The sequence below is a fragment of the Lycorma delicatula genome, chromosome 3 (genome assembly GCF_047948215.1).
Source record: "Lycorma delicatula isolate Av1 chromosome 3, ASM4794821v1, whole genome shotgun sequence".
NCBI lineage: Eukaryota > Metazoa > Arthropoda > Insecta > Hemiptera > Fulgoridae > Lycorma > Lycorma delicatula.
The window spans coordinates 78,703,430-78,830,358 of NC_134457.1; the positions used below are offsets into that span (position 1 = coordinate 78,703,430).

The 126,929-nt window shown below is 31.9% G+C and overlaps 4 protein-coding genes across 4 annotated transcripts; 3 read left to right on the forward strand and 1 right to left on the reverse strand.

The window, feature by feature from the left end:
* Window positions 1–2,069: 2,069 nt before the first annotated feature.
* Window positions 2,070–11,698, reverse strand: LOC142320917 (cytochrome b-c1 complex subunit 10-like). Its single transcript, XM_075358900.1, has 3 exons — window positions 11,540–11,698; window positions 8,849–8,973; window positions 2,070–2,159 (listed from the first exon to the last, which is right to left on the reverse strand). Exons 1-2 carry the CDS (start codon window positions 11,584–11,586, stop codon window positions 8,853–8,855), a joined length of 168 nt encoding a protein of 55 aa, XP_075215015.1. The 5' UTR covers window positions 11,587–11,698; the 3' UTR covers window positions 2,070–2,159; window positions 8,849–8,852.
* A 366-nt stretch (window positions 11,699–12,064) lies between these two features.
* ERp60 (disulfide-isomerase A3) lies at window positions 12,065–53,466 on the forward strand. Its single transcript, XM_075360036.1, has 10 exons — window positions 12,065–12,318; window positions 12,790–12,877; window positions 24,028–24,148; window positions 28,478–28,706; window positions 32,720–32,836; window positions 40,585–40,685; window positions 40,881–41,076; window positions 41,308–41,539; window positions 48,173–48,307; window positions 52,791–53,466. The coding sequence occupies exons 1-10, from the start codon at window positions 12,176–12,178 to the stop codon at window positions 52,893–52,895; spliced, it is 1,467 nt and encodes a 488-aa protein (XP_075216151.1). The 5' UTR covers window positions 12,065–12,175; the 3' UTR covers window positions 52,896–53,466.
* A 16,658-nt stretch (window positions 53,467–70,124) lies between these two features.
* LOC142320918 (nucleoredoxin-like protein 1) lies at window positions 70,125–71,337 on the forward strand. The gene is made up of 2 exons (XM_075358901.1): window positions 70,125–70,252; window positions 71,179–71,337. The coding sequence occupies exons 1-2, from the start codon at window positions 70,185–70,187 to the stop codon at window positions 71,312–71,314; spliced, it is 204 nt and encodes a 67-aa protein (XP_075215016.1). The 5' UTR covers window positions 70,125–70,184; the 3' UTR covers window positions 71,315–71,337.
* Window positions 71,338–75,550: 4,213 nt separating this feature from the next.
* Window positions 75,551–116,425, forward strand: LOC142321155 (cilia- and flagella-associated protein 337-like). The gene is made up of 12 exons (XM_075359148.1): window positions 75,551–75,606; window positions 78,977–79,173; window positions 81,698–81,900; window positions 82,996–83,287; window positions 86,290–86,462; window positions 89,024–89,212; window positions 92,204–92,395; window positions 101,940–102,190; window positions 109,548–109,746; window positions 110,772–110,782; window positions 113,096–113,258; window positions 116,162–116,425. The coding sequence occupies exons 1-12, from the start codon at window positions 75,551–75,553 to the stop codon at window positions 116,423–116,425; spliced, it is 2,190 nt and encodes a 729-aa protein (XP_075215263.1).
* The last annotated feature ends 10,504 nt before the right edge of the window (window positions 116,426–126,929 follow it).

The window sequence follows — 126,929 nt, forward strand, 5'->3', positions numbered from 1 at the left end:
CCATTGACAACCCACAACATCTTTCAGGTGACACCAGCACACCCTATTTCTGCCCCTCCACACACAAACAAAAACTGGCACAGAGACTAACCGCAATTCAACAGAGAACCATTGTATACTAACTTACCTAGTTTGAAAGTTTTACCTACTCTTAACTGATCCCAGACACTTCTTTGATTTGCTTTTTATAAATGAAATCTGATCTAATAGTGACAAACAAGTGCACATCACAAGCAACCTATCATTATTTCATCATTAGTTTTATGACAAAGGGTTTTTGAGTTAAATACTCTATAAATATGTAACAAAGCCCTATTATAATTCTTTTGGTGCTATCCTATCACGCAAGGTAGAGGCTTTCAATAGTGACAGCCAAAAAAAATATAGGGTCTGGCATATAAATCTGACGAGTTTGTAGTAATTGTTATGTTGGCACCACTGTCAATGAGAAGGCAGGAGGTGTTGTACACTGACAGGTCTATTCATGCTATTTCAGTAGCCAGGAGGTGTTGTACATTGACAGGTCTATTCATGCTATTTCAGTAGCCAGTATGTCGTGGTTGGGTGAACAACAAGAGTTTGTGATTGAAGCCTATTTTAAAAATAATGACATTTATTTTGCAGACATTTCAATTTAAATCGACATGTTCCTAGTAGGAATATGACGTTGTGGGTGAAGAATTTTAGGAACATATAGTCTGCTTTAAAAAAACCAACGGGACAAAAACTGACTGAACGCCTGAAAACATTAACACTGTTATGTGGTCTCCACGACATGTGCTGGGCTAGCCATTTCTGATCGAATATTTCTGTACGACGAATTCTTCGCCGACCTGAAATTCCATCCGTATAAAATGTTAGTGCAGTAACTTAATGCAAATGATTGGGCGTCTTGCAAAGCAGCTTGTGAGGTCATCCTCAAAAATGTCCACCAGGATGCCATTATTCTTTTAAGTGGCGAGGCGCATTTTCATCTGTCAGGATTTGTGAATAAACAAAATTACTGTTATTGGGCTTCGCATAATCCACAGCAAATTTGTGAAAAACCACTTCACAGTCATTATGTTACAAAGTGGCGTGCAACTTCAAAGTTTGGCACTTTTTTTTTGAGGAGTTAAATTGCAAAGTAACAGTAAAATCTCATCGATAGGTAAACATGTTGAATGAATTTCTGCGACCGAAACTGAATGACTTTCAAGGACATGAAATTTGGTTTCAACAGGATGGTGCCACTGCCCATATGGCGAGAATCGCAATGGATGTTCTGCAAAAAACCTTTCCTGGACTTCCCTGGATTTCCCGATTAGGCGACATACCTTTGCCAGCGCACACCTGATCTGGCCTGTTTGTGATTTTTTTCTATGGGAGTATCTCAAACAAAGTCTTCAGTAGTCGACCACAGTCAATTGCAGAACTCAAGTAGGCCATTCAACAAGAAATTGAAACAGTTCCACAAGCGAGTGTGTGAGGAGTAATGGAAAACATTTAGATTTTTTATTTATTTGAATATTTGTCGTCCATGTAAGTAATTCAATATAAATTACAAAAATTGAACTTAATTTGATATATTAAATGTTTTAATAGTACGAAACAGTTTAATTATTATCCCTCAAAAATCATCAAGTTTATATGTCAGACCCTGTACAACTTACAGTTAAACACAGAGAATGTGTGCCCAAAGTTTTAAAGACAATGAAGCCAATTCAAACTTCTCATAAGGTTTTACAGGAATGAGATAACTAAGTAGCCTACAATGTTAATGTTCTTCATTAAAAAATTATTAATCTGTATACAAAATAAACACACTGGGAATAAACACACTGCCCCACATTTTAACAATTGGCATTTTTCAAACAAATGAATGAAAAATGTATTTACTGAAAAACAATGAACCTTTGAAAACAAAATACTAAAAAACAATGAATGACTAATTGTTAGGACAAGGAGTCATTATCTGCAAAAGTTTGAAAAATGAGGTGGTTTTATAATTTTTTTGCAATACAATATTTAATATCAAAATAATTTATATGTGGAGATTAAGAAAATCCGGAAATAAAATAGTAAGCCACTTTAAAAAACAAAACAATTTATTTACACATTGAACTATCAAAATTTACTATACAATAATAAATTAAATTCTTGAATGTTTGATTTCTTATCTGAAACAAACAAAAAAATATACATAAATTTAAAAAATGAACAAAACATACAAACAATCAGCATTTTTATATGAACTTATTGCATTTGAATAATAAAATAAGGCAATATTAAAATGTGTGGGACTTTCGTAGCATTAGAGCAAACCAGTAAAACAGCTGTTACACAAAACAAATATGTTTTTGAAGAAAATTGCCCACAATGAAATTAAAACATTATGAACTTTCATACTTTATAGTTTCATATAATAACCATAACAATGATCCAACCCTGCAGTATACTCCCCACCATAAAACAAGGTGTACTGGATAGTATTTTAATAACAAACAAATTACAATTTTAACTAAAGCTTCCTTATTTTATAAAAGAATATATTTTTTTTAATAACAGTTAGCTTTTACCAATACCACTAGTAGTGCTTGCAGCACTGTACTAGCACAATTCAATCTACTAGAATTTTTTTTTTCTCCCTTTTACTTTATTGACAGAAGGACCTAAATGTTTAGGGTGTAGTAAAATGTTACTTGATTTGAGTTAAGATTCAAGTGGGAGTTTTGGTTGCATTAAAGACTTGTTCTTGTTGCTGTGTGTGGTTTTTGAATTTTAATTGGTGTTTACAGCTTTTTGATTGGATTGACGTTAATTTACAGGATTTTTTTTTTTTTTTTATACATTGATGATTTTGGACAGAAGATGACTATTTTACAGTCATTTTGAGTTTTTACTGCTTTATTGCCTGTTAGCAATAAGGGTTAAATTCACTTAGTAGTACTGATTGTGTGTGTGTGTATTGGGAGTAAAATATAATAATTATTTCTTATTTAGTTGTATGATAAGTTATCAAAATGATATCAAAAAATTTTAGAGTTACATTATAAAAGTTATAAAAGGTTAATTATTTTATAGGTGGTTATCTTTCTGATAACAGAGATTGCTATTTTGCTGAGGAAGATAAAGCTATTATATAGCTTGTCCTAAACATATTGCTTAGTAAATTTTTCAATAATTTACAAAGAGTATGAGATTTTCGAGCTTCCATCATCTATCTTCTGAAAGGAAGTTTGAAGTATATGGATGGAAACCCATTTAAACCTTGGAAGGTTTAAATGGGTTTCCATCCATATAAACCTTCCAAGGTTTAAATGGGTTACTGGGTCGACCACCAGATTGTGGTCGATCTGGTGGCTCTTGATGACCCTTTTACGTTGCCAATTCTTAGAAGGGTTCCTGACATTAGAAGCTGGCAGAAAGAGGCAGATTGAAAGCAGGACAGCTGTCTGCATTTAAACCACAGACGAAGGTTCTCATTGGTGAAGAAATTGAGCTGCAATTTTACCGGGGTTTATGGTGGTTGATTTCACACAGAGCGACAATAAGATGGCTGAGGATTTGAAAGATAGTTTTTGGTGCTTCAGGTGGTAGAACTGAATCCTTACTGAAGTTACTGGAGTATGCTGGTAAGGAGGAAGTTGTTAAAGGATAGAGGTGTTTCTCAAGGGTGGGTGTCTTCAAGGGCCCACCCTTGAAGACTGTAGCGGTAAGCTCAAAATAGAACCTATGCTGACTTGTTAAAACAAGTGAAGGATGGAGTGGATGGTGGGTGAGCTTCCAGAGATATTGTAACTAAGGAAGGGCCAAGCAGGAGAAGTGCTCATCAGGGTGAAAGAAGATGGACAAGGTGCAGAGGAAGACAGTTGCTGGGATAGAAGGTGTCAAGGTGAGCTGCACGGAATTGGGTGTGCAAAAAGAAAATCATTATTTGGGTCATTGATAAGCTCTTCACGGAGGAGGACATTACTACAGCCCTCAGGGCGGTTGCAGTCCGGAGTTGGTGCAACTCTAGCAGTTCTCTAGAGCCTGCATTTAGCAGCACTAAGGTGACCTGTTGGTATCGGGAGTTCAACTCCTTGAAGGTGCTTGTGGAGGATATTGCTAGCGATCATCTAGCCATGTCAACTGAGTTGCAATATCAGTCATTGAAAGTGATGGTCGGTGGCCCTCTGTTCAATTTGTCCAACTGGCAGGTGGACATGGTTGTAAATATAGTAGAGAGAATGATTGTTCAATTGAATTTAACTCCAGAGGGACTTCAAGAGATTATCAAAGATGAGAATGTGTGGTATGAGATGTATCAGGGTTTCAAGTTAGTATATTAGAGGACCCCAAGAATTGCACAGATGTGGAGGGAGTTGCAATCCAGCCGGAGATGTATGCAACGGTTGCGTTGAAATGATAGGGCATAAGTATGTTGAGGCTGCTTGAGATTATAGAGATTGCAGACGTGCCCTCAATTATGAGATTAAGACAGTAAAGCGCAAAAAATGGATGGAGCTGTTCGAGGATTTGGATAGGGATCCCTAGGGTAGGGCCTACCAGATTGTGATGACATTTGGTAGGAGCCTCCCTGTATTGATGGATAGGTTGAAGTGTGATGTGGAAAGAGTCTCCTCCCTTGTGCTGAATGGAGAATAGTTGGCCCTCCAGATGTTTGGGGGAGTCCCACAAGATTCAGTGTTGGCCCGCTCCTTTGGGACATTGTTTTTTTTGACGACATATTGGGTGTTCGGTTGCCGCAGCATATGCAATTGCTTATGTGGATGATTTATTCCTTATGATTAGTGGCAGGACGGAGTAGGAGATCCTCCACAGGGGCAATAATGCTGCGCTTGTTTTGATCCATGTATGTTTACAAGACCACTGTCTAGAACCTGCTCTTGATAAGTGTTTATGTTTCCATAACAGGGACACGTAGAGTTGATTCCATCAGGTCGGTAGTCAGGAATCACCGCATACAAGAAAGCCTTAAGGTGAAGTACTTTGGTGTGACAATTGACTAGTAACTACAGTTCAGCGAACACACGTTTTTTTGAGTGCTGTGAAAGGGCTGAAAGGACTCTTGCACCACAGTCATCTAAACATCGAGCCATTATGTCAGCAGTTTCTTCCATTATGTTATATGCAGTGTCTGTTTGGAAGGATGCAGTTGGTATACAGAGGAACTGAGTCAGACTAGAAAGAATTCATTGAAGAACCTTGTTAGGTGTGGTGGCAGCATATCAGACGGCTTCTTATGACGCGGTATGTGTACTGGCTGGGACTCCCCTCATAGACCTTTTGGTTCTTTAGCATGCCAGTTAAGAATGAAGGCGGTAACAATGCTGAAGTTAAAAATGAAACAAGAGTGTGGCAAGACAGATGGAACTTGGGGGTCACGGCTGGATGGACGAGGAGATTAATTCCCGATTTAAGAGTATGGTATAATAGAAGGTTTGGTGAGACGGAGTTTTTAAACACAAATGTTATCTGGTCACTGTTATTTTGAAGTGTGGAATTTGTATGGAATTGGGAGGAGGATGTCACCTGACTGTATGTATTGTGGTTAACAGGACTCTGTTGAGCACACCCTCTAAAAGTGTGAGGAATGGATTGAACAATGTAGTCTGGCTGGGATCGCAAATCTGGAGCTGGAGGATATAGTCCCGTATATGCTGATGTTGCAGAGTAACTGGAAAAAAGTGGAGGAATACTTGAGGGAGGTGTTTTGATGCAGATACGGAAGGTAGAAGAGGGTTTTAGTGTAGGGTTGGGTGTACAGCTGGCATGCCGAGTTGTGTCGGTTCCGATGATCGATTGAGGACTCCAAGGGAGACTAGGTTAGGGGATACAAATGAAAAGACCCAATACCAGTGGGGGGAATCCAGTAATGGAGTATACCCCCATCAGAGTAGGCAAAAAAGAATGAAAAAATCCAAGTAGGGAGGGGGGCTGACCTGCCATGCTGGACTTACTGCTGGAAGGTGGGGAGGCCCCTTCGAGTAAAGGACACTCCCCCAGGCTGAGTTTTACCTAACTGTATGTCCGGCCTGGGTTGAATTTCCGTACCATGCGGATTCTTTATAAAGGCGTCTGTGAGGCCATTATGTTGTACGCTGCGCCCGTCTGGGCTCATCGTTTGCGGTACCAATGTTATAGGGACATTCTATTACGAGCCCAGCTTCTTCTTTTGTTAGCGGTTGTCAGTGGTTACAGGACTGTCTCGCGAGAGGCAGTAACTGTGATTGCAGGCATCAAACCTGCGGATATTTCGGCTACGGAACGTGGCCAGCGGTATGTTGCTAAGAAGGCTGACCTTCTTACTACTGGGCGTATGCGTGAGATCGAAGACCAAGGTTTTGACTCTTGGCAAGATAGGTGGAACACTTCTGTAACAGGTCGTTATACGCATGGTATATTCCCCGATGTTAGGGAGTTGCGAGCTATTAGCTGGGTATCCCCCAGGGCATACCACTCAGTTCCTTTCAGGACATGGTGCATTTAGGGACAAATTGGCTAAGTTTAGGTTGGTTGATTCCGGCTTCTGTCCGGACTGTAGGGTCGATGAAACTGTGGACCATGTCCTCTACACATGTCCCCGGTACGAAGCTGAACGTACCAGAGTTAGTAGGGAACTCGAGAGAGTAAACTGTTTTGGATCTACGAGTCAACTGGAGGACTCGTAGTGAATGGAAAATAGTTGCTGGCTTCCTTCGCTTCCTCGCCCTGAGCAGGACCGCCGAAGGAATTTAGTAGGTCTTAGGAACCTGGGTGGCTAGGGACCGCCTGGGCAGTTGACTGGCCGAAGGTAGGCGCTTAGGCAGCGTGCCTCGGTTAGATGTATTTGTGGTATGCATTGAATCAGGCTGTCGGTGGAGTTGCGGCCGTTGTCGGTGGGCTGGAGTATTCTTGCCCGGCGGGTGCGGGTGCGGTTGCGCTCCGACGAGGGCGTTTTGAGCTAAAATCACTGTCGGCGGGGCTTCTCTGGGTGCTGCTCAGGTGGTACGTAGGGGAGTCTCGGCGGCAATTGTGAAAGATGGTGAATGTCACGCGGGACTCCGCGATGGTGCTGTACGGGAGTAGGCATTTATTCTCCTCTCCCGGGCAGACCGGAACGGAGTCAGATTAAACTCATTAGAGTATTAAGCGGGGTTCTTAAGGGTACTAGGTCTAAATTTCGATGTATAAACTTTAGTGGGAAGTTTATTGATGAGGTTGTTAGTGCGGATCTGAGACATTCAGAAAGTGGCTCTTATAGTAGGATCTAGGCGCGGGGTCTTCTTTCCGCGGTTAGGTTTCTTAGCTTAGTTCTTGAGGGCGACGTGGTAGCTGCAGGTGTCCGTTGTCTTCATAAACTTGTAAATCTATCTCGGAGTGAACTTTACCGATGTAGATGTCCCTTGGGGCATCTGCATCGGTGGCATCTCTGCGGGGCCTAAACTGTAAGCTGTGGTGTGCATCAGTTTGAGGGCGAGAAGAAGTCCTCCGTTAAAGCCACTGCTGGCTAGGAACGGAGGGGGTGGTGTAGCGACCGGACACGCAACGAGGTGGGTTCTTCTCCCCTCGTGGGGGGGGGGGGGTCGAGATGTATATCCGGCCTAGTCTTTAATCTAATAGATTGGTTAACATTAAACAGGATGATTCACGTAGTGTTGAGCTTTCTGAACTCTAGTAGGGGGTTTGGAAATGCTGTTACAAAGTTATGACTATTGGAAGATTAACCCATACAGAAATTTTAGGAAGGGTTAAATTTGATTTCTTCTGGTTTTTAACCTGAAAAATTGAATATAATAGGTTTTAGAATAATACCTCCAGTAGTTTTTATAACATCTGACGTAACACAAAAATAAACAATAGTATTGTATTAAACAAAAATAAAATTAAAAAATTAATATAATAAAAAATCCAGTAATATTGTTATTCAGGCAAAGTTTATGCATCTTTCTTGAATTCATTATCAAATCGAAAATTTGAGAAATTATTTAACACAGAAATCAGCTGGCCAACAATGCATCAATGTGTCATCAGTGACTTGCATGTTCTGTGTTACTTTTGTGAATTGTTTCCAGTACATTATAGTTTAAATGTGTGTTAATTGGTGTCATACTCAATCTTGTATACCACATCCTCCCACACTGGAGCTCCATCCACAGTTCTTCAAACATTCATTCTCATCCTAACAATGAATATCTCAATTAACCAAGGTTTGATGCTAAAACACCTATCTTGGCGATATAAGAACCCAGGTGGTGCTTAACTAATTTTTTTATCCTAAAAAAATTAGTTAGAAACTTGCTAACAGATGTTTCCAGACCCATGTTTATATGAACTTATTTTTTCTATTAAAATGAGCTCAGAAAGTGCCGGTAACACTAGCAGAATTACACTATGTTATTTGTAACTGAAAAGTGTATCTTTGTCTAAACGTGCATATTAATTGGCTAATGTTAACTCATTGTAATGGCAATCATGTGGGGGGGGGGGGGAGATTTATCTTTCTTCTTCCTAGTTCTCAATCTATTTATGTAAATTAGTACAATATAATTTTTACTTTGGCTGTGTTTATTACTTTTATCTAGGAATAGGTCAGAGTAACAATGCATATAAATAATATTTGTTCATTAAATTTGACAAAACATTTCACTTTCAAATTGTTTCAACATTTTTTTGAAATGCAAAACCTCTACTGCATTTACTACTGCAAATGCAGTTGAGGTTTTTTAGATTTGGAAGAACAATTCGAAATAATCTGAATCATTAATAGTTTATAATATCAAATGATATGACAATCTACTTAATACAGAATGTATGATAATATAATTACTTTAACAACTAAAAGTCAATAAAAACTACAAATGGATTTTTAAATAGAACTTACATATTTATTCTTCAATCTTATATTTTGTGTTATAAAATGGAATATACTGATTAATCAATTTCCATTCAGAGAAGTACAGAAATGCAAATGTTCCTGTTGCACCGAATACAGCAGCCGATGGTAACCTGTAGCATGCATAAAATTATTATTAGCTGTCACACATTTTGTTTTCGTCTGATGACAAAAATAAATGAAAACAATATAACAATGTCATTAAAACTTTACTACATCTTAATATGCTTCTTTAGGCCATACCATACATACTAATTTTCTTTTTTATATAATTTGTTCACAAACAATCTTTGAAGTTAGTTATTAAATGTTTGAAGAAGATAAGCCGACGATGCTATTATTGTAAGATAAGATGTTCCTAGCAATCAGGAACTTTTCATGTCTTTTCATGATTTATGGGTAGGGGGAAATTGTCTATTACTATCAGTGGTGGTTCTTCATTTATTTACTTCACATCAAAAGATGATGATTGATTACATCTTTCCAGGTAAATGTAAATAATAAATAAACAAAATATTTAACATTTAATGATTTTAGATAACAATAAGCCCTCATGTGTTCTGACAGATACCATTTCATAACCTTAATATCTGGCACCTGTTAACTAGTTTATGGGTACAGAATCACTGAATCCGTAATTTGTAAGGGAAAATAAAATTTATGACAATTTATAATGGTTTTTATTTCATATTTTTATATGTTTTTAAAAAACATCAAAAATTCAATATGAAAAGACAAATTCAATATAAACTTGTTCAAGCAAAATTCAACAAGGAATTACTGTTATCTTTCTAAATTCTGATATATTTTATGAAGGAAATAAGCACAGGACTGCCTTGCACTTACACCATAAGGAGATAATTCTATCAGAACAATCCTGATACAAAATCTTTAATAAAATATATACAGTATGACAGCCAACCTGCATCACAATCATTTAACTGAGGAGTGTGTTCAAAAATATAGAGTTGAATGAAAATGTGCATTAAAAACTGTCAAATATTCAAACACTGTCTTTGAAAAGCATGGTAAAATTTAAACCAAAGTAACTTCAGTTAATAAAATCATAAATACACAGACTATTTTTGTTTTTATTCAAAGATTATTACTGAAGTTACTGTTACTCTGCATGTGGGTTTGGTTTCATGTGTGCCAAACTAATTAATAAAATATTACGCGTTAATAAAAAAATAACTTTTTATTTTCTTATAACCATTTTCTACTTTCACTTTGAACTGTATAATTCATTATTATAATTAAAATGGCTCTTGAGTGAACAGTATTAATTTACATAAAATACGCAACTAATTACTAATTTATGCAATTTATAAACACTTATGTATGTAATATAAATAAAAGTAAAAAATATACACTAAGATGAATACAAAAGTGTTCACACTTTTTTGTGAATAAAAAAAAACGCAGCTTTTGAATGTTAATGCAGCTTTAACATAAAGCTGCGTTAACATTTTAACATTTATGTAATTCTCAGTAATTACAATCTCAACTTCAGTTTTCTTCTTACTTTTGATATACAATTATAGATAGAAGCTTAGGATAAAAAACAAACCATCTAAATGTAATGTTAGAATACTGATTTGAATAGCAGGTGACCTGTGCAAGGTCAAATTTTGCACAATGTTATCAGTACTCTAATCAATTTTGTCATAAGACAAGATTGGCACCTTTTAAGATGCTAATAGTGGATCTGTTTTTTTTTGAGAGAGGTTAGGGTTAAGGTTAAGACTTTTGCGGAGAAGCTTGCCAAATTTATATTATAGTCACAGTAATAGTAAGTTACTCAGAATTACCTGTATTACCAATATATTCCTGACAACTTAAAATTTATGTTTATCAAATAAAAAAGCACAGACAACCAAAATAATATTGAAATAAAATTACAAACTTTGAATAAATGATAAAACATTTCATAGTTGTGATCAAACACAGTACTCTTATGTGACTTTTCATCACGCAAGATGTAAAATTATAAAATTCTTTTTTCAGAGTTATGCATTTTGAAAATTTAACATTACATATGTTTTTTTCAATGGTAAAATGGAAAACACTAACTGCACTAGCCACTGCAAAAAGGCTAGAAATCTATAAATTAAATTTTCTGCCAAGGTTGTGAAGTCATCTATATAAACTTAGGTACCTTATGAAATAAGCCTTAATTATTAAAATATAAACTACATTTAACAATCTTTATTTTAAAACTAAATAAAAATAATATGAATCTAGCCCATGATAAAGTACAATAGAAAAAACCAAAGGTGTTTTTCATCAAAGGTGGTTCTCTTGATACATGAAATGCAGATTAATTTAAGTGTATTATTGTAATATACATATAGCATACATAGATCAAAAACGTAAAGGAAAAATAATGACATGAGATTGACAAGATTTGATAATAGGAATCTTTAATTTTACGCTAAACAATGAAAATTATTGTTAGTGATCAATACGTAACGACACAATAAGCACGAATTCAGCTATACTGAAAACTGGATCTATCTGTTCCAATCAGATATCTTCCGATAAGATTACCCGTAACTAAAAATCTTATCTAATAGAAAATATTTTTTCTCAAGTTAATGTTCCATCGCATAACGCGTCAGTTCCACTTCAAATTGAAACAACACCTTTAATACAATTAAAATTACGTATTTCGCTTACCATACTTTCGCTAATTCTATGTGCCGTTTTCCAATTCGGAAAGCCATATTAGCCGATGATTAAGTCTGATTCAATTTCAACTGCAAGAAAATACTAGAGCAATTTTAGAACTTCTGAGGTCAAAAAAAAATTGTTGATCATATGTTATAAGTAGATCAGATGTTTAAATTAATAATTGTTAAACGGAATGGAAAGTTAGAATTTAAGAAAAAAATAGAAAGTTAAAATTTAATTTTCAGTGATTAAAATTAATTTTTATTTGATAGTAAACTATGTAACATTAAATATTACGACGAAGTTTATGTGCCCAGTAAAAATTCGAATTAATCAAAATTAGAAGTAAGATAGAATGCAGAGGAAAATGAATAAAAAACGAATTCCCCAATTTACTGATAAAATAAATATATTTTTATTTACTATTATCTCTAACGTATACAGTCAGATCTAAAATCAACATCGTTATGTTGGTAAAACACTAAGTGTTGATATGTAACCAATCAGGGCTCGACAGCGCAAACCTCTTTACTTTCTTATCCCGGCTGTCACAGACTGCATAGGTTGTAAAGTTTTAACTCATTCCGCACTTGTTTCATGCTGATTTTATGTTATTAGAATTTTCTCTATTTAAATCTTAAAATGATTGTGTTACGTATAGTCTGCGTATTACTTAGTTTATGTTTCGTTTTAGGAAAAGATTATGTTTTAGAATTTACAGATGAGGACTTTGCTTCTCGAATATCATCGTACGAGACCGTTGTTGTTATGTTTTATGCACCATGGTAAAGTTATTTTATTTATTGTTTAAAGTAAGTGGTGTAATAATAATTTACTATGCTTTAGTGAAATATTATTCTTTATCTTATATTTATAGGCAAGTTTTTATTTCGGGGTATTTGTATGTAGCGCTTATTAAATTAGCCGATAATGGAACAGCTAAAATATATTAAGTGGGTAATTAACTTAATTTTTGTATTCAGAAAGCACATTTAGTGCTATAGACCACACAGTATAAAACTCTGTTCTGTTTATTGGGTAATTTTTGTTTATTTCCGTGCCCTTTGCATTACACTTACGTGGCCTTTTGACGGCATGTTAACGGTAATTTCTGTTCCAATTTTGTCAGTTCACTTTTGTTTACAGTATTCTGTGTTTTAAATATTGGCGCTCCTATATCATTTATAAAAAAAATTTTATTGTGTTAGAAACAGATGAAGTTAAATATTTTAAATGATTGTAACTTTTTGTTATAGGTGTGGTCATTGTAAGAAATTAAAACCAGAGTATGAAAAGGCCGCATCAGATTTTCAAGGGGAAGATCCTCCAATCACTCTTGCAAAGGTTTGTGTTATTTTAAAATCTGATATTACCTTACTTTGTGTGCAATATACAGTTCATTTTATGATATCCTTTCTGCTGTAATTAGCTAAAAAAACATTGTTCACTCCCACATGACTTCCTTGTATACGTCTATTAAATTACATATACACATTTTTTGCTTCACTTCATTTAAACTTATTTCATTTGAAAGTGAGATACTATCCTCAAATACTTTAATAAAGTGGACAGTTGCGCAATTGCATTGTGGACACCACATTGCAGCACATTTTTTTGTGGTGCCTGTATCAGCATTTTATATTAGTTTATGCATTATTGTTAAATGTCACTCAAGTAGTTATGCGGTGTAAGTGAGAACGTGTGATCCGTAACCATGCTCACATCAGTTTGAATCAGATTTCATGTACGTATATCTTTTATAATTTAAATATATTTATTTATTAATAATTATTAACCTGTGTAAAAAGTTTTGAATTGAAATGAAACACATAAAATTTTATTTCACTAAAAATGTCTGATTTTTTTATTTATTGAATTATTATAAAAAATTTTATTTTTTATAGGTTAATAATTATTAATAAATCAATATATTTAAATTAAAAAAAAGGTTAAAATATATATATGAAGTGTGATTTGAACCAATGTGCCTTCACCTGTAAGATCAAATGTTTCATTAATTAAAATTTTATTTGGCTATAACTCTGGAACTAATGAAAATAATTACCACTTATGATATATTATCATTGAAAAGCTCTGATTGAGGGCTTATTATTGCAGTTAAGGAAAAGTCTAAAATCCAAACAAATTTGGATTTTGGTCATTTTTAGACACTTTGTTCCATCAATTGCAATCAAAAGGGGAGGTGCACTACTAGATGTTACCAGAGTCGCAAATCCAAAATTTCAACATTCTATGCCCAATTGTTTTGAGTTATACGAGATACATTTGTATGAACATACAGACATGCCGAAAATGGTCAAAATGGATATTAACATTGAAATCTGAAAACTGACATTTTCGCAATCACAATACTTCCTTTACTTCATACAAGAATGTAATAAAAGGCTATTTCTGTTCAGGAAATAAATAATAAGGGTGGTTAATTGTTTTAATCTATAACTGGCTTTTTCTGTGAATTTGTTGATCACATGAGTGCACTTGTTCATCATGTAAGATTTAAGGAAATTGAGAAAATCATGATAAATATAAGTTTGTAGTGTTTTCCAAATAGCAGATATAACTGCGACTGCTACTTTGATTTTGTGCCTCAGGAGTAAAGGTATGCAGCAGTTACTTTATGTATTCTTATAACTGTAGTGTAAATATTCATTGATTTGCTATTGAACATAATTCAGATTATTCTATCAGTTTAAGCCTGTCATAGTAATGGAATAACTTTTTTACCGCAATAAAAAAGAGATACTTAATATCATGAGTGGTTCTTATTAAATAAAGTTTTTTATTTTTTTTGGTTTGTGGTATTAGGTAGATTTCATAAGAAAGCTACCTATTGTAATGACTACCATGATTCGACTTCTGGAAATTTCAATATATATTAGCGTTTCATATCCAGCAGAGCCCAAAACCACCATTAGTTCAAAAGTTTATACAGGGTGTTTCATAATGCTCTTAGGAGTTTTGAAAATTCATTAACAAAAAACTATTTCACTCATAAGAATAAAACAAGTACTGTACGAAAGAGTACTTCAAATAGTTTTTTCTACATAAAGTAAACCTTCATAACGTGTGAGTTTAGGGAACTGAAAACCCACATGCTTATGTGGAACACATTTTGGATTCTCTGAAAGTAAATGTTTTGTGTGATCTCTCATGAGGCAGTGTATGGGCCGTTCTTTTTTATGGAAACAGTAACCGGCATGATATACTTGGATATGTTACAATTATGGCTTATGCCTTAGCTACTCAATGACTTCATTTTCCAGCAAGATGGTTGTCCTGCCCATTTTCATAATGAGGTTCGACAGTACCTTAACACAATATTACCTCGGCGCTGGATAGGATGTGCGTCTGAAGAAGACAAACACATTATGTTGTGGCCACCAAGATCACCAGACCTCATGCCATGTGATTTCTCTCTCTGGGGTTACGTGAATATGTGAAAGATATGGTGTTTATCCCACCAATGCCGCACGATATCGCTGAGCTAAAGGATTACATAAACAATGCAATCAACTCTTATCAAAAATGATATGTTAAAACGAGTTTGGCAAGAGCTAGACTTTTGTGTTGATGTGTGCCGTGTCACCAGAGGAGCACATATTGAACAATTATAGATTTTAACAAAAACCGAGTCCCTGCTTCACCTCGTACAACTTTCATTTAGGTAAGTGAAATACTTTTTTTGTTCTGAATTTTTGTAACTCCTAAGTACATTATGAAACACTCTGTATATACATTTATATTTCACTTTCTTGTGGACATGATAACTGCTGTAATTTTGCCCCAATCTCTTTCAAATTGATAAATAAAATATAACAATCCAAAATTGAGTTCGTTAATGAGCAAAATTGGACCTTGAGGATGGAAACGGTGGTGGGGGGGGATTTTTAGGGGGGGGGGGGGAAATATTGCTATAACTTTCTTATTAAGTAAAATATTGAATTTGTTTATTGTTCCTATTATTCTTTGGATAAGGGCCTAAAACTTAACTAGTTTTTTGGTATCGCCAACCATTGGCCCAGGAGTAGGAAAAAATGGGGTTTCAAAGATAAAAAAAAATCATACCTCCCTTAATAGGTACAGTATCAAATTGGTTTAAAGTGGTCGTTAGTCCTCTAAACATCACCTAAAACTTTTATCTGGAACAATATTTTATATGACCAACCCTTATGGCAAGGGATGACCAAAATGTTGCTGGAATCGTAAGAAGATGGGGGTTTGTCGTATGCTAAGCATGTGAAACTTTTTTTCATGCGACCATTGTCATATTGAGAACTTTAAGGTGGAAATCTTTTTAATCCCCTACCTAGCACTGGTGAAATCTACCTCCATCTTCTGGCGTGCTGAAAGGGATTTTTTATTGATATATTAGGCTTATAAACATGGGTATAGGAACTGTTTTAATTGTTTTACTTTTAGTACCATGAAAGAAATAAGAATTAAATAATTTAAATTAGGGTTGTAGTTATAATGAGTTGAATTAAATTTTTTTTATTTCCATTTACATTATAAGTATTTTTTTTTCAGTTGGTGAATGTGGTTGTAGAATTCATAAAACAAGTCTGCATTTCAACTTACAGTTGAAAAATTTAACTGAAGAAGTTTTCTTTTATTAATGTTTGGTGAATATAACATTAATATATAATTTCTTATGTTGGCCAATGATACTCAAATATTTCTTTGGGATACTCTTGAAGATAGGCTTAAAAAAATAATACTTCACAGGTGTAAAAGGCTATCAGGCTATTTTTTAAGTTTGCTATCAGAAAGAATCTAGCAGCATTCTCATCCCGTTTATAGAATCGGATAATAATAAATTGAAAAATGTAATTAATATTTGTACACAACTGGCTTCATTGTAATATGAAATATATACAATTTTTTGATTGTCATATGAAATTGGATAAACATATAGATTATGTAATATAAACTAAATATCTAGTTTTTGTTTATCCTAAATTTACCAAATTTATTTATTTTAATTTATTATTTATCAGTAATAAATAAAATAAAAATATTACGGATTATTTTTAAAAAAATTCTTCCATATCTTTAACCCTTTGAAGACCACTTGATGATTTTTCATCACGTTCAATTTTATGGTAAAAAGACCAATTGTTGATTTTTTGTCAGTCTCATTTTATGTGGAAACACAATTTGATAGAATTTCATTTGTGTCAAAGTGATTTGTACTGATGACATATTTGGTTGTCATGGCAGTCTGCTTGGATAGAGGTTATGTTTGTTATTGCTTAAAGTCGCTTGTGACATAGCAATTAATATTTGGATGATAAACAAAAATTATTGTTATTTTGAACTTTTTTTTTGTCTTCAGTCATTTGACTGGTTTGATGCAGCTCTCCAAGATTCCCTATCTAGTGCTATTCGTTTCATTTCAGTACCCTCTACATCCTACATCCCTAACAATTTGTTTTACATATTCCAAACGTGGCCTGCCTACACAGTTTTTCCCTTCTACCTGTCCTTCCAATATTAAAGCGACTATTCCAGGATGCCTTAGTATGTGGCCTATAAGTCTGTCTCTAATTTTACTATATTTTTCCAAATGCTTCTTTCTTCATCTATTTTCCGCAACACCTCTTCATTTATCACTTTATCTACCCATTTGATTTTTAACATTCTCCTAGAGCATCACATTTCAAAAGCTTCTAATCTTTTCTTCTCAGATACTCCAATTGTCCAAGTTTCACTTTCATATAAAGCGACACTCCAAACATACACTTTCAAAAATGTTTTCCTGACATTTAGATTAATTTTTATGTAAACAAATTATATTTCTTACTGAAGGCTCGTTTAGCTTGTGCTATTCGGCATTTTATATCGCTCCTGCTTCGTCCATCTTTAGTAATTCTACTTCCCAAATAACAAAATTCTTCTACCTCCATAATTTCTCCTCCTATTTTCACATTCAGTGGTCCATCTTTGTTATTTCTACTACATTTCATTACTTTTGTTTTGTTCTTGTTTATTTTCATGCGATAGTTCTTGCGTAGGACTTCATCGATGCCGTTCATTGTATCTTCTAAATCCTTTTTACTCTCGGCTAGAATTACTATATCATCAGCAAATCGTAGCATCTTTATCTTTTCACCTTGTACTGTTACTTCAGATCTAAATTGTTCTTTAACATCATTAACTGCTAGTTCCATGTAAAGATTAAAAAGTAACGGAGATAGGGAACATCCTTGTCGGACTCCCTTTTGAACTTAACAATTGTTAGTTTTTATTTTTAGAGATGATTTTTATTTTAATTGTGTTCGTTAAGTAATATGTAAATATTCTTAGTTTATCATTTTAAGTTGGCTGTGAAATAATAATTCATTTGAAGTGAAAAGGAATGTTTTATATTATTTATTTAGTTTTTTTTACAATACTGTGTTTATTGGTATGTTATATAGTATGTAGATGAGCTGAGAAGATTGTGCATTTATTATTGCTTTTAGTTGTTTTATATTTTTAGTTATTTTAACATAATATTTATTTCATCTTAGTGTTTTGTTTTCTTTTTTCTGGTAATATTTATTAGTTAGTTGCTATAATATACAAAATGAGGGTGTATTTTGAATACCAAGGGAAATTGATTGGGAACTTAGGAATGTCAGTCTGATAGTGTGTATTGACAGTTTAAAAAACTCAATTTCATAATTTGACCAAAATTGATCAATTTCTTGCCAAAAGTCATGAAATTTTCAGGTTTAAATCTGCAGGATAACAATTTTAAAAATCATGATTCCCATTTTAAAATTGTTTTTTGGTTTTGAGTTAAGTGACTTCAAACACATTTTTTTTTACCCATGACAGAATGGAGACTGTGTATGCATTTGGTGTAAGAGGTTGTGTGTGTGTTTGTCTGTTACCATTTTCCTAAAAAATTACTGGACCAATTTTGATGCGGTTTTTTGCATTATATAGGTATTCAGAGCAGGTTCTTAGGCGTTTTATGGTTATAGGCTTCCAGGGGATGCCTATATTAAATAAAATAAAGCAATCTAAATTAATTGATAACAGACTACTTCTAGTAGGAGAAAGTTGTGGTTGCTATTCAAGAAGAGTGGTGGTGCGCCGGATGGGTGCACACGGCTTCTTTCATGACTTAGTTTCACAGTTATAAGCCGCCATGGGATGGTTGCAGTAGATATGTTTCTTAAAATTGGCATTTTAAGTCTTTCTAATTAATATTTTTTTACTTAACATTTATTTTGTTGGTTTTTTAAAATTATTAATTTTATTGACTTGTTTTATTTCTGTTTTTTGGTTCTTTAATTTTTCGAAAACTTTTCAAATAAGAAATGACCACAAAAAATATTTCTAGTACATTGGTTTTCCTACAAATTAAAAGAAAAAAAAACGGCTAATATATATTTGTAATAAAAAATTTTATAGATATTTTAGTACAAGCTAAAAAGGCTGCTTTAGCAGTGCCAACAATAATATAAGCATGTGTTTTTTTAAGCATCTTCAAAAAAGGTTCTAGTCCTCAAAGGGTTAAAAAAGAAGAAGCATTGGTTATTCTGAAAATCTGCCTTTTTTTTACATTTATAAACAAATCAAAATCTTAAGTCACACCTTCAACTTTTTGTAAAACTGTTTTGACTCCTCTTTCTTACCTTTATTATAATTTGGTCCTGCCATGAGCTGTAAGTTCTACTAACTCTTAATTTTTTAGCTGTTGTGCCTGATTTTTAAGTAGTTAGTTGACAAAATAATTCTTTTGGCTTGTAAGATATTAAGTGTTATTTATTATTTCAAGAGATTCAAGTAGTCTCTTTACTTTAATCCCTTTGAGATCAAGGTAGAGAGATAATAAATAGCTTTAAAATTCTGATTTGTTTTTTTTTATACACCCTCTATAGTATTTTTATGAATGAAACATTTTTATAGTTCAAAAACATAATAAATTAATTTTTTTTTTTTTACATTAAATTTAAAGTTTAATGATTGCATTTTTGTGATTTCCATAAATTATTTTAGGTAACTGTATTGCGTAGAACAGATTTTATTATTTTTTAGCAGATAAAAAGTTACTTTAATTAGCTTTTGAATTTGTTTAGTTAAGATAATAAAATTTACTTGTGCACTTAATTACAGTACTTAATTTTATCTTCCATTGAAATTTTTTTTGTGTGTTAAGTAAATATTAATGTAATAAAATTTTTTATAAATGATTTTTATCTAGGTTGAGTTAGTACTCAAATAATACTGTCTTTTTTGTTTTAGCTATGTATTATTAGTTTAAGAGAAATGCATATGGACTAACCTCTTTATCTTTAGTCTTATTTTTTAGTATTATAACAGTTTCGATAAATTTTAGAAAATTGTACAAAAAATTTTAATTTTATTTATAGACCCACTTTTGTATCCACTGCTTTTACGCAATAGTGTCAGTAGATTGTGATTTTTTTTTGTATTTGAAGTATTAATCCTGAAAAATGACTTGATTAAAATTATTATAATTTTATATTAATAATGTTATATTATAATGTATATTTGTTTTGAAGTAAGTGGAATAAAAATTGGGGTTTATTCAGTAAAAGTATGATGGAAACAGAAGTTCTTCATTTCTGTGTATTGGATGCAGTAACCTGTAAATTCCCTCATTACGTGAATAAAAGGTTTAGCTGGTTATGGATCATATATTTATTGAAAAGAATGTGTAAAAATATACACATATATTGTAGCTAATAAAAAGACTAAGTAAAATCTACTTTTGCATTTTACCAAAACTACAATCATGTATTACATGATAAGCTTATCATTACTCATTCTATCAAATGAGAACTTAATGGTGTTTCTGTGTTTTCTAAATAATTATTATGACTTGCATGCAAGCAGATCTTAATGTTATAGCTTCTTAGTATTCATAGGTGATTTCATTTCTGTACTGGAAGCGTGTGAATTATATTAAAAGCAATTTCAAAATTTACTTAGCATTTCAATGTTTAAATCAATCTATTTAATTGAATGAATAAATCTACAAACAGAATAAATCCACTGTAATATCAAGTATTTTAGTGTTTTAATTTGTTTTATTACCTTTCAAAAGCTCATCCATACCAAATTCAGTTAGTTATAGGTTTGAAGTAAATAAACTACATATGAGTGTTCAGGTGGCTGATTCACAAGTGTCTCTTGTAAATTCTGGCGGATATAGAAGAAACTATGCGACTAATAGTCAGTAACATATGCCATTACATTTTACCAAAATTATATACATTTTAAATTTAAATAAATTAATTGAATGGTGACAAATATGAGTAATAATTTTGTTATATATAAAGATACGGCCATGTTATGAATCGGCACTGATACAAGGGACATGACTCAGCAGAAACATGATGAAATCACTAATACAAACAGAATGTTTGTTTATTCTTCACTCTACAAGCTAACTGAATACAATATAGATAATACTTAAAATACTTTAGTGCTTGTGTTTAATTAATTATTAATACTAGTAGTAATTCAAGTTAATTTTGGTGGTTTTATTTAAAAAATAACATTTGTGAAGAAAGTAAAACCTCATTTACAGTAATTTTTACAAATTACTGCAAGTCATCTTAATTACTAATTCTATGTATTTGTTGTGGAATACCATTTTAAATATAATTTTTCTATTTATTTAAAAATAATTATGATTGGATTTAATATTTTTTTTTTTTTTTTTTTAATAACTTCAACTCTTTACATCAAATAAACACGTTTTCTGTAAAATATGAAATATTAGCTCAAAATGAGAAACTCAGTTATCAGAATTTCAGTTTCTTAAAATGAGTCGTTTGTTTATTTTAGTTTATAGCAAGAAGAATTTAGTTTTGTTAAATTCATTAAAAAAAATTTCTTTTAAGGTATTTATCAGTCAGCTGCGTGTTTAATGCTGTTGTCCATAGCTTTATGTTTTGTGAAAACCTTTTAACTTCAATGTGTTTAATAGATCCTTACATTCTTGGTTATCTGTTTTATAAAATCCGATGTTTGTCTTTGTTTATGGCATTTACCTTCTACATTATTTCAATCACAGTAATTCAACTAAATCTTGACATTATATCAAATTCACTTCTTTACAAAATTCTACCATAAATTTCTCTTTCCTCCTATTTGTTAAAGGCCATTTCATTTCAAATTTTACCAGCCTGCCTTATTTTCAGTGTCCTCTTTTTCACATTTCAAAAGCCTCTTTGATTTTTCTTCTGTTTTTCGTATTATACATGTTTCACTTTTATGAAGCATTATAGTCGAATCAAAAATTAAAAAAAAATCTTTATTTCCCTAAAATAGAAGAAAGCTATTCTTGTGTGTTCCAGTCTGCATTACTTTGTTTACTGTTTGTAACTGTATCACCTAAATTCACAAAATCCTCTCATTTCTGGGTGTTGTCCATTAATATTAAATTACTTTGTATCCTCCTTTCTGTTGTATCTCATTACCTTTGTTTTAGTTGTACTTCTATTCAAAGTAAATTTATTTCTCAGCAATAAATCCATGTCATTCAGTATATCTGATTCATCTTTGGTTGTGCCAAAAGAACACTGCCATCAGAACACTTAACCATATTTATTATTTTCCCTTACGTAGTTAGCTCTTGTTTCAGTTACTTTTAATAATTATAATGCTATTCCTACATTTCTATAATGTTCAAGTTGCAAAGCATTGGGGACGAACTTTAAAGAATATATCCTTTTTTTTATTGCTTTTCTTTATCTTTCTTTCTTTTTCTTAAACTCTTTTCTCCCTATATTTCAGTCTGAATTTTCACAAAATTTTAAACATTTTCCATATTAAATTATCAAATACTTTTTCCAGATCCACAATTGCCCTGTTAAGTGGTTTTAATTTTTTTAAGACTGCTTTCTAAAATTCATTTGAGAGCCAAAATGACTTGTCTTAACTGTGAATTAGTCTTATAAGACTGCACCATGCATCACAAGTTCTATTCATCCAAACTATTTTATTTTTATACATAAAATATTATAGACTGATGGCTGTGATAGTTTATCTATTTACTTGCTCCTGCTTTCTTTGGCCTGGTAATGATCTTGAAAATATTTCTCAGGCTCATGTATTTTTGCATACTAACTTGTAAAGCTTATTTAATCCTTTCATACAGCATATTGATTCAGATTGTACGTCATTAATACATACTTTATTCTTAACAAAAGAAAATAAATATGTTATTTGATTTTTTACAAAATTATTTAAAAAAACCACAACAGCTCTTTCTGTACATAATACCTTGTTCAGGTGTTACTCACAGAATATTCATTCTATGTTCAAATTAAATATCATATTTATTTTATTTTGTTATGATGGATTTTCATGCCATTTTCATAGTCATTATTAACAACTTCCATCAATTACTTTATTCTTGCTTAAATCTTTCGGAGCTGTATCAAATTCAGAGGAAATTTAAATGTTTTTGCAGTAGTCAATTTCTTTATTTTCTTTTATTATGTTATCAGACAATTCTTCTTGTTTGCACAATCCTATGCAATCCTGCCTACTGGCATCTTCTTTCTGTAATGTACGTTTTCTTCCATTTGCACCTCTGATAGTAATACTTTTAGGTTTCACTTCCTCAAAGGTTTTCTCTTATTTTTTTACTAAGCAGTAATTGTGTTTTTCTCTACCTCATTAGATCTTGGGTATTACTTCAGAGTATGAGTGTAAATGAAGTGTAGTCTTGTACAGTCTCAGTTCGACCATTCCTGAGATGTGTGGTTAATTGAAAGCCAACCACCAAAGAACACCGGTAAACACAATCTAGTATTCAAATTTGTATAAAAGTAACTGCCTTTACTAGGACTTGAACGCTGGAACTCTTGACTTCCAATTCAGGTGATTTGGGAAGATGCGTTCACCACTAGACCAACCCAGTGGGTTTGACATGTATATCCTGATGTCACTCATGTGGTACCCTCCTTTATGCTTCTTAAATAAATTATTCGTAATCACTGGTTAATATTTTAACATAGCACATAATTGCTTACTACTTTTCCTTTATGTCCCTTTCCTTTAGTATTTCAATAATATCCTGTTTCTGTTATTTTTCATTATGTATTTACATTGAAGACATATGCTTTACCTTTTAAGCTGTTTATTTATTAGTTACCATTTTAAATCACCGTTATTTTATTTCTTATTTTTTTTATTAAAACATGAAGTTGCTTCTGTTTAGTATACTATCTACCAACTGAAAAAAATGTTTAATTTATAGAAATTGACAGTGATCTAAACTGATTATATTATAGAGCTTTGTGCACTATTGCATGCTTTTTATATGTAAAAAAGCAAGGAGAGAGAAGAAAAAGTTATAAAGTGGATACACAATTGTGTGCTTAAGTAACAGTAAATATGTTTCTGCAAATACAGTGACATAATTTATGTAGCAATAAAGTTAAAAATAATTATATCATTTATTTTTTATGTTAAAGTTAATTGTTAATTTGTAATTTTAGGTTGACTGTACAGAGTCAGGAAAAGAAACCTGCACAAAATATGGAGTATCAGGATATCCTACACTGAAAATATTTAGAAATGGAGAATTCTTGAAAGAATATAAAGGTCCTAGGGAAGCCGGTAAGCAGAATGTGGATCACTTCACTAATGAAGTATAATGAATTATGTTGTAATTCATCTCCCAATGTGAGATTATAGCATGTCATGGCATTATGTGTGAATATGTCTGGCTCTCATGAATGTTTGTTCTGTGTGGGTTGATTTATAATTGCTGTACTTCGTAATTTCCTATTGTAAAGAAGAAGGAAAACATAAAACACCATAACTATGTTATAACATTTAGTGTATTTAGTGCTCAGTCATCAGTACCTCTACAATAGCATTGCTTTTCAGGTACACATGTGACATCTTTCTCCAGATGTTTGTGTATTGATATTTGTGTAACCAAAGGAGCTTTGGTTATCTCTATCTAAATGAGATTATTTTTAAGTGAAGTAATTTTAGGGACAGTAGTATTGTTTGCCATCTGGAGGTTTTTCTTGGTAGCACAAAAGCATTTACGAAAAAATTTACCAATTAATTCATCAACATTATATATTCCATTTTTTAAATATCTTATTAAAAAATATACAATTTAATGTAAAACATTATTAACTGTTGCCAGTGTTAAAGAAATGTGTAGCGCACAGATTACTTCCTGACTGATAACAAATTTCCTGTTTCTGATAACAGAAGAACTTATAAGAAGTTTTTCTGTCACTAAATACACTATATATATATATATATATATATGTATATATATACAGGGTTATCATAAAAGAATGGTGCGGTTTCAGTAATTCATAGGAAGATTGTAGGGAAATTTCTAGATGTTATATTGGTATCCCTGAAAGCTTCCAACCCAAAAGTTTGTTTATCAGCAGTTGTAACCACAACGTCAGTTCTTGTATTGTTGTTGCGGTGAGTTTAGTGAGTTACTATGTTCTCGGATAAACACAAAGCAAAGTGTGTTTTATTGATGGCTGAATTACCGTAATTTTAGTTCAACGTGCGTTTCGATGTAAATTCGGAAGAGATTCACCACACAAAAATAACATAACATGTTGGTTCAAACAATTCGAAGAAACCGGATCAGTTGAGAAACAGAAATCAAGCGGCAGACCAAGTGTACCAGACGAAACGGTTGAACTAATTAGACAATCTGCAATTAGAAGTCCTGGGAAGTCCATCCCCTGTCGAAGCGTCGAATTAGGTATTCCAAAATCAACAGTTCACAAAGTTTTACATAAAAAACTGAAATTACACGCTTATAAAATAAAGATACTGCAGGAATTGAAACCCAATGATATGGTTAAAAGGTTACAATTTTGCTGTTGAATTGTTGGACAGAATAAGTGAAAACGAATCATTTTTAGATGATATAATTTTTACAGACTAAGCTACATTCCATATGATTGATTGGATGTGTTAACAGACACAATTCACGAATATGGGGCTCTGAAAACCCACACGCAATTATTGAGAAACAACGCATTCGCCTAAAGTTAATGTTTGGTTGGTGTGGTGTGATGAAAAATCGTATATAGGGCCTTTCGTCTTTGCTGAAAAAAACAATTAATGGAGTTGTGTATCTTGACATGTTAACCAATTATTGCTTTCCTCAGCTGGATGAACTCAAAAACATTCATCAACTTCATTTCCAACAAGATTGTGCTCCCCCGCACTTCAATGCATTGGTCACGGGCGCTTTGAACGAAAAATTTGGAGATCGATGGATAGGCCAGCAAGGACCCATACTTTGGCCTCCAAGGAGTCCAGACCTGATACCTTGCGATTTTTTCTTGTGGGGGGTACATCAAAAGCGTTGTTTATACATAAAAAATTTGCGACCTAAACCACTTAAAAAAAAGGATTAATGAAGCAATGACAACCGTTAACGAAGAAATTTGAACTAATGTTTAGAGAGAAGTTGAGTATCATTTGGACATTTGTCAAGCGACTAAGGGCGCACACATTGAAATTTATTAATTATGTAAAAAAATGTTTGAGACGACAAATTTGAAAAATAAAAAAGGTAAACTGTAAGTAATTCTGTTTTAATTTAAACCATGTTCAAAACCGCACCATTCTTTTATGATAACCCTGTATGTATATATATACAGGGTAATTCACGGGAACCGGATGTTTTTGAAGTGGGTTGTACTCGGGCGTTCGGGGTGGGAGGGGCACGTGGCTGGTGTCTGACGTTTCCTTTGTGCATAGCATTTACATTTTAGTCGTTGAGATGGAGCCGTAGACGCTAGACCAACGCCTGTACGCGCATGACAGTTTTGTGCGAAATGACGAATCTGTAACTGCTGTTCAGCAAGATTTCCGCCGTCAGTTTAATATCCATCGTAATGCAAGTGTCCCTCCTCATAACACAATATTGCGATGTGTAAACAACCTTCGAACAAATGGTTCAATATTGAAGAAAAACACTGAGTCCCCGACGAACTGCTAGCCCTCCGGAGAACATCGAACGAGTAAGGGAAGCCATTGTCAGAAGCCCACGCCACTCTATTCAGAGGCATTCAGCAGCGCTTCAAATGAGCACAAGTACGGTAAGACGAATTCTGCATACAGACCTGGATTTCCATCCTTACAAGATAGCCATCGTGCAGCAGTTAAACAAGCAAGATTTCACGCAGTGATTACAATTTTGTCGACAAATGCTTATCATTTTTGAAGAAAATGAACATTTGTTATTGTTAATGAGTGACGAAGCCCATTTTCATCTGAATGGCTTCGTCAACAAACAGAATTATCAGTATTGGGCAGAAAGAAACCCACATCAGCTTGACGAGAGACCACTTCATAGCCCAAAGGTGACTGTCTGGTGTGCAATAGGAAAGGTCGGTGTTATTGGACCATATTTTTTTGAAGAAAATGACGCTGCCGTAACTGTAACAGCTGATCGTTACATTGCGATGTTGAATACGTTTTTTAACCCTGAGTTACGAAACCGAGGAATCGATTTTCAAAATGTGAGGATGGAGCTACAGCGCACACAGTGAGGGCAACGATGGCTGTTCTCCGTAACTTGTTTCCAGGACGGATCGTTTCCAGATTCGGTGACATTTCATGGCCCCCTCGGTCCCCCGACTTGAGTAGTTGTGATTTTTGTTTGTGGAGGTTTCTGAAATCGCATGTGTACGGCAATAAACCGCGTACATTGGAGGACCTAAAGATCGCAATTCGTCATCACGTCACGCAGATTGATGTAGACATGCTGCAAAGAATTGAGGCCAGTTACCGTGAAAGGCTACAACAATGTATTGCCCAAAATGGATATCACTTGCCGGACATAATTTTTCGTTCATGAGTAAGTAACAAATTCTTTGATTTAACAAGTGTTTCAGTACCAATAAAACTTTTTTAAAGTAAATATTCAATTTTTTATGATTATTTTAAAAACATCCGGTTCCTGTGAATGACCCTGTATATATAGACCACCCCGACAAAACAACTTAATTGTCTACTGGTCTTATAAATTTTACTTAATTTATTAACTGAACTTTTTATAATTTTCTACATTGAAAATGAAAGATTTTGACAGCAATAAAATTTCTGTAGCTCAACTTTTACATGAAATTTTTTTATATGAAGGATTTCTATATAAAATTTCTCATTTTTAGGGAGAAAAAATTGTGTAGTTTAAAAATGGCTACAGGTAGGTGATTTTTGGTTTCCTCGGATAACTAATGGAAGTCTTTCAAAACAATTGCCTGAAAAAACATTAAAATATTTTGGGGATTTGTATGCAGCTTAAAACATTTTGAAATTGTGATGAAAAATCTGAAAAAGAAGAAATTCTTTGATGGACTTTTAAATTTCCCGCCTACTTTCGTATGGTAGTAAAACGTTATTATTCATGTCTATGGAATTGGATTGGCCCACCTGTTTCATCTTTTTCTTCCTTTCAGCTGATTTTAATGCTACTGTCTCTTATTTTGAGGTTATTGGTACATGCATTTTGTGTTTGTGCAATTATGGGGAAGAAACCAGTCTCAGATGAGATTAAATTGCAAATAGTAAGTTTAATTAAGGCTGCCAAATCACAAAGACAAGTAGTTAATATTGTAACAATGTCTAAAACATGTGTTCAACAAACTATAAAGTGCTATAATGCCTTCAGAACAGTTATCGACCGACCTAGGACAGGTTGTCCAAGGAAAATATCTCTAAGACTGTAAGTTAATTCAGCTATGTAAAAGAAATAGAAATCCTAGTTGCAATAATATTTTAAGGGAACTGAAGTCCTGTTGTGATAATATCAATATTACTGAGTTTACTGTGAGCAATAGATTGAATGAGGTAGGAATATGATCAAGTTTTTACTGTAATCAGTAAAGCTGGATCACTGATGGGATATTAATGTAATTTTTATTTTTATATTGTTTTTTGCAGCTGGCATTGTTAAGTACATGAAAGCACAAGTTGGTCCAAGCTCTAAAGATTTGGTGACAGTTGCTGACTTGGAAGCATTTATTGGAAAGGATGATGCAGCCGTTGTTGGATTCTTTGAAAAGGAATCTGATATTAAAGCTGAGTTCTTAAAAATAGCTGATAAATTAAGGGAAAAATGGAGCTTTGGTCACTCTACTGCTAGTGCAGTTCTTAAACATCAAGGTTTAAAGTGAGTTAATTTGTCAATTGATATTTTTCTTCAGCTTATATTAAATTGAGAATTTTTAAAACTTCTTAAGTCTGGATGCTTATTATTTGTTTCCTATTAATGAAGTAATCTACTCTACAAAGTGGTAACTTCTGATTACAATTATGGATAGATTTTGGTGTGGATTTCTTGCGGACTAGATGTCTTCAAGTATATGCCATTCTGTCTGATAAATTTGCTGCCATAATGCAGATCATGTCATTCTTCTTAAATTTTTTAACCATCAATGCATAGTTTATTCTTCTATAACATAAGTATGAATTTCTTTAACATGTTGAATAACCTCACATGGTCACATTTTTTTTTGTATTAGAAAGTTGAATAATAAGTAGATCTTATTTTATATACCATGGATTCATTACTTGTATTGCTCATATTTAAGTCACAGAAATATAATTTGCCTTAAATGTGATTCTTAAATATGTACTTCGTTATAATACACATGGTAGCGAAGGTTTACACATGCTATTTTTTATTTAATCATGTTATCTCCACCTTGTATATAAATAGATTATTTAATTGGCTACAAGCATGACAAATGGTATATCTGTCAGGTAAGGTATCAGACATTGCAGACAACATTATTTTTATTTTGAGATTATACTGCCTCATTGCAAGCTTAAGCCCAGTTAATGTATGGAAGAAGTTTATCTTGCCTAGTTTCAGAGTGAATACGAGGTGTTGCTATTACATAATGAGGCTAATGCTGCTACAGAAGAACTGCACCTGCGCCAAATTTGTACGATTGACAGCTGTGTAGCGTGAAGTCTTCTCTTTCGATTGTTGCCATTCCAGTTTGTGTAGACATATTAGTCTGGCCATGGCCTTTGTTTGGATAACATTTTTTTTTGTTTTGCTGAAAAAATAATTTTATTAGAGCAAAGAATTGTCATGAAATTTCATATTAAACTTGGAAAAACTTCTACTGAAACTTATCTTTTATTAAAAAAAGTATATGGCAATGAATGTTTATCACATGCATGGGTTTTGAGGAGTGGTTTAAGCGTCTCCGAGAAGGCTGAGAAGAGGTTGAGGATGATGTTCACTCAGATCGCCCTTTCACGTCAAAAACAGATACAAATATTGAGAAAATTGGTAATTTGATCCGATCTGACCGTTGGTTAACTATTCGTGCGATTGCTGAAACTGTAGGAATTGACAAAGAATGTGTAAGGAAAATTTTACATAACAATTTTAGCATGCAAAAAGTGCACGTGAAAATGGTGTCTAAAATTCTCACAATCAAACAAAAAAAGGCTCGTGAAAATGTGTGATCTGACACTTTGCATGCCATTAAAAATGACCCAAACTTTTTGGAATGAGTGATAACATGTGATGAATCTTGGTTTTTTTGGTTTTTCACTTATGATCCAGAGCCTAAGTGTCAGTCCTTGCATTGGGAGGCAAGAGCAAATCAAAATTCAGAGCGATGTTTGTTTTTTCTATATTTATGGGATTGTGTACTTTCACTGGGTTCCTGAAGGTCAAAATATTAATCAACATTTACTACCTTGAGGTCCTTGCTCAGCTCTCCGTGAAAAAAATAAGAAAAAAACATCCCAAATTATGGAAGAACAAGTTATGGGTTCTTCATCAGGACAACTCACTAGCTCACACTGCACTGTCTATCAAGATTTTTCTAGTCAATATAACATCCCAGTGTTAGACCATCTGCCTTATTCTCTGACCTGGCACCATGTGACTTTTATCTGTTTCCCAAGGTCAAATCTGCATTAAAATGAACAAGATTTCAGAAGCTGTGAAAGAAAAAGCGGCACGCGTCATGAAAGAGCTCACAGAAGAAGACTTTCAGCACTGTTTTGAACAATGGAAAATATTCACGTGGAGCGTTGTAGGGATTGAGGAGGGTTGTATATTGAAGGGGATAATAACTAAATATGTATAAATTTAAAATAGAATATTTTACAGCATTAGTCTCGTTATTTAATAGCCACACTTCATATTCAAACTTAATTCTTGTGATTATATATGTTTACAATTACAGAATTATTGTTTTATTCATTCCTATCTGGTGCTAAATTTTTTCGTTACGAGTTGTTCCCTTTTCTTTTTACTATATCCAGTTTCGGTTATTTATGTATCCAAGTATGCTTCCTTTTACGCAAATATGCTTCCTTTTTTTTTTGCGTAACTTTGACTTAAAGGATGTGTGTTTGTGTATTCTGTTTTGAATTGTTGGAGTACAGTAATTACCGTTGGTGATCCTTAATATTAATTTTCTTGGTGACCTTTTATTTTTTCAGTATGAAATGAATGAAGAATATCAGCTGCAATATTAGTTGTTTAATTAATGTGAATGCCCATCATCTAGTTATGAGTGAGCAAATTATTATACCATAATTACTATTAAAATGATGCGCTGCTAAATTACTCATGATCCATCATGAATCATGAGTAATCGTGAATCATGTATAATCATGGATCTATGATAATGGATCATGTGATTACTAATCCCTAAGTTGTTTACAATTTCTTATATGGTCAACTTATAATTTTTCACTTTCAAACTGCCCACATTGTTAGCAGGGTTTGGATTTTAGATTTTTGAAGATCTTTACGAATGTGTGCTGGTCGCTCTCAAACTGATGTTTATTCATTTTGAAAACTACACCACCTTTATTTAATTTTTATAACCTCTATGTTCTGATTTAAAAGCTTGTGTAATCTTAAAAATTGCTTCATTTTGGATATTATCAAGAGTTTGACTCACCAATATTTTTTGACACATTCAATACTAATGCATAAAATAAAAATCTGTCATACATATGTATAAAACGCAATGGCTGCTGGGTGAAAATAGACCTATGATGTTACAAAATAAAAGGTGTATGTACATTAGACACTAGTGTTGTGCTTTCACTCTCTTCAGTCTGATACTTTTTGAGAAAAAAATGGTCAGTTTGCTTTTTAATAGAGCTCTTTTTCGTAATTACATTGATTCTTGTTTCAAGAGTGGTAATTTTTTATTTACAAATCAGAATGTCTGTATATGCCTTGTTGATGTTCGCATAGTACTAAAAAAAAAACCACTGGGCTATTCTTGTTTTACAATCTTGTTTTTATTGAACTTAAGGTGAAAAATTAATCCAGATAACTTCACTATTAGGTGAGCAGTAAAGCTTAAATCAGAGAGCTGTTGTATTTTGCATTGGTCATTTTTCATATAATATTTTAAATCGCTGATCAGATCATGTTCTGTTAAGAGGTAGTGTATGACTTATGCAAGTGAAATTAGAAAAAATGTAATTCTATTTTGTTATTTCATTTATCATAAAAGTATATCATATAAGCTATTAATTAGAAAATGTTATTGTTTCACAAATCTTTATGTCAGCAAGTGACATCATTTTTTTTAGTGAGTGTTACATATAAATAATGTTGCATAAGTGCTTTGAAGTTATTTTTGTACAAATTTAAAGCGAGAAGGCTTTTGCTTTGATGGCTTTGTTTATTCAGTTTTTGCCTATTATCTTGATTTATATCTTTTTTACTACATTTACAGGATTATGCTTGAAAACTTGAAGAATTAACTTATTTTGACTAAACTTAGCAATTTACATGATCGAAATCTTAGTAGCTACGTTTATCTTTTCCAAATTTAAATATTTGTCAGTGAGCCCTGTTGTAATGGATAACAGTTGATAGTTATTTTCTCAGGATTAAAAATTAAACCTGTTCACATTTGGTTAACTTTTTTTATATCTTCACAGTGCATTTGGGAAAAATGTTTTAGTGATGAAAACATCAACCCTATTCTTATAATTTCAAACAGGGGATTCCTGCCCCCATCTAACAAAGGGTAAATTTGTGATATATGCTGGATGAAAATTAATAAAAAATTTCAGGAGATTAGATTTAAAGCAAATAAAATTTGAAACATTTTTTACAGGAATGTCATTGTAAAAATATTATGTATTATTTCTTAATGTGATTATGTTACTTGTGAATTTCAGGGATGGTATTGTGTTGTTCCGTCCTAAACATCTACACAATAAATTTGAACAAAGTTTTATTACTTATGATGGTCCACCATCAAAGGATTCAATTGAAAAATGGATTACTGAGAACTAGTAAGTAATTTAAACATTTTTCTATTCATTGTTAAGTTAGATTATATTACATAAAAATTACTATTTATTTAATATTAAATATGTCAGTCATTGGCTCTTCTACAATTTAATTCTGTACTTGTTGCTTTTTCTACAGATTTTTATTGATTTTATATTTTTTAATTTGAATCAAGATAATTTCACATCTGTTTAATGTAATAAAAAAAAAAAATCAGGAAATACTTGAAAAACATTGAGATTAGTGTCATTATTTTAAAGTACATTAAATTCAATTCAACTGAATAATATATTTTTAATATATAGGATCTCTAATTAGAGGGCAATTGCAACAAAAAAAGCTATTTAATAGAATAAACTAACTAACTAATGATAATATGTGTTTTGGTACAATCAGTGATTTTTTATTTCTATAAATAATGGATCAGACAATTTGTATTAAATTTTACTGTAAGAATGGAGTAAAGTGTAGCAATGTTTTAAAAATGTTAAATATTGCTTTTGGTAAGTCTGCTATGATTAAAGCAAGGGTTTAAAAGCAAGGTGTATAAGCTTTTCCAAGAAGATCTTGAAGATGACGAGCACCCTGGACACCCCAGCACATCAACAACTGATGAAAACGTGGAAAAAGTGAAAGAAATTATTATGAATGATTGCCGAATCACAATCGGAGAAGTTGCTGATGATGTAATATCAATTGGCTCATGCCATGAAATTTTTTCAGATTTTTGGGTATGAAATGTGCGACAGCAAAATTTCTTTTAAAATTTTTGAATTTCGAACAAAAACAGCAGCAAATGGAAATTGCTCAGGAGTCGCTAAATGAAGTCGACAACGATGCAGAACTACTGAAACGTGTCATAACAGGTGATGAAATATGGGTTTACAGATATGATGTCGAAACTATGGCTCAATTGTTGAAAAAAGCACAAGTACAGTCGAACATGAAGGTTGTGCTCACCATGTTCTTTGAATTTAACGGCATAGTGCATCATGAGTTGTTGCTACAAGGTCAAACGATCAATAAGGAGTATTACCTACAAGTTCAGTGCTGTTTGCGTGAAGCAATCTGAAAAAAACGCTTGGATTTGTGGCAAAACAATTCATGACCTTTGCACCACGATAATGCACTTGCTCACACTTGTTTGTCAAGTTTTGACCAAACACGACACTGTAATGATACTCCAGATGCCATATTCACCACACATGGCTCCGTGTGATTTTATTCTATTACCAAAAATAAAGAGAACCTTAAAGGGTCATTGTTTTACAAGCATAAAATCTCTTCCTTGCTTTATTAATATACATAATGACTAATATTACATATATAATTCCTGTTGTGAGACAAAGTCTCTAGGGTAAGCAGTAAAACAGTAAAAAATTTCAATTCAGTTTGGTCTCATTGAACGGAGTGTCATTCTGGAGTTCATTCTATCGCCCTTCTCTTGCCGGGTCAAGCCATGTTTCAATCTTCGATCTTCCAATTGCCTACACCAACTGTTCTTCGGTCTTCCTCGTTTCCTGACTGGCGGGATATCAAGAGCCATTATCTTTTTTGTAACACTTGAAGGGTGCTGAGAATCAATCTTTTCGAACCAATCGTTTCGCTCTCGAGAGATTTTCTCCACCACTTGACTTTTTTATTTGAAGGGAGCCTCGTATTCGTTCGCTTCTGATGCGGTCCAACTTAGTCACACCAAGAGACATTCGACACATTTTCATCTCTGCGGTCGTGAGATCTTGATCAAACTGCTCATATAGTGTCCAACACTTTGCTCCATATGTAAGTGCGGGTCTAACCACTGTAGTATACATTCGGCCCTTAAGTTTTGGAGGCATACACTTGTCGCAAAGAACAGCCTAAATCTGCTGCCACTTCAACCATGCCACGGTGATTCGATGGTTCACATCTTGCTCACAGCCGCCTCTTTGATTCAATATAGACCCAAGATACTTAAAACTTGTACACTTCGGCATAACTCGACCGTTGATCATAATGTCAGGCGTCCACCTTTCGATACTCCAAGCAGTTCTTTAGCTTTCAACAAACAGACATCTTGGAATGCCTGCCACATCTCGCCAGCATCCAGTTCAGCCTCTGCCTCAACAACATCATGAATCCAGTCTTTCAATTCTGTCAGAAGTTGCACGCCCTGTTCAGTACCCAGTCTTTGCCATCGAATCTTTTCCACTTTAACCGACTTGTGTATAGTTCGAGAAGCAGCCGGAAGGCGCATTTCAGTCAGTAGCAAAAGATGTTGATCCACAACGTCCTCTCCCAAGATGACTTTACAATCCCTCACAAGCTTTCTCATGTCGGCAGTGCACAAATGGTAATCGATCTGCGTCGTACGTCCCCCGCTGCTGTAAGTGATCGACATGTCCGTTTAGATCCGCACCCAGAAACATCCTCTTGTTCTTGGGGAGTTTTTTAAGCAAGTTCTCCAGTTCAAGCCAAAAAGCCTCTTGCTCTGCTACTGGACATCCTGTCTGAGGTGCATAGGCACTGATGATGTTCCAAATTCCCCTGTCGATCACCAACTTAATGCTCATCAGGCGATCACTGGCTTTTTCAATATCGACGACGTTGTTTTGTAGCTCTTGACAGAGTATGATGCAGACTTCATTTCGATGATTCTCGATCCCGTGATAGTGTAGTTTAAATTTCTTTGTGTTCGTATCCAAAAAACGGGTCTTGTTTGCATGGTTACGCCACTTTGTTTCTTGGACACACAGAACATCCGATCTCCGTCTCTCCATCACATCCTCCAGTTGGTAGCTCTTTCCGTTCATGCTACCCACGTTCCATGAGCCAATGCGCAAAATCCTGGGTCCAATTGGATGCTTCATTTTGCTCGCCCCCAAACGTCCCGAGCTCTGATCCGTCCACGAGTAGACGTCCCGGGATCACGAACCCGAAGGCTAGTGCCCGGCAGGGTAGTGTTATTTATTTCAACCATTATTTCCATAAAGCATGAATCCATTGTTTTGAACCTGTCTGGATTTAAAAGGTTTTGTTTGTTTGACGTCTTCATGTTGCCTATAATCAAAATTCAACCTTTCTTTTCTTTCCACCGGTGGTCTCCAGTCGTGGTAACTCAAGGCTTCATGACACTGTTGGGATCAGTGCTTAAGGTGTTAATGACGTCGCAGCCCCATCTTATGGTGTTCACTTTGTAGCATTTGATTCAAAAAGGTCATTAGACATGACCCCCCACCCTTCTCTGTCTGCCGCGCCACCTGGTAGGTCTTGCGTTGCCCGGGTCACACCACAGGGAGGTAGAGAATCGGGTAGTTGACCGGTCTGGAGCTATGTCGTTTTCCTAATAAACGATGTTTGGTACTTAGCCCTGCGCTCCGTTTCAACCGGCCCATTTCGTGACCCATTGTTTTACAAGCATATATGAGATTAAAAAGCGAATAGCTGAAAGAGCTAAACACTATTTCAAAGATTGAGTTCTGAGGGATTGGAAAAAGCGCTGGCATAAGTGTATTATATCTAATGGGGACTATTTTGAAGGGGATAACATTATATGTAGGCAAATAAATAAAATTCTTTCCAAAAAACAAAAATTCTCGTTAGTTTTTGAACAAACCCTGTATATGAGGGCAGTCCAAAAAGTAATGTGACAAACAGCTCTGAATCTACTGATTGGGTTTATTCTGAATCTACATTTACATAGTCATTAATACTCTCCCGTACGTGCAACATGCTGCTTCCAATACTTGATCCACTTTTCAAACATGAAATCCAGGTCATTTTTTGAAAGCACTTTGTATTTTGCCTCCTCCACGGCTTTTACAACTTCTAGATTGGTCTTAAATTTTCAGGTCCTTCTTCACTCTAGTCAACAAGAAGTTGCTCAGCGTTAGATCTGGGCTGTATGGTAGCGAAGTAAGGAACCTTTTTAATTTTTTCTGCCATTTAAAAATTTGTAGACTATTTGGGTGCATGCATTATTGTGGTGCAACAGAAGTTCTTTAATTTTTTTCTGAAGTGAGTCAACATTATCTTCCAACATATTGACATACCAGAGGGTATTTACAGTCATCTGGTAGGTAACTGATGTTGGTAAATCAATCCTTATTGATCAAAAAAGTTTATCTTCATGATTTTACCCATGATGCATGCAGCTTTTGCTTTTTCGGATGTGAAGAAGTTAAATTTCTTTGGGAGTTTTGTTGTTTCATATCAGGATCATAATGGAAACCCATCGGGTTGGTCTAGTGGTTAACGCGTCTTCCCAAATCAGCTGATTTAGAACAGCGTTCAAGTCCTGGTAAAGCCAGTTATTTTTACACGGATTTGAATACTAGATCGTGGATACCGGTGTTCTTTGGTGGTTGGGTTTCAATTAACCACACATCTCAGGAATGGTCGAACTGAGAATGTACAAGACTACACTTCATTTACACTCTCATACATATCATCCTCATTCATCCTCAGAAGAATTATCTAAACGGTAGTTACCGGAGGTTAAACAGGAAAAAGAGAGGATCATAATAGAACGTTTAAGACTCCTCAGTGGGTATCACATTATGCAAAGAGCATGTTCCTACCTTCTTGTAGCAAGCTAACAGTTCATAGACAAATATGCACAACACCATTTGGTAAGGCATTACTAGGTGTGGAACCCAACATGCAATGCATTTCATATGCATCTGCTCACTCAAAATATTGTGTGCACTGCTTTTTAAAATGCATAGCAGTTCCCCCAACTGTTATACACCCATATGATGATCTTCTCAAATGACATTTGCTGTATTCAGCAAATGGATGTGCTCTGTTAACCACCTCTCAGCCTGTCTTCCTCACTCTTGTTGAGCCAAAGATTCAACATGCCAGTGAAAAACTGTTGCTCATATAACACATACTTTGCATTTAATGCTTATTTCAACTTTGTACAATTCAGAAGCTGAATTTTTTAAACAGATACAGAATTGAATCGCGTAATGTTTATTGGTATTTTTTTTCCACGGTATGCGATTATCCAACATGCTTTATGCAAATGATTACAGACACTCAATGACTGCTACAATCAACTTGAAATTGACCTGGAAAGTAGACAACGTAACTAACTATATACTAGTGTGCATACAGTACTGCCACTTTGCGTGCTTCAAATTTTTCTGTGAAGTTCGGTTTTCGTTACTTTTTGGTCTATGATATATATATATATATTTTTTTTGTGTTTTAGTGGATAAAATATATAAAATAATATACATATATATTTTTTTGTGTTTTAGCCGACAAAATTAAAATTCCCACTTGGATGCAAACATCTACTTATGAATGAATAAGTACAATACATCTAAAAATAATGATTAGTAGTAAACATTTAAAATAAATAAATTTGTATCAATGAACTCATACGTTTACTAGTAGATTGTGAGCAAGTACATTGGCATTTTTTCACTTATTATTTGATCCATCTTATCTTCTTGTTAAGTTATGTGCAGTAGCACAGTAGAGGATGTAGTAATAAACTATAAATTGAAAGTAAAACTTGCTTCTAAGCAATCAAACATAAAAAATATGTATTAGCTGTTACGATTTGTTAGAAAGGGGGGAAACACAAAAACGTTGATTAGGTTACATATTCTTTGTTTCAGTTTCTGTGAAATTTAATAAATTAAGGGTTTGAAATTATCATTCTATAAATTACCAAAGAGAGTGACACTTGCTGCTATGTTTAAAAAACCTGCAGTGTTTGTTAAAACTGCTTAATATGGCTTAAGTTAAGCTAAGTTATATACATTTGATTATTATACAGAGTATCCAACGAAGAAACTGAGAAACTTTCAGGATGTCTTCTACTGGTGAAAATAATAAAAATCAGTTTTTTATTGAAGCAAATCAGACCAAAAATAAACAGAAAAATGTTTTATTCTTTCTGTACCTAATTAACATTCTTTTAAAGCATTCTTTTTAAACATTCTTCAATGTATCAGCAGGTATGAACAGAAGGATCATTTCCAAAGTGTTAGTTTTCTGCTGAGTACCAAGTAAATCATCATATTAATAATGAACATTGTGTGAATTAGCATATTCAGTGTAGTTCAGACACTAGTAGTACAAGTTAATTTCATGTTACACTGTTTTGTAAAAAAAAGTGTAGCGCTTCCTATAGAAAAAAATTTATCCTTTCTGCCTGCGGAAGTTAAAAATTTGCGGCCAACATATTACCCCCAGCAGTTGCACTTCTGTCATTGGCTTTTAGACAACAGTGAGTCTTCAGTTCTAAAAATAGTCTTTATGGAGCAAAGTCAATCCATATGGTACTGTGGAAACGAGTTTCCAACATAGATTTCACATTAATGTTTGATGTGTATTATTTATGACAAAATTCTGGGACAATTTATTTCTTAAAAAATAATTTGCTGGCTCTTTTGGAAGATGTACCTTTACAAAATAGATTGCAAATGATTTTCCAGCACAATAGTGCAACACCGCATTGTTCTTTAATAGCTGGAAATCACTTTAATGCTAATTTTGTAAACTGGATTGCACATGTGAACCAATCAATTGGTCACCACGATCACCTGACTTAACGCCACTAGATTACTTCATTTGGGGCCATATGAAAATGATTGACCAATAAAAAGTTAATACTAAAAAAGAATTACTCATTAAAATATGAAATGCTATTGAATTTATATGAAACTATCCTGAGTTTGTACGGAAAGCCACCAGAAATATTTTATGTCAGAGTGCTATGTACATCATGAATGAGGAGAGGGATTCTTGAACAATTACTTTAACTAAAGTTTGTTATTCTGTTACCATTTATCATTTCATGTATTTTATTTTGTTAATTTGCTATATTAAGAATAATGCTCATTAGATACTGAAAGAATAATACGATTTTCTGTCTTTTTTCCATTATTTTCACCACTAGACATGCCCTGAAAGTTTTTCTGTTACTTTGTGAGACAGCTGTATATAATAATAATTTTTTTGTGCAGTTAAGGATATTTGCATCTAGGTTACAGTCATGGTTGTATTTATAGTGTTTTAAGTTGTTAGTTGTGTGTAGTATTTTTTGGTCCTACAAAAAAATAAAGAATTGATTTTAAAAAAAAAAAAAATTTGCAGATTTGCTGATCATTTCATTTTGTAAAACATAGTGACAAATATAGAGAAGTAAGTAGATAAATAAATAATAAAAAACTTTTCCTTCATTCGTTAAAGTTAAAGCTTGAAGACAGTAAGTATTAATTATTTTTTATGAATGAATAAGAAAAATGATATACTTGTTTCAATAGTTAACTGAAATTTAATATATAATTCAACTGGTAAATGACAACTGTCAGTTTATATTTATAATTATGATAACATACTTTTTCAGTTTCTCAAATAGGTTACTACTGATTAAATTATGAATGATGATTAAAATTATGAAAAAATGAAAAGTCCACATTTGCTGGTAAGGTGGATTTTTCATTTTTTAATATTTTTTTTTGTAATATACTTTTGTTACATTATAATATTTTGTAATGTTGAATTCATTGATACAAAAAGTTTATGTATAATCTGGCAAGTTAATTTTAGGCTTGCTAGTTTGTGTGTTTATAGTTGGCTAGCTGTTTTTTATTAACTTGATATGTAATTATTTCAAATTAATCTCATAAAAAGATGTGATTTTATTTTTCTAAGGTTGACATTTTTGTCTAATACAAGATTCAGATTTAGAATATAAGTATAATGTTGCCTTAACAGTATGTAAAGTAACTTAACATTTGTGTTTCAGTCATGGGCTTGTTGGTCACCGACACAGGGAAAACACTCAAGATTTCAAGAATCCTCTTGTTGTTGCTTACTACAATGTTGATTACGTAAAGAATCCTAAAGGTAAAATATTATTTTGTCATCTTCCACATGTAAATTTGATTTTTAAAGGAGATAATTGTTGTACTATATTAGGTTAGGAAACTCAGATTAAAAAGTTAATTTAATGTATAATTGATTTTGTACTCTTTTAGACATTTATTAAAAGAATTATGTAAGAAAATTGATATGCATTCTAATGATTTTAATTGTTTATAGGTACCAATTATTGGCGTAACAGAATTCTCAAAGTTGCTAAGAACTTTGCGAATGCATTTAGTTTTGCTGTCAGTGCAAAAGATGATTTCCAACATGAATTAAATGAATTTGGATATGATTATGTACCATCAGATAAACCTTTAATTTTTGCAAGATCTACTGATAACAAGAAATATAGTCTCAAAGATGAATTTAGGTAAGAATATTCTTTAAACCATTTATCTGGTTACTTCTTACAGTTAATGATAGGGTTTTGAGTTGTTTTGTTTTTTTTTAATGAACCATTTATTTGAAATTAAGATTTTGTCCATCTGTTTTGCAGCTGTTTGAATTACTCTTCTTACTTAACTTCTTTCAGATTACAGGATTCTAATCCTGTTTGTTGTTAAAATACAGATAACAATTATTTGTTTTTTCTTTTTTCTAGTGTCGAAACATTTGAAGAATTTCTGAAAAAATTGGAAGCCGGTAAACTTGAGCCCTATTTGAAATCTGAACCGATACCAGAAGATAATACTGGTCCTGTAACTGTTGCTGTTGGAAAAAATTTTGATGAAGTTGTTACAAATAACAATAAAGATACATTAATAGAATTTTATGCTCCATGGTGTGGCCATTGTAAGAAACTTTCCCCTATCTATGATGAACTGGGAGAAAAGGTAAAATAAACATTTTAGTTAGCAGAATTTTCCTTAATCCTTCATTATCAATTTTTATATTTAAAAAGAACAAAATTGTTTGCATACTTGATTTCTAGTATGTAAATATTTCTGTTTTACTTAGTTGTATTCTTAAAACAGTGATAAAATATATAATGAATATCTTACGACCCCCCGACCTCAACCCAATGAAATCTAGTTAAAACTATTTAGCTGCATTGATAGCAACAGGTATGAACATTCATGTATGAAGTTCATAAACATGAGCAATCTACTGGTTTCAACTTGATGTATACATGCTCCATGTTATACGCTAATATTCATAATATTGCCAATATTTGCTGTGAGAGCGTCATGTTCTAACACGCATATGATACATTAGACTACTTGGTGCTCTCAGCAGTATAAAAGAATTGTAAAGGATTGCAGAACATCAGTGTAGTTTCGAATGTGAAGCATGCATCTGTTGCCTCTATTTAAGTTACTAAAAAATTAATTTCATTGAAAATAATAATTGAGTTTTTGGTTTTTTAGTGTGGTCAAATGATGTTATTAATTAGATTCTTATAAAAAATGGATAAATTTGTGAAAAAATAAAGTAGGCCATTTAGATCCATTGAATCTATTGATAAAAAGACCAGATTGTATAATGACAGTTATTTAAATTACTGTTTTACCTCATTCGATGGAAAGCCATAGTGCATTGTTTGCTTTCAAGTCCTCTCTGAAGGCATGGAGCCATTAAAATTAATTCGGTACTTGGAAACTAATTAATCTGGATCATAAAAGCAAACCTGTGGAATTTTTCAAAAGAAAATTGCATACTTTGAGAGATCAACAAGCTTCTATTTGTAAATCAAGCCAGACTGAAAAGTACATTTGAAGCATCTGATCTCGTAGCATTAAGAGTAATAAGATGTCCAAACCCCCTTACAATCTCAGAAAACCTCATATTGCCTGCTGCAATTGATATGGTCAGTGTTTTAATAGGTGTGGGAGAAGTAAAAAAAAATCCCTTTTTCTAACGTCACAATGTCAAGGTGAATCGAATGACATTGCTGCCGATGTTCGCGATCAGATATTTCAGCAAGCAAGTTCAAGTAAATTTTTCTTAGGATTCAGTTTGATGAATCAACAGAGGTGGCAAACATTTCCCAGTTTTTATGTTTTGTGAGACGAATGCGATAGACAGATCAATCAAAGAATATGTTACTTTGCAAATCAGTACCTCATCATGGAATAGGACAATGTCTTTTAGATGTATTTAATGAAGCTACTAAAAACTATAACAGATTAAACAAAATGTATTGCTCTATGTAGTGATGGTGCAAAGGCGATAAGAACAGTGGATTAGAGAAAAAAATTAAAAGATGGTCTTACACCAAGAACAGAATGGATGCACTGCTGCTTCCTTTACAAATGTGCCAGAAAATTCAAAAAAATTCTTTGTAAAGCTATAAAAATGGTTAATTTTATTAAAAGTTAACCATTACAAAATAGGCTGTTTGCTAAACTATGTGATGAAATTGGTGAAAAGAAAAACTTTTTCCTCTTCCTTACAGAAGTCAGATGGTTTGTGTGGGAGAAAATGTTAACAGAGTTATTAGAATTATGACATGAATTAATATTTTTCCAGAATAAACAAACACCATTCTCAATAGTTATACAGAGTGTTGAGTGTATGTTGCTGTTGGCTTAGTTAGTTGATGAATTTTCGCATTATAACACTTGAATGTGAATTTACAAGGACGTAGTAAAAACATTTTATTAATGACAGACAAAGTTTTGTGTTTTCATTAAGAAAGTTGATATCTGGATTATTTGTGTATGTTTCTACTCGCTTCCTATTATATTGAGAAAAATTTGGTTGAAGAGCCACTATAATTCACTACAGTTTGGATAGCGTGAAGATGCATTTGTGTGAGCTAAAAATTCAGTTGGTGGAGTATTTCCTGGAAAATAAAAATTATTTCTTGAAGAGAAAGATACTGAATCCATTTAGTGAAAATGTTGCATCTGCTCAGCTACCAGTTGAGATTCACAACCCATTTATCGAAATGTCTGCCAATAAAACTTTACAACTACAATTCATCTGAAGATTTAGATATGTTTTGGCTTGCTCGTTGAAGTGAATGTGGAAGCATTGAAAATACTAATCCCTTTCACCACGTCTTAGTCCTGCGAAAAGGGTTTTTTTTCTGTGGTTGTGCTAAAAACTATTTATGGGAATCATCTTTTATCACTTGAAAACAATTTCCTTTTGGATATTTCTAACATAGATCCACATATGGAGAAACTTTTAAATGAAAAACTAATGCAGCTATCTCATTAATTTATTTTCTTTACATGACTTATAAATGTAGGTAAAGTCTATAATAAATGATTTTTTCTCATAAAATGATTTCACTATTGTTTATGTGTAAAGTTGTAGGCTAATTTTGCGACCCCTCCCCCCCACCGTTCATATCACCTCAACCACGGGTTGAGAAACGATACCTTAGAAAATACATCAATCTTATTTCGTATATTGACTTATGTTAAATCATTGTTACAGTTCATAATTTATTTATTTCTATCTACTTTATACTTGTTTCTTTTATACAAGATGTGAAGTGTTTGCTGTTTAATTGTAATATCATGATTTATATTGTTATCTTTGAGAGAAGTTGTAATGATTATCTTCTTGTTTTTATCAGTGTCCCTTCATGTCTTCTGTTTGGCTAAAACATTTTTGTGTATTATTTTTCTTATATCCAGTAAGATTACTGATGTGATTATAAGAAAGTTTGTTTCATTTAGAAACAAGTTTTCTTATTTTTGTATGCATTTATTTTTTTTTTGGCAAAACGCTTGAGCGTTATCATTGCCCGTAATTTTTATTAATAAAAGGGTAAAATAACTCCAAAAAAATAAAACTTATATGGTGAAAAAGCAATATAAATCATATAAGTTTATAAAAACTAATATCGCAGATGGAGTCTAAAATATAAAAGTTAAAATAATAGAATAAAGAAACTATATAAAACTTAACTAATTCCGATAGGTTGTGTAAAAGGAGGCTCCCTTCTTGGATAATAAAATTAAAGACATAGAACCCAAAAAATCAAAATTGAAAGTTTAGGTTAAAAATTATTAAAAAACTCTTCTAGCATAAAAATATATATGATAATATTAAATTTTTTGCAGTAACCTGGTACTGTGTAAAAACAGAAATATCCGGTTTAAAATTTCATTATTATTGTACAAGATATCACTGATGTTTCTGGGTAGATGAAATTTATGATGCATCGCCGCATAACATATGCAGTCCATGAGAATGTGGTGCACAGTCGGCGGCAGTTTCATCATGTGCATAGGGTTGTGTTTCCTCCTGACATTAGGTATTCGTGTGTGATCTTCGTATGTCTTATCCATAACCGGCAGAGGACCACCTTCTCACGACGATTTTTTCCGCAAGAGGAGCCTCATGACAACACTGAATCTTTAATCCGTCTGAGCTTATTATCGACTGTAGTCACCCAGTCACTTTTCCACCTTGTTCTCAGTTATTGTTTTACATGATTAATAAAATCGAATGTAGTAATTCAGGTGGTGAAAGGAGATTGAATACACGCTTCTTTTGCAGCATAATTTGCTTGTTCATTACCTGGAATCCCTGCGTGACTAGGGATCCAGCAAAAAGTTACTTCTGTGTTGCGTTTACCTAACTCAGCGATTGCATTGTAAATTTCAATGACGACAGGATGTTTGGAATAGAAGTTTTCTAACACCTGGAGAGCACTACACGAGTCACTGCAAATAAGAATGTTCCTATATTTAGGGTTAACGATATTTAGAGCCTTATTTACAGCGAGTAGTTCAGTGGTAAACACACTCGTAATACCGGGTAGGCCAAACATATAAGTTCTTTCGTTGACAACAAAAGCACAACCAACGGTATCGTCTTGTTTCAACCCATCAGTGTATGTCACCGCGTCTGGGTTCATCTTGGTGAGAATATACTGAAACATTTGCTGGAAAACAGTAGGTGGTGTTGATTGTTTATGTAAAATTTACAATGTTTATTATCCACGGAGGATATGAGCACGGACATGATGGAAAGAACAATGGAGTGTCAACATTTATATGCTGCAGCAGAGGTCTGGTACGGACACCTACAGATGCAGTACAGCGTGGACGGTCCTCATACTTCCTTAAATTAGAATTTCTAAGAACTGGGTCAAAAGCCGGGTGATTTGGTTGTCCTTTGAGACTGGCAAAATAAGATAACAAAAGCTGGTTTCGTCTATCCCAAAGGAGATGGCTCGCCACAGTCTACAAGTCAAATTTTTGTATTTATGTAGAATCACTCTGTCATATCTTTGTTTGGTAGCAACTTATTTATTAATGTATGAAGGAGATAGCTTCATTACACACTACATTATTATGGAAGCTATCCAAAACAGTTGTGACAATTTTTACCAGTAGTTTGAGAGATTTTTACCAATATGAGGTTCTTCAGGCTCTTTTTAAAAAAGATAATGTAATGAAATTATAAATTCACAAATTCATTACATTAATATAGTTATATTTCTGTCATGAAAGTCATGTTAATTATATATTAACAACTGGTTTATGAAGTGTCAAATATACAGGGTGTTTCATAATGTTCTTCGGAGTTTCAAAAAGTCATTAACAAAAAACTATTTCACTCATAAGAATAAAACAAGTACTGTACAAAAGAGTACTTCAAAGAGGTTTTTCCACATATACTAGGCAGTTAGTAAACCATTTGCTCGCTAGGCGTCGACAGTAGAGAAAATGGCTGCCACGGGAAGGGAGAAGTCGTTTTGTGTGTTAGAATTTCACTTGTGAAAGTCTGTAATTTCTGTGCAACGTGCGTTTCGGTTGAAATTTCATAACGAGCCACCAATTGATAATTCAATTCGTGCATGGTATAAACAATTCAGTGAAACTGGTTGCTTGTGCAAGCGAAAATCAACTGGTCGTCCATCAACCTCAGAAGTCAGTGTCGAATGTGTGCGTGCAAGTTTCATTCGCAGCCCATCAAAATCGACTGCGGCTGCAGGCAGAGAATTAGGAAGTCCGAAAACAACAGTGTGGAGAGTTCTCCATAAATGTTTATTATGTAAACCGTACTGTCTTCAATTAATCCAGTGTCTTTCTGGTGGAGATAAAACACGTAGGCTTGATTTTTATTTACAGTTACAGGGAAAGATGTTGTTAGATGAAGGTTTTCTAAACAAGATAATTTTCAGCGATGTAGCTATTTTCCATATTAGCGGCAAAGTAAACTGTCATAACGTGCGAGTTTGGGGAACTGAAAACCCACATGCGTATGTGGAACACATTCGAGATTCTCAGAAAGTAAACATTTTTTGTGTGATCTCTCATGAGGAAGTGTATGGGCCGTTATTTTTTATGGAAACGACAGTAACCGGCATGATATACTGGGATATGTTGTTACAATTATGGATTATGCCTCAGCTACTCAACGACTTCATTTTCCAGCAAGATGGTTGTCCTGCCCATTTTCATAATGAGGTTTGACGGTACCTTAACACAACATTACCTCGGCGCTGGATAGGGCGTGCATCTGAAGAAGACCAACAACACATTATGTTGTGGCCACCAAGATCACCAGACCTCACGCCATGTGATTTCTCTCTCTGGGGTTACGTGAATATGTGAAAGATAAGGTGTTTATCCCACCAATGCCGCAATCGCTGAGCTAAAGGATCGCATAATCAATGCAATCAACTCTGTCAAAAATGACATATTAGAACGAGTTTGGCAAGAGCTAGACTTTTGTGTTGTGTGCCGTGTCACCAGAGGAGCACATATTGAACATTTATAGATATTAACAAAAACTGTTTGTGTCCCTGCATCACCTCGTACAACTTCCATTTAGGTAAGTGAAATACTTTTTTTGTTCTGAATTTTTGTAACTCATAAGAACATTATGAAACCCCCTGTATTATAATTTATAATTAATCTGTGAAATAGTAACAGGTGTTGATGAGGATTTTCAGTTATATTTTTTTGTACTGGTTAAGTAGTTTTTAATATTGTCTTTTATTTTCTTTTTCATAAGAATTCTCAACATGTTGAACATTGCTGCTATATTAAGTTTTTTCTGGAAACTTTGAGAAAGCTGATTTTAAAATCAAATCTTGTAATGATTACTTTTTGTCTTTGAAGATATATTTTTGGACCCCTTTTTTTAAATTTATATTCATATGGATTTTCTTTGCTAAATTTATTTTGGAAGTAAATAATATTAGTTAAATGATTTTTATATAACAATTTTTAAATGAATGAAACATTCTTTTATCATGAAGGTGATGTTTTTTATACTTAAGAAAACATGCCTAATAATTAACATCCGATAGTAAAAGCTACAACATTAGTGGTTACGTTTATATATGCTGTGTAATTATTTTATGACATTTTTATTTACCTTTTCTTTATCAAAATTGCTAAAAATTCCTTATTGAAGTTACAGTTGCTAGTTTTTAGAGTTGCTCACTCAAAAGTTAACTAAAATTAAAATTTGTAAATTTATTTATTTGCTGGAAAAACTAATGGTTTTAGTGAGTGGTTGAGCATGAATTATGTTTAATTTTTTTTCAGTTGAAAGGTGAAGAGGTTGCTATTGTAAAAATGGATGCTACTAGCAATGATGTTCCAGCTCCTTTTGAAGTTAGAGGATATCCTACATTATATTGGGCCCCTAAAGATTCCAAATCCAGTCCAGTTCGGTATGAGGTGAGTGTTGTTTTACGTTATTTATTTTTATTAAATTCTATTTAGTACGATATTATTATTATTATTATGCTTTTACGGCCAACATGGGACCACTTAAGTCAATTTTAGTTGGATCTTTTCTGAGAAAAGCGTGTTATTTTACTCTTTCGAGCTGCCCAGTATTTCTTCATCCGTTCAGATCTTGCTTTCTTTTCTTCATCCGTAAACACCCTCTTCGTTGTATTTTGTCGTTTGTCTGTCTTTTGTTTAAATCTAATGCTCTTATCTTTTAGCTTTGTAATTTTTCCAGTTTTATTCTGTAGGTCAGTCAGGGAAAGTCCCAATTCTTTCATATCTTCTCTAATTTCTTTGATCCATCCTACTTCTAGCTTTTGGAACCAGAGCTTTTCAATGATATTTCTTGACAGTCTTGTTTGCGGTGTCCTTATGAGATGACCGAAGAAAGAGATTCTTTTTTTCCGCATAGTATCAGTAACAGGCTCTATTTCTCGATACACCACCTCATTTGGCACAATCCACCATTGGCCTTCTTTTTGGTGTTTTTTATTGATACACGTTCTGACAATTCTCCTCTCTATTTTCAGAATTTTTTCAATTCGGTTTTTCTGAGTGATTTTGAAAAGGGTCTCGCTTCCGTAGGTGACTTCTGGCTGTACACAGTTTTATAATGTTTAAGTTTTGTTTTAGCAGAAAGGCATTTTTTGTTATATGTTGACCAAGTTAATTTTTGGGATTTAATCATTTTATTTGTCCTGTTTTGCCATGTCACTTTTTCATTTAAATTATAAGTTATTATTTCCCCTAGATATTTAAATTGTTTTACTATTTTAATTTTCTGATTGTTTACCGTAATTTGCTCTATTACCAGAGGATCTATGGCCATTAGTTCAGTTTTTTCGAAAGAGATATGAAGCCCTATCTTTTGTGCTAGGTTTTGAAGGCTCATGATTTGTGTTTTGGCTTCTTGAATATTATTTGCTAAAAGAGCGAGGTCATCTGCAAATCCTAGGCAATTTAGTGTGATGGAGTTTTTCTTAGTACCCATTTTTATATTTTTGGGATTTATTTCATACCATTTTCTCATGACAAATTCGAGGGCGCAGTTAAAAAGGAGTGGCGAGAGGCCGTCTCCTTGCCTCAATCCAGTTTTTATGTAGAAGGGTTGAGAGAGTTCACCTCTAAATTTCACTCTGGACTGGGTATTGGTTAAAGTTAATTTTATCATGTTTACGAGTTTAGGGTGAAGGCCCAGGTTTCTCAGAATATTCAGCATGGATGGTCGGTGTATACAATCATAGGCCCTTTTAAAGTCGACGAAGGTGATTATTAGTTGTTTTTTCCGTCTTTTATATAAGTCCATCATAAGTTTTAGGGATATTATTTGTTCCGGGCAACCTCTCCATGGCCTAAATCCCCCTTGGTATTCCCCAAGTTCCAGTTCAAGTTGGTCTTTGCATCGGTTGTATATGATTCTCGACAGGATTTTGTATGTGCAATCCAGGAGAGATATGCCTCTGTAGTTTTCCGGATTAGTTTTATCCCCTTTTTTATGTAATGGATGGATGAGGGCTGTGGTCCAGTGTTCTGGAAGTTTTTCTTCGTTCCATATTTTCACGAGGCATAGATGTAGGGAAGTTTTGACTGAATAAACTGATGAGTGTTTCCAGAGTTCTGCGAAAAGCTGGTCTTCTCCGCTTGCTTTGTAGTTTTTTATTTCATTTAAGGCTGCGAGAACTTCTTGAATTGTTGGCGGGTTGATATTTACCGGTGAAGTTTTAACTGGAGTTTCAGTGTCAATCTCAAAAAGCTCTGGGGGGTCGTCACAGTTGAGGAGTCTATTGAAGGTTTTGCCAAAATTTCAGCATTTTCTTTATTGGTGTGGGCCATATTTCCTTTGTTTCCTCTCAGCATAAGGGTGGGTGGTTAATATCTTTGAAGAGCCTGACCAAAAATTTTATAATAGTCTCGGAAATTAGTTTTCTTGGAAGTTTCTTCTATTTGCTGAATCAAGTTTTTTTGGGCTTGTCGTTTGGTTCCTCTTATAATTTTCTGAGTTATTTTCCTTTGTTTGGTGAATTCATGGTTAGATTCTTCAGTTTTCTGGGTTTGGTGGTTGATCCAAGCCCGGTGTCGGTCTTTGAATGCTTTGTCACATTCTTCATTCCACCATTGGTGTTTTTTCTTGGGTTTATAGGGGCTAGTTCTTCAGCTATTTCTTTCAGTTGGGATGTCAGTTCTTTTAAATTATTAGTTAATTTGATTTTTTTTGTTGTTTCTTCAAAGATGGCATTGTTTATTAATTTATGTGGATCATAAGCTCTTTTGCTTTTAGGTTGGGATTTTTTCTTTTTATGCGGGGTGAATTTTATTTTAACTTTAATTAAGTAATGGTCCGATCCAGTATCTGTTCCTCTTAAGACTTTTACATTATAAATCTCCTTGTGATAATTCCGGTCCATGCAAACATGATCCAGTTGCCATTCTCCTTTTTTCCAATCTGGGTGTTTCCAAGTCTTCAATTTGTTTGGTTTTCTCATAAAATAGGTGGATTTTGAGATCATATTATGGTTTCTGCAAAATTCGACAAAGTACGATATTAGTACGATATATTAACAATTAAAACTTTATTAAAATTGTGTGATTGTTTGTTGAGGACTTGGGTTGGATTCATTGTTACAATTTAATTTCCCTTTTTTCCTCAGTAGAGATAATTTATTGTATTGACCAATTTCAATAACATTTTTTAACAATATTTCATAAGGAATAGTTTTGGTGAATCCAACAATAAAAATTATATTTTTGAATTAGTTCATGCAATTGGCAATTGAATTTTTATAAATTTTTTATACTTCTTTTTCCCCTTAATCCTTAAAAGAACATCTTTGTTTAATATTCACCAGAATCATAATGCGAATAAAAATTATTATTCCTTATTATTATTATTAAATTTCTTATTTCCTAATTGCTTCTTGTTTATATTCACAGTATTATTATTACATCTCATTTTTAAATTGAAATAAAATAAAACAGAAAAATAAATGACTCCCCCCAAAGGAATAAATGTTGGTACATATGAGTTTATTATGCACTTCTATGAAAGTACTGTAGTTTGCAACCAGCAAAATGTTTATATGTCTATGCAACATGTTTGCATAGGAAGCTATTCAAAATTCTATTTTTAGGGAACAGAGCAAATATTTCAAATTAGAATTTTATTGAAGTAAGATTTGTAATTGGTAAATTAAAGAGAACGTTCTAAAACACTTCGACATAAAAAGTTAGCTAAGACAACATTTTATAACCTATATAATTTTCTACTGCCTCATACGAGTATATTTTATCTAAAATCACATATCAAAAAAAATTTTTTACATAAAGACTGCAAAATTGTATATTTTTTAAATAAAGCAAAATGGTATTACATAATACTTATAAATTTATTTAAATTCATACTGTTTATAACATTTCTTCTGGATCCCCTTAATAAAAATTTGAAATATTGGACAATTCCCTATCAAAATACAAATTTTGTAAAAAGTAAATTTTGTAAAAAGAATTTCAACAATAATAAACCTCCCTGAAATAGTAGAAAAGTAGTTATCTGATGTTATTGTTAATTAGTAGTTCAATAATTATTATTCAAAAGTCTAAAAACCTGTTATAGTGTGTAATGAAGGATATTTAAAAAAGGCCTATATGTATATAAAAGTGGTGTATATGTATCAGATTTTTTTTAATGGCGTAATTAGCATATTATAAAATTCTCTTTCAGGAACTTTTTAATATACAGTCATAGTGTGATGGTGATAAGATGAGGTGTTTAAATTGCTATTGAAAACACAGTTGTACTAAAATAACTATTTAACATTATTTATTATTAACATTTTATTAATACATATATATGGAAATATATTAAAATATTTGATTTTAACATCTTTGAAAAAAGGATACTAAAAAAGTTCATTTTTACGTCTTGTCATAACCAAAAAAAAAAAGATAAGTCAGTTACTTGCACTTTTATCATATAATTTGGACAAGTTGAAGGTGCAGTAAAGAGAGAAAAAAATAAAAATTGTAGGAAATTATTTCTTTTGTTCAAGTTTTTCTCTCTCAGGAATTTAATTTATGAAATTTTGAATGGGAAATCAAAAATTTAAAAAAGTTATGACTTTAACAACCTCCTTTGAGAGTTGGGGTGTGGTGTCTCTTACATGTTTGAAATGGTATCTTGCAAGTTTGACAGGAAGTAATTTCAAAATAAAATTTGGAATGTGAATGTTACTTGGTTGTATGGGTTTTTATTCTTATAAAAAGAATTGAAATGATTAGAGAATTTTAAAAACGTTAATGCCAAGTTATTAAGAAATAGAAAAGTAACTAAATTCTTTTAGTGATCTATATTTTGAATTATATTAGCTGTCACATGAGCTGTTAAATCTAACATTCAAAAAAGTAATTAATTATATTGCTTTATTAATTGCAGGGTGGTCGAGAATTGGATGACTTTATCAAGTACATTGCAAAACATGCCACATCAGAACTGAAAGGATATGATCGTAAAGGAAAAGCCAAGAAAGAAGAATTATAAATTTTAAGAATTTAAATCATTCTTTTACCAAAATTATCTCAAAATTGTGAACATTATAAGAAATTTCCTATGGACAAATATAGAAGATAGGGTTTGGTGTAATAAGTTAATGAATGATGTAATGAACAATCAATTTAAAGAGAAATGGCTAGTGTTAAAATTGTGATAGATTGAATACATTTTTTTAATCTTTAGAAGTATCGTGTAGAAAAATAGTTTTGTGGAAATTGCATTTGATATCATCTACATATTTTTAATACTGTGTAACATTATTGTTATTATATTTGTGCCCTTCTGATTTGAGTACCTTTTACTGAAGGTGTAAATTTTGTAAATTAATGCAATTCTAGAATTTTTTAAAATATGTGGGTTGAAAACTAGAGGAAAAATATAATAGAACATTCTGGTATGATTCTAATTTAATTGTGTGAAGAAACAGATTTGCAACTACACTTACTTTGTTATCTATCCATGTCATAAATCATTAATTTAAAGTAAATAAATTATTTTGTATTTTGTTGTAAATAAAAGATAAATAAACAAAACTGTCAATAAATCACATTTTATATTATTTACTGGTCTTATTCTTTTTTGTTCAGTATCAAGAGGTTTTTAATATATATTTCTTATGCTGCATGTTAGTCTCTCATTATATTATGATATAAGTCTAATTCAGAGACATTATATACACACCCTCCCCACACACACACATCCTAAGGAGGATAAAAATTTCTGACTTTCAAATAGTCCCAATTATCAAGTGTGTTATCTGTGAGGATATTAGAAGTTAATATAACAAATTTGGAGGATGATAACCTCTTGGAGGGTAATTAATGCAGTTATGGCAATTCTCTGAACGGTAATAATTTAAATCGTTCAGTTTAACTGGATGATGCTTAACCTTCAGAGGTTAAATTATTTAATAATAATACTGGATCAAGAAGTGAAAGGATTAAAATGATTTTTAATTCTTTCACATGTTTTAATTCTACCTTTTCTTTTTTATTTCTTATTGACGTATTCTGTAGGAAATGTAAATCAACTGTCCCTGCCAATCTCAGAATTTATACTCTTTGCTGTTTTATATTATTTAAAGTGAAACTTTAAATAATAATGAAACACAAACAAGACAAAACATGAAAATTCCAAATTGAAGTATTCAAAGCTAAATTAATGGGCACAGTCAAACGGTGAAAGATAAAAAATTAAATTAAAGATTAGAAAAAGAAATTACTGGAAGTAGCTGGAAAGTAAAGTCCATACCATACTACTGCACAATGAAAATGTCATTAAATAACAAGGTTTTTTTTGGTTATAAACCTGAATTTACCGATAAGTATCAATGTGAGAAAATATTCAGCCGATTTAGAAAATGTCACGAATTGAATTTGATATAAACTCATATTGAATAAATGTTAGGGTAATTTTTTTTTGTAATTGTTAAAAATTTCATATAACAATAATTGTGAATATTGTTTTCAAGAAAATAAAAACAAAAATTATTTTCACAAATAATAAACCATCTGTACAGAATACTGAGATTATGACATACCTTACCTTAATTTTACCATGAAACTACTTTTGCGGGATCCTGTATGAATTTAAAATATAATCTTTTATAGTACAGAGGAAGATAACAGCACAGAGGAATGAGTGTGTGTGAATGTGTAAAGTTAGCCTTTTTTGGTTGTGTATCATGTACCTTATCTTACTATTATATAAAGAGATGTATCTTTTTTGTTTATTCTTATAACTGCAAATAGTAAACCAATCATTACATAATTTTAACTTAGCTATCTTACGATTCCCTGAATTTTTTTTTTTTTATTAACCTCTGGGACTGCCATTAGATATTGCTTCAAAGGATGGGATGAATTATTTGTAGTGTGTGTGTGTAAATGCCATGCCTGACTGGCATTCAAACCTGGGACCTCTGGATGAAAGGCCGAGACACTACCACTCGCACAATGGAGACCAACCTTGAATGTTTACCATGATTATACATCACCAATCTCACTGCTGTATAAATCAATAGCAGGCCAGGGCAATTGAAATGAGCCCTTCCCATCATCTAGCCTGGGGGGACTTACTATATTCGTTATCCTCATGGTTGTAAGAATAATATTGGTAAACATCAAAACTTGAAAAGCTCTCTTTTCTCCATTTCCTTCATTCTTTATTTAGAATGAAGGAGCGTCTTTTAGACGCTCTGGCTGTAGATGAAGCTATAGCTCGACTGGGCGTAGTGCTCTTGGTCAACAGCTAACCAAAATTTATGCAGCAAGACACCTTTGTTAGAACAGCAATGATTTTTTTTTAAGTGGAACACCTTAGCAATTATGTAATAATGGTCATGTGGCTGTTGTCTGGGTAGCATCACTTTCCATGTATCAATCCAATTGCGATTGCAGGTAAAACGTTCAGACAACTGTTCGACATAGGTAAAAAGACTACCTTGAGCACAGACAAATAGTGAAATAGATTGAAAATAGAATTTCTTTAATACAATTTATGTGTTACAGAAAAAAATTACTGGAAGTGGCTGGAAAATAAAGTCCATGCTACTGCACAACAAAAATGTCAACAAAAAAAATAAGTATGCTCATGCATGTATTGAGGAGTTCCTGTGAAGGATGATGGAAGTATCATTATCTAACCTTAATCAGAAGTATAGGCAGCTGCTTGCCTACTGGCAAAAGAGTAAAGGAATACTGTATCACATCTTATGCTCTGTGTAATTCACTGATGTGCTTTAGTTTATTGTCATGACTTTTACAATATTTTGTTTCTCAAATTGCTGATCAATGAAGATCTAAACTACCTTGTTGGTTAGCTTGCTATTAAACCGTATAACATGTAAAGCAGTGGGTTTTCTGTCTGTATGGATTACTTCCACAAATTTTCTCCCATGGGCACATCAATCTTATATTTTAAATTTCTAATGCATAAGTTAACTTCATGCAACAGTGTTTGTAGCTGTTTCATCAAGCCATGTTTCATGTCAGAAAAGTTACCACTCTCTCAGCTTTACTTCCCTGTCATCTCATCTTTGGAATAAATCTGAAGAAACTTAGCAAAATGGAAGCAAACTTCCCCACCTTAGAATATACCTGAATTTGAACTTTGAAGATTGACATAAAACTGCCTTCTGCAATGTATTTAGCTCCATAAGAGCATCATTTGGAAACAGCTGTTGTACTATTGCATTTGGTCCATAAAGTGGAAATATTCAGGGTGATAACCCTGATATGAGTCTGTTCAAGGGCTCAGGTAAGGACTGAAATGAAGGAAGCTGGATTTTACCAGAGCTGCAACACATACTGGTAGATTCCTCTTTCCACTAGAGCAGTTTGCACAATATGTAGACGTTTGTCATTCTCTAAAACAATGAATTTGTTTAACTAATAATTGATTTCAGGAATATACTTTGATCCTGAAATTTTTTAGACTTTTTAAGGAAGTGACTGTTTGAATAACTATGCATTAATGCATCTTTCATTATTCTGAACTTACGGTGCTGGATCATTTATATCTTTAGATAAATTGATTGTTAATTTATTGAAAACATGTTTATTTTGTAAATAATTTAACACATATTTATGTTGATTATAATATATTTACACAGGATATCCTTTACATTTTATATTAGATTATATTATAAATAGTGTACAAGTATTCATTATGTATTATTAAAATAATATATTTTTTATTTATTAAGAGTAAAGCTACATGTTTCAATGAATATATTAGAGTAAAGTTACATATTTCAATTATAGACTAACAATATAATAAGAAAAAGGTAATATATAATAAAACTCAACTGTTGAATTCATCAACTGAAATAAGAAATTTATATGCTTTTATGAGGTAAGAAGAAGAGCCAGTTAGTTAGTTTGTGTACCTTAAATAAGTGTTTGTATACCCTACTTGCTTGAGGGTTTTTTGCTGTACCTCAGGATGCTCTTGGGTATGCTTGGCCACAGATGTTCTATGTATCTCAGGAGCTCTTGAGTGTACTTGGCCACAGCAGCCCTATTCACCTCTTCACCTCTGGATGTGCTTGAGCATACTTGGTAACAGCAGCTTGGTTAACGTGAGGATTTTTTTTGTTGTATGTTTTAGCTGCATCTTGAGCTATTTTTTTCTTGTTGCATCAGTAAACCTTGCTCAGCATTGTGTTTTTTCCTTGAGGTGGAATGTTTTGTCACTTGAGAGGAGTCCTCAGATGAACTGGTAAAAGGAGACGCAGCATTGACCACCACTGAAGTACTCATATGGCAATTTTCCTTGAACATAACAGAAAAGCAGTTTTTGTTTAGGAGTGATGGGTTTGATGTTGACACGGATGGAAAACTGCACTGGGTAGTTGGTTTTGGCTCGTTAATAGTCAAATAGCATTAAAATGCCACTAACATTTGTTTCTAGCTGTAAATCTTCACAGTTTGAATGGATAAACCCCAGTTCCGAAATAACTGGCCAATAAAAACGACTTCCAGATTTTTCCAACAGCTGTCATCTCAAAAAGATCACCAAAGTTGTAGATTGAATAATACCTGAGAAATTTCTGTCTATTTTTCATCTGTATTGCTTCAATAAAAAATCAATTTTAAAAAGTTTATATTAATTTTTACTGGCGGTATTTACAGTAATTTTCTCGGGTCTTATAGGTCATATGACCAACACTTGCAATATGCGCATTTTGATTCATTTATAGGTTTTTTTCTTAATAGCATGTTTTTCCCCATAATCAGTTTTTTATTCATTATTTTTTAATTTATTAGCATTTTATTCTTTATTTATTTTATCAAATAGGATAATTTATATACAAAACAAAGGTACAACGAATACAAGAACATTTATGCTGAACAATATCCTGCAGAATGTGCAAAAATAAATATCCCTTGTACTTTTGGCACCACACAAGCTCACACAGATAGGACTCTAGAAGGTTACTATCTGTTTCACATTCCTTCTTGTTTCTTCGCTTAGCAGCAGCCCAGAGCGAGTCAATCAGCTGTGTGTGTGTGTGTGCCCCACTTTGTGGGTCAACAAAATTTTGCGAATGGTTCCCTGCAAATGTCTGTAATTCATACCTTCGATTTGCGGTATTCCGTCATATGCTTCCTAACAACGGAAATTATAGTCGTGCCTGGTAGTACATGCTCTTGAAGAACGGCAAGCAAACATTCAGCTGTTCAGTTAAGCACCGTTTTCATGAAACATTAGTTTGTTTCTCCTCCAAAAACCCAACCCACTCTGTCGGATAGACCCTGCTGATGTTATATTTTTGGTGACCAAAACATGTATCGTCTATTTCTACATAGTCCCAGGACATTCAATTTTGACCGGATTAACTAACAACTTATTTGCACACACCTCACCAAATAGTTTCGCCAGTCTGTGAATAGATTGTTCGCAATTCCAATTTCATAAATGTAAAATTTGTTCGAAGAAAATTCCTTTGACCAAGCGTAAGTGAAAAAAATAATTTTATCAAATGGAAGTTTGCTGTCCTGTAACCATGTATTTTTTCGGCAACTGATTGATGACTTGCATTCTCTCAGACTACAACACCAACGATCATGCGTGTCTGATAGTTTTCAAACCATTTCATGGTTGTTTGCGCAATAACGATGATTATGCAGTATGTATATTCTTGAAGGAATTTTTATTAGTATTTTTATCCTTAATCTCCTGTACAGGTTGAAGAAAAGACATGTTTAAGCTGTGAATGCTTATTACGGAATGATGAACGGCTATTAGAATAATTGCTATATTAGAAAGTAAATCAACAGAGATAAGATAAAATATTATTTCTAGTTAAAAATAAGAATTTATCATTATAAACAGTGGATGATGTTTACAAAATAAGGTAATTCTATCATAACAAATTAATAGTTTAATTTGTTATCGCACATATTATGTTTCTACTTGTTATTATTTTACTTCAATCAACCTCATACACATCATATTTACATATATATAAATATATATTTTTATTTTATTTTATATATTTATAGTGGTGGTCGTATAACCCATGAGAACCATTTTCTCAAAATAAATTTCTACAAGTTTTGTTACTAAATCTTTAGGATTTATTGGTCATTTAACAAAGGTATTGTACTACAAACCTAAAAAAACTTGTTTTTTGACAACAAATTTTGTGTTTTACATTGGATATCTTAAAAACTACTGGAGTAACAGTTTTGGAACCTGTTCTCCCTGGACTTTCATAATCTATTCTACTTGTGAAAATAGTGGAAAAAGTTCACATAAACGTATGTCCTAAAATGCTTTATTTGCGACTTATGCTAACTCTTGTTTGTAAAGATTTCGTTTGGATTTTAGCTATCCTGGTGAAATGTCGTACTGAAATTATTAGTATGTTAAAGAGACATGATTAATGATTTCTTATGCTTTTTGAAAAATTGAATACCTGAAAAATTGAATAAAATAGGTTCCAGAACCATATTTGTAGTAGTTTTGAAAAATCAGGGGTGAAAACAATAAACTGGGGTATAAAAACTCAGATTTTTTTGTTTGACATATTGCAAGTTTTTAAACGGATAATAAACAAACTTTTAAACAAAACTTGTAGAGAATTAAATCCTGAACAGAATTGTGTAAGGTTGAATAAAACAAAGTGTACGAGTTTATAATAAATATTCAAAGACGAGCCAACGATTTTCAACACATTTCTTGGCAGGATTCTGTACTGCTTTTGTTGCTTTTTTTAGTTCAAGACTGTCCTCAAGTTGCTCAGTCGTATCCATAATGAGCATAATTAATTCCTCATGAGAATGTATTTTTGTTTTGTGTACAATAGTTTTCATCCATCCTCAGATGCAAAAATCTATAAGTGATGATTTAAGTGAGTAGAAACTGCACAAGAGAAGGTAGAAACCCACCGGGTTGGTCTAGTGGTGAACTCGTGTTCCCAAATCAGCTGATTTGGAAGTCTAGAGTTCTAGCGTTCAAGCCCTAGTAAAGGCAGTTACTTTTATACGGATTTGAATACTAGATCGTGGGTACCGATATTCTTTGGTGGTTCATTTTCAAATAACCACACATCTCAGGAATGGTCGACCTAAGACTGTATAAGACTACACTTCATTTACACTCATACATATCATCCTCATTCAACCTCTGAAGTAATATCAGAACTGTAATTCCCGGAGGCTAAACAGAAAAAAGAAAGAAAGAGAAGCTGGAAGGCGCGCCATTGCGCTAGAAGTACCTATACTTCGCTTCTCAGCGCAAGAGAAACATATTCAAGCAGCTGCGGCAATTCTTCTTGAAGAAAGTGCAAGCAGACCTCAGCATTTTAGTAGCCAGGTAATTTTAACGGTTCAAACAGCTGATTGTGATGATGACCGCACCATATATTAACGCTAAATTGGTGTTGAAAATTGCCTAACACAGTTTCATGAAGATTTACTTCTGCCCATGTATGCTCAATGCGTAAGTTGTTGACGCCCCATCTCGACTGAAATTTGCCTCGTAGGTAAACAAAATATACTTGTAGAGTCGTCGACTTGTATTCCACCAGTTTCAGAACTCCAGGCGAAGCGGACCGTCTCCTGGGTGTTGATATGAATTGGCTGTTTATGATAAGGATAAAACTTTGTTTAACTGTTCTTCAAACCATGGAATGCGAAACTCCGATCCGCGTAGATAGACGTGTACTGACACTGGACTGCACGGAACTGCAACGACAATAATTTCAATAATGTCATGTTGGACAGATCGTTCGTAGCTGGTACGAATACTAGGTAGTGTACCTATTTCCCGAAGATTGCGAAAAGTCGCGGTGATTGCTAGTCGAAATAAATATCATGTACCATTTAGTGTCTGTTTTATGTTAAAATTAAATTTAGTACGTAGTCAACGTCTCGTTTTTATTTCAATCCAACACACTAAAAGTGACTCGCTGACATGCAGACCGACCGATTTATCTGGAGAGTTGGCCAAATGATGGAACTAAAATTTTCCATTTAAGATAGACTTTCAGTTTTGTTCAAAAAAAAATACGATGGCGGCTCTCCCATTTAACTCTGGGGATTAGTTGAACGGTCTGTAGCTCGGAGGAACTTCATCCAAGGTCTGTAACATTTCATTTTAAACCAATGGCCGTGCGTCCCGACACTGCCCCACCCGATTTTTTTGTAATTTTCCTTTACATCATATTTTAAATGAATAAACTGGAAAAGGCGGTTCTCTATTTCAAGATAAATCTGAAAGTGCTGCAAACAATTAACAAAATTATTATGTGAAGGAAAACTTGAACCCCGTGAAGAAAAAGATAGAATAAACTTACGTTTTATCACTTTTATAAGAGAATTTATTTTTCCACTATTTTAATTCTGTAGAGTTAAATTAACATGTTTATTCATATTTTTTAATCACTGATCACATTTTTTAATAACAGACTTTTTTTATGTTGTATTACAATACTGCTAAGATATAATTTTATTTCATTACATGTGAAATGAATTTTGAAATACCTCTAACAATTAAATTAAAAATTCCTGCAAATGTTTGTGGCTATTGTTGTTCTGAAAAAGTAACCTACAAAAAATTGATATTTTGAACACTCATTTTTAAAAATTTCAACGTTTTTAAGTGGGTAAAATAAGGTTTGTTTTCTTAAAACAAACCTTTTTTTCTATAAATATTTTTCTAATTTTTATTTAAGAAATGATTTTCCTGAAAACATAAACTTTGAGACATGGTTGATAATGATTTCTAAGATATTTTAGGTTACCTTCATTTTTCGGAAAAGGCAAACAAAAAAACTCCTTTTTTTTTAAAGTAAATTAAAAATAATACTTAATGAATTAAGATACTCATAAGAATAAACTACATTAATAGTACATTTATCTGGATTGTTTGCTTATTATGAAGATTACAATGATGTGTAATGTGTATTTAGGAGTTAATTTTTTGCTTTTTGATATAAGAGTATGAAGTAACTAAGAAAGTATTGTGATAACTTATAGAAAAAAGTTTATACTTTTGACCAGTTTGGATATTAAAAATAAACTGTTATAAAAAAAAATTATCAGTAAACCAGTTCTTCCCGATTCCTTTTAACCTAGCAGGTAATTTTCAATTGTTTCTTTCCCACCCTTCTGTTATGTCATATTATTTTACTATTACATTATCATCTTCTTAATCTGTTAAGATCATCTATTTCTTCATTTTATTGCTGAAGAGGGTGGTATATGAATCTGAGTTATTATAGTTGTTTTGGGCTTTGAATTTAATGTGATTAAAATGATTCTTTCATCATGTTTCTGGTTATAACTAATTCTTTGCCCTATTTTCTTATTCACTGTTATTCCCTACGCCTTTACAAGTCTTTGATTTTTTTTAATTATCCTATAATTCCCTATCCGAAAACTTTGCTCATCTTTTCATTTTACCTTATTAATCAATTTTACAATCAGATTTAATTTGTTCGTTTGTTTTAAATCATCTAATCTGCCACTTAATTTAAACTTGCATCCTTTCATGTTCTGACTCAAAGAATACCATGATTCTTTTATTTTTAGTTGACATCCTCTTGTATAGCCCTCTTCCAGAAATCCATGTGAATTATTTTATATCTGATAAAATTTAATCTTTCTCAAAGCCATGAGAGATATTTTTACTTATTTACAGTGGCATAGAATCCTTATTAGCTTTGTGGGTTTTTTTTAGAAGTGTTATCTTCTCTTAGACATCATTCCTTATACTCTGATATTGTTGCTGTCTATTTGTGACTACTTATTCAGATTGATCCTTTTATTTGATCTAAAGGTACAAATGCAAGGGTCTTCTAATTCCCATTATAAGGACGTCCTTTCCTCTACCTACAATATGGGAAAGCATGCTGTTATCTGCCTGTAGGCTCTTAATCCAGAGTAGTAAAAAGATTAAAATTATTGTACATATTTTCGGTTATTAAGAAATTTTCTTTTTGTGCCAATTAAATAATTAAAATTACATTTTTGATATGATACTACACATAATGTGTATAAAAACCATCTAACCTAGTAGTCTAACTATCCATCTTTACTAGTATGGTAAGAAATTATTCGTATGCTACTAGTATGTTTATTGCTTTGTCTGGCTAACAGATGATGCACAGTGTATTAAAATATCGCTATTATGTACTGAACATCAGGTTATGAAATGCTTAAGATGGAACTAGTGTGTTAAGATTGAAGATGTGATATAATACATTGTATTAATACAGTACATTAACACTGTTGCAAAAATTATCAGAGATGATCAGAAATATGCTACAGGTTTTCAGGATATTTAATACAGCCTAAAGTTAAAATTTATGAACAACTGCATCTGTGTTTTCTATGGTAATAGTGTACCTATAGAAGTGTGTAATGAATTGTTAAAATTATTACTTGTAATGAATTTTCATACTATACTCATTATTATTTTATAATGCATGTTTAGTAAAATGTATTTCACTCAAAATATGATAAATTTATTTTTAGATAAATGTCTCAGAGTAGTAAAAAAGATGATAAAAGATCATCAAAAAATGAGAATGCAGAGGGTGATAAAAAAATTGAGAAAAAAGACAGATTAGCGAGTGAAAGCAGCAGAATTGAAGAACCTCCATATCAAAGCCCATTGAAATATTATGAATGTGGTATTTAATTTTTTTTTTGTATTTAACATGTTCTCTTTTTTAAGCTATTTCATAGTTTCACAGAAAACTTCTAAGTGTGGTATGAAGATTACAGTTAGAGAGCAAAGAAAGAGATTTATTAATGAACACAGATTGAATATTATTACTAATTATACTACTCTATTATAATACTCTAATAATAATATTATTGGAAAGATAAGTGTCAGATAAATTCTATTTTTTGAGTGGTGTAGAAAAAAAAATATGGGAAATGTTTCTTTGCCATTCAAGCAACTGATGCCAAAAATAAAGTATTTTCTTAAAAAATCCTCATTTTAATGATTTATTTTTATAAGTTTTATATATATTTTGACCAAATTTTATTGTTCATCTTATAGCTTACATATATATTTATGTCATAATTCTATGTTTGATATTTGAAGCCTGATGATTCTGTTGAATTTTGTTAACCATAACTATTAACACTTGATAATGATGTTATCATAAAGAGAAAATACAGAATTGCTGAGATGACTGTCTGTATTACTTAACTGTGAAAAAAATAAAGAATTTACTTTTCAAAAGCATTTATTGATCAATAGGAAGTAAGGAATTTATGACTTGACTAGAAGAAATCATAGGCTTCTATTATTTACTGAGATGAAAGTCTGAGTAAAAATTATATTTTAAGTTCATATGATATATTTTATTTAATAGAACAGCTACAAAAATAGCCTACTATGCCGAAATAAGTTTCTCTAAAGAAGAGTATTTTACATAAAAAATATCTCTTGTTTACTATTTTGATTTTTTCTTGACATTTCATTAGTAATCTGCTGTTATAACAATTGTTACCAGTGTTCATCATATGGCCATTGTTATTTTGTTGATTAAACAAGTCAACAAAAATGATTTATTTTATGTATCTGGAATCGTACATGATGATTTTAACTAATTTTGGGGTGCTGAATTCAAAACTGTTATCAGAATTTGTGTAGTATGTCACTGTTAGATTATTTACCAATAAATGCATAATCACTGTGAAATCAATATTTAAAAAAAAAATGATTTATGTGCATTCATTTAAAATTTGTTTAAATCAACTATCTTTATTTATTCAAACACAGTTAAATTGAAATACATTAATAACATTTTAAAATAACACTTTCTAAGTCTAAATCATTGGAAATTTCTTTAAAATAATCGTCTTTAAAAGTTTAAATCATTGAAATTGTCTTATCTTTAATTTTTAAAATATGTTGACAAACATTTTCCTAAACAAAAACCAACAATAGTCTCCCATCTGTGTGGGAGTGTAGGAAATTAATTTTCAGTGACATTCTACATCCTAAATGTTTGTATTTTTTTAACAGCTTATTGACCAAAAAAACATAGTTTTCATCTTTTCTGTTGCCTAAAAAACCACCTAATTTAAATGATTAATAATAATAACTGTTGATTAACAACTCTTGCCAAATAATTTAAATGATTAAATCCTGGTCCATCTTTGTCTAGTGCCTTTACAAAATTTTTTATGAGTCTAAGTTTTATGTGAAGTGGTGGCAGTATAATTTTATCGCTCTCAATTAATGATAAATGCTTTACATTTTTTTTCTGTATTTAGACTATCCCAAAGACAAAGAAAATAACAATATTTTGTAAACCTACCTTGTAAATCAAAGAAGTAAACTTGCCACATATGCTCTTTGTATTTTATTGCTTCTAATATTGGTGCTACTGTCTCATAAATTTGTTTCATGTTGACTGCATCAGCTAATGGAATAGATGGCTGTTCGTTACCATTATGGAATAAAACTGCTTTTATGCCAATTTTTGAAGAGTTAGTAAAAAGACGCCATTCTTCAGGAATATGCTGAATTCAAAGCTCTTTCATCAGTCCATCGACATCATGATGGATTTTTCATAGTAAAATAAGTTGAAAGAGTTCATTTTGTGTTCTAAACATAGTGAACTTTGTTTTTTTTTTTTTCGCTAAAAGATCACACTGTTGCAGTCCTGACCCCAGAATTTTACTTGCTGCTTTGATAAATTTAAATCGCGAACTAAATCATTAAGTTCATGTTATTGAATTAAATGAGGAGATTTCTCATCAGATACAGGAAGAAATTCTTCGACATTCTTTACATCATCTGCTTCATTTTCAGATTGTTCATATAGCAATGTCAGATTAGAGATGGTGGTACAGGTACGGGTAATTCTTTTCCATGTGGTGCTGCCATTAGAGTCGAGGATAAATATACATATATTATGAACTTTCTATTTTTGAATGAAAATCCAAATATATTTTTCATACAAAGTAGCAGTCCGTGATGTGGTTCTTAGGTTCATGCCAAACCATCGGTACAGCAAATTGCATGTCTTGTCATTTCCCCTTCAACCATTCAGTTACAGTTACTGAGCACAATATGCAAATAACATGAGGCGACTAGATTTTATCTTGATCCCAGAGTGCATAATCAAATTAAAATTTATAAGCTATTTTTATCAATTCAGAAACAGTCTTTCTTTAAGATTTAGGCATAAATTTACAGATATAAAAAAAATTGTATGGGTTATTTGAACATCCACAAACTTTTCAAAAAGCCATGTTGTAGCAAATAAAAATGAGAAAAATCACTTTTGTATTATAAAGAATTGATGAAAATATAGCAAAACACTAATAACTTTGTGAAGCACAACACACAGTATAGACAAGTGAAGCTAGACTGAATAAGATTTTAAGCTCTGCAGTAGGCAACAACAGATGTCTGCATGATATGTTTGTACATGTCTACTTCTCTTGATACAGTGCATATATTTATTTACTTTTTCTGTATTAAGCATGTATGCATATTCTTAATTGTGACCAGAAGGTGATCAAAGTGAGTTTATTATAAAAAAATGTTACAAATTTATAATTTATGTGAAATCTTTATATGGTAACATAATTTTAATAGCATATTTGAAATTGGCACTCAGATTACAGTGATAAGTTGTATAACATGCTAGATTGTTTTGTGTTATTTTAAGATTTTTGATATTGTTTTATTATTATTGTTAGAATTATTTTCTAGTTATTCTCTGTGAACAAAAAAAAAGATTGTGATGCTTTTTGACTCTAGTTCTGATCTAATTAAAAAACGAAATTACCTTTAATAAGATTAAATGAGTAGATCAGTTTACTGGAGTTAAACATTGTGTTAAAAGTTAAAAATGTACATGCAGTTTCATTGCAAGCTGTTGGTTGGCATTTATTATTGGCTAATGACCATGTGTAATCTATTGAGTCAAAGCAAAGCATACAGTTGTTTGTTGGAAAAAAGGGATAGTTCTGTTGGCTTACATTATTTGTCTGACAAATTTTTATCCCTATAATACATGTAAAACATCATAAGTATGAGAGGAATCAGAGTTGCTTTCTCTGTACAATGATTTTTACTGCATGGTCAATTATTGTGGCTAACAGAGAGAATATGATACTTCTTGAACTGAATTTTATTGGGGTTATAAGGATAAGTACCAGTACATTCATTTCAGTGAACTTAAAACAACTTTTCTTCGTTGAAAGGAACTGGAAGCAACTTCATTTCTTTGTGTTTTCCAGCAGTTTTAATATGAATTGCTTTTGGTTTTTGAGAATGTTTGTCATGTCTTTTTTTAAGAACATTGTGCCTCAAATAAAGTTAATCTACAACCATTTCAGTAATGACAACTGACTCCATAATGATTATTGCCATTAACTTTATTAAAAAAAATTTATTATTAATTATAGTTAAGACACCTTTAATAATAAAAAATTAACTTATGCTCCATAATTGGATTAATTATTATTAACAGGTCAACCTCAAAGTAGAATAAAAATAAGTCAAAACCTTAAACCTGTCTTTGAATACATGAATTGTGATAAGTAATAAATCATGAAATGGTTGTTTACATAAAAAAAAACAAAAAAAAAAAAACATTTATAACAATCAATAGCAATTGCTAAATTTTAATTAAAAATAAAGAAAAAAATATGTATTTTTATTTTTTTTAGCTTAATAGTTTACGAAAACAATTATATATTATTAGCAATTAGGACTAAACAACTGTTGTTAGAATTACTAACAACAGTTGTTTAGTTCTCAAAATTAAATAAAACTTTTTTCTCTTAGAAAGTTATGATTCAAACCCTCTTATGAATACAACATTTGTTGATAAATATGGAAGAAAAGTGAAATCGGACTTTGTTATTAAAAAATCAGATGTTATAGCATTATATTTTTTAAAGTTTTCCTGTACCAAATGTACAAGCCTCATTCCTACTTTAAAAATAATTCACGATGTAAGTAAAGATTAATAATAATTTCATTAGTTATGATTGATTTAGAAGTAGTATTCATAGGTGAAATAAACTGAGATTTAATTTGAAAGTCTTGTTATTTACAAAGTCCTATATTTTTGTTTTTGTACAAAGTATAAATTATGAATGATCAATTATTATTATTAATGCCAAGCTAAAATATTTATATATCTTATTTCCACTTCTGGTTTTAAATTGAAATCATACCTAGTTATTCTGTTTGTTCAATAAAAATTAACTATGCTCAGTAGAAATAATAGACGTACATTATATATATTAGACCTGATCACTATGTTCATTATGTAAACTAAAGACTGTTAGATATGCATAAAATGATGCACACAGTTAGCATACGTGTAAGGAGGGTGTTTGGACCAATGCTATGAATCCCATGCTTAAAATTTACTTTGCTGCAACTTTTGTTAATGAAATAATTTCACTTTTAATATGTACAGTTAAGTTTCTACAAGCAAAAGATTAAATAGTTATAATAAGATATATAATTTTTTAATGAAATAATTTAAGTTTTAATGGGAAAGAAATCCCAATTCTTAATTAAATCCTTCTTAACAAAGTAACTAGTTCTGGTAAACCATTTTAAGTTTCTGTGTATGCACATCTAAATATACTGCTGGTTTTGTAGTGCCACTAAACAAGATATTGGCTCACACCATCCATTACGTCCACCATGCATTTTGTCTCTACGGATTTAAAGTAGTGGCAGCATGCTTCAAAGTAGATTTTTTTATACTCAGGTGACTGAATTTTATGTTTAAGTCATAATTTTTTCCAAACAACAGTTGCAGATTATTCTGCATTGTTGTTTGCATTTTAATCATGGATTGCATTTTTTTATAAAACTCTTGCCAAGTTGCTGTTATAAACTTTATAAATAGTTCAGCAGTTATAACAAGCAGCATTGGCTTCATAATTGACTTAATTCTGAAGTAAAGGCTGCTGCATGAGGGATGGTATAGCCAATATATACAGTGTTAAAAATTAGGTATTTCTGTTCAACTTGTATTTATTAGATATGTATTCTTATGTATGTTATGTACATAAAATAACCTATGCCAAAAGATATTTGTTGTATTTATGTATGTTGTATAAATGAATTAAACAGAAATCAAGTTAATGTATCCAATATTAAATATATTATAATATAATTTTACTGTTATGATACATGCTTGAATTGATCATAATTTTTTCCTATTTTCTAACAACATACTACTATATTGGTTGATTGAATTACAAGTTTAATCACATATGGGTAGTCAAATGATGTATACAGAATAAGTTCTGATTGACTATGTCCTGTTCCTTCTCTTTCCAAAAAATCTCATATTTGCATTGCAATTGTCTGTAACTAAATTGTTGACTGTTTCCATTCTACAGATCAAATTAATACTACCATCACATGTAAATTTTCGGTTTATACTTATTCTCGTTGTGTAACTCTGCAACTTATTAAATCCCATCATTTTTTTAAATGTTTCACTTTACAAGCAATCCAACTTATGTAGCTTTATTAGTTCATGAGACTTTTTAAGATTTAGCAATTATCTTGTTTTAACAAAACTGAGGGTGTCTGGACAAACTTTATGTAGGGGCCTGCAGCAGTATAGATCTGATAGGTTTTATTCTTAAACTTTGTAACACATTTTTTTAAACTTCTGATATTTCTATTTCTGTGGATGCTTTTCTGATTGATTTTTTTGTGGTGTTATATTAAATGCTTCAATTTTCAGATTTTTGTTTGTAAAAATGATTGATCACTTTGGTTGATGTAGTAAATCTGCCACCAAATCTGATTTCTCAGTTCTTTTTTTATTACGTTAATGTTTTTAAAATAATGCTGTTCAAATGCAGATTTTACTTAAACAAAATTTTCATTAAGGATTACAAGCTGTCCAACTATATTTTGTTTAATCATTACAGCTTTAAAAAATATATAACAAAGTATAAAATAAGATAAAAAAAAATCTAAAATAACACAAAATTAGTAATCATAATACAGCCCATAAGTCAGACCAAAGAAAAATTATTGTGATTGGGTTATTTAATGTGGGAGGAAAGTGAACAAGCACTGTTATTACATGCAACTATAAATTACCTTATATTGCAGTCAGCAGATAATGTACAATAATCTATTATATAAAATACAATAATATATCTGTAGTATAATTATAGTTTATAATACTATTATAATCAATAATGTATTTGACAGATTGAATTTGTATTACAGAAGGCTGTAGAATACAAAATAAATTTTGAAATTGTCAATGTTTGCTTTGATGCAAGTAAAGAAGAAATGATGAATTCTTTTAGACGAGCTCCTGGAAACTGGTTTGGGATTGACTATGATGAAGACATTAGATTGTAAGAAAACCTCTTATATATAATTTTTACTAAGTTTTATAGCTTTAAAATTTCAGAATATTGATACGACCAAATGAAATTAAGGACTTTTGATGATTGCAACTTTTTCAACTCTGTGGAAGCCTAAGTGAATGGTTATAGTTCAGTTGAATACTTCCACATACCTTACATTTATGGGGATGAATTTGGTTGTTACTTAGGAACCTTCCAATGTTTTTTAATTTCTGGAAGAATACAATTCTAGTAACACTGTATATTTTAGCTGATCAGTGCAAAACCATTGATCAGTAATATGGTTCTTCAACATGTGAAAAATACCTGAAAAATTCTAGGTGGGAATAGTTGTTCATTTGCTACATGGAGAACACCTGAAACTTTCTTCTTGTTATGTTTACTTGTATTGTACAACAGTTCATTTGGAAGTAAATTGTTTTTCTCACCTGGTATACTAGATCTCTTCTTCCCAACTTAGAGTTGTAGTCTGGTGGGGAATTGAATGTGAATTGAGCTAGGGATTTATTTAACTATAAGATGGCTAAATAGTATAAGACTAATACTTGTAATGCATATCAGATAAAGCATGGTTTCCATTTACTTCTAAAATACAAGAACTGGAACAATACCGGAACTTATTTATTGCTTCAGTGGTTCAAAACAGCTACTTTTTAGTAATTTTAATTATTCAAAAATAAATAAATAAAATTGAGAAGACCATATGTTATTGCTCTGGGAGCTAACCATGTTTACTTTTTTTTTTAATAAACTAACAGAGGTAACAATGTGATTGTTATTTGACTCTTTCTATCTATTTTAAAGAAATGTTTTGAAATGATATCAGATGATTATATATATGAAGAATAATTTTTAATAGATAATAAATTTATTGTACATATATATATATATATATATATATATTTTTTTTACAGAGTATTGGCGTATACGTATGGAATACTAGGTGTTCCCCAAATAATTGTAATAAATTCATTTGGTGATACAATAACAAGACGTGGTGTTGAAGAAATACAGGATCTAGGAGTCAGTGCATTATTGACATGGATGTAATTAAAAATAAAAAAGTAATAATATTAAATAGATGGGAAATATCTGAATAAATAAATGTTTAGTTTTATGTTAGAGATTTGTTCACCTAGAACATAAATTTGGAATTTTTTTGGAAAATAGAATTATAAGAAAAAATTACTTTTTTTTAGAGAATATAAATAGTTGTTTTTTTATAATCTCTATTGATTACTAAGACAAAGATTTTTATTATACTTTATTTGTGTTAAATCTGTTTATACATTTAATGATTTAAATTAATTACATGTTTTATACCACACACATTAAATATTTATGTATATCTATAAATAAAATTTCAATTAAAATGTATTCTAATTATTTATTTTATTTTCAATGGATAGAAAATATCAAAACAAAATACATGTATCCTGCTAATCTATATTTTCCTGTAATGGTAGTAAACACAATGAACTTTTCCATGTCAGAAAGGGCTGTGGTGTATCAATTTGTTGCTTTACACTATCTGTACCAGTTTTTTTTCCATAACTATGATATAAAGCACATAAGGAATAAAGGGCACCAGCAAAGTGTTGCTTTCTGTGTACTTGTAATTAATGGCATTTATTTTACAATTGAACCCATTGCACTGTATTATCATTTAGACTAAAAAGACATGAAAATTCTGCATTGTAGTTAAAAATGTTATTCAATGGATGGATTGCAACAATCTAATTTTATATATGAATAAAACTATTGTATTGTGATTCTGAGGTAGACAACATTGGCAACATTGCCAATCACATGGGTAGAATTCCCATTTATGATAACAATAGTATTTCTGTTACCCATACAGAAAGATTTCTTCATGTTATATTAGAAGAAAAATTCCCTTGGGATAATCAAATTGGTTTTGTTTGGAACAAAAACAAATACAGCTCATTTGTTCAGTGATGGCAGATAGAAAAATTGTTAAGATCAATTTTTCTGCAAGATCAATTTTTCTGCAAAAAGTCTGTTATTTTGCTTTGTTTCGAACATTTCGTGTTGTAATACATTTTTTGAATGTTATTTTCCAAATCAAACCAAACACTCTGTTTCTTCATTAGGAATTTATGTAAAACTGAGAAAGCGGCATTGAATTTTCATTGCCGCTAAAACTTCTAGAAGATTTGACGGGTTGATGTCTTCATTGTTGTCGCTATCGTTACCTCCGTTGTCATTACCTACGTTCCCGTCTATTTATGCTAGTGCTGAAACCACTACATCATCGTCTATTACAGTTTCATGCATTTCTAAATTACTGTCAACCTTTGATAATCTTCAAACAATTAACGTGACAACGATTGGTTCTGCAGGGTACTGCCCCATACCGCTAAAGATTCTTCTTCACATGCACATCAGTAACTTCGCTAGCCTGCGGTAAAAATTCGGCATGTCGAAAGCAGTTTTTTACAGTCAGCGGAGAAACCTCATTCCATGATTTTTCTAACATAATTAAACATCCAGAATAGTTATTTGTGTTTCCTTTTTTTGGTCTGAATTCTGTATCATTTGTAAAATTAGGTGTTTTTTCTAATGGACTTTTACCATCTTGATCACGCCTTGATCTAAGGGCTGTAAGTCTGCTGTTATTTTCAGTGGTACGAACACTAACTATATATGAACGATTTTCAACGTGTGAATGAGCTGAACAGTTGTCAATGAGCAGTAGTATTTTGTCATTTTCAATCTTTAATTCACGGTCTCATTTTCGAAATCAAGACGTAAAGACATTACTTGTCATCCAAGCTTTCTTGTTACTTTCGTACGTAACAGGAAGGGATTTCAAATTTTTAAAACATTGGGGTTTATTACTTTTCCCTGTAACCAAAAGTTTTTTTTATCAGTTCCAGTCATATTTGTAGCAATTAGTATTGTTAGTCTTTCTTTTGATAATTTCCTCCCCCAAACACATTTCGCCTTTAAACCGAAGGGTACTTTCTGAAGTCATTTTAAGAAAAGAACGGATTCATCAACATTATAATTTTTTTTGCCCGAATAGCCATCTTTTAATTTTGGCAAAATTGTTTCTAGCCATTTTTCCGACACACCGGTAGGAGCTGCTGCGGCCTTCCCGCTTATTCTCCCCGACACAATATCATGACGTTGACGGAATTGTTGTATACAAGCTGAAGTTATTTCACGTGGTTGACCTAATTTTTCAGAAAAATCACTCGTCTTAGTTTGCAATATATGGCTGTTAAAAGGGATATCACTAGCCCTCTGGTATTTAAACCAATTTAACAGCGCTTGGTCTACAAGTCGAAGTGTTTGTAAAAGATAAAGGCCGGCCTTCATAGACTAGATTCCGTTCGTTCATCCCAACACCATTGCGATGCTTTGGATGACAGAAATTTGGACATACAGCGGCATGTTGCACAAGAAAACTGATTTGTGTTTGTGGTGAACCAAAGCATTGTGATGACCTTTGCAGACATCCACGTGTCTGCGTCACGAGAATCACGAGAGAACTGTCACGGGAATCATTCGGCAACATCGAGAAACTGTTCTATTTATAAAAAGGAGGACGCAATCCAGGAGGTTAAGACAATTCAAAAAAGTGAGCTACTTGAAAGCGAAGAAAATCGTTAAAAGTTCTCTCGTATTTTTAACGTAGATCGCCAAAGGTAATGTTATATGCAGAGACTGCTTTGACTCCTACAGCTTCTTTCAAAACAAAGAATGTAATTGCGGAGTTAGAACCAGCGTTACCGCGTATGGTAACCTATTGCTAATAACAAACTTGGAAGTCGTTCAACCAGAGGAGACAGCCCAAAACGGGCAAGGAAAACAGCATCGATTGAACAACAGATTTCTTCGCCTTTGAGGAATGAATTTTCAACAGGTTCTAAGGCGAAGGACAGTGAAAGGAGAATAAACAAGAAAGCTGAAGCAAAAGTAAAAATTGAAAAAATTCCCATGCAAAGAAGTTAGAAGATAGAAATTAAGACACAAGAAAAAGAAGTTAGGACAAACAAAAATGGAGCCCTAAAAAGCACAGAAAGGATGAGGATTTAAGTCGCTCCACAAACATTAGCGGGGGTGCATCTAGCCTCGATTCTGATGCACTATTGATCGTACATGATTACGTAACATCTTAGCCGGTATCGTCCGATACCGGTAGCAAAACACCTTCCGTACTTTACTGCAGAGGATTGACTGATTGCATCTCAGAGTCCTGAGATACACTGGAATTTGACGTCGAGGCCTTTAGAAAGTTGGAAAAGAGATGAAAAAAAGGATGGTGTAGGAGAAATCCTAGGGCATAAGAAGCTCATTTTTTTTTTGATAAATTTTAATGAAAGGATGTGCATTTTAATTTTTCCGTGACATTGATGCTGTTTTAATAACTTTTGATAGAAGTGGTTTGTGTGTTGTTTAAGTAGCAAGGGCCCTTTACACCCTTGCCATCTTGTGTTTAACATTTTTTAATATGTGTTTTTAATTTTTGTATAACGGTGAAGAGGTTTTGATAGTTTTGACAATGTTTCATTAGAAACGTTTTATGTTTTTAAGTGGCAAGGGCCTTTTACACACTTGTCACTTTGCTTCTTTTGGGGTTTTAATAACCTTTAAACAAGGCTATTTTTAGATTATCTGTTTTGATAAAACTAGTCTGCTGACTATATATTGTTGCTAGTAGTTTATCGAAGAAGGAAAAGAAATATTTTCTTTTTTTTTTGGTGTGAAAAGGGGCAAATTCCACAGTAGTCAATTCCCCTAAAACCTCAAAAAAAATAATGCATCATGTGACATTACATTATCTGTCACAACACTTCTACTAAAGACCTTGCAACATAACAGAAATGCAAAATTATCATATAAAAATGGGATTTTCTTGAAATATCATGAAAATTGTTAATGAAATAAATTTGGTCTACATTACACATTTCAAATTAAATTTTGAAGAGAAAATCAGATCTAATGAGGAAAAGCATCCCACACTGGATTAGTAATAAACACATTCTAATTTAATGGAAATTATTTTCTTTGTTTATTGATTAAATATTATCAAGCCTAGAATTATACTACATTTCAATCTAATGCAAGTGTTCATTTTTTAACTGTAGTTTCTTACTTGGGTTTGATCAATAGATGTACTTAGTGACATTCATTATTTATTTACATAGCAACAAATCCATTTGACTACTTTGCTATACGCTGTTGTTGCTAGTGTTTATTTTATAATTTATATTTTATTTGATTTGTTGTAATTTACTTGCGCTAACTATTGCTATTATGGATGGATATAGTTCACACCGTAGTTCCAGTAGTATTGAATGTAGCAGCTTACTGTAAGTTCCAGTCAATATATGTCTTTATTTATTTAATTATTAGATGAAAATAGACAATTTGTATAATATAGATTAATTTAATGAATAAGTAAGACATTAATGTTGTAAATTCCAAAAGGGGAATTGGTGGAATTTTATTTATAATATCTCCATGTGGTGTAATATAATAGTCGTACTCAAGAAATCCTAATGATAGTAACAGAAAAAAAATGGTATAAACAATCTTGAAAATCACTGATAAAGGTCTTTTGAAATAAGTAGTTTAACCTCAAATTACAGTCCTACCAACTAGCTCACAGTTGTTTTCATTTAAAAACAACTTTATTGACTTTGACAAACAACTTTAAATGACATAACAACTTTTGAATGAAAAGTCATTTTTTATAATAAGGCTATTTAGGACTAAAAATAATATTTTTTTTTATTTATTCTTTTTTAATTTTTGATGATTATAAATAATATAAATTTTTTAACTCCTTAACAGAACATTATATCAAATGATGATTAGTTTTTACTTATAAATTTATTTTATTTACTTATTTTCTGAAAAGTGAAGCATAACAAAATAATTGGCAAAGTTATGATTTTAAGGCCATCACATCTACGTGAAAGATTCATTTTCTTTATTGCTTGGTACACATAAGTATATAAATAATGTAGATCAATAAAGTATGATAATTAAAAAATCGAATTTTCTACCCGTTTGTTATGTATACAATTCAATTTGGTCAAATATGTGGTATAAATCAATGTACAAATACAAGGTTAATTGTATGCCTATTTAAAGGCATTAATAATGCCTTGTTTTTTGTATTTATTATTTCCAAGTATATTTACGTTACTATTAATTCATGCACTTGTTTTTCCTTAAGTATTAATATTAACTTCATCGCTTCTATATTTATTATTATCTTTTAACTACTTTTTAGTGTATTTTGAAGTGCTGCTGTAGTCAACTTCAATTACGGTTTCCCTCAATCTATCTAAGCAAAAGCAGAGATAGTTCCTTTAATTTTATGCAAGGAGTAACTTATTTACCTGTTCCTGATGAGATCTTAGTTTATTTATTTATTTGAAGAACTGAAAATTGTATTTGAATGAATTAAAATCTCTTATATTTAATTTCTGATCAATATTTCATGAATGGAAGAGAATTCTTTTAGAATATGATGTCAGAAACTCTGATACATTGAGAAAGTTTTAATTTAATTAAAATTATAGAAAATCTAGCAGAACTGAATTAATGCTTAATAAAATGTTATAGACTGGAAGAACAGATCTGTTTCATGATCACGACAAGAATTACCATTAGTCTATTTTGCTATTATTGAATGAAATTACATTATTAGGTCATTAAAAGATACAGAAATAATTTGAAAACAGATAGATTTTATAGTAAAATAATTTGTAGTACCTCAGAAAAGCCTGAAAAAATGACTAATAACCTTCAGACCTTGAAGATAAAAAATTGAGATTTTTTAAAGGAAAGCACAAAACTGGAGGTTGCTATCAAGCTTCCATAATATCCAGTCAAATATTGAAGAACTCCATTATAGTTAATTCTAATTCTTTTCATTGGAGTTTGTTTCTTGCTCTTTTCCTTTTTGCTATAATATTTTGAGATGTACTATGCTGATATCAAGAAATCTTTTGTACTTACTGTTCATTCTATTGGTCTGCATCTTTGATACTTACAAGCTGCTGGTAGTGCATTTTAAATCTATATTTTTGCTCCATATAAGTTTGAAGAAAAAAGTTAAAAATTAATTTTATCATTGCACAGAATTAAGTGAGGAGTAATTTTGTATCCCTTATTAAAATGACTTTTTCCATACCTTTAGCTTTCTAAAGGAACAAACATCATCTGGATATCCCAAATGTTTGTAATCTATTCCTAATAGTGAAGAGGTCTAATGTAACCAGATACTTTTATTAATTTCTTAAACTTCTTTTTTGTAGTTATTGTGTGTACTTTAAAATGTCAATGAGAGAAAGAAAAAGAATAGCAATTTTATTCATGACTGGTAATCGAATTAAATCTTTTGAAGATGTGGCTAGTCTGCTCAATAATTTGAAAACTGCCTGTCTATAATAAAATCTACAATTTCATTAATGATTTGATGCTGTAAAGAAGCCAGAAATCTTTAAGGATTGCCCTCATATAGGTAAGGCTCACAGAATATCGCCAGATATAGCCAGTCACCAATAATTTCCTATATCAAGGGTACAATTATTTTAAATTACAGTTAAACGACCAAAAATATTTTTATAAACACTTCTGTTTCTTTATTATCCTTTGTATATAACAAAAATTACTTAATCTCATATTCAGAGTGTTTCAAATAATAAGGTTAGCAATAAAGACTCTGAGATATAGTCACTGAATTTTTACTGTGACCTGCTTATATTATTTTATAGAAAAACATTCATATATCAGTCTAATATCATATTAAAAGAATACATTTTACCATTCCCTTAATCTGATTATTGAACTTATACCTTATATTCTTATTACTGACCTTTATGAAATAATAAAAATCCACTAATGCAAGAAAAAAATTGGGAGAAATTAGTGATTTATGATCTTGAATAATAAGGAAATATTTATACTTCAGTATTAAGAAAGAGATACTTTAATTGTTATATTGCATACCAAATTTTTCTACTTAGATGTAATGATTTTATCTAAATTTTATAGCATTTCAAGGAATAATGAGGTAGAAAACAAAACTGGACATACAACTAGCCTTCTTTAATTATTGAGAGGGTGAAATTGTTTTCTTATTTCATTACAGAAGATTAATAAAATTTTTGCATGATCTGGTTTGTTGGTTACATTTTGTTAGTCTTTGTATTTTTTATAGATTTTATAAATATTCTAAAGCATGCTAACATCAATAATTAAATTTTTCTATTAAAAATTTTTTTTAATGAGTTGATTAGGTAACTGTTGTAATAAATAGAATAGGTAACCTCAACTTCTTACAATTGTTTAAAATAATGTAAAAATATCAGAAAAAATTATGATAAGTTATAGTTTTCCACTAATTTGTAATGGAGTTATTTCATTACTATATTAGAGAAATAATGATTTCATTTCATTCCTATTTAAATAAAATATGAATTTAGGTTATAGGTCATGAAAGACAACTGGTTCGCTACAAATATCATAAGATCATAATATCATAAGATGTATTTTAAGATTGAAAACTGGAAAGAACTTACCAATAACAGATATAGATGTGAAATGTGCATAAAGTTTATGGTCTTTTACACATATCTTATAGAATGTAATAAGTAAAATCTTTTTGGTTTTATTCAATTAATTTTATTCTTTTAATAATTCTATTAATGATGTTTTTAATTTTAGTTTTGATGAGGAAGATAATGAGAGTCCACATGTTGATATTTTGGAAAGGTTTGATTCTGATGATTTAATGGAGTTGCGAAAATTCTTTTTTGAAGAAAAGCTGCTAAGTGATAATGATGAAATGAACCAGTCAGGAAGTTATAAAGGACATCCACTTTTTAGAGATGAATTTGTCAATTCTGTCGATAAAGTTATTGGTAAGAAAGTTTAATTAATTTAAAAATGTTTGGTCTTGACCACATCAATTAATTTTATGGCATCATACTGAACCAGAGTTTTTTTTATAATTAGATGAATGTAATAATTATATTATATTAACTTTTTTACTATGTAATATTTAATATGAAAGTTAAACAGTTTTTTATCATAGTTTATTTCTTTACTTCTATTTGGAGTGTCTAGCTGAAAGGTTTATAAGTACCCAACCATGGTGGCAGTTTAATTTTAGCAGGGAAAGTAATTTTTACTACAAATATATTTCAACTTGTCAATGTGAAATTACTGATTAGTAATATGTGGTTCTGGTTATAAGAACCCTGTTACAGATTGAGTTAAAGAATCTTTTTCTGTCTGGTAGATACACACAATAAGCCTAGTGGTTTAAGTGCCTAACAAGTAAATTGATTTATATATATATTATGTATATTTTAGTTGGTCTGTGATATATTATTATATATTTTTTAGTGATTAATACTTAATAAAAAAAAATTTAGAATCAGTAGTAACTAGTTGTAGTATCAGTTGCAAAAATTTCTGAATCATTACTAGTTTTGCTTTACAATTTAAATAGTGTAACATTTTTTTAGCTATTTCCTTTAAGTTTCTGATTAAAAAAAATGTGGAAAAAATTTTCACACACACACGAATGCATGCACGTGCAACATATATATATATATATGATAGATAGATAGATAGATAAATAGATAGAGAGAGAGAGAGAGAGAGAGAGAGATTGAGCGAGGGAGTAGTATCACAACGTTCTCCTGGGACTTTCATAACATGTTCTAATCGTTAAAATAATGGAAAATGTTTATATGGTCCTACAATGCTTTGCTTGCAAGTTATGGCTAGTGAAAGATTTCGCTCAAATTTCAGCTACCCTGGTGAAATGAGGTCATACTGAGATCTTTAGGATGGTAATTAAGGGGCAGAATTAGTAATATAAAAAAATCATAAGAATTATGGTTTTTGACCAGAAAAATCAAATAAAATAAATCCTAGAACCATATCTGCAGTAGGTTTTGAGAAATCTGTGGTGGAAACCAATAAATTGGGATAAAAAACACTGTTTTTTACGTTTGACTTACAATAACTTTGTTAAATGGGTAGTAAACACATAAAACGTTTTAACAAAACCTGTAGAGAATTTAATTCTGAACAAAATGGTGTAAGATATGTTGAATAAAACAAAGAAAAGTTAGAGAATACATTCTGTATATATATATATATATATTCATTTTACTTTTGAGTTGGGTCTGCTTCAAAAAATAATGTTCTAAATTTTTACATGTTTTCTTTATTTTTTCTCCTTTCTAATAATACTTTAAATTATTCATTGTAATATACGCTTATAATTTCTACGCATTTAATAATTAGTCTTTTATAATTTTTATTCACGCTAATTTTTGTCATGTCTCCTGTATTATGTAAATTTAAAAAGGAAGATTTATTTATTATAGGTGTGTGTATACTTTATATTGTTATTTTACTAATTTTTTTGTTTATTACTATATATATATATATATATATATGTATTTTTTTTTTTTAGATATTCTTTTTATTTATAAATTTAATAACAGGTGCAATCTATTTTTGTAAGTGATATTTTAAATTCTGTTATCTTTGTAGTAAATGACTCATGTTATGGACTCATGACCATAATTATAAAAAATAAATAAATAAATATTTTTAAATAAAAAATTTACAAAACATCATATTTATTTTAGTAAAATATAAAAAAGTATAACTTGCAAAGTAAATATAATATTTAAAAAAATAATGAAAATTTTAATAGCTAATTTGATATAATTTTAATTTTGGAATTCCTGCTTTATTTTTTATCTGTGTCTTTACATGATTTTAAATCATATTATTTTTAACTCTTGATTGACAGAAATGTTGATTTTGATGATAGGTGGTGTAGAAAAACCATTTTTTAACTTTTTGCATTTAGCACGATGGTGCACACACAGATCCACTGCTTAAATACTTTGTAAGTGCAGATGTATGTATATAAAGGTTCAAAATATGCACTAAGCCTGCAATGTATATTTGTCTAGGGGTATGAGGACTTTTGGGACACATTATACAGAGATCTCTGGTTCTTTAGAATGGATTTTTGTATAAAAAAAAAACATCATAAATTACAAAAATATGATTTTATGTAAAAATATATTCAGAAGTATATTCAAACATGGCAATAAAACAATGGTTTCATCTACTAACAGACTGTATTAATACCAGAATAATTAATTTTACTTCAGTAATTGAGCTAGTAAATAAAAATCTTGTAGTTGCAATATTTTTAATTATGTTTTATAAAAAACACTGAAAAGTTGAAAGGTCTTCAAAAAGTCCTTAACAGAGCTAAAAAAGGAATCTGTAAAAATCATTAATTTCAACAAAATAACAATATAATATAATATAGTAAAATACATTTTTAAGTTTCAAAAAATGTTAAGCTTTATGTTAATTAAAAACTATTTTATTTTTTAATTAAAGGTAGTAAATCATACTCTGTGGCTGCAGCTAAGCTATTTGATAAATTATCTAAAGAAAATGTAGATGCAGGAAAAGAAATTATTTGGTGGGAGCAAATACTGGATGCTGTTATTGAAAAAATACAAATTCATGATTCAGAAAAAGCATCTCTGAAGTTAATAGACGACTCAAACTTAAATATGTGTGTGCTTCCACATTCTAAGGTAACTGAATTGATAAAATTTCTATCAGCAATTTAAAAAAAAAAAATTGTTTGATAATTATTTCCTGAGTGATACTTGTGCATGTGTGTGTGTGTGTGCACGCGTGAACGTTTGTATGCAGATGAATCTGCCTGTGAACAAGCCCTTTAAGAGCTGATAAAGAAAAATCATGATACATTTATTAGTATCATGATTTTTTTAAATTAGTATGAGGGATTTTTATCTCTCATTTTAAAAAGTTAAAATGAGGGAAGAACCAAGTTTATATTATTTTTATAAACTTATCATAAATTATAATTATATAAATTATATAGTTATATAAAATATGATTATATAAAATTATGTAAACTTACATAAATTTTAATTTATGTAAGTTTTGCCATATCTCTCTCACTGTTGTGGTAGAAGTTTTGACTCCTGTCTTGGTATTAAAACAAAGACATGCATTTTTGTTACTTGTACTGTTGTCATGCAATAATGTATGACAACTTCTTATACTCTAGACCTCTCATTAGGTAATCATCTTCCATTTAGTATATATGATAAAGTTAAGGTGGTAATAATGGTAAAATAATTATGAGAATTTGATGCTTACTGAAATGTATGGGCTGATACTACTGATCTGAATTATGAAAAATAAAATATTTTTTTGAAGAAAAATTTTACAGATTTTTTACTATCTTTTAGTTGATATGATATTTATTTTAAAATGTATTAGATATGTTAAAACTATTAATTATGAAAAATTTGCAGAAAAACTGTTCACCACTTTATTTTTTTTAACTATCATGGTGGATACAGGTGAATCAAAAGTTAATTCAGAGTTAGCCTAATTCTGAAGTTGTAATAACCATTTCTTTTTCAAACTTTTCTCCAAAATTCTAAAAATTTTTTTCTTATGTTGAATATGGATATGCTGATTATGGCTATACTATAATCTGCACCAACAATTATGTTTTTTACTAATGCATTTTCATATTACTTAAATAAATAACAAATTACAAATTCTTTGTTATTAATTGTTAGCATTCATTATAAATATGTTTGCAAATAAGTAATTAGAACTTGTTCATTATTTTGTACTTTTTTTTTTAGAGAGAAGTAATTGTGAAAATTGTTCTACTTGATACTGAAATATCGTTTTGTTACGTTGCTGTGTCAAAATATGGACTTGTTGGAGTATATGATGGTCAGTTAAACTTATTAGAAAGCTATAAAGTGCACCTTGGTGCACAGATGCATGAATCAATTCGTTCAACATCAACATGGATCAATGATGCTGTTTCTTTACCCGATGCAACTGCCATATTAGTTGCTGCTTCTGATAGATCTCTTCATTTTTTGACAGCAACTGGTCTTGTCCATACACCTATGTTTTTAATTTCAGGTTGTAAAAAGTTAATTCATTATAATTAAATATTAGAAAATAGATTTGGATCTATTGTATATTTGTTTTTTTTTTAAGTGTAGAAATTAAAATTTGATAATGAACAAATATATTTATTAATCATTAAATTTAACTTTAATAATGCTATTTTAAAACTAAACTTGTAAATAAAAATTAGGTTGAAAAAGTAATTCAACACTGAATATTTTTCTGAACAGTTTTGAGTAATTTTAAATATCTGAATCGCTTTGGAATTATTGTAGGTGTTGGTAGAATTATCACTTGTCAAAGCCAATTGATCTGCCTGTTTGAAGAACTTCACTTGTTTGAATCAATTGATTGATCAATCTATCAATTGTTAATGTCTATATGCCTACAAGCGCCCATGATGATGATGAGGTAGAGTGTGTATACAAAGAGATTGATGAAGCAATTAAACACGTAAAAGGAGATGAAAATTTAATAATAGTTGGAGATTGGAATGCAAGCATTGGAAAAGGCAAGGAAGGAATATATAGGGGGGTAATACGGGCTGGGCAAAAGGAATGAAAGAGGGGACCGACTTATAGAGTTTTGCACGAAGTATAATTTAGTAATTGCCAACACCCAATTTAAAAATCATAATAGAAGAATATACACTTGGAAAAAGCCAGGCGATACTGCAGGTATCAGATAGATTATATCATGGTTAAGCAAAGATTTAGAAATCAACTCGTTGACTGCAAAACTTACCCTGGAGCAGACATTGATAGCGACCATAATTTGGTGATAATGAAATGTAGATTGGGGTTTAAAAACCTGAAGAAAAGGTGTCAGATGAATTGGTGGAATTTAGAGAAGCTTGAGGAAGAGGAGGTAAAGAAGATTTTTGAGGAGGACATCGCAAGAGATCTGAGTAAAAAAGATAAGGTAGAAAATGTAGAAGAAGAATGGGAGAATGTTAAAAAGGAAATTATTAAATCAGCAGAAGCGAACTTAGGGGGAACAAAGAGAACTGGTAGAAAACCTTGGGTTTCAGACAATATATTGCAGCTGATGGATGAACGTAGAAAATATAAGAATGCTAGTGATGAAGAAAGTAAAAAGAACTATCGACAATTAAGAAATGCTATAAACAGGAAGTGCAAACTAGCGAAAGAAGAGTGAATTAAGGAAAAGTGTTCAGAAGTGGAAAGAGAAATGAACATTGGTAAAATAGACGGAGCATACAGGAAAGTTAAGGAAAATTTTGGGGTAAATAAATTAAAATCTTATAATGTGTTAAACAAAGATGGTACACCAATATATAATATGAAAGGTAAAGTCGATAGATGGGTGGAATATATTGAAGAGTTATACGGAGGAAATGAATTAGAAAATGGTGTTATAGAGGAAGAAGAGGAAGTTGAGGAGGATGAAATGGGAGAAACAATAATGAGATCTGAATTTAAGAGAGCATTAAAAGATTTAAATGGCAGAAAGGCTCCTGGAATAGACGGAATACCTGCAGAATTACTGTGCAGTGCAGGGGAGGAAGCGATTGATAGATTATACAAGCTGGTGTGTAATATTTATGAAAAAGGGGAAGTTCCGTCAGACTTCAAAAAACGTGTTATAGTCATGATACCAAAGAAAGCAGGGGCAGATAAATGTGAAGAATACAGAACAATTAGTTTAACTAGTCATGCATCAAAAATCTTAACTAGAATTCTATACAGAAGAATTGAGAGGAGAGTGGAAGAAGTGTTAGGAGAAGACCAATTTGGTTTCAGGAAAAGTATAGGGACAAGGGAAGCAATTTTAGGCCTCAGATTAATAGTAGAAGGAAGATTAAAGAAAAACAAACCAACGTACTTGGGGTTTATAGACCTAGAAAAGGCATTCGATAATGTAGACTGGAATAAAATGTTCAGCATTTTAAAAAAATTAGGGTTCAAATACAGAGATAGAAGAACAATTGCTAACATGTACAGGAATCAAACAGCAACAGTTATAATTGAAGAACATAACAAAGAAGCCGTAATAAGAAAGGGAGTCCGACAAGGATGTTCCCTATCCCCGTTACTTTTTAATCTTTACATGGAACTAGCAGTTAATGATGTTAAAGAACAATTTAGATTCAGAGTAACAGTACAAGGTGAAAAAATAAAGATGCTACGATTTGCTGATGATATAGTAATTCTAGCCGAGAGTAAAAAGGATTTAGAAGATACAATGAATGGCATAGATGAAGTCCTATGCAAGAACTATCGCATGAAAATAAACAAATACAAAACAAAAGTAATGAAATGTATTAGAAATAATAAAGATGGACCAATGAATGTGAAAATAGGAGGAGAAAAGATTATGGAGGTAGAAGAATTTTGTTATTTGGGAAGTAGAATTACTAAAGATGGACGAAGCAGGAGCGATATAAAATGCCGAATAGCACAAGCGAAACGAGCCTTCAGTCAGAGATATAATTTGTTTACATCAAAAATTAATTTAAATGTCAGGAAAAAATTTTTGAAAGTATATGTTTGGAGTGTCGCTTTATATGGAAGTGAAGCTTGGACGATCGGAGTATCTGAGAAGAAAAGATTAGAAGCTTTTGAAATGTGGTGCTATAGGAGAATGTTAATAATCAGATGGATGGATAAAGTGACAAATGAAGAGGTATTGTGGCTAATAGATGAAGAAAGAAGCATTTGGAAACATATAGTTAAAAGAAGAGACAGACTTATAGGCCACATACTAAGGCATCCTGGAATAGTCGCTTTAATATTGGAAGGACAGGTAGAATGAAAAAATTGTGTAGGCAGGCCACGTTTGGAATATGTAAAACAAATTGTTAGGGATGTAGGATGTAGGGGGTATACTGAAATGAAACGACTAGCACTAGATAGGGAATCTTGGAGAGCTGCATCAAACCAGTCAAATGATTGAAGACAAAAAAAATTTCTTATTTGCATTATCAGTATCAAAAATCTAATCATAAACTAACAATTTATAATATAATTAACTGAACATGTTTCAAATTTTAGGATTGCCTAATTCTCCCCAGTGTCTAACTTATTATACTGGAAAAGATAATGAACCATCATTACTTTTCTTTGGTGATGATCATGGAGATATAACAGTCATGCAATTTTATCAACCTCATAATTCACTTTTCCGAAGGGCTTCATCAGAGAAAAGCAATTGCTACTTTTGGAGAGTAAGTATATTAGAAAATACTTATTCGAGCTGTAAAATATTAGTAAACAATACTGTGTAAATTGTTATACAGTTAAATGCGACAAAATTTACTCTCTTATTAATGTAATGTTGGCTCCTGAAAAAGGTGGTACTCTGACATTCTGGCAGGCTTAATGGTTAATTATCTATTCATTCATTCTGCATTTTATATTATTTATCCTTTCTATCTATATGTAGGTATGATAGTAATTGTTTTACTATTACAATGTGACACAGTGGAACCAATAACAAGTAGAACACTGCTTTTATACAGGAGTGAGAGGCAATATCTGTGGGTTTCTTTTTTTTAAGGAATGCTGTAATCTAACTAGATTTTACAAGAATAAAAACCAAAGAGCTCAACTGGAGATTAAGTTACTTAATGAACACAGTTAGATCTCCTGTACCTCCTTAAATTTAATCTTATCAAATCTCATGTGTATTAAAAATTGAAATTATTTAAAATATTATTTATTAATGGTAAATTAATTACTAAATAACTAGATAAGTTTAATATTGTTGAGAAGTGAAGTGAAACTATATTATAAGTCATACATGAATAGTTAGTTATTATTATTTTTAATCTCTATCTACGGCTGTTTATAACTGGGTGGTTGTAGACAACCTAACATGAGATAAAAGTCACTCTCATAAATGGTAAAGCCTTCCTCAAGAATAACAAACTCCCTATGTTGGACTGTGAATCAGGAAAGTGAGGAATGAAGTGTTTTTACTTTACTTTCTCTAAGCGGAATGTAATCTGTATCAGAATACTAGCCTCACTGAAATGTGAGATGATATTCAGCTTAATAAGTGATGTCATCATTTTTCGGATGTTCACCACAGGGAAAGCTAAATAGTTAATACTGTTACTCTCAAAGAAAGCAGCGTTGATTTGTGTTTCATATACCATACATGCATTATATACATGAAAATTGTTATGAATATTGGAACAAGTAATGTTAAATAAATAATGAAACAAATATATACACACCTTTTTGTTGAAAAAATGCATACATATATTGCTTTTCTACTCTTAGGGAAACTTTTCTAAATAAAGAAAACCAAAATCTAGACTTCTTTTGTGTAACTCTAATACAAGTTCATATAAAATTTAAAATTCCAAGGAGACTTTAATTTATTATTATAAGTTGGATACAATTTACACATGTATTTGTTATGTATAATTAGAGAAATAGAACAAACCAATAAGGAAGAACAAAGAAATTGGTTACATATTGTGAAAAAATCAAATAAAACAACTTGCTTTCTAATTCAGAAACTTGTAAACATCCAAATAAACTGCCACTTAACTTTTCACTATTTTTCCTCATTTGTTCATTAATAGTGCTGCAGATGGAACTGATGTATGATTTGTCAGAGTCATTAGCATTATAACATTAATGAAGGAGGTACACCAATAAGCTTTAGAATGATCGAAGAGATCAAGTGGCAACATATTTCCATCCATTGAGAAAGAGAGTTGGTCATGTTTATATTTAAAAAAAATTGTTTATATTTCTTTACATAACTAAGAAATAGTATTACAGGTTCTAGTAATATTTATTTATTAATGATAATTTTTATAATGTCATATCTTTGAAACTGAAGTATTAAATTCAGTAATATAAATGGTAATTATATATTTTTTTATTGGAGTATTTTTGAATGAGTATAAGTTTTGTTAAAGTGAATGATAATAATTAGAATCAAAATGATTTTAAAGAACCCCTTGAAATATATTTAATATGAAGTATTTAAGGAAATGCAGTATAATAAAAACTATTATAACTATTGTAAAAATAATACGATTCAGCTGGGTTTTAAATTTGCTAGCCTATTTCTATATGCTTCATACTGAAATATATATATATATACATATATATATCATATCACTTTATGTACTACTAGAAATAAATCTGATTGACCACTTCTTTCCCTCCTAATCAGTTCCTATCTCAACATTATTTCACCACCAGATGATTCTATTGGCAATAGATTTTCAACCTGGTTCCTGACATATCCATGCTTTAGCCATCGGTTTATCAAATTTAACTATTTTCATTTCATGCCCAATTGTGTGACACATTTTGGTTATTGAAGGCATTACATCATCTTGCACTGAAATTACATATTAATCATTGATATTGGTAAGAAATTACTACTGATAATTCAGTTCAAATTTACAAAGATAAAATTATTGTGAAGAAAAATTTCAGCAAAATAAATTTATTTTAACTAAAGTCAAAAGTTCACCAACTATACTTGGAAATTTAATTAAGTAGAATTGACAAAGTGGTCAAATAAATTTATAATTAAAATAGTTATTAGTGATAGTTATATCACTGATATCAGTAATTGTTATAGTTTAACAGTATTTTGATTCTGTTTTTGAAGATATCAATTCATTAATACCATGCTTAAATGCTTAAGTATTTTATTTTTTTTTAAATATAAAAAGAACAATTAATTAAAATCTCATGGATTTAAATTATAATGAAATTTATCATTTTTACTGTATGTACTTCACTTTTTTTGCAGGATTTGGAAGGTCAGGATGAATGGGTGACAATTTCAGTTGATCACAGTGTTCATAAAGCTGGTGTACATCAGATAGAATATATAAAAGATAATAATACAGTTATAAGTTCTAGTAATGATCCAAATGCAACTATTGTCATTCGTCATTTTATTGGTAGAAGAGTACCGTATATATTTAAATTAACCAGGGTAAAAAGATTTACATTTATAATCATAATTTTGGAAAACAGTGAATTTTATCTTAACCTGTTAAAATATTAAAGTAAAATGTTAAATGATACTTAAGTTATCTAAAAATGTTAATTTGTCTCTTTGATAGTTTATTCCTTTCATAATTATACGAAGGTTATTTTTTTTCAAGGTCAGATCGGTCGCGAAATAAAAACCTGTGCAAAAATCGGATGAACCTTTGCGCATATGTGTTGCGCAGCGTCTTAGTATGGCCTTCAATCACGCCGCGTAACTTCGTTTAGTTCTGAACACGCAGCTAGCACGTAAACATCTCTACAACAGTAGCATCTCCTGCCAAGTGTGAAGTGCGTGCGGTAATTCGATTTTTTCAGGCTGAGGGGTGTAATGCAGCTGAAATTCATTGATTAATAAGTAATGTGTACGGTTAAACTTCAATGAGTGACAGCAAAGTGCGACAATGGCGCAGGAACTTTAAAGCAGGACGTACAGATGTTCATGATGCAGCCGGTCAGGGAAGGAAGTAAGTGTCAACCGATGATCTCGTTGAGCGAGTGTATGAGGCAATTCGAGAAAATCGTCGGTTCACAATTTCTGTACTGAGTGATTCGTTTCCTGATATTTCAAGGCCAGCTCTCTACACCATTGTGAGAGAGACTTCAGTACTGCAAACTGTGTGCGAGATGGGTTCCCAAGATGCTGTCCGACCATCACAAAACAATGAGAATGGACGCCTCCCTAACGTTTCTCCAGCGCTACCACAATGAAGGAGAAGATTTTTTGAACAAAATTGTCACAGGGGACGAGACATGAGTCCATTTCGAAACTGAAGAAACAAAAGAACAATCCAAACAGTGGATGCATTCTCATACTCCCAGTAAACCAAAGAAGTTCAAGCGAACCTTCTCCAACAGAAAGTGTATGGCTACTGTATTCTGGGACCGGAATTCTCTTGGAGGAATTAATGGAACGTGGCACGACCATCACTGCAGCCTCATACTACGTGACTCTTCAACGTCTAAGAAGGGCAATTCAGAATAAGCGGAGAGGAATGTTGTCATCAGGCATTGTCTTTCTCCATGACAATGCTCGGCCGCATACTGCAGCAGTAACAAAGAAGCTCCTGTAGCGTTTTCGTTGGGAAGTGTTTGATCACCCACCATATAGCCCGGACTTGGATCCATCCGATTTTCACCTCTTTGCTCACATGAAACGCTGGCTAGGAGTACAACATTTTGGCATAAACATCGAGCTGCAGACCAGCTTAGAAACATGGCTAAAAACACAGGCGGCTCCGTTCTATGACGAGGGTATTGGAAAGTTGGTACCACGCTACGACAAATGTCTAAATCGGAGTGGCGAATATGTAGAGTAATAGCGTAACTATGTAAATACTTGTTACAAATAAATGTCTTTTCTGTATTCGCGGCTAAAATTTTCCGTATTCGCGTACATTACATTATGTAGTGACATTAAAAAATTAAAAGATTTAATGGCGCAAGTAGAGAGTGTGATCGTGAAGAGATAGAAGACACGATCTCTGGAAAACAGTTAAATGTCAAAACGCTTACCAAAAGCATTAAACTATTCCATGATTTTATCCAGTTTTTACAGATGCTGATCCATCTTTGAATAGAAGCTTAATCTTTAAGCGCAAAATTGAAGATGCAATGCAAGAATACACAGAAATTCACACGGATTTAAAAACAAAGAGCGAGGCAAGGAAAAATGACATTTTTTTGTACATGCAATCAAAAATACAGTAGGTTAGTTTTGTAAATTTACTTTACAGTAATTTTAGTTTTAGTGTACATAGTACTGTAGTGCTGTTTTCTTGACTTTTTAAGGCGATTGCCGAATACGATTTGAACATGTAATACCATTTTCTAACGCAATACAAATTGTACGTACTGTAGTGAGTTTTTAAATCAAACAGTTCGGTAAGTGGTTACGAGCAAATTAGGAAATATATTGTATTTTGTTAAATATTTTTTGTATAGTGTACTTATGTATTGTATTAAACCAGTGCTTATAATTAATGTTGCCGTCTGTATTTCAATAACATCGCCCTCAGTAAGTTCGCATGATTTTTTTTCATTTTACATAGAACCTAACCATTCTTCCTTAAAATGAGTATTAGTTCCGTTCTATAATCGCGTTTTTCTGTATTCGCGGCGAATAAAGGAGACGCTAACCCCCGCGAATAAGGAGATTTTATTGTTTTACATATAATGAAGGTCAGTTAAAGAATTAAAACTAAAACAAAATTTTGTATTCTGAAGAAGATTATGACATACGGTAATGTAAGAAAACTCACAAAATTATATCTCATCCATATATACAAAAAATAAAGAATTCAGGACTAAAAGAAAATTACCATAACTGGTTTTAAATAAAATTCGTTGTTTGTCAACCATTTGTTAATTTACAATATTAAAAGTAGGTTTCATCTGCCTTATTCTATGAACAGGCTGAGATTTTGGTTATTCAAAGATAATGTAAATTTTTCTTGAAAAGATATATAATTAATACCAAAAACTTTTGATTGCCTATTAAGTGGCGTGTATGTTGTTTATTCTTAGTGACTTATGCTGTTTATTTTTATAGTGAGGAATAGTTGATATTGAAATTTAGTTATGGGATTAATTTCCCATCCAGATTTTTATAGTTTGATATCTGTTTGTTTATGCCAAAATTTATATAAAAAAGTGATTGTATTAAACTTATTGATAAAATATATTAAAAAGAAAAATTAATCTATGAAGTTTATAAGATTGTATTTGAAGAATTGAAATTATGAATGGAAACATGTTGTTGATGGCAGTGTTATTTTAATTGCATTCTTCTGTTATAATGTTATCTAGTTGCATCTGAATAAAAAAAGGTCCAACAATTTCTTTCTTTCATTAAAATTAGGGCATAACAAACTTATAATGGTTTCCATTAACAGTTAAAATTTAACCCATTAATCTGTTTTTTAATTCAATATAGGGTGTAAGGTGCTTTTATCTAGATTGTGGTTTAAAGTTACTTGCAACTGGAAGCACAGATAATATTGTACGTCTGTGGAACCCTGTAGTAACAAAGTCACCAGTTGGTTCTTTATATGGACACAAAGCTGCAGTTGTTGATGTGAGAATATTAAGATCATACAATTCAGCTTTAAGCGTTTCATCTGATGGTGTAAGTAAAAATAATTTCATACAAAAATAATGTATAATAATAATAATTATTAGAATAAGTATTTTAACAAGATATTAATTATTTAAAAAAATATACAAGTTGGTTTGACTCTCAATTAATGCTTTGTCAAATTGTCAGTGATTTGAAAAATTACTTTAACTGTTTCCACATAAAGTTTTGAGCAAATTGGGTTTTATGTCATCTTTACAAATTGTTTTTGGGTTGTGGAGATCTTATGTTTTTGGACAATCAGGAAAATTCTTTTTAACACATAAAATTTTTGTATTGGTAAAGTCAAATAAAAATGATTAAAACTGGCTCTATGCACTAATTTGCAGTTATAAAAATTAATTTAAACCAATTAACTCCACGAAAAAATAATAGAATTTTGAAGATTATTTTTTTTTGTTAGTATCTTAGATTAAGTTTTTAACAAAATAATACTCAAAGCATCTTAATAAACCGAGAGCTTATCGTTATTTTTAAACGTTTAACATGCCTATATGCTATTCCTGTTTGGAAAATAATAGTATAGAACTTTTTCTAGAATCAGAATGAGCTTTCAGGATACAAAATTGGACTGTCAGATTACTGTATGTTGATAAGTGACTAAAGTAAGGTTTTGTTTTACCTTGATTTTTGGGATTTTGTTTGTTAGTGTATGGTAACATTATGTTGCGACCTAATGTGTTTGCTGATTATGACATTCATTTTAGTGAGATTCATTGTTATTAAGCAAAACAACTATATCTCTTATAATTTTCTATAAAAGTTTCCATTTCAAAATACAGCTGTTAGAAAAACTCTGACTTAACCCTAACTTTGTGAATCATCACCTGGTGATTGTTTTTTACAATTTTATTTTGTAAATATTAATTTTGTGTATTAAAAAAAAAACATGGGAGTATACTTTCACATAGTAGAAGTACCTTTTCAACAGTCATCACTCAGTAATGTTAATTTACCTGAACACTCACAATATCACTATTACAGTAAGATTATTTTTTTCACTACCTAAATCCACAGTCAAATATGATGTACATTTCTATTTTGAATTTTCCTTCAATTTTCTATTTATTTATTCTATCTCATTGTAGAGCTCATTTAGTAAAGTCACTACAGATTTACTGTCTTTTTTTCTGTGTAGCCTGTAGAACCACTGTAAGGTATTACTCCAGAGGATGAATGAGGTGATTTGTATGAATGTAAATGAAGTGTAGTCGTGTACAGTCTCAGGTCGACCATTCCTAAGATTTGTGGTTAATTGAAACCTAACCACCAAAGAACGTTGGTGTCTACAATCTAGTATTCAAATCTGTATAAAAGTAACTGCTTTTACTAGAATTTGAACCTTAGAATTCTTAAAGTTTTCTGCATTCTTTCTAGGTGCACCAGCCATCTTTCCTTATTATTTAGTATTTTGATTTCTAATTTAAAAATACCTAATTCTTTCAAGATATCTTCACAGATTTTATCACATTTTATTTATATCTTCACAGAAAACACATCTCCAACATTTGAATGTTATTTAAATGCATTCACTAGGAACCCACATCTCAGAACCATACAAAGAAACAGGCGCAGCCATCAGTTTGTAAAATTTCAATCAGGTCTCTTTCCTTATTTTCTGTCAATGTACGTCGGATTGTTCCACAGCTTAACTGAAACTTATTTAATTTTGGATTAATGTCATGATCAGTGTCGAACATTATGTCACATCCAAGATATTTAAAATGAGAAACCTGTTTTAATAGCTTACTATCCAAAACTATCTTGATACTAACTGGATATTTTCCCCAGAAAGCATTAGTTTTTGTCTTATATATAAACAAAAACAGTTTTGTGAGCTTCATATTATATTCTGAATAAACCTATTGCAATTTAAACATAGACCTCTGATTTTCATACTCATTCTGCTGAATTAAAATTTGATTTTCAGCAAGCAGCATTGGATTTAAAAATATACCATCAATTTCAATCCCTGGATTCACCATCAATTTTCACCTTTTGACAATATTACCAACATATATATATATATTAAAAAATGTAGAAGATACACTACAGCCTTGACACACTCCCTGATAATATAAGTTTCTTCAGACAGTTCTCTTCCCGTATCTAACAATATCCTTGTGTAATAATACATACTCTTAACAACCTCTATGAGATGATAACTTTATCGTCAATACAGGATTGACACTTCTGGAAACCTGCCTGTTCCTCCAGTAAAAAAATATCAGAGATAGAACACAGTCTATCATTAAAAATTTTCCTACATATCTTATATACCATATTCAGTAGACTTTACCTCTGCAATTTAATGTAATCAACCTGTCACCCCTCTTAAAAATAGAAATAACTTTTGCTTTCCTCCATTCTTCAGGTATTATTGTGCAATATGTCTACATATTAAACTAATGTAAAACCCTAGACTTAAAGAATGTGCCAGGACATTTAAATTAGTCTGAGGTTATACCATCTAATCCTGCTGCCTTTCAGTTTTTATGGACATGGAAGCATTTCGTAACTCCTGAAATATTATTTCATTCACTGTTCACATATGCTTCTTCTCTGATTATCTCTGTAACTTCTGAATCATACCAAAGATTTTTATAATGTTCTATCCATTAACCTTTTGAAATTAAATTCAAATGAACTGTGTCCCTTTCTTCCTGACTGATATGTTTCATTATTTTATAAGCTGCAGCCTGTCCTCCTCAATCCCAGGAGGATAAACATCATCCTCTATTATTGATAAATCTATCCCATAACTGATCATGTGATCTATGAATGACATCCTTAGAGCATTCCGCTTCAACTTATAAACCTCCAAATTTTCGGTGTTCCTTTCTGTAGAAACAAACAGTAAGTCCTCCGCTTATCATCAACTACTCATTCTATCTTTTTGTTCCATATTCTCAAACCACTTTTACGTTTATTTAAAAGTTTCTTACCTAGCACCTCGTTAGCCACTTGTAATAAAAGATGTCAAATTTTACATTCTTCCTTGACATCCGAAGCAACTGATCATATACTGTCAACCTATTCTGAAACATGTGACGAATACTTTCTAGTTGAAGCAAGTAGACCTTGTAAACTTCTTCCTTTTTTCCAGCAGTGAAGGTTCGACATTTCCTCCCTCTTGTCCTAATCTTGATCTTAGACATTACAATGTAGTGGTCACTGTTTAAGTTTGGACCCCTGAACACATGACTGTCTCTAACCTGAGAAGATATGCGCCGTTTAACAATCACATAATTTATCAATGATTTTTTTTGTGTTGTTTATGGGTGAAAAACACCTGGGCGTTATCATCGCCCGGAATTTTATTAATAAAACGGTAAAGTAACTCCAAAATAATAAAACTTATAAGGTGTAAAAGTGTTATTAATCATATAATAAAAATTTATTAAAACAAAAGTCAAGAAAGTAAAATAAAACTCAAAACTAATATCACAGACGAAGCCTTTAAAATATAAAAGTCAAAATAATAGAATGAAGAAACTATATAAAACTTACCTAATTCCGATGGGTTGTGCAAAAGACTCCCTTCCCGAATAATAAAACTAAAGACATAGAACCCAAAAAATCAAAATATTAAGTAAAGGTTAAAAGTTATCAAAAACTCTTCTAGCATTAAAATATATATGATAGTATTAAATACTTTGCAGTATTCTGGTACTATGCAAAAACAGAAACATCCGGTCCAAAATTTCGTTATTATTGTACAAGATATCACGGATGTTTCTAGGTAGATTAAACTTACGACGCAACGCCGCATAACATATGCAGTCCACGAGAATGTGGTGCACAGTCATGCGGCAGTTGGAACGTGTGCATAGAGTTGGGACTCCTCCTGACAGGTATTCGTATGTGATCCTCGTATCTCCTATCCGTAACCGGCAGAGGACCACTTCCTCACGACTAGTTTTTCTGCAAGAGGAGCTCCATGGCAACACTGAATTTTTAATCTGTCGGAGTTGAATATCGAAGGTAGTAGCCCAGTCACTTTGCCACCTCGCTCTTAGTGATTGTTTTACACGATTAATAAAATCAAAGGTAGTAACCCGGGTGGTGAAAGGAGATTTGGCAGCAAAATCTGGTTTTTCGTTACCTAGAATCCCTATGTGGCTAGAGACCCAGCAAAAACTTACTTCTGTATTGCGATTACCTAACTTCGCGATTGCATCGTAAATTTCAATGACGGTAGGATGTTTGGAATAAAAGTTTTCTAATGCCTGGAGAGCACTACACGAGTCGCTGCAAATAAGAATGTTTCTATATTCAGGGTTAACAATATTTAGAGCCTTATTTATAGCGAGTAGTTCAGTGGTGAACATACTCGTTTGGTAGGCCAAACATATATCCTAGTAAAGCTAGCTATTTTTACACGGACTTGAATACTTGATCGTGGATACCGGTGTTCTTTGGTGGTTGGGTTTCAATTAACCACACATCTCCGGAATGGTCGAACTGAGAATGTACAAGACTACACTTCATTCACACTCATACATATCATCCTCATTCATCCTCTGAAGTATTATCTAAACGGTAGTTACCGGAGGCTAAACAGGAAATGAAAGAAAAAGGCCAAACATATAAGTTCTTTCGTTGACAACAAAAGCACAACCAACGGTATCGTCTTGTTTCGGCCAATCAGTGTATATCACCACGTCTGGGTTCGTCTTGGTGAGAATATACTGAAACATTTGCCGGAAAACAGTAGGTGGTGTTGATTGTTTATCGTATGTTGTAAGGTCAAATGTAAAATTTACAAGGTTTATTCTTCACGGAGGATATGAGCACGGATATGATGGAAAAAACGAGGGAGTGTCAACCTTTATATGCTGCAGCAGGCGTCGGGTACGGACACCTACAGGTGCAGTACAGCGTGGACGTCCAAATGACCGCCCAAATTTGGATTTCTAAGAACTGGGTCAAAAGCCGGGTGATTTGGCTGTCCTTTGAGACGGGCAAAATAAGATAACAAAAGCTGGTCTCGTCTATCCCAAATTGATGGCTCGCCACATTCTACAAGTAAGCTTGCGATAGGGCTCGATCTAAACGCACCTGTGGCAAGCTGAAGAAAAGCATGATGTACACCGTCCAGCATTTTAAGCACGGTTGACGAGCTGAGGAGTAGGTGACACAACCATAATCTAAACGGGAACGAACATGGGAATAGTAAAAACGTAACATACATGACCGATCGGCTCCCCAATTGGTGTTACTAAGGACCCGCAACATATCTAAAAGTGTGGAACATTTTGTCCTCAATTCCTTTATATGTTTGACCCAAGTAAGACGGCTATCAAAAAGCAAACCTAGAAACTTGACGTAAGGAGAGATAGCAGCAATAAGCTCTCTGTTCAGAAAAACCCGCGGAATAGAAGGGTTCCGTAGCCGAGAAAAAACTACACATTTCGTTCTGTTGGAAGAAAATATAAAACCAGTAGTTCTGGACCAAGCCTCAAGGCGAAATATAGTGTTCTGTAGCAGGCGCTCTGCAGTGGGCGTTGAACGGCTCGCAATGTAAATAAAAAAATCGTCAACGAATAGAGAACATGAGACAGGAGCCTGCACACAATTGGTGATGCTGTTTATGGCTACAGAAAACAAGGTGGCACTTAACACACTACCTTGTGGTACTCCATTTTCCGAGACGACACTGTCTGAAAGTGAATCGTCCACACGAACACGAAATATTCGGTGATTTAAGAATCCCCGGATAAAAGCAAGTATATTGCCCTTGATTCCCCATCTCTTGAGGGTGTTAAGAATACCACGTCGCCAAGCTGTGTCGTACGCCTTTTTTATATCGAAGAAGATAGCAACGAGGTGTTGGCGATTCAGGAAGGCGTTTTGTATGGCTGTTTCCATTGACACTAAATGGTCAATAGAAGATCGTCCTTGTCGGAAACCACATTGTTCCGAACAAAGAAAGCCATGTTTCTCCAAGTACCATGTAAGCCTGGGGTTTACCATTCTCTCCATTATTTTACACAACACGCTTGTTAAAGAAATAGGGCGGTAGCTTGAGAGATCGGTTTTGTCTTTACCAGGCTTTAGTACTGGTATAATAAATGCCTCTGACCAGCTGGGCGGAAAGACTTGTTCGGAGAATAAACCATTGTAAATATTCAAAAGACGTTGCAGTGCTGAGTTATGAAGATGTGAAAGCATACAATGGCGAACGTTATCTGGTCCAGGGGAAGTGTCACGTGAGTTCTTAAGTGCGTGCAACAATTCTTTAAATAAGAATGGAGTGTTCAATTCACCAACCGAATCACCAATGTTTAACCCCATTATTTCTATCTGTGCTTTGTACCTCTGAAAGTCGTTAGTATATGATGAAGTGAGAGACACCGAGCGGAAAGATTTTGCTAAAGTATTTGCTACAGCCGAAGATGTGAAAGGAGTTCTCCTTCATGGATGAGACCGAGAATAGATTGCCTTGGCGATCTGAAAATTGCATGGATTTTTTTCCATACAGTAGACGTGGGAGTAGTACGTGAGATGGTGTTCACGTATTCCGTCCATGAATTCCTCTTAGCGTTCAAGAAGACCCGACGGCGTACCGCTCTAACACTGCGGTACAAATTTAGATATTCAATTGTAGGTCTATTATTGAATTTGCGTAGTGCCCGCCGTTGATTCTTAATAGCACATTTGCAATCATCATTCCACCATGGAACGGAAGGACGTTTAGGATTACCCTATGTATGTGGGATATATCTGCTGGCAGTTTCAAGTATCATGGACGTAAAAGAGGAACATTGCTCAAGGATGTTCGCACCGTCGTCATACTGAGAGTGGAAGGCTTTATGATATCCATCCCAATCTGCCCTTTCAACAATCCACCTCTGTGACCTTCTCTTAATCTCATGGTCCACACCGAAACCAATAATAATTGGTTTGCGGTCACTGCCATGAAAATCATCACAAACAGACCAATCAAAATAAGGGAGTAAATTCGGTGAGCATATGGAGAGATCGATGTTAGACATAGTAGCAGATGATAAAGACATGAATGTGTGAGATCCATTATTCAGCAAACAAAGGTCTTGTCTCACACTGTGTACTATATTTCCCCAAGTGGAGCAAAAGGTCGAGCCCCAGGAAACATGGTGGGCATTGAAGTCTCCTACTATTAACGATGGAGATGGTATTTGTGTGAGTAGATTTGAGATATCTAGAGTACTGAACTCAGTGTTCGGTGCATAGATTGCAGATATGTAACTTGAAAGGGTAGAGATCTTTACTGCAACAGCAGGAACGAGAGAGTGGTCAGTTGAATCCTTGTAGAAGATATCTCATCCTTCATGAAAATTGCCACTCCACAACTCTCTCTACCGTCTACTATACAGTCGTATCTCTCACAGAAGTATCCTCTGAGTGCTATTGGGTCATGTCATAGAAGATGAGTTTCCTGGAAACACATGGTTATCGGATCATGTACGTGTGCCAGTACTCCAATATCTTCAATGCGAGACCGTAGACCTCTAACATTCCACTGAATAATGTTCATAAAAAAAAAAATAAATAAATAAAAAAAAAAAAAAATAACAATAATAAATATACTTAGGAAACCATATGAAATTTAGTTGTATGTGATTCTGTTTTTCTTTTTCGTGTTCTTTAATTTAGATAACTCCGATGCCTTTGAGTCGGGAGGTTCTTCAACCATATCCTCCAGTATATGGGGTGATGTTGGAGGACACTTATGAGAATAGGATGTCACTATTGACATCCCTGAGGGGGTGGTTCCCTTTGTGGGGATAAATATTCCTGATTATTTCTAATAACAACAAAGCAAACATTTTTGCACTTGACACCATCTTCGTCGGCTGTAGCAAAATTATCATCGTCAGACGAAGCTGACCGAGGCCTTTTCACTAGACTTAAATTGGTGGTTTTTTCAGATGGACCAACCATTATAGAATTTGCTGTAGGAACTGAAATTTTGGTCCCACGAGAACTGGCGATTTAATAGACCACTCCAGCAGAGCGCACGCGTACTGCAGCTAGAGCTAAATACAACTGGGTTTGCTCTGGTGCCCAGAGGACAACGTTCGAGACTCACTACGTAGAGCCACTCATCCATCAGCACGATAGTTCCCACCTTGGGTTACGGTTGCGTTTCGTAAGATGTCGCAACACCACCAATGTAAATGAAAGAGAAAATAGTGTTGGATGTTGTTGTGTAGTCGAGTAAATGTATATGTTGTAATTCGTGTAGTGTTCTTGGCGTAGTATACGTGTATAGTGATAAGTATTCTGCAGCTAAGTGTGTAGTGGGAAGAAAAGCTGCAAAGGCTAGGCCCGTGGGGATGCCTACCCCAAAGTCTTAAAGAATAAGACTCCCCATCGGGATAAAACCTCTTGCTGACCAGGTATATGTGTTAGTCTTTTTTCTGTGAAAAGGTATTTTTCACTTTGACTCCTGACCCCCATAAGGGGGTCATCCTCTGCCACCTCCTCCGCTCCTAGCCCTTATGGGCTTTACCAGATGTAATTTTCAAAACCTCGGGTTTTGACAGTTTCCAGTCCGTCTTGGCTGGGATGCCACCGATGCGAATGCCGCGATTGGCATTTCCAATGGTAACTATATTTTATGAACTCAAAACAAAACACATCTTACAGAGTATTAAGTAAGACTGAAAGGACTGAACTAAACAAAGGAACTGAACTACCTACCCATAGAAGGTAAAAGTGAGTTCAACACACAACACGAAACATAAAAATATTACACATAACAATAACAACACAGTAACATTGAAACAAAACAAAGGACAAAAACAACAATAAAAATATAATTAATAAAACAAAACATAAACAAAAACAGAATACAAGAGAAATCCAAGCAGGGCTCTAGATCCTCTCAGCAATCCTTTCCTTCGCTAAGTACATTATAAAACTGTTCACTATTGCCCATTTGGCTCCTGCAGTTTACATGGAGTTCCAACGCCAACCCAATTAGATCAAGCCAACAGATGGTTTCTGTGCGCATTTACTCGTACTTCGAGCACTCATAAAAAACTTGGAAGGTGTCATCCAATTGTTCGCACTGAGGACACATCCCAGAATCTACCAGCTTTTTCTTTTGAGACTTGTGAGTAGAAAATTTCTCCTAAAAGTGTTACCAATGCCTTGTATGATAGCCCAGTGGTGGGGCTGCCACCTTAGAGCCTCTGGATTAGCCCCAGGTTTTTTTAGAGACCCACCTCCTAGGCTTTTCCGCCTTCTATGTCATTGAGAATTTCTTCCTCATCTACCATGGAGATCGTTGACCACCTGTCCTTATTTAATGGCGATACAAACTCACCATATCACTGCACCTTCAATGGACTTATGTGACTTTTCTTGGAAGTAGCTAACCACAGGCTACCCCATTACATTCTCTAGTACAACCACCTCAATCCAGGACTGCTTATTTGGTTTAGCCTTTTTCACAGCTAACCCCCATGTCTGTCTGTATTTATCTATGTATCATTTATCTAAAAATAATATTCATTAGAAAATTTTAAATGGTTATATGTTTCAGGTGTTAAAAGTGTGGGATATAGAAGATCACTTTTGTTTACAAACAATAATTTTAAATATTCCAGTATTCTCTGTTCTTGGGAAAAAAGTAGAATTTGGTGCAAGAACACTATATCCTGGTCCATCTACAGCTAAACCACCTCTTTCAAGACAACCAAAAACTTCTCCAAAGTCTTCTTTGAAGGCTTCTCATCCTGCATCATTATTATCAAATACCACACCTTCATCTAAACCTAGTTTGACATTTTCTGAGTATGTAAATTATACTGATTTTAAATTATAGATATAATACTAAAAAAATAACCTGTAAAAAAGAAAATTATAAAAAATGACTTGTTTTCTATATTTTTCTTTCTTTTTTCTCTCGTTTATTGTTGATTACCACCAACATACAAGCTGTGTAAAAAGGTACCTCACAAAAATTCTTAAAGCTCATTTTCATGAATGAAGGGAATTTTAAGATTAAAAATTGTTAATATATATTAACAAGACTAGTAAATACTTAGGAATGCAACTTGGATGTAAATTTATTTAAAATTTTTTGTGATGCTGTGAATTAACTCCTAGCTCTTGAGCGCATCAATGTTATTTTTCAGTATCATCTCATTATCTCATTTTGGTTATTAATTCTAGCAGTTGTGAAATTGATTGGCGATTCATTTTTTAATTGTAAAATATATTCATCCTTCTGAAATTCATTATCATTTGTCATTGCCAACATTTTTTGGGATTGAAAAGGCATTTTTTTAATTGAGTATCTGGCATGAAGGGAAACATCAGTATGGAAAGCTATTGTAAAACCTTAAAAATGTTACCGTGTATTATACAGAATCATTTACATGCTCTGCTAATTAGGAGGTGGATGTGGAAACCTCTCTATGTGAAACTTCACATTGCTCAAAACATAACAGAATAGTTGCAAATTTTCAGAGTACTGGAACATAATCTGTAGAACTTTGGAATTGTGCTATCTGACTTTCATGTTTACCAAAAATTAAGGGGATCTATCAAACCATAACCAACTGATTCAATGAACAGGAAGCAGAGTTTTCAATAAAGGAGTCATTACGCTTTTTCCCAATCTCAAAAATATTTGTTTATCAACAAGGATTATCTTAAAAAATTGTTTATTTTCTTAAAAATGTTTAAGATGTATTGTGAAAACAAAGATTTTGAATCATAATATTATAATTTTATAACCGATAACAATTTTTGTTATTATTTAATAATAAATTTGTTAATATTTATTAATAACTAGCAGACCCGGCAATGCTTCGCTATTGCTAGATTTGAGTATATATATATATATATATATATATATATATATAGATTAAATGAACATAATTGAAAGTTTCATAAAAAATTAAAAAATGAACACTGTGGAACTTCACAAAATTTAACATTTCCATTTTTCCCCTTTACCATTTCTCCCTTTTACCCTTTTCTTTTCCCGCTTTCCTTTTTTCCGCTTTTCCCCATTCTCCTTTTCCCATTTTTATTATTAACATATTCCCTTTCCATTCCCCCCATTTCACCTGTTTACTCTTAACTCCCCCTTTCCCTTTCCTTCTCCCACTTATCTTTCCCTTATTTCCCTTTCCCCTTCCTCTTCACCCTTTCACCTTTTATTTTTTTCTCCTCTCACCTTTCCCTTTCCTTTTCCTGTTTTTCCTTTTGTCCATTTTCCCCTTCTTCCCTTTTTTGATTTTTCCCTATTTCTCTTTTCCGATTTTTCCCTGGGCGTAAATCGGTCCAGTAGTTTTTTAGTCTATAGTGGACACACATATCGGAAACATTGAAATGGAGTCGTAAAATATTTAGTATAGCATATGTTGCTTTTACGTCCAACAGATAGCACTGTTTTTAAAAAAAAAGCATGTTTTTACCTGTCACAGGTGAGACTCTTAGGTATAAAAATAGTAGGTATACAAAAACACGCGTGTATTCAAATGCAACATTGTGTCAAAATTTCAAAGCAGTTGGTGAAGAACTTTTGGAGATTTAAGCTTTTAAACAAACAAATATTTACATTTTTATTTATATAGGTATGTTAATAATCTTGTTAACAATTTTTATGTTAACTGATAACATTTTTTTTCATTAATTTTATTTAAAAAATTGCTTACATTTAGAAATTGAATAATTTTTTACATTTGATTTTATAAAAATTTAAATCATTTTATCATCTAATCAAATTTTTTTACAATTTTAAACTATTCTACCTTTTTAATTACCTCTGTGAACTGGAGTAGTACATTGATTGTTTGCTGAAATTAGTATAATTCAAAAATTAATGCTGGCCAATTTGGAATGTAAAACAAAGGTTTAAAATGGATTAGCAACAGCTTGTAATCAACAATGCTACACATCAGCTCTGTAAATAATGGATACAAAACTTTTCTAGGTGTATTGCATCTCTGAATATATTAAAAGAAGGAAAGATGGATAAATAAAAAATCCTACATGGGAAAACTGTCATAGGGATTTCAGATATTTGACCAATTGCAATTTAATATAGGGACAAGAGAGTGACCAACTTTCAATTTTTATTCATTAAATGAGGTAGATGGAGGTTTATATTTAACATTTTTGAGTTTCTTCTATATGAGCACTCTTGGGGATGAGGGATAAATACTACTCATGCCAAAATTTAGTTTTTTTCCACCATGTAACATTTATAAAAGCTAAATTTTTTATCTCTATTAGTTAAAATTTATTCCAGAACTTTCCGGATGAATTTTGTAGGTAAAATTTATGAGATCAAGATTCTTTTAAGTCTTCCTTATAGAAAAAATACTGCAGCAAATGCTAAAAAAAGAAGTGAATAACAAAGTTGTTAATTCATTACAATTTAAAGCAAAATGAGAATCAATTAGCAAGTAAATGCAATTTGAATTGAATTAATTCAAATTGTTTGTATTGCTTAAATGAAGATTCCATAACCTATTAAACAAATCATGTGATAAATTCTTTAAAAAAATAGTTCTTCTATTTCAGAAGTTGTCTGTATTAACTAATTACAACCTATAAGAAATGTGTTAACTTCTGAAGGATACATCTTTCTATCCTGTAGTCATTTCATGCAATCCTTCATCTTTTCAATAACCAATAATGAATGCAATTGTTCATAACTTACTGAATGAAATGAAAGTTCAAATAATTATGAACTAAAGAGCAAGTCACCTTTCTTGTATACGCACAATGCCCAAATCCAGCTCAATTATCTTAGTTATGTTCAATGAAGGTAACAATTCCTGTTTCTGAGGTGTTTTTACAATAAATTAGATTAGGTACTGGATTCCTGTTTCTGAGGTGTATTTACAATAAATTAGATTAGGTACTGGATGCTGGTGTTCTTTGGTGGTTGGGTTTCAATTAACCACACATTCAGGAATGGTTGACCTGAGACTGTACTAAACTACATTTCTTTTACATTCATACATATCATCTTCATTCATCCTCTGAAATAGTACCTTATGGTGGTTCTGGCGGCTCAACAGAAAAAAAGAAAGAAGATTAGGTACTGTTAATTTTAATCACAATTTGCTTTTTCTGGGAAGTGAAGTAAGTTTGGTATTACTTGATTACTTTATTATAGATAGTTGTTGATCAATTTGATTTAAGAAGCTATGAATCAATGGCTGGGCTGAGCTGTCAGTGTAATACATTGTTGTTTGTTATTTTAAACATCTAGAAATGCTTATAGATAAAATCAATCTGAGTATTAATTTGGTTGTTAGCAGAATCTCCTAAATGAGTTAAAATCAATTAGCTAAACACGATGATATATTCTGTTAGATAGTGACAGTATAATAACACTGTAATTTGATATTAGGTTAATTTATTGTTAGATATAATTTTACTGCATAATGGAAGTATACAGAACCTATATATTTGTTGAATTCTTTGTTTACTATAAGAAGTATTATTATGACATAACACCAATAGTATGGTTCCACCTTAGTAAATACTTTGCTTAGCAGTTTAAGATAATTGCTTTTGCTAGAATATACAGTTAAATTGTTGAATCTAATATTTTATCATAAATTTTAAAATTTTTAATTACTTTAAAATAAACATCCAGTAATACTTATATAAAAGTAAAGAAGTAGTTGGGGAATTTTAGGTATCTATTTTAGGCATGTTTTTTATACTTCTAAATATTAAATATCTGAATATTGAATCAAAATAATTATAATAAGTTTTTGCTTATTTTTATTTAAGAGTTATGTTAGTAACTAATATTATAATAAAATTCAGATTACAGTAAATCTGACATATTTTGTTATGTTGATGTTTAACATAGAAATAACGACTCCTTGTTCTGCCAATGTGGGAAAAATAAAACTGAAGTTTATTTAGCTACCATTAATCAGGAAGTTTATATAGTATAAACAAAGTTTAAGGAATCAAATACAATAATAATGAAATGAAGTACAGAAAATAACATTGATTAATATTACTAAAATAAGATTTAGTTGAATATTTAGAGTACCAATATATTATCTGGATCAGTCTTAACAGCTGAGTTACCTCAGTTATATTCAATGAAAACCACAAACAGTTCCTGTTTATGGGGTGTCTTAGCAATAAATCAGATGAGGTACTGTAAAATTCAAACACTGTTTGCTTCTTCGAGATGTGAATAAATTTGGTCAGGGTCGGATGAACATTCCATAGTCCGTGCCCCGGCACAGAGTAAAAAAATCGAGGAGTGCAAAATTGCCAAAACAAAATGAGAAAAAAATCGCAATGGATTTTCTGAATTATTAGAACATTTTCTGAAAAAATTCTAAAAAACAATCAAACAATCTAATTCTATGTACTAATGACCACAAAAAATTCAAGCCACTACTCCATTATTCTATTTATATAAAAGGCAATGTCTGTTTATCGCTCTCTCTCTCTCTGTGTGTGTGCATGCATGTGCGGTACAGCGCAGAGACCGCTGTACTTACAGGTATGAAATTTGGTACAAAGGTGGCCCAGGACAGGAGCTGAAACCCCTTGAAGTGATTTTTTTGATTTTTGAAGTAGATTTTTTCGCCTTTTCAGTGAAGTTCCATATTAAAATTGTTGAAAGTCCAGAAGTTGAAAAAGTAAGAAAAATGTTTTATACCACCTGAAATGTTATTTAATACCCTTCACCGTGAGACCAATTTCAATAATTAGATGATAATTAGATGCATATTGGAAATTAATTAAAATGTTACTTTTTTGGACGAAACGCTATTTTTCCGTAAAGTCTTCTTGTAAATCGCTGTAAAAACTTTACTACCTGTTATACAAAAATGAATTTTTTCCAGAAAATACCCTCAAGAGCTGGCTTTCAATTGAAACAAAAATTATTCAAATCTGACGAGAAGTTCGTTTAGAAAAAACTTTTTCCGAAGCCAAAGTTTTAAAAATTACCAGTGTTAACATATTCCAATTGTTCCTAGGAATACATCTTTCTCTCTTTCTCTGTTCATCGTAATTGGCTGATGCATGTCACATGGCTAGCGAGGGGGCTAAAAGAAGGCATATGTACATTGCGAGCAGGGGAATGAATTATTTGATTCTCTTTGGCGCTTTTAGAGGAGAGAAAAAATTATTGTTATTTAGCGGGAGGTATGACGTAATCGACATTTTTTAGTGAGTGATTTCGATTCGAATTGCAGTGGTTTCTTAATTTGTTTAAACCTTTGGCAACAGTGAGCAAACTACTTTACTTTTCTAGGCCTTGACCTAAGCAACAAAACAAAATATATAATATATAGAAAAATAATATATATTAAATAAATGTAATTTTTGTTAAATTTATCTTTATACAGATCTCCTGAAGGAAGTTTTCCCAGAGGTAAGACTTTCATCTGTTTTTGTTTATAATTGTTTAATTGTTCTGACTGTTGCAGTTGCTGATTTAGAACAATTTGGATAATGATTATAAAATATTTTACCATCAAACAGTAGTTTGATGGTAAATACTATTTTAACATTAAACTATTTTACTACCTGGTTGACACTGCAATCAATCCTTTGGAACAAAGATTATCTCAGCTGCAACACCACAACAGTTACTTCTGTTTTTTGTATCATATATATATGAACTTCTGTAATTTTGGCCAATTGCAAAGATTTGTAAACCGTTATAAGAGATGGAGAAACATTGGATAAACAACCTGGAAATTTGTGATAAAATATCAGTGGTGTGTTCTCTATTTGAAAAAGATTTACCACCTTTAGAAGTTATGAAATTGATAACAAAAATGGATTTTGCTTCAAACTTGACCATTGCTCTAAGAATTTTACTAACTCTTTCAATAAGTGTTGCATCTGGGGAATGTAATTTTTTCCAAACTAAGAATAATCAAGAACTATTTGCAAACAACATCTCAAATAAGTTTGTCAGACCTCGCTATATTAGGAATTAATTGAGTATGAACTCAGTAACAGTTTAGATGTTTCTGAATTAATTAGAGAATTCTCTGTACTAAAAGTTTGTAAAAAACATTTGTCTGAGTTATACTCCTGTTAACTGTTTTTTTAAATGAAGTATTTTAAGTGAAAAGCTGTTATAAGTATTTTTGTCAATTACTGAGTTACACTGATGTTTTTTGGGCGTTCACTAAAAGATTTAAGAAAGACCATATGCCTTTTTTTTAGAATGCTTAATTGTAGTTCCAAAGGGGCATAATTTTTTATTTTTGCATGAAGTGGTTCATAGGCTAAATCCGACCCTGGTTTGGTACTACTTGATTTATTAAGTTATAGATACTTGATCAGATTGATTTAAGAAGCTATAAATCACTTGCTGGGCTGAGCTGGCCAGTTTTGTCGATATGCTAGTTTCTTATTTAACTGATCCCTGAATTAAATTTCATTATTTAAGTGGGAATTTAAATAACTCTCTTTCAAGTTAATGTTACCTATTCTTCTAAAGACCTTTTGAAACTAATTATTAGCACCTTCTTCAATACAGATTTCAGTTGCCCTGCTTTTAATACCACCTAACTTAAAAAATGTTAGGGATTTCCTAACTTAGTAACTTTTTTTTAATATTAAGGGTTTGCTATTGAATTATGTCTTAATCTATACTGTATTTAATATCAATCACATTCATTTATATCAATAATGCTACTGCAAATACTACCGAAGAAGATGATGGTAATTAGCTTTGAAAAACATTTATAAGAATAAGTTTCATTAATTTGAAAGAGAGTTGTTACATTTTTTATAGTTTCAAATAACTATAACATTTTATCATGCTGATTGACTGTAACTGGATGTGTACAAACTACTGCATAAATAGATATAAAAATAATAAATTTAAATTTATGATCCTTAAGGCTGAAAATAATACTGAAAAGTTTAAAAATAGTACCTTATTAAACAGGATTGTTTAAAATTAAATATTTGTTGAAAATGTTTGTATTAGCTGTATTTATATTTATTTATTTTTTTCTTAATTTTGTAGCATTTTATTTAAATAATTTTTTTGTGAATTGTTTTTCATGAAAATAGTGTTTCTTTATAATACAAAATAAATTTACAATAACGTTATATATTTTCAGTAAAAAGTGAAACACTGTTATCAGCTACTTTGTTTAACTTCTTCATTATTTTACAGGGATACTCAATGGTCTCGTCCACATATTTTAATGGTTTGTTGCAATTATTCAGTACTGATGCCTGTAACTAAACAAGAATACATTGAATATCTGCCTCCACCTCAACGAGAAAAAGATCCAATTGTGCCTTCTCCTTGGGTTAGAGCAGATGCACACACTCAGCTTATCTCACCTTCAGATTTAAATGATCATCCACCTGTGTAAGATTTACTTGTTTAAGATTAATAGTTAAAAAGGTATTTAATTTCTTTAAACTCAACATTCTGATGGATTTTTAATGTAATTGTCATATGAATGCATTGCATGTTATTATCAGTAGTTATTTTTGATAGAACAGAAAGGTCTCCTTAGTCTCTTAAAAACTGCCAATAATATGCAGAGAAACTGCATCCAGCATTATTAATCTAGCTTTACAAATTTTTAAATTTATCGTTTATTAAATATGGCTTGAGTTATTGATATTCAGTCCTTAGTTCACACCCTCAATTTTCAGAACATAAATTCTTAACACATTCACTTTTTATAGAATCATCAGCTTTTAAGAGATGCAGTTACATATTATTTTTTATTATATGTAATTATTCTGCTCTGAACATTATGCTTAATTATATTTTAATATTTAATGTAAATGTTTGTGTGAGTTCCATGGGAATAAAAAGCCTATTGATCTGTACAGTATATATATATATATATATATTTTTTTACATACAACTATACTGTACATGAAAAATAAAGGAAAAAATATATTAGTTACCATCATATCTGATTTAACTTTTTTTTTTTGAATAAAGTATAAATTTTCATTTGAAAAAAATGAATATGTATTTTCTGAAATTTTATATTTTGCCCAGTCTGACTTCACAAGAAACCAATTATAACAGGAAGCCTCAGATATGTTCTCCCAATAATAAATTTGATCTGCATGATTTATTTGAAGTAAATTTATTACACTGGTCAACATAAAATTTGGAACTGAAAAGGGAGTAGGTGTTTTCTATAATATTTTATACGCTGAATCTGAATATGTATTCTGAAACAATCCATCATATAATGTTCGTAAGTTACAACCCCTTAAATTTATTTGTTCCATTATTTGTGGAACAAACAATATAAAAAGTTAGTATGTCTGTATGTTTGCTTATTCACATATGATTTATATTGTGATGCATGCTATAGTCCTATATTTGATATATAACAATTGAATGATGTCATTTCATGTCAAGCCAGACATGTCGTGAATCAAGTAATGAGTAATTCAATGTGATGAAATTTTCTTCAGTATGAGTTCAGCTCTTGGTATGATTTACTGTGTTCTTTAGTTGCGATAGTGGTTTTATCACAGTACATATTACATATTATAAAGATTGTTTCATAAGTGATACCATAAATTTAGTGAAAGATTTTTGTGACAGAACAACTTTTGGTATTATTTATTGAACATCAAGATTTGTTAAGTTGCACGAGCTGAATTTTATTGCACTTTATGGTGAAAAAATTTTATGAAGTATTTTAAGTAATTAAATATTTATAAATTAAAACTTAATTATTTTATAATTAAGTATTTCTGTAATATTTCAATTTACTTTCATTCATTAAAACATTTTGAATTTTACGATGAATAAAAACTGGGCTTGTAAAAATTCTCCAAATATTTTTTGTTACGTTTGCAGAGAAATCACTATGAAAAGTCAACAATAACCAGTACTGAATCTGCCGAAAACTGCTTGCAAACATTATTTTGACTGTCCATCAAAAGACTAAGATAAATTCTGAGCTCCGCATATAGCATTCATCAAGTACTACATTAAATTAACCAAGTGTTTAAAAGGAAATAAAAGAGCATTTGCCTTTCAGTGTACCTATGATTTGGTGAGAGCCTACTAACCATTATGATGACTGCTATTTTTGCTTAAAAAATGTTTCTGGTTTCAATTCAAACAATAAAAGCAGTACAGCATACCCAAATGTTCGTTCAGTTATGAGATCAGTACTTCATGGTGTTGATTTATTGATTCTGATCGCTCCAACTTCTTGAAAAGAAGTTTCTGATTTCCCAGAAGGCTCAACCGATGAATTCTCAACTTCAATAGATATTAATTACATTCCAGAAGAATCAAATACTGAACCTCACCTCATCACACAAGCAGAACTGAATGACCTAGTTTGTGACTTGTATTAGTTGAAACAACATGGAGAATTTCTAGCTTTACATCTTAAAGAATGGAATTTATTAAAAGGGATATTAAATTTCAGTATATAGACATTGAGATGAAAATTTACTGAAATACTTTAGAAGAGATGATTTAATTTGTTCCTGCCATGATGTTAGGGGGCTAATGTCTGAACTTGACATTGAATATGTTATTCATGGCTGGTATTTATTTGTAGACTCATCATAAGCTTAAAGGCAGTGTTGTTGCATAACTCAAATAATTTTTCTTCTATATTGATAGCACATGCTGCAGGAATTAAAGAAAAGTATGAAAGTATGTCAAAAATTTTAAAGGTTATTAAGTATGATGAACACTCATGGCGAATCATTGCTGACCTGTAAGTGATAGGTCGTCTTCTCAGACTCCAGACTGGCTTTACAAAATATATGTGTTTCTTGTGTTTGTGGAATAGTCGGGCTACAGATAAACACTACGCAGTTAAAGACTGGCCAAAAAGAAATCAGTTTACCCCAGGAAAGGAAAATGCCAATATTCCCCTTGTCAAAGCAGATCATATTATTTTACCACCTCTACACATAAAACTAGGCCTGATGAGGAATTTTGTACAAGCATTAGATAAAGATGGAGACGGCTTTAAATATTTAGCTGAGGTTTTTCACAATTAAGTGAAGCCAAATTAAAAGAGGGAATATTAAAAGAGGGAATATTCATCGAGCCACAATAAGAAAATTAATTCGTAAAAATACGTTTGATAGCAAACTGAATCCTAAAGAAGTAACAGCATGGAAGTCATTCAAAGATGTCATTACTGGTTTTCTTGGAAACAAAAAATCTGAACACCATGATCAGCTTATAAATGAAGTCTTAATGAACTACAAAGATTTAGGCTGCAGAATGTCATTGAAAATCCATTTTTTACATTCTCATTTGGAACTTTTCCTTTAAACTTGGGTGACATCTTTGATGAACAAGGAGAAAGTTTCCACCAAGATATGTTGCAGATGGAACGACATTATCAAGGTAGATGGGATTAATCTACAATGAGTGACTACTGTTGGATGATAAAAAGAAGACTTCACTGAACACAAAAGGAAAATAAGAAAAAAGAATTAAGATAAACATAAATGTCAACAAAATAAAGGTAGGAATTTTAATTGTAATTATTATTTTTGTATGCTACTATTTAAGAAGTTTCTCAATATTTTAAAGGATCATAACTAAAAATCTGAGGGTGATGAAGAAAAACCTATTTCATTTTAAGATTCAGCATAAAAAATACATTCTAATTAGCCTACTTTTATTTCCAAATTTTTTTTTGATCTGTGTTACAAGAAATTTTGATTACTCTAAAATTATGAAATACATTACTATAGGTTAAAATCACCTTTGAGTGAACCACTGGAAGTAATTTCTCCAAGAGCCTTGAAGGTTTTACGACAAACTCCTTCAGAATTTAAATACCAGTTCAAATCATTAACTAGTCCTAGTCATGGCCTCAATGTGTCAAGAGCTCAGCAACGTGCAGAGGAGAAACATGTAAGTATTGGAGTTGTATACTCTAGAACTAAAGTAATGAAATTAAAATTGTTAACCATTTATGCAATTATTCGTACTCAATAATATTGAAATGTGATTTATAAAGTTATAAGTACAGTAACTAAATCACCCTTGATGTTAAAACTGTGAACTTAAGTCCCAGGCAACTTTTACCACTGTGTCCTGTAAAAGTTTAAAAAACTGAAATATGCTAATCATAATAATAGAAGTTATGATCAATTCCTGATCTTAAAGTTAAGAAGAAGAACAAAATCAAACACAATACAAAAATAACATGGTTAAATACATGCATTTTGAAAAAATAATCAGATTATTCTTTAAAGACATTTGTTTGTTTTCCTTATGCATTTTGCATGACAGGAGTAATTAATTTCAAGTACCCACACCCATATTCTGGCTTTTTTTACCCACAATAGAACACAGACAGTATATGCATTTGGAGTAAGAGGTTGTGTATGTATGTGTATGTCTGTTACCGTTTCCCTCAAAAACTACTGGACCAATTTCAATGCGGTTTTTTGAATTACATAAGTACCACTTCAGAGCAGATTCTTAGACATGTTCTATGGTTATAGGCCACCACAGGGCGCTGCAGTAGATGTGTTGCTCTAAAATGGCTGGGCTGATTTTGATGTGGTTTTTTGCATTACATAGATATCACCTCATTACATTTCATAGGTATCACCTCAGAGCAAGTTGTTAGATTAGTTTTATGGTTATAAGCTACCAGGGAGCGCTGCAGTAGGTATGTTTATTCAAAATGGCTTCATGGGTTTTAAAAATTTTTAATTTTGTCACTTGTATTCCTATATCCTCAGCTTAAGTGAAACAATTTGGATTACTAATCATCATATTTTAAAAGTATATGTAGAAATATTGCTTCGATGGAATTGAAATAAATTTATTTATCACAGATAATTATGTTGTTCATTGATAAAAAAGATATCTATAAATTTAAATTAGTTTTTATTATTATTATATTTATTTTTAAAAATCTGTTTATTCAGTTTTTATCTAGATTAGAATTTGAGACTTAACTGTAATCAATAGACTTGAACATGAACTTCAATAGTTAGTGTTAATTTTTTTTTAATATTAGAAAAAAATAATCTAGATGCATTGTATTTGTAAGCAAAGATATGAGTGAGATTTGTTTTAATTTTTTTTGTAGGCAAAAATCAGTGAGATTATTACTGTCTAAATGTAAACAAAAGAATAGAACTTAAAGAAAAATAATTTAATTCTTAAAAAAGTCAAGTGGAATAAAGTTCATGCTTAGGGGTTGTAAAGGATGCTCACTACCAAAATAGAAACAAAATAAACCAAGGTAGGAGGTGTAAACATGTTCAAAAACTAGTAAATTAGCTAAAGATACAGTCATATAAAGAAGAATAAGTAAAACACAAAAATAAATAAGCAAGTGAATGTATACACAAGCTAAAAATAGAACAAGTTGTTACATAAAGGCTAACCAAAGTAGTGAAGTATATGATGTACAGAAATTCAGATAACTATCTAACAGATTGCAGAAATTTTTGAATGGTTTCTCAATACTGGTCACTCGTTAGGAAGATCATTACTGCATGCTAATTTGAATCTCAGTTTCAGTACACTGTAAGTCAGATGTGATGAGATGCAAGAGAGTAGTTATCAAATGGATATTTTGGAGAAATTCATATATTAAACTAGTACAGCTGTAGCGCAAGTGAGAAATATTTTGCTCTGATGATTTTTACAGGAATACTGACTTTTGGGTGTCATCGCTTACTGTTGTCAAAACAGCCAAACACTTATCCTATCAAACTTTTTTCAACTGACATTTCAGAAAGTATGTGTGTGTGTGTGTGTGTGTGTGTATATATGTATGTGTGTGTTTGTGTGTTCATGAAAGTTCACTTTCATGAAACATTTCTTGTTGGCTATCTTAACTTATTTGTTGCTGGGATTATGAAGTGGCTTAGAATCCACCAAAAACAGGCATGTTTATTGAAGTTAACAAACTTAGAATATGTAGAATAATTTTGTATCTAAAATTAGGAATGTAACCATGTCAAAGTGTGTTTATAAAATTACAGTACACAAAAATATAGCAATATCTATTCATTCTTTGAGGTAAATCCACATACAGTAAAAAGTTTAGCCCTAAAGATATGGTTTGCATCGTGGACCCCCTGAACACCTAAAAATGTATACTCAACTGAATCACCTTATTTAGATTCATTCATATAATAATACCTAGATTTATCTTGTGAAAAAATGTCAAAAGTCCTTGATAGAATATCAGGTGATTATTTATTTTGTTTAAGAAAGTCAATGACTTTCTGAAGCAGATATAATGATATTTGACAAAGGAAACACATTGATGTGTGATATACACACTGGGCAACTTGAATCCAAGCAAAGAAAATACACATTGTGTTCATACAGTCATAGGTGCTTTATAATGAAGATACTCAGTAAGATGTTCATGAAGACTATAATCATAGAAAGAATGTTGAGGTTGTGGGGGTCAATTACACGATACAAATATATTGGGAACATCAAAAAAAACTAAAAGAACATTAGTTCAAATGTTTTCTCCATTTTTCCTCCTTCAATATAATATGTTACAATTTATAAGTGTATAGATGTAAAATTTATCACAAAGGTTAGCTGTAAAATGATACATCCAGTAAATGCTTTTTACTATGAGCTGGTTTCTGTAGATCATCAAAGTATAATTATGTTGGGAACTACATACTGTTGGCATTGTTTCACTCATGGTCGTAGAAGTAAGACTTAAAATAAAGTTACATAAAATGAGTTCAAAAATCCCATTTAATATATAATATTTAAAATGATTCAATTTTTACTACAATTATTTTATTAAATTTTCATTACAGATGAAAAGTATGGTCGAACAATGTGCACCACATTTGGCATTAAAATTGCATCAACCAGAGGAAATTAAATTTTCTAAAGATTTACCAGTGACTAATAGAATGAAAAATCTTGATCTGTCGACTCCTGAAAAATTGATGAAAACAAAACTTAAAACTGATTTTAACAAAACTTTCCTGCAGTCATTATCATTTAATAATGATAATGACTGCACCAGTTTGTTGTCAACTTCAACTTTGAATGGAACAAAGAAAAAGAGAAAGTGAAAAAATTATAATGTCAAAATGTTTCTACTTAGGAAAAATAAGTTTTATATTTAAAAAATATTTCTCAGTAGTGTCTTTGTACCTCTATGATAATTATCATAGGTGTGAGGGGTATTCAAAAATTAAAAATAGGCTAATAAAAATGCTAGTGATTTTTTTTTTTTTTTGCTTTCATGACATTACTGCTATATCTGCAGTGGCCTGCATCATAAGGAGGCTGATGCTGAGTAGAGTTTATAGTGCCTCAGTTGATAAAACATTGAGATTGTAATGTATCTTATGTAAGCATACAAGGTGCTCCAAACTTCTCTATTTCTTCACATTTTTTGAAAGCACTGGCATACTCAGCCTCAAAACTTTTGAATCTTTATTTTTATAAATTGGTCACTACTGAGTTCAATTTTAATCTTGTTTCTTCATTATTTGCTTCACTACACTTTGTTAATTGAGAGTATTATTTTGGCTTGTTGATTATGATGTGGCTTTCTGTACGTGATGTATTTTTATGTGATACGCTTATATAAAGAAATGCCTAGAAGGCTGTCTTTGAATAATGAAAAACATCTTCTGGGACAGGAAACATGATAAGTACGGATATTATAAGACATTGAATAAACTGTGATGGGTAATATAGAAACAAATGGCATGTTGATTTGTTCCATCTGTTGTATTACACAGAATTAGCACTAGCTGATATGACTTTTTTATGAAGATGAAAAAATTTGGTGTGTTTGTGGCATTGTGGAAATCAAACCCATTGACATTCTTTAAGTGCAGAATTTACTCATTTTCTAGCTAGTTAAACTCTAATTAAAAGATTAACTTTGATATTTTGACGCTTAGAAGGATATATTTAATCACTGATTCACTCTTATTTTAATCATTGTATAATATTATATAACATTGTATTATTCATAATTATATAATATGTGTAAATAGAATTAAGCTAAATATTTGTTGTTTATTAAGAAAAAATGGAATTAACCTATAAAATAATAACAGACAATGATTTATGTTTGGCTGCCTCCTATTAATGAAAATTTTTACTTTTCTTCAATAAGTGAATATTGTTTATGCCACTTATCAACCAATATTTAGATGTAGATATCTAGGATCCACTGTCTAAAAACTACTGATGATTAAGACTTGTAATTTTGACATACAAAATTATTTGTATTTTGTTATACCTTACCAAATTACTACAACTCTGTTAATTAATTAATTAAATCTGTAATTAATTAAAAACAGTTTTTTTATCATAACACTGGGAAAAAAAATACATTTCTCTTTAATAAAAAATAGATAACACCAAGCATGGTTCCTAAGTAATACCTTTAATAAATAGCAATAAAATAAAAATATTACAGATATTTTAAAAGGGTCTTCGTTTCTGCCATAGAAATGAAAAATTTTTATCAGTTCTCTGTGTAGCCATGTACTTTAATGGCAAGGATTGCTTTGTATAAGTTAATATTTTCTGTTCAAGTGCTATCATTAAACCCGTTTCTTTATGTGCACTTTCAAGTTTGTCTCTAGCATTAAATTATGAGGCAAATATCCTAGATGCCTTTTGCATTCATGTGCTGAAGAATTTTTTTTTTAATTTTCATATCTTTGAGAATGATCTTAATAAGCTAGTTTGCTATCTCTATGCTATCAGAATGCAATTAGACACTATGTAAGACTGTGAGCTGATAATTAAAAACCACTGATTATGATAAATATCCATGATGACTTTTAACAGAATGAATGATTTAGTTTTCTGAAAAGAATTCAATCGCAAAAAAACCAAAGTTCAAACTGGGATGTCTTAAGTTACCAGACTAAACTGTGGCTGGCTGAAGTTAGTGAATTGTGATTGAAGAAATCACTTCAGTCTAAATTATGAGTAACTGTTGAGCTATTGAGAATTTGTCAAACATTTTACTAGCAATAAGATTTAGAAAATTCTAAACAGATAGCACATACTAATGTTTCTAATCTGTGGCACATGCACCTCATATGCTTTTGTTTAGAAATTTGTATCTCTACAAAAAAACTTTTTTGTTTAGAAATTTGTATCTAGGTTGCCTGCAGTGAGACTAATGGGTGCACTAAGGAACAGGTAGGAAAAGGTAATCTACCGGGTTGGTCTAATGGTGAACGTGTCTTTCCAAATCAGCTGATTTGGAAGTGTTGAGAGTTCCAGCGTTCAAGTCCTAGTAAAACCAGTTATTTTTACATGGATTTGAATACTAGAACGTGGATACCGGTGTTGTTTGGTGGTTGGGTTTCAATTAACCACACATCTCAGGAATGGTCGAACTGAGAATGTACAAGACTACACTTCATTTACACTCATACATATCATCCTCATTCATCCTCTGAAGTATTATCTAAATGGTAGTTACTGGAGGCTAAACAGGAAAAAGGAGGAAAAGGTAAAGGTAAATTTTATTTGGTATGTGCCATCTTGTTCAAGAGGAATGAACCTTTCTTGTAAGAAAATTACAACTGTAACATTATAGCTGACTGATTTCGATTAAACAAGGAGGTTAATTAAGGTTTGCTTAAGCCACAAAAAGTGCTATAGTTCATTTTCTATAAGATTTTCTTTCTTGAAGAAATAGTGGTCAGTGGTCTCTTCATGTTAAAAATAATAACTAATGAAGAATGTTTTCACTGAAGATGTTTCCCAATAAGGCAGGTTCCATCAATTTCACTTGAACTGTTGACTTACAAGAGATGAATAATAATTTCCAAAATATTTCAATGTAATTTGAAAACAAGCTGTTAGTAATTGTTAAAAAAATTATGCTAGTTAATCTGTGTTGCACAGCATAACTAAAACAATATTTGAACACATATCACTAACTTAAAAAAAAAAGGTTTCTTCATACTCAATTCACCATTTATAAAATTCTAAGCAGATAAAAACAATATTTATAATAATGCAATAACTTCTTTTATCAAACTGGTTAAAAATAATAATTAGTTACAGAGAAAATTATAAATAATATTCAAGGCAACTTATAAATAACTGCAAGCTTGGGATGATAATTCTTTACATTGTATTTATAATTAATTGTTTTTGAAGATGTTAAATTGTTCAAGTTAGAGAAATCATTTCAGATATATTGAAAAAATCAAACAAAAAATCTATTTTACTGCAGATTATTTGCAGTTTTTTCATTGTATTAGTACTACCTTTATGGTAAATATCCCTGATGTTAGCAATTAACAATATCAACTATCAAGAACTGTTTTTATTTCTCATAACTTAACAAAATGGAATTGGAAGTAGGATAAGATTAAACATGAATGCAATTCATCTAAACTCTCATCAATTTAGTTTTGCATTTGTACTTATCCCATGGATAGGATAAGTACAAATGAAAAACTTGTAATTCAATAATACAAGAACTGAACTTAGAACTTAGATAAATCAGCAGTAAATATTTGGTATCTATGAGTATTAAACAGAGGTTGATGCATATAACACTGCTATTAACTATGATTGTTGCTGAATCACTATAGTTACTCCAATAAACTGTATAATTTATAAATTTATGAAAAATTATGGGTAATAGATTTCAGGATTTTTCTCTTTCTATATTTTATTAACAAATATTTTGTTCAATCTTTAAACAGAAACATTAAATGAATATCTATCACTCTGTGTATTTTTGACTTGCAATTTATTTTTCTTTCTACTAATCTTAAAAAACATTTCATTAAAATGAAGAGAATTTTACAAGCTGATCATGTCCTTGATCACAAGAAACATCGTGAAAAGGTACTTCTTAAAAGTCATAAGAAATGTATCATTTAGCCTAATACTTCTGATAGTTCCTATCTACTGAGGGATTGGATCATTAGACCAGTTCTAAAGACTTATTCTAAAATCAGACTCGTATTCTAAAATTAAAATATTAAAAGTAGGGGTTGAAGACTGAACCTCTATTGCTGATTCCATTTCCAAAGTAATCAGAAAGTAGAAACTGTTTATTTTAAATTATGTTGCTTCTTATTTACCCAAAATAAAATTTTAAATGAAGAATGTTAAATGATTATTTTTAAAAATCCTGCAGTAATAACTTTTTTTATCCCCCGTAAAGCACAGTTGTTACTAATGAGAGTACTCAAAAACTACAACCAGAATTTTTGTCATTACATTTATATAATAAAGAAATACCACTCACTTGTTGGATCAACTCCTATTCTTGCTTAGGACAGTGAAATTTTTTTGGTAAATTCTAGCTAGATCCCAAACATTCACTTAGTAAACTTCTTAAAAATTTCTCCCATAAAAGGTGAAATTTCTTGGCAATGTAGTTAACCTGTGGCTAGAAGGATGAGTTGTTTAATATTGAGATCTTGGAACATGAAGGACTTCTTAAGATATTATTTTCATTTTAAGTTAAAAATATAAAATAATTTATGAACTAAAATCTAATCTAAATAATGAGACATTGGAAAGATTTATTAATTCTATAATGCACATTTTTATCTAGCTGCACCAATTGTTAAAAGTAACTGCTTTTGGATAATTGGGACAGGTGGGATGAGACAGCAGATGGTCAGTATAAGCAAGGTCTCTTTCCAGATGTAAAGGCATTGAGAGTTGCCTTATGGATTCCCTGAACCGGTATGTGACTCAGTTCTTTCAGGGCATGGTGCATTTTGAGCTGGCTCAATTTGGCTTGACTCACTCACACTCACTTCAGTGTCCTCAGTACTTAGTCGGATGATGCTTATAATGTGCTATACGTCTGCTCAAAATGAGTTTAGCCATGCAGAGGTGGTTAGGGAGCTTGAGGTTATTGATTCGAGTCTGAATCTGCAGGCTAACTGGAAAGTTAGAAATGAGTGGTGCATTGCTGAGAGATTTTGGTGCTCAAAAGGACTGCCAAAGGATTTTGGTGCTTCAAAAGAAGTGTTTAATGTAGAATAGTAGCCTGGTTGGCTAGGGACCCATTTGGGTGCTATTCCGCCTGAGTAGGCGCATTCAACAATTGTGTCTGGTTGTTGATTGATATGTTTGTGTGTTGATTGGTAATTTTAGTTGCTTTAGTGTGGTAGGTTAAAATTGCAATGTTGCAAACAGTTTTTGAGGGTATGAGATTAATGTTTGTTATAGCTCAATTAGTTAATTTTTATTGGTTATCAGTTTTTGGATTCAGTTTAAATGAGTTTCAAAAATATCATTTTCTAGTTGATGGGTTTTAACACCAATGGAAATGTCTTTTGAGGCATTTGCATTGGTGCCATCCTGATAGAGGCCATACTAATGACTGGAATAAGTAATCAGGTACTGAGGGTTTGAAAGATGACCTCCAGTAAAGCCCATCAGGTTTAGGAATAGAGGGGATGGTGGGGACCAGGATTGTCTTAAGGTGGGTATCTTTCCTATGGGGGTCAGGATGGACAGTTCCCATGTATGGATTAAACCAGATTTTAGGCTGATGCATAACTACTTATTTTTTAAAAAAATTTAAAAGTTATGAGTTATTACGTGACCTCTGCAGCAGTGTGGTTGATAAAAGTCATAGATTCTCATTTGAAGGTTTTTAGCTTTGAAAACTAGGCTTGGAATTTTTCAAAATACTAAATAATTTCTCTAAAGTAATCTCATGTACAAGCATCAAGATTATGTGTTTGCAATGAATAAATTTTTTTTCTAAGTAAAAGATGATGTATGTGTTGGAATGAATAAAATTTTTGTTATCTTTAGTGATGAACTTATTTAAAAAAATGAACATTCTACACTGATTTGTTCTGCACAGTTAATATACGAGGTGCGACAATAAAGTAATGAGACTGATGTGAAAAAAAATATTGCTTACCGTTTTAGTCATGTTTAGTGTTGTCTCCTTCAAAGTAGTTCTCCTTTTGATTGCACACACTTATTCCAGCGCTTCTGCCATTGATGGTAACATTTCTGGAACTCATCTAATGTAATATCCTCCAAGACCCTCGTCACAGCTTTTTGGACATCTTGTGCTGTTTGAAAATGGTGTCCCTTGACCGCCATTTTGACGCTTGGAAATAGAAAAAAGTCGCATGGAGCGATATCTGGTGAATAAGGTGGCTGTGGTAGTACTGAAATTTGTTTTGAGGTTAAAAATTGCTGTACTGACAGAGCAGTATGGGATGGCGCATTATCATGATGCAGAATCCAATTATCAGCAATGTTGGCACGGACACGAAGAACTTGTTTACGAAGTCTTTCTAAAATTTCTTTATAGAAATATTGGTTAACTTTTTGTCCAGGAGGCACCCACTCTTTATGAACAGTTCCCTTGGAATTGAAGAAGCACACAAGCATGCGTTTCACTTTTGACTTTGACATGGGAGCTTTTTTTGGTCTGGGTGATCCCTTTGAGCACCATTGTGAACTTTGGCGTTTTGTCTCTGGATCGTATTGAAAAAACCAACCTTCATCACCAGCGATAACACGGCTCAACAAATCTGGATTGATTTCCGTTTGCTCTAACAGATCGGCTGCCACATTTTTCCGTGTTTCCGCTGTTGTTGTGTGAGATTTTTGGGGACCATTTTTGCACAAATATTTCTCATACCAAGATCTTCAGTTAATATTAGACAAGCCGTTTCTCGATTGATGTTGAGTTCTTCTGCAATCATTTTCACGGATAATCTTCGATCAGATCGTACGATTTCACGCACCCTGGTCAAGTTGACATCTGTCCATGAGGTTGATGGTTGTCCACTGCAGTCTTCATCTTCAACATTCGTTCTGCCTTCACTAAAAATTTTATGCCACCGAAAAACTTGAGCTCTTGACATAACCTCCTCTCCAAAAGCCTTCTGAAACTTACCATAAATTGTCGTCGCGTTTTCACCCAATTTAACGCAAAAAGAAATGGCATACCGTAGCGCAATATTTTGCAGTTTCATTTCTGTGACGAGAGACACAAACACGTATTCACTTATTACAGCACAACTCACGACTGAGCAGTTGCATCAATGTGCCGCTTGGACTAGAAGTAGCTTATAGACCAAGGTCAAGTATGGTATGCCTACGCAAGCTGCAGGGTTGTCATATCATGCAAAGAAAATCAGTCTCATTACTTTATTGTCACACCTCGTATATCTAAATTAGTAAATTCAATCTAACGTTAATTTGTTAGTTCCACAATATTTACAACAATAAAGGATCATAAAATGTAATTATAATCATTTCAAGTGATTTGGGCTATTCAGGAGTTCCCCATACCATATACGCTGCACAAATTTTATAATTGTATATTTAATTATTCCTGATAAATAAAGTAAAGTATATCCGAGTGTAAGGAGTAGCACAGATGAGTTCCTATGTATAGAAATTTACAGCAAAAATATTCATATTTTTTACTAAGGGATCTCAACATGTAGAAAAATAACAAAAATTTGAAGATTAAACATTAACTTTACTAATGATGATATTTATAAAAGTAGTGATAACAGAATTTCCAGAGCCCAAAGTCTCACACAAAGTCCAAATTAACCACATATCTCATGGTCAACCTGAGACTGTACAAGTACACTTCTTCATTTACATTCATACATATCATTCTCTAAAATAATACCTTATGGTGGTTCTGGATGCTAAATAGAAAAGAGTGAGCCCAAAGTTAGAAGGTGATTTTTTTTTTTAAAATTATCAGATCTAGAGATTATGGGAAAATTTACGTTTTCCTTTTACTTACATTCTAATTCCTAAACAATTGTTTAAGTTCGTGCAGTAAAATACATGTTTGAAGATCACTGGAGCTAATCAAAAAGATAATGACAACTGCACAAAAACGTTATTGTGTTTGTATAGTTTGGTGGAGGCAACACTTCAACAGGCTTAATTTAGGGGTTCCATTTTCCACCTGCTTACTAATAATCCTCCTCTATGAATCATGACACCTTGCCGTTGGTGAGGGGGCTTGAGTGCTCAGGGATACAGAGTAGCTGGACCGAAGGTGCAACCATATCGGAGAGGTATCTGTTGAGAGCCAGACTAAGGAATGATTCCTGAAAGAGGGCAGCAGCTCTTTCAGTAGTTGTTAGGGGCGTGAGTCACAATGACTTAAACGGCCGTATCAACATCACTCAGTCCTCTGAGTACTGCGCAGCTGAAAGCAATGGAAAACTACAGCTGCTTTTTTTCCAAGAAAATGTGGCTCTCTGCATTTTCACATAGCAACAATGGAGGCGCCTTCCTTGGTAAAATATTCCGGAGGTAAAATAGTCCCCCGTTCGGATCTCCGGGTGGGGACTACTAAGGAAGGGGTCACCAGAAAATTAAAAAATAACATTCTACGAGTCGGAGCGTGGAATGTTAGAAGCTTAAAAAAGGTTGGTAGGCTAGAAAATTTAAAAAGGGAAATGGATAGGGTGAATGTGGATATAGTAGGAATTAGTGAGGTTCGGTGGGAAGAGGAAGGCGACTTTTGGTCAGGTGATTTTAGAGTAATTAACTCAGCGTCAAATAATGGGCAGGCAGGAGTAGGTTTCGTGATGAACAAGAAGATAGGGAGGAGAGTGGAGTATTTCAAAACGCATAGCGATAGAATCATTGTAATAAGGATAAAATCAAAACCTAAACCGACAACGATTGTTAACGTTTATATGCCTACAAGCGCCCATGATGATGATGAGGTAGAGTGTGTATACGAAGAGATTGATGAAGCAATTAAACACGTAAAGGGAGATGAAAATTTAATAATAGTTGGAGATTGGAATGCAAGCATTGGAAAAGGCAAGGAAGGAAATATAGTGGGTGAATATGGGCTGGGCAAAAGGAATGAAAGAGGGGACCGACTTATAGAATTTTGCACGAAGTATAATTTAGTAATTGCCAACACCCAATTTAAAAATCATAATAGAAGAATATACACTTGGAAAAAGCCAGGTGATACTGGAAGGTATCAGATAGATTATATCATGGTTAAGCAAAGATTTAGAAATCAACTCGTTGACTGCAAAACTTACCCTGGAGCAGACATTGATAGCGACCATAATTTGGTGATAATGAAATGTAGATTGGGGTTTAAAAACCTGAAGAAAAGTTGTCAGATGAATCGGTGGAATTTAGAGAAGCTTGAGGAAGAGGAGGTAAAGAAGATTTTTGAGGAGGACATCGCAAGAGGTCTGAGTAAAAAAGATATGGTAGAAAATGTAGAAGAAGAATGGGAGAATGTTAAAAAGGAAATTCTTAAATCAGCTGAAGCAAACTTAGGCGGAATAAAGAGAACTGGTAGAAAACCTTGGGTTTCAGACGATATATTGCAGCTGATGGATGAACGTAGAAAATATAAGAATGCTAATGATGAAGAAAGTAAAAGGAACTATCGGCAATTAAGAAATGCTATAAATAGGAAATGCAAACTGGCGAAAGAAGAGTGGATTAAAGAAAAGTGTTCAGAAGTGGAAAGAGAAATGAACATTGGTAAAATTGACGGAGCATACAGGAAAGTTAAGGAAAATTTTGGGGTACATAAATTAAAATCTAATAATGTGTTAAACAAAGATGGTACACCAATATATAATACGAAAGGTAAAGTCGATAGATGGGTGGAATATATTGAAGAGTTATACGGAGGAAATGAATTAGAAAATGGTGTTATAGAGGAAGAAGAGGAAGTTGAGGAGGATGAAATGGGAGAAACAATACTGAGATCTGAATTTAAGAGAGCATTAAAAGATTTAAATGGCAGAAAGGCTCCTGGAATAGACGGAATACCTGTAGAATTACTGCGCATTGCAGGTGAGGAAGCGATTGATAGATTATACAAACTGGTGTGTAATATTTATGAAAAAGGGGAATTTCCGTCAGACTTCAAAAAAAGTGTTATAGTTATGATACCAAAGAAAGCAGGGGCAGATAAATGTGAAGAATACAGAACAATTAGTTTAACTAGTCATGCATCAAAAATCTTAACTAGAATTTTATACAGAAGAATTGAGAGGAGAGTGGAAGAAGTGTTAGGAGAAGACCAATTTGGTTTCAGGAAAAGTATAGGGACAAGGGAAGCAATTTTAGGCCTCAGAATAATAGTAGAAGGAAGATTAAAGAAAAACAAACCAACATACTTGGCGTTTATAGACCTAGAAAAGGCTTTCGATAACGTAGATTGGAATAAAATGTTCAGCATTTTAAAAAAATTAGGGTTCAAATACAGAGATAGAAGAACAATTGCTAACATGTACAGGAACCAAACAGCAACAATAACAATTGAAGAACATAAGAAAGAAGCCCTAATAAGAAAGGGAGTCCGACAAGGATGTTCCCTATCTCCGTTACTTTTTAATCTTTACATGGAACTAGCAGTTAATGATATTAAAGAACAATTTAGATTCGGAGTAACAGTACAAGGTGAAAAGATAAAGATGCTACGATTTGCTGATGATATAGTAATTCTAGCCGAGAGTAAAAAGGATTTAGAAGAAACAATGAATGGCATAGATGAAGTCCTACGCAAGAACTATCGCATGAAAATAAACAAGAACAAAACAAAAGTAATGAAATGTAGTA

Excerpts from the sequence above, each read along its gene's own strand:
- LOC142320917 (XM_075358900.1), bottom strand. The coding sequence starts at position 11,586 with ATGGCTTTCCGAATTGGAAAACGGCACATAGAATTAGCGAAAGTATG. Across the intron at positions 8,974-11,539 it reads ATAGAATTAGCGAAAGTATG|GTTACCATCGGCTGCTGTAT; the intron begins GTAAGCGAAATA and ends TGCATGCTACAG.
- ERp60 (XM_075360036.1), top strand. The coding sequence starts at position 12,176 with ATGATTGTGTTACGTATAGTCTGCGTATTACTTAGTTTATGTTTCGTT. Across the intron at positions 24,149-28,477 it reads TAAAGGTCCTAGGGAAGCCG|CTGGCATTGTTAAGTACATG; the intron begins GTAAGCAGAATG and ends TGTTTTTTGCAG. Across the intron at positions 28,707-32,719 it reads CTTAAACATCAAGGTTTAAA|GGATGGTATTGTGTTGTTCC; the intron begins GTGAGTTAATTT and ends TGTGAATTTCAG.
- LOC142320918 (XM_075358901.1), top strand. The coding sequence starts at position 70,185 with ATGATGAATTCTTTTAGACGAGCTCCTGGAAACTGGTTTGGGATTGAC. Across the intron at positions 70,253-71,178 it reads TATGATGAAGACATTAGATT|AGTATTGGCGTATACGTATG; the intron begins GTAAGAAAACCT and ends TTTTTTTTACAG.
- LOC142321155 (XM_075359148.1), top strand. The coding sequence starts at position 75,551 with ATGGATGGATATAGTTCACACCGTAGTTCCAGTAGTATTGAATGTAGC. Across the intron at positions 75,607-78,976 it reads ATTGAATGTAGCAGCTTACT|TTTTGATGAGGAAGATAATG; the intron begins GTAAGTTCCAGT and ends TTTTAATTTTAG. Across the intron at positions 81,901-82,995 it reads GTGTGCTTCCACATTCTAAG|AGAGAAGTAATTGTGAAAAT; the intron begins GTAACTGAATTG and ends TTTTTTTTTTAG.